At 44.3% G+C, this 103195-nt stretch overlaps 5 protein-coding genes across 20 annotated transcripts; 2 read left to right on the top strand and 3 right to left on the bottom strand.

The window, feature by feature from the left end:
* Nucleotides 1-8803: 8803 nt before the first annotated feature.
* On the bottom strand, nucleotides 8804-25962 carry nek1 (NIMA-related kinase 1). 10 transcript variants are annotated; one of them, XM_052459924.1, is made up of 36 exons: nucleotides 25835-25962; nucleotides 25119-25267; nucleotides 24887-24983; nucleotides 24383-24480; nucleotides 24197-24280; nucleotides 24038-24105; nucleotides 23843-23929; nucleotides 23228-23282; nucleotides 22257-22457; nucleotides 22045-22117; nucleotides 21782-21933; nucleotides 21470-21541; nucleotides 21080-21139; nucleotides 20948-20995; nucleotides 20248-20328; nucleotides 19902-20116; nucleotides 19705-19827; nucleotides 19449-19551; nucleotides 19141-19215; nucleotides 18165-18260; nucleotides 17860-18033; nucleotides 17586-17765; nucleotides 17433-17492; nucleotides 17055-17289; nucleotides 16761-16889; nucleotides 15680-15808; nucleotides 15412-15582; nucleotides 15090-15308; nucleotides 14857-14962; nucleotides 13432-13508; nucleotides 13131-13354; nucleotides 11781-11953; nucleotides 11311-11627; nucleotides 11078-11211; nucleotides 10836-10968; nucleotides 8804-9629 (listed from the first exon to the last, which is right to left on the bottom strand). In XM_052459924.1, exons 2-36 carry the CDS (start codon nucleotides 25233-25235, stop codon nucleotides 9616-9618), a joined length of 4380 nt encoding a protein of 1459 aa, XP_052315884.1. In that variant the 5' UTR covers nucleotides 25236-25267; nucleotides 25835-25962; the 3' UTR covers nucleotides 8804-9615. The 10 variants fall into 10 exon arrangements, with proteins under 10 accessions (XP_052315884.1, XP_052315889.1, XP_052315893.1 ...); XM_052459929.1 differs by having other exon boundaries at nucleotides 17433-17489; XM_052459933.1 differs by having other exon boundaries at nucleotides 18165-18248.
* A 331-nt stretch (nucleotides 25963-26293) lies between these two features.
* LOC118392251 (tripartite motif-containing protein 16-like) lies at nucleotides 26294-29419 on the top strand. Of its 2 annotated transcripts, none has more exons than XM_035784050.2 (7): nucleotides 26294-27080; nucleotides 27315-27410; nucleotides 27560-27793; nucleotides 27962-28121; nucleotides 28319-28355; nucleotides 28469-28537; nucleotides 28642-28791. In XM_035784050.2, the coding sequence occupies exons 1-6, from the start codon at nucleotides 26487-26489 to the stop codon at nucleotides 28503-28505; spliced, it is 1158 nt and encodes a 385-aa protein (XP_035639943.1). In that variant the 5' UTR covers nucleotides 26294-26486; the 3' UTR covers nucleotides 28506-28537; nucleotides 28642-28791. The 2 variants fall into 2 exon arrangements, with proteins under 2 accessions (XP_035639943.1, XP_035639937.1); XM_035784044.2 differs by having other exon boundaries at nucleotides 26297-27080; nucleotides 28314-28355; nucleotides 28642-29419.
* A 4572-nt stretch (nucleotides 29420-33991) lies between these two features.
* On the top strand, nucleotides 33992-51669 carry LOC118392244 (F-box/LRR-repeat protein 5). Its single transcript, XM_035784031.2, has 11 exons — nucleotides 33992-34226; nucleotides 35511-35726; nucleotides 39326-39421; nucleotides 47178-47373; nucleotides 47799-47981; nucleotides 48136-48261; nucleotides 48431-48579; nucleotides 48744-48826; nucleotides 48933-49649; nucleotides 49772-49920; nucleotides 50606-51669. Exons 1-11 carry the CDS (start codon nucleotides 34143-34145, stop codon nucleotides 50680-50682), a joined length of 2076 nt encoding a protein of 691 aa, XP_035639924.1. The 5' UTR covers nucleotides 33992-34142; the 3' UTR covers nucleotides 50683-51669.
* A 43-nt stretch (nucleotides 51670-51712) lies between these two features.
* On the bottom strand, nucleotides 51713-89360 carry cc2d2a (coiled-coil and C2 domain containing 2A). Of its 4 annotated transcripts, none has more exons than XM_035783999.2 (38): nucleotides 89147-89360; nucleotides 88717-88839; nucleotides 88474-88558; nucleotides 81701-81757; nucleotides 81247-81327; nucleotides 77670-77829; nucleotides 77406-77506; nucleotides 77126-77230; nucleotides 76844-76945; nucleotides 76563-76760; nucleotides 68108-68267; nucleotides 67496-67632; nucleotides 67245-67376; nucleotides 66370-66579; nucleotides 65915-66162; nucleotides 65552-65708; nucleotides 65199-65458; nucleotides 64782-64959; nucleotides 64474-64624; nucleotides 64210-64354; nucleotides 63927-64065; nucleotides 63588-63791; nucleotides 63408-63500; nucleotides 63215-63306; nucleotides 61965-62132; nucleotides 61664-61769; nucleotides 61429-61538; nucleotides 61187-61283; nucleotides 60933-61031; nucleotides 60650-60826; nucleotides 59971-60174; nucleotides 59734-59823; nucleotides 59524-59637; nucleotides 57201-57335; nucleotides 56977-57099; nucleotides 56797-56855; nucleotides 53513-53690; nucleotides 51713-52405 (listed from the first exon to the last, which is right to left on the bottom strand). In XM_035783999.2, exons 2-38 carry the CDS (start codon nucleotides 88728-88730, stop codon nucleotides 52217-52219), a joined length of 5058 nt encoding a protein of 1685 aa, XP_035639892.1. In that variant the 5' UTR covers nucleotides 88731-88839; nucleotides 89147-89360; the 3' UTR covers nucleotides 51713-52216. The 4 variants fall into 4 exon arrangements, with proteins under 4 accessions (XP_035639892.1, XP_035639883.1, XP_035639912.1 ...); XM_035783990.2 differs by having other exon boundaries at nucleotides 64471-64624; nucleotides 89147-89359; XM_035784019.2 differs by lacking the exon at nucleotides 76563-76760 and having other exon boundaries at nucleotides 64471-64624.
* Nucleotides 89361-89872: 512 nt separating this feature from the next.
* LOC118392221 (complement C1q tumor necrosis factor-related protein 7-like) lies at nucleotides 89873-102814 on the bottom strand. 3 transcript variants are annotated; one of them, XM_035783977.2, is made up of 3 exons: nucleotides 102522-102814; nucleotides 96835-97074; nucleotides 89873-91894 (listed from the first exon to the last, which is right to left on the bottom strand). In XM_035783977.2, exons 2-3 carry the CDS (start codon nucleotides 97064-97066, stop codon nucleotides 91266-91268), a joined length of 861 nt encoding a protein of 286 aa, XP_035639870.1. In that variant the 5' UTR covers nucleotides 97067-97074; nucleotides 102522-102814; the 3' UTR covers nucleotides 89873-91265. The 3 variants fall into 3 exon arrangements, with proteins under 3 accessions (XP_035639870.1, XP_052316059.1, XP_035639860.1); XM_052460099.1 differs by lacking the exon at nucleotides 102522-102814 and adding an exon at nucleotides 97482-97631; XM_035783967.2 differs by lacking the exon at nucleotides 102522-102814 and adding an exon at nucleotides 97487-97629.
* Nucleotides 102815-103195: the final 381 nt, after the last annotated feature.

The raw sequence follows: 103195 nt of genomic DNA, 5'->3' as shown, positions 1-103195 counted from the left end.
CTCCTGAATCCTCCCCCCCCTCCTCCCTCTCTGCAGATGACTTCGTCAACCATTTTGAAAAGAAGGTCGACGACATCCGATCCTCGTTTGCTAAGTCAAAACGACACCGCTGGTTCTGCTCACACTGCCCTACCCTATGCTCTGACCTCTTTCTCCCCTCTCTCTCCAGATGAAATCTTGCGTCTTGTGACGGCCGGCCGTAACAACCTGCCCGCTTGACCCTATCCTCCTCTCTTCTCCAGACCATTTCCGGAGACCTTCTCCCTTACCTCACCTCGCTCATCAACTCATCCCTGACCGCTGGCTACGTCCCTCCCGTCTTCAAGAGAGCGAGAGTTGCACCCCCTTCTGAAAAAACCTACACTCGATCCCTCCGATGTCAACAACTACAGACCAGTATCCCTTCTCTCTTTTCTCTCCAAAACTCTTGAGCGTGCCGTCCTTGGCCAGCTCTACCGCTATCTCTCTCAGAATGACCTTCTTGATCCAAATCAGTCAGGTTTCAAGACTAGTCATTCAACTGAGACTGCTCTTCTCTGTATCACGGAGGCGCTCCGCACTGCTAAAGCTAACTCTCTCTCCTCTGCTCTCATCCTTCTAGACCTATCGGCTGCCTTCGATACTGTGAACCATCAGATCCTCCTCTCCACCCTCTCCGAGTTGGGCATCTCCGGCGCGGCCCACGCTTGGATTGCGTCCTACCTGACAGGTCGCTCCTACCAGGTGGCGTGGCGAGAATCTGTCTCCTCACCACGCGCTCTCACCACTGGTGTCCCCAGGCTCTGTTCTAGGCCCTCTCTTATTCTCGCTATACACCAAGTCACTTGGCTCTGTCATAACCTCACATGGTCTCTCCTATCATTGCTATGCAGACGACACACAATTAATCTTCTCCTTTCCCCCTTCTGATGACCAGGTGGCGAATCGCATCTCTGCATGTCTGGCAGACATATCAGTGTGGATGACGGATCACCACCTCAAGCTGAACCTCAGCAAGACGGAGCTCCTCTTCCTCCCGGGAAGGACTGCCCGTTCCATGATCTCGCCATCACGGTTGACAACTCCATTGTGTCCTCCTCCCAGAGCGCTAAGAACCTTGGCGTGATCCTGGACAACACCCTGACGTTCTCAACTAACATCAAGGCGGTGTCCCGTTCCTGTAGGTTCATGCTCTACAACATCCGCAGAGTACGACCCTGCCTCACACAGGAAGCGGCGCAGGTCCTAATCCAGGCACTTGTCATCTCCCGTCTTGATTACTGCAACTCGCTGCTGGCTGGGCCCTGCCTGTGCCATTAAACCCCTACAACTCATCCAGAACGCCGCAGCCCGTCTGGTGTTCAACCTTCCCAAGTTCTCTCACGTCACCCCCGCTCCTCCGCTCTCTCCACTGACTTCCAGTTGAAGCTCGCATCCGCTACAAGACCATGGTGCTTGCCTACGGAGCTGTGAGGGGAACGGCACCTCAGTACCTCCAGGCTCTGATCAGGCCCTACACCCAAACAAGGGCACTGCGTTCATCCACCTCTGGCCTGCTCGCCTCCCTACCACTGAGGAAGTACAGTTCCCGCTCAGCCCAGTCAAAACTGTTTGCTGCTCTGGCCCCCAATGGTGGAACAAACTCCCTCACGACGCCAGGACAGCGGAGTCAATCACCACCTTCCGGAGACACCTGAAACCCCACCTCTTCAAGGAACACCTAGGATAGGGTAAGTAAGGGTAAGTAATCCTTCTCACCCCCCTTCTCCCCCAAAAAAAAAAAAGATTTAGATGCAAGTGGCTGTTCCACTGGATGTCATAAGGTGTATGCACCAATTTGTAAGTCGCTAAATGACTTAAATGTAAATGTAAATAACAAACCTCATTTATTCTCCTCAGGACTTTAAATGGCCCTATACACTGCGGACCCAGCTTCCGGCAGGGCAAGCGGAGAGGCAGATTTCGGGTCGAGAGCCAGACCCTGTCCCCAGGTGCAAACACGGGGGCCTCACTGCGGTGACGGTCAGCGCTCTTCTTCTGCCTTATACTCGCTTGGCGTAATGACTCCTGGACTGCCCTCCAGGTCTCCTTAGAGCGCTGTACCCACTCCTCCACCGCAGGAGCCTCAGTCTGGCTCTGATGCCACGGTGCCAGGACCGGCTGGTACCCCAACACGCACTCAAATGGTGACATGTTGGTAGAAGAGTGGCTTAGTGAATTCTGGGCTATTTCTGCCCAGGGAATATATCTTGCCCACTCGCCTGGCCGGTCCTGGCAATACGACCGCAGAAACCTACCCACCTCCTGGTTAACTCTCTCCACCTGACCATTACTCTCCGGGTGATACCCTGAGGTAAGGCTGACCGAGACCCCCAGACGTTCCATAAATGCTCTCCAAACACGGGAGATAAATTGGGGGCCCCGATCAGAAACTATATCCTCGGGCACCCCGTAGTGCCGGAAGACATGGGTGAAAAGAGCTTCCGCAGTCTGTAGGGCCGTAGGGAGACCGGGCAATGGGATAAGACGGCAGGACTTAGAGAACCGATCCACAACGACCAGGATAGTAGTGTTACCCTGAGAGGGGGGGAGGTCAGTAAGAAAATCCACCGAAAGATGGGTCCACGGCCGTTGTGGAACGGGAAGAGGTTGTAATTTACCTCTTGGCAGGTGTCTAGGAGCCTTACTCTGGGCGCACACCGAACAGGAGGAAACATAGAATTGCACATCCCTCCTCAAAGTGGGCCACCAGTACTTCCTCTCAAGACCTCTCACTGTCCTATAAACACCTGGGTGACCCGACGAGGGTAGACAATGAGCCCATCGAATCAATTGATCACGAACAGCCAGCGGCACGTACCTACGACCCTCCGGACACTGTGGAGGCGTAGGTTCCCCCCTTAGTGCCCGCTCGATGTCCGCGTCCACATCCCATACTACCGGTGCCACCAGCTTAGCTGCCGGAATGATGGGAGTTGGATCGATGGACCTGTCCTCAGTGTCATAGAGTCTTGACAGCGTCAGCCTTAGTGTTGAGGGAACCTGGTCTATATGAGACAGTGAAACGAAATCTGGTGAAAAACATGGCCCACCTTGCCTGACGAGGATTCAGTCTCCTAGCTGATCGGATATACTCCAGGTTACGATGGTCAGTCCAGATAAGGAAAGGGTGCTTAGCCCCCTCAAGCCAGTGTCTCCACACCTTCAGGGCCTTAACCATAGCCAACAACTCCCTATCCCCCACATCATAATTCCGCTCCGCTGGCCCGAGTTTCTTAGAAAAAAAAAGGCACAGGGGCGGAGCTTCGGTGGCACACCCGAACGCTGTGAGAGCACCGCTCCAACCCCAGCCTCGGATGCGTCCACCTCTACTATAAACGCCAAAGAAGGGTCCGGATGTGCCAACACCGGCGCCTTAGTAAACATCGCCTTCAACTTATGAAAAGCTCCGTTCGCCTCTGCTGACCACTGTAAACGCACCGGTCCCCCCTTCAGCAGTGAGGTAATAGGGGCAGCTACCTGACCAAAACCCCGGATAAACCTCCGGTAGTAATTGGCAAATCCCAAGAACCGCTGCACCTCCTTTACCGTGGTCGGAGTCGGCCAATTACGCATGGCCTTAACGTGGTCACCCTCCATTACCAACCCGGAGCTGGAAATACGATAACCCAAGAAGGAAACTGATTGTTTAAAAAACTCACATTTCTCCGCCTTCACATACAGGTCATGCTCCAGCAGTCGTCTAAGAACTTTACGCACAAGAGATACATGCGCAGAGTGTGTAGCGGAGTAGATCAAAATATCGTCAATATAAACCACTACACCCTGTCCGTGCAGGTCTCTGAGTATTTCATCCACGAAGGATTGAAATATAGCTGGAGCATTCTTTAAACCGTATGGCATGACTCGATACTCATAATGGCCCAACGTAGTGCTAAATGCAGTTTTCCACTCATCTCCCTTCCGAATACGCACCAAATTATAAGCACTCCTGAGATCCAGTTTAGTGAAGAACTGCGCTCTGTGAAATGATTCCACTACCGTAGCAATGAGAGGTAGTGGGTAACTAAAACCCACTGTGATGGAATTTAGACCTCTATAATCAATACACGACGCAAACCACCATATTTTTTCTTCACAAAAAAGAAACTCGAAGAGACAGGTGACATGGAGGGCCGAATGTACCTCTGTCCCAGAGCCTCGGTGATATAATTTTCCATAGCCACCTTCTCCTCCTGAGACAAAGGATACACATGACTCCTGGGAAGTGCAGCGTTAACCTGGAGATTTATCACGCAATCCCCCTGCCTATGGGGTGGTAATTGGGTCGCTTTCTTTTTACTGAAAACGATAGCCAAATCATCATACTCAGCTGGAATGCGCACGGTGGAAACCTGGTCTGGACTCTCCACCGTTGTAGCACCGATGGAAACCCCTACACACCTGCCTGAACACTCATCAGACCACCCCTGTAGAGTTCCCTGTTTCCATGAAATCGTAGGATTATGAATAGCCAGCCAGGGAATCCCCAGAACAACTGGAAACGCAGGTGAATCGATAAGGAACAAACTAATTCGCTCCTTGTGACTCCAGGGCTCTACCAGACAGGCAGGTGATGAGGACCCCTACTCTCTCCTCCTCTGAGGGGGCCGGTCGAACGGTGGACAGGTAGAGGTCTAATTGCAGCAGGAATCCCTGGCACCCTGTCGCTGTTCCATCGTAATTCCTCGGAGGCGTCATGTGCAGAGCGCTGGAACCGGATCCAGATGGGGCAGATGGTAGAGTTGCTGGTGGGAGGGTCGGTGGGGTAGTAGGGAGACCATTCCTCTCCCAACGATCCATCCTCTCCATCATCTGATCCATCGCTGATCCTAGGTGATGGAGGATGGACGTGTGATGTTGGACTCTCTCCTCCATAGTGGGAAGAGGAGTGGTCGCTGCTCCTGCTGACTCCATATCGGGGTTGGTGCGGGCTTCTGTCACCGTAATGAGTGAAGAGGTGTGGAGTCAGGCGCAGAGAGCAAAGATGTGGGCAAAACAACACGCTTTAATGTCCCGGAAACACAACATGTACAAAGTGAAAACACAAATGAACAGAAATATAAACGGACAGCGTGAAACCCAAAAAGCAACAAAATGCACTCAACCAACATAACAGACGAACAAGCCCGCACGAAACAGAAGCGGGCTAAACAGACTATATATACCCTATCCTAACAACCAAACTAGAAACATGTGCTACCAATTAGACAAAACTAAACGAACACAGAACGGATCGGCGATAGCTAGTAGACCGGCGACGACGACCGCCGAGCGCCACCCGAACAAGAAGGGGAGTCACCTTCGGTAATATTCGTGACACTGCCCCTAAGGTAATCTACCCAAGGTCCTACAGAGGGTTCAATCAGGACTCGCTCAATAGGAACTAAAATACCAAAGGCTGCCCCTAAGGTAATCTACCCAAGGTCCTACAGAGGGTTCAATCAGGACTCACTCACTAGGAACTAAAATACCAAAGGCTGCCCCTAAGGTAATCTACCCAAGGTCATACAGAGGGTTCAATCAGGACTCACTCACTAGGACAACTAAAATACCAAAGGCTGGCCCTAAGGTAATCTACCCAAGGTCCTACAGAGGGTTCAATCAGGACTCACTCACTAGAAACTAAAATACCAAAGGCTGCCCCTAAGGTAATCTACCCAAGGTCCTACAGAGGGTTCAATCAGGACTCACTCACTAGGAACTAAAATACCAAAGGCTGGCCCTAAGGTAATCTACCCAAGGTCCTACAGAGTGTTCAGTCAGGACTCACTCACTAGGAACTAAAATACCAAAGGCTGCCCCTAAGGTAATCTACCCAAGGTCCTACAGAGGGTTCAATCAGGACTCACTCACTAGGAACTAAAATACCAAAGGCTGCCCCTAAGGTAATCTACCCAAGGTCCTACAGAAGGTTCAATCAGGACTCACTCACTAGGAACTAAAATACCAAAGGCTGCCCCTAAGGTAATCTACCCAAGGCCCTACAGAGGGTTCAATCAGGACTCACAGAAAGGACTATCCTGAAATGGCACTAAGTTTCTTTATGAAATAATTTATGAGTATAGCTGATAAGCATACCCCTTTAAGGAAATGCACTCTGAGGTCAAATGGTGCCCCATGGATTGATGATAAACTGAGAAATGTAATGATTCAACGTTATAATGCCTTAAAAGTAGCAGATAAATCTGGCACTGTTTGATAAGCAAAGTTTTTGTAAATTAAGAAATCTTGTGACCAAGCTAAACAAAGGAAAGAAGAAGGGATTATATCAGCACAAAATTGATGAAGTAAAGGATGATGAAAAAAACTGTGGAAAACGTTGAACACTATTATGGGTAGGAATTTGAACGTCTGCCTCTTTTGCTGAATCAGAGGGTATATTTATTACAAAACCACATGACATCGCAAACTAGTTGAATTAATATTTTCCAGTCAAAGTTGACAAATTGAGGAATGCTATGATTCCAACTGATGGCTCCATGTCAATCCCTGGTCCTATCACACTTAGAGTACTGTCCAGTTACATGGTCAATCCCTGGCCCGGGGTGGCAGGGTAGCCTAGTGGTTAGAGCGTTGGACTAGTAAATCAAATCCCCAAGCTGACAAGGTACAAATCTGTCGTTCTGCCCCTGAACAGGCAGTTAACCCGCTGTTCCTAGGCCGTCGTTGAAAATAAGAATTTGTTCTTAACTGACTTGCCTAGTTAAATAAAGGTAAAATTAAAAATAAATAAATATACCCTTATAAAAGATTGTATCATGAAGGAGAGGCAATCAATGCAGGTTTGAATTTCATCAAGGAGAAAGGGAAGAGGTAGAAAGGACGCTGTTGTCTCTTTCGGATGACAAGTCACCTGGTACAGATAATCTTGACGCCAAATTGCTTAGTTATAGCTGACTAAATATCTACCCCAATCGCTCATATTTGTAATAAGTGCTTGATGTATGGGGTGTGCCCAGAAGTCTGGAAAGAGTCAAAGGTTATTCCACTACCCAAGGATAAAACATCTGCATTCACTGGTCCTAATAGTCTACTTGCTTGCTGCCTGTGTTAAGTAAATTATTGGAAAAAATTGTATCTGTACAAATCAAGGATTATTTCTCATGTAATGCTCTGATAACGGGTTCCCAGCATGCATACAAAGGGCATTCTACGAGTACGGCCTTAGCACAAATGACAGATGATTGGTTAAAGAGTATGGATGACAGGAAGTTAGTTGGTGCAGTGTTGCTAGATTTCAGTGCTGCTTTTGATGTAATTGATCATGAATTGTTACTAGGTAAACTCAAATGTTATGGTTTTAAGTCTGCAGCTCTATCCCTAATGGAAAGCTATCTATCCAGGAGAAGGCAAAAATGGTTCTTTAATGTTAGATTTTCAAACAGTAAAGATATACACTGTGGTGTTCCTCAAGGAAGTTGTCTAGGCCCACTTCTCTACTCTAACTTCACTAATGATTTATCTTCAGTAATGAACAAAGCGAGAGTGGTCATGTATGCTGACGACTACAACTTTCATGCCCTCTTCATGCCCTCTTCACGACTTTCTTGGTGTTTGGACCATGATAGTTTACTGGTGATGTGGACACTTTAAACTCTCGTCGCACCCCACTACAGCCCAGTCGATGTGAATTTGGGTCATTACTGTAGTCCTCGATCATCTCCTTTGTCTTGCTCATGTTGAGGGAGAGGTTGTTGTCCTGGCACCACAATGCCAGGTCTCTGACCTCCTCTATATAAGCTGTCTCATCGTTGTCGGTGATCAGGCCTACCACCGTTGTCGTTAGCAAATTTAATGGTGTTGGAGTCGTGCTTGGCCACGCAGTCGTAAGTGAACAGGGAGTACTGGAGGGGACTAAGCACGCACCTGAGGGGCCCCCGTGTTGAGGATCTGCGTGGCAGATGTGTTGTTGCCTACCCTTACCACCTGGGGGGGCGGCCCGACGGGAAGTCCAGGATCCAGTTGCAGAGGGAGGTGTTAAGTCCCAGGCTCCTTAGCTTTGTGATGAGCTTTGTGGGCACTATGGTGTTGAACGCTAAGCTGTAGTCAATTAACCACATTCTCACATAGCTGTTCCTTTTGTCCAGGTTGTGAAAGGGCAGTGTGGAGTGCAATTGAATCATCTGTGGATCTGTTGAGGCGTTATGCAAATTTATCGCTGGTCTAGGGTTTCTGGGATGATGGTATTGATTTGAGCCATGACCAGCTTTTCAAAGCACTTCAATGCTACCAATGTGAGTGCTGCAGGCAGTAGTCATTTAGGCAGGTTACCTTCGCTTTCTTGGGCACAGGGACTATAGTGGTCCCTGTAGTCTGAGAATATTTGTTATTAGAATTTTGTCATTTAGTATGCCTTGGGTCAGGGGAAATCCACAGTAGGGTTGTCCCCACTGTAGTCTGATCGCAGCTGAATAGTGGTCCCTGATGGACAGGACAACACAGGCCCCTCCTGTGAGAGTCAACCCTCAGAGAGTTGCCTGTAGAGATGTAGGGCTCACCACATGCAGTGTCACAAAGTATATTACAACATAGTGATCCTTCATATAGTGGCTGGCAAAGCTTGATTGTGCAAGAGCTACAATTATCACCAGCCACCAGCCACCACACACACACACACACTTCTGAGAAAAGCGCAATAAAAGGAATGTTTTTGAAAACTTGAAAACGCAGCAGTCTGAAATGTAACCTTTTAGTCCTTCTTGAGCGTAATGGATCTATGCAGTCATCATACACAAACATGCATACAGTAAAACACCAAACAAGACTTAAATCAAAACAAAGATTAGAAAAAAGCATTTATTTACAATATTTCCTTTATTATCAAATAAGAATAACGCTTTAAAATCGACATTATTACCAGTAATTTATATCTTTACAATTCTCTTAACAGAGTAACAATCTGACTTGACATAAAGCAAACAAGTGGCAGTCCCTTGCAGCTGCTACCATGCCAACATACAACATCCTTAAACAAAAAGTGATCTTCCTTTTGAGCTGAACACATATTTTTGGGTTAACGGAACAGGTAAGAAATGTGAAAATGCATATTAGATAACATTTAGCTGTATGAAAAAAGGAGGTCCAACGGGTTTTTATGGAAAATATGTTTTGCACGTTTATAGAAGTTGACCTGGGTTGTATTGTGAGGATGGTGACTGGGTGGTCCTAACCCCAGCATTAGGAATATCACATGTACAATCACCTGTTTGACCTTTAAAATTGACCATTTAATATGGTGCTGGTCCATGAATATATTCCAACAGATACAGACAGATTTATGTTTGACGAAACCTTCCATTTAACTTTGGTTACCAGAAAGTATTTCTTGATAATGCACTTTCATATGAACATGAAGTTAAAAAAGAGTGAGTCCGGTGTTGTGTGGAAGTGGAAGTAGGAAATACAGACATCAGTGTACTAGATAGCCTATTCAATCATGCAACTGTGCCAGAGCCTGGCTCCAACCCCTCCCAGATCCATCTATGGCCCCAACCCTCCACGCAGAGAGTCATCTACCACATGCAGTGCACCTTGGGAAGACATCAGATGACTAGCAGATTGTCAGAAGCTGCCAGCGGCTTGGACGCATATCCCCTATTCATCATTATCTAAAAGAGGAAGAGGGGATGGAGAGAGAGAGAGAGAGATGTGAAGTTGCATGTTAAAACCAAATGAGTCATTAGATAGGCTGTAGCATGAGAGAGTGGCTGAGTACACTCAGAGCCCCAGGTCAAATCAGCTTTCTTAATCTGAGGTGCTGGGCAAAAAGCTGAGCACATCACTTTTGCACTTTTACTAAATTCATATTTCCATTAATCCCAAATCAGTGACCTTAAACCCTGAACACTATAACAAGGTGTGAATCTGGCACCCTACAGGACAAAACAAACATTACACAACATTCAGCAGGATCACCCCCTTAGGCCCAACAGTCAAACACACTCCATTCAGACATGTAACCCTTTAAGAATCAATGGAGGCTCTAATCTTCAGCGACAGGTTAGACTAATTCCCATTACAGGCAGACTTCAAGCAACAGAGTAAAAAGAGTTTGAAATCAGAAGCCTTGAGCTTCAGAGAGAAAGCCTCCTGCCTGGTTCCATTAACATTACCATCTCTGCCTAAATGGAAGGGCTTGAGTCACACATCAGATCAAATAAAAATGGATCGAAAGGGAGGGAGCAAGGCTGTTAGAGACAAACAGACCAGCACATCTACACAGAATAGAGTGGTAAGGGGGGAGAGAAAGAAAAGTTTTCATTTTATCCAAAGTGTTAGAGAGAACAAAACAAAGAGAGCTTGAGAGCCATCTGAAGCCTCTGCTCTCATGTCCTGGTGGAGTTCTGTTCTGTTCCATCAGACACAAATTAAACACTCCCTCTCCCCTCCATTCCCCCAGCATATGACAGCTGACTTGGCACAGGGGTGAGGCGGGGGAGTGAGGGGGAGACAAACAGAGTCTTTAGGGTGTGTTTCACGTCGACATAGTCCCTAAGTGTCTGAGCCCGTGGGGCGTTAGGGGAGAATAGGATTGGGCAGATTAGATTAAAGGGTTTATTGGCTCGCTCACGCAGTCTAGCGCTCTGGGAAAACCTGTTTAAGAGGGAATCAGCATACTGGCTGAACACAACAATTAATAGAAAAACACATATGGGACCGTGATTTAAACATGAGGGAAAAGAGATCCATCAAAACAAAGGGGGAATAAGAGAAGGTGGGACACACACACACACACACACACACACACACACACACACACACACACAGAAAAACAAGGACTCTAACCCTCTTGGTATAACCCTCTTGATACTAACCCTCTTGGTAGGCTCCATCAGCCATGACCAGGTGAAGGATGTTGGGGTACAGGTGCTGGTGCTCAGTCCCCAGGATGTTCAGTACCATGTCGGGGCCCATGTCGATGTTCTCATCCTCATCTTCATGAATTGCCTTTAATGGTACAAGGACATCATGAACATTCAATGACCATGTGTAATTGCTGTATGATAGATAATGAATGACTTCAGGAGGGTAGAGGGTAAACAGGTCCCATTCATACCTTGATCTTGTTGTAGGCCTCTATAAAGTTCTCAAAGCCCATCTCCTGCTCCAGGTTAAACCGCAGCTCCTCCAGACGGCTGAATATGCTGTCCTGCTGTTCAGCTGCACCGTCCTCCTCCTCACCACTGTCATCTGTTGTTCACACACAATCCTATTGACAATCTGCTTCTGGCTGCATGTATTGTAGCTACAGTATTGTGCATGTGGATGAAGGAAGGATTACTAATGTACCCGATTGCCATTCTTCATTGAGCTGGCTCTCACTGCTGTGGTGCTCCTCTTCTTCCAGTCCGTTGGTGAGTGTGTGTCCTGCCTCTTCATCACCTGGACTCCCATTAGAACCCTCCTCCTCATCCACAGCCATCCCGTTCAGCTCCTCATCATCTTCATCCTCAGCAGGGTTGCCGTTAAAGCCATCACCTCCCTCTTCCTCTGGAGGACTACCAGAATTAGAGCCAGATCCCCCCTCATCTTCCTCGCTGCGCTCCTCCTGCAGGAGTCTCTCCATGGAGGCCCTTAGCTCCCTCAAGTCATCATCCTCATACACACTGAGAGAACACAGTTCATAGTACTCATAGCACATCATGTTTTCAAACTGCACAAAGGATGTTCCACATAACAGAGAAGTGAAATTGAGTTTCTTTGTATTCTACATATAGTCAGTGTGTGTGCGCGCATGTGTAGTGTAATGAGTATCTTACTCTTCAGTCTCTGATTGTTCATCCTCTTTGGCCTCTTCTTCCTCCTCTTCCTCCATGTCCTCTATATCCAGATTGTTGTCGTTGTCAGGGGCAACCGCTCCGTTGGCCCCTCCTGCCTCCTGTAGAGAGCTGAACAGTCTGCTGAGGTCTGGTAGAGAGCAGGTACGCAGCATCTGAGGACAAACAGTAAAGCACCGGTCACACACCCACCATGACTAAATAAATATCACAGATGCATTTTTTAGCACCAACTTTACTTTTTTTGAAAGTTTGCAACAGGATTTGTTTTTTTGCCATAAGTTATAGTGCAGGTCAGGTGTCCAGAAGATCAAGGAAATTAATCAAATTGTAATCAAATTCCTTTTGGGGCGGCAGGGTAGCCTAGTGGTTAGAGCAGTGGACTAGTAACCGAAAGGTTGCAAGTTCAAATCCCCCAGCTGAACAGACAGTTAACCCCTAGGCCGTCATTGAAAATAAGAATTTGTTCTTAACTGACTTACCTAGTTAAACAAAGATTTTTTTAAAATGTGAAAAATGCCTTTAACCTGGGACCATTTGAGGTGTCAGTTGGAGCATGTTCAAGGACATGTGTACAGGTGTGTGTGCATGCATGAGGCTGGCCAGTGGAGTGGCCTCTGGTATGATGACACATCAGGGATGTGGAAGAATTGCATTAATAACGCTTTGTCCAGGGAGAGCCATCGCTGAAAACACATACATGTAGGGCTCAAAGCTGGACCAGAGTACACACACGGATCAAAGGTAGAGCTCTGACACACCCATCCCTACAAACAAATAACAGGGAGCTTCGCCTGTCTCTCTCTGCACCTCTCTCCTCCGTCCCAGATGGATGTTATGAAAAATGCAGGAAGATAAATAGCCTCTCTCATCATGCCTTCTTCAGACCATGTGATTAATATGACTGGCTCTATTCCAAAGTCCTTCATTAATAAAGACTGAATCAAAACCTAAAAATACCACAGAACCTCCACATTTCTCAGGCACAGGCAGAGTACATTTCCTAAACATCCTCTACAGCTGAACATCACCTTAGAGGATAGAATAAAATATCATATTAAATGAAAGGTACAGATCATGTCATGTGATTGATATAGAATACTGGCTGATAGAAATTAACCAGCCAATTTCATTCACCTCTGAAACATGTTGTTTGTTCATTTTATAAAAGGAGAATATGCTCGTTACTTGTGTTGTATTATAAGAGGATGTTCAGGGTCACCATAACAGTGCGATTATGTTAATAGTTATTCATAATTATTTAGCAATTCCACATCCATTCATTCTCCTTAGTTCTTATCTCCAGTCTCCTTGAGGAGAAGTGTTGTTCACCTTTGGGTTATTGGCATCAAACTGGCCGGTGGAGAGGCCGATGAGGAGGGCGTTGTGGTGTTTGGAGCGGAGAGGAGAGACGGAGCGAGAGCGTGAGGCTAGAGAAGAGGACGAGTCCTCCATGGACGACTGGGCTGACATAAGAACCAGAGCTGCAGTACGGCGGTGGGCCGGCGAGGAGCACAGCTTCACAAACAGAGGTTCCTCATACACAGGTGCTATACCTAGAGGGAGGGAGGGAGGGAGGTGAATATGGGACACCAAAGGCAGTTTAGTTCTAGAAGTGTCTCTCTCAGCTTACCGGAGGATTCAGGTTGCTTCTCTGCTTTCTCCCCAAACTCTTTGGTTTCTGCTGGTGTTACTCTGCCCTCTGATGGCCTAATAGGAGAATCATATACAAAATCAAGACATAATTCTTGATAATTGAGTTTCATGAACATTTCTTAAAACCACTTAGATGTCAACACGCCTGTTCAGGGGACCTGCGTGGTTCTGGTACCAGTTCCGACTGACATTTTCAATTATAAATCAATCTGGTTCCCAGACACAGTATATTTTTGTGAAATCTAGGATGTGAAATCTGAAACAACTTGAAGCTGGGATGTCGCTCCTACCATTTAATTTGCTCTTCCAACTGTCCATCAACTCCTGGCTGAACCATATGTATTCAGCCACTGACAAAGCAAATGCCTGCAATCCTTACAACGTAGTGCAGCAGGAGAGCGTTATTTCATCACTATAGCACATTCAGAGGTCGATTTATAGCCAGTAATCTAGGGGGTGTTTTGATCAAGAGAGACCTTGAGAAAATATGCACATTTTCTAAACACTAAACATACAAATCTTATAGTTAGTGGTTTTCTAATTTGATTGTACTATATTAAGAAAGCAGATGAGCAATTTCAAGCCTTATTCATACAGTTTTGTTGAATAGGAAATACATCATAAAATATTTCATATTTGAACTGTGTACTTGAGCTTGTGTCCTCCAAAGTGACTACACCTCAGCAATTTTATCGGAAAGGTGAGATTTGAGTATGCAGCAGTACTTGTTATTGTTTATGGTCCTCTCATAATAATTGCTTTTGGGAAATACGTAGATGACATTTTAGGATACTAGTGGTCTAGGGGCTGTGCCACCAGAGACTCTGGGTTCGTGCCCAGGCTCTGTCGCAGCCAGCCGCGACCGGGAGGTCCGTGGGAGGACACACAATTGGCCCAGCGTCATCCGGGTTAGGGAGGGTTTGGCTGGTAGGGATATCCTTGTCTCATCGCGCACCAGTAACTCCTGTTGCGGGCTAGGCGCAGTGCACGCTAACCAGGTTGCCAGGTGCACGGTGTTTCCTCCGACACATTGGTGCGGCTGGCTTCCGGGTTGGATGCGCGCTGTGTTAAAGAAGCAGTGCGGCTTGGTTGGGTTGTGTAACGGAGGACGCATTGCTTTCGACCTTCGTCTATCCCGAGCCCGTACGGGAGTTGTAGCGATGAGACAAGATAGTAACTACTAACAATTGGATACCACGAAATTGGGGAGAAAAGGGGGTCAAATTTAGAAAAATAAAATACTAATATTATGTCTAAGCTTCATTACAGTTCAAGTCACATATTAGTCTAAAGGTACAGGTTTTTAATCCAATGTAAATCACATTAGGTCTTGATTAACTAAACCTATTCTTGGATTAGATCTCTGTAATCCAGCTCTAGTGGGGAGCCAGCAAACCCTCACCCCAGCGGCAGGGCTCGTTTCTCCCAGGCCTGCACTACTCCAGCTGGTGAATTTGAGGCCTGCTTTGGGCACTCCTCCAGGACCACTGACTCCAAGTCTGCTGGATCTGGAGAGAATAAGAGAACAACTGACTGAGTGATTTAGGTGGTGTTATATAATACACTGACTGCATGTCTCTGGATGAAGATTGCCAGTATCTGACAACCTGTATAGTATGTAACCCACTCCCTCACCCTCCATCTCTATCGGTTTGGGTGGAGTCTTTAGCATCTCTTCTAATATAGCCTGCCTCTTCTCCTGGCCCGTCACGTCTACTGAGATCGTCCCCTCTTCCTGACCTTGGACCTCTGTGTTCTTAACGACAGATATCACAGCAGGTGGGCTTGCCTCTGAATCCATCACTTCCTTAGTTCCACTCACACCAACCATCTTCGCCGTCTGATTCAAGTTGTCTGAATGGGAACCAATCAGATTCATTAGCACCTAGACATTGAGTCTGTACGGAATGTGGTTGGTAATGGTAAGTGTGTGTTGGTGGGTATATTAAGGACTCGCCAGTGATTTTCTCTTCACAGATGTTGACATTCCCCAGCAGCTGGGTAAGAGGCTGAAGCTCCGCCTCCTGTAGAACTCTCAGCACCTGAGAATCTGGGCTCCGCCCCCATGCTTTTCTAGGGGCGTCTTCCTGTAGCACATCCATCCGAATGACCTCACCCACTGTCTGTTCTACAACATACACAAACAGATATCTATTAGTATACATGTAGATATAGTCTAGATGTAGGAGATATTGTGCTGGAATGCATGCATCTAGGTTATTCACCAGCAGTCCTGATACAGGTATCCTCTAGGGTTTGCTGAGCTACAGAGAGAATAGACGGAGATCCAGCCTCCCATTTCTTCCTGTCCCCACCAGAGGACGGTCTCTCCTCTGGAGACAGAGCCTGAGAGCCTGGGGAGAAGGAGAGGAAGAGAGATGGAGCTCAGAATCAAAAGGGTGAGAGTAAAGATCCACGGTTCTTGTCAATCCAGCAATTCATACAGGTCGTAGTCCTTTCTATAGCGGTGACTCTTCAACCTCAGGAGGCTGAAGAAATTCGGCTTGTCACCAAAAGCACTCACAAACTTCTACAGATGCACAATCGAGAGCATCCTGTCGGGCTGTATCACCGCCTGGTACGGCAACTGCTCCGCCCACAACCGTAAGGCTCTCCAGAGGGTAGTGAGGTCTGCACAACGCATCACCGGGGGCAAACTACCTGCCCTCCAGGACACCTACACCACCCGATGTCACAGGAAAGCCATAAAGATCATCAAGGACAACAACCACCCGAGCCACTGCCTGTTCACCCCGCTATCATCCAGAAGGCGAGGTCAGTACAGGTGCATCAAAGCGGGACCGAGAGACTGAAAAACAGCTTCTATCTCAAGGCCATCAGACTGTTAAACAGCCACCACTAACATGAGTGGCTGCTGCCAACACACTGACTCAACTACAGCCACTTTAATAATGGGAATTGATGTAAATTGATGTAAAATATATCACTAGCCACTTTAAACAATGCTACTTAATATAATGTTCACATACCCTACATTACTCATCTCATATGTATATATACTGTACTCGATACCATCTACTGCATCTTGCCTATGCCGTTCTGTACCATCACTCATTCATGTCTTTATGTACATATTCTTTATCCCTTTACACTTGTGTGTATAAGGTAGTAGTTTTGGAATTGTTAGTTAGATTACTTGTTGGTTATTACTGCATTGTCGGAACTAGAAGCACAAGCATTTCGCAACACTCGCATTAACATCTGCTAACCATGTGTATATGACAAATACATTTGATTTGATTCTGTTTAAGAGTCCGGTTCTAGGAGACAGATGGTATAACTCACCAGTCGTTCTGATACAGGTCTCTTCTAGAGTCTGCTGAGCTACAGAGAGAATAGACGGAGCTACAGCCTCCCACTTCTTCCTGTCCCCACCAGAGGACGGTCTCTCCTCTGGAGACAGAGCCTGAGAGCCTGGGGAGAAGGAGAGGAAGAGATATGGAGCTCAGAATTAAAATGGTGAGAGTAAGGATCCACGGTTCTTGTCAATCCAGCAATTCACACAGGTCCTAGTCCTTTCTATATCGAACAAGATTCTGTTTAAGAGTCCGGCTCTAGGAGACAGATGGTATAACTCACCAGTAGTTCTGATACAGGTCTCTTCTAGAGTCTGCTGGGCTACAGAGAGAATAGACGGAGCTACAGCCTCCCACTTCTTCCTGTCCCCACCAGAGGATGGTCTCTCTTCTGCGATAGGCTGGCTCTGCTGGGGGGTGAGGCATAGTTCTTCTGAGGGTGTGGCTGACACCTCCTCCTCAGGGCTCTGGGCCTTCAAGTTCTGATTCAGTCTCCGGAGAATATCCTTCTTCTCACTCTGAAGAAATCACCAATAAAACCAAACATATAGTCACTGTCTTACTATAAACCAAAAGGCACTGCAACCAACTAGCCTCAGTGTAAAATATTAATTTTGTGAAGCAGCACTGTGCTATATTGGAAGTTATTGACCCAACTCACCTTAATGACGTCCGTTTTAGGAAAGTCATCTTTAAAAGAGCTCTGCACAGACGCAAGCTGCTGGGAGACAGACAAATGGGAGAAAGAAAGCATGTGTAATAAAAATGGAATAATGGAGGAAAATAACTGTGAAAGCTTTAAGTGTTTACTGACTGCTCCCACGTCCTTCAGAGCAGAAGTCATGGAGATGACAGGGGTGGGGGGTTTGGATGCGGGCTGGGCTCTAGCTACAAAGTCCTGTACAGGGAGGGAGGGGCCAGGCCGAGGAGGAGGAGCTAGCTCTACTGCTACACCTCCTGCTACCATTCCAGCCTTCACGCCTCGAGCTGCAAGCTGACAAAAACACACCACAATCAATGTTAGTGATTTTAATCCTACACATGCTGTACAATTGTAGCAGATGAGCTTCAGGAGTATGGGGACTTACGTGATCCTCCCAGGCTCTCTTTTCTCTCTCATAGGCCTCTCTCCTTTTTTTCTCTAGCTGCTCCTTCAACACAGCAGCACGGGCCTGCGCTTGGGCCTTCAGGGCTTCAATCTTCTTTCTCCTCAGCTCTGTCTCCTCACAGGACTCCTTGCCGTCTGAGCCATCACTGTCGTACTGGATTGATCACCCGAACAACCAGAGGATGCCGCCATTACCCGCAAACAAAAATGCCAAAACATAACAGAAGTTCAGAGGCTGATTAAAAGGATGTTATGCTGATGTGTTCTAAAAGGGTGGAAGGATACCTTCACTCCTCTGAGGCGTGCTTTAATCTGCTGTCTCTCATTGAAGTTCTGTAGCCTGATCTGCCTCAGCCGGGACAGGTACTCCTGAGAACATAACTGCAGAAGTTATACTAACACACAAACAAAGAGTTCACATATTGCTAAGAGGCTACAGCACGTATCAGACTCACACAGCTTACACACATCATATGACACAAAGCTATACAACATACACAAACAGATGACAAAATAATCCACTAAAATGGTTTCCTATAACAAATGGCATTTAAGAACCGATGTAAAATCAGTCATCCACATACTTGATACTGCAAGAAAGACACTGGTGCAATATACAAAAACAAAGCTTGAGTTACTCAAACACCTAAAAAGGAAACACTGGATGGAGTTGCTTGAGATTAATTTATTCCATAAAAAAAATGCTCAAAAAAAAAGGGACAACATAATGTGCACAAAAATATGTTATGGAAAGGGGAAAAAAGCTATTACTGGTGCACCAAATGTATGAGGTCTGAATCACACTTGTGCGTTGACACACACACCTGGTGACACAGTACATGCAATACAGGGAGTCAGACACTGGGAGGTGCTGCTGGGTGACTTTGACTGCAGAGTTACAGGAATAATCCAATCAACAAATATACAGTCCCAAAATATTAAGAAAGTCAGCAATCAGGTTTTCAAGAGTGTTTTGCATCATGATGATGTGGCAAGTGACAACTTGCTTTTTGAAAGCCCATCTTGAAAACTTGATTGCTGACATGCAAAACATTTTGGGACTGTATCAACAGTCGATTAATGAACAAAATACAAAAAGATAGTTTTTAAGTGGATTATTCCTTTAAGGGGATGTGTCTGAGTGTAGTGTCATGCAGACACAACTGAAGAGGGCAAGCCAAACCCAGGCATGTTGTTATGAGTGAGGGATCAGATGGGGTGAGGCCGGCTGGACATCCAGAGCTGAGAGCTGGGCTCCTACCTCCTCCTCTTTGTTGGGTTTGGGTCTGCTGTAGCTGGACCGACCATAGATGGCTGCCAGGTTTTGCCGGGCACCCTGTTCACCGTTCAATTCAACCACATTTCACATGTATAAAAATGTGCTGCATTTTCTCCAAACTCCGGTAAGCATGCAATTCAACCTTGATTCCAGATCGACACTTTGGTTATTAACCATGACCATACAACAACCCCGTTATCTTTTGTGAGAACTTAACAGACTTTAAAGAGCCATCCTATTGTTCAGTGAGCAGAAGTATAGAAATGGGGGGCAGGAAGGAGAAAACGTACCAGCTGTCCCTCAGCGCGGACCTTGTTCAGCATGGCATCTCTCTTACGCTGAAGAAACTCCTGAACCTGATTGGCCCGTTCAGCTGCTGCGTGACCCCGTTGCCTGGAGACAGTTGGAGAGGAAGTTATTTAATTGACTTAGTATTGATACAACGTAAGGAATAACTAATAAATATGATCCAATATCAAGCAAAGCTTTACTGCCAGTCAGAGACAGAGTAATGTTTTCTAGAATGGTTTGTGACCAACCACGGACCTGCTAACATGGGTTTGTTTGGTGACATACTCTAGCCTCCGTAGCTCTCTCTTCACCACATCAGGGTCCGGGAGACGAGCAGGGCCATTGGGCAGCACTGAGCTGGCAGCAGCTGGCACACCCCTTACACATACAAAACAACACAATCAGTCACCTGAGTTAATAAATTACCCAAAGGAAATGATGGCTGAACCCACCTAACAGGAGTGTCTCCTCCTGCTGTGAATCCCTCTCTGGCACCCTCTTTGGGCTGAGGTTTGGCCAGCTGGTCCAGAGCAGCATGGTAGTGTTCATACGGGCCCCTGCTAGGGGAGAGCGGGGCAGGGCCTGGGGTGGGGCCCTGGGCAGGAAGCAGGGGCTCTGGGACAGGAGCTGCAAACCCAGCCATCATACCACCACCTCCTACAAAACACTGGGGACAGATAAGACAGTGAGTTAGAGAGAAGACGCTTTGATTGATGATAAAACATCTCCAGTGTAGTGAGACTAATGAAGTGAAACCACAGTAGATGATGATGATGATGATGGGGGGTCATTCTGTACCTTCCTCTCTGGACTGCTGCCTCCACTAGAGCTCAGGACGTGCCTCCAGCCCTGCTCTCGAGCTCGGTTGATCCGGTTTATCTGGGGGTCAAAGTTTACTAGTCACTATAAGCATTACATGAAATGCTTAAGTCTGATCGTCACTACTGCAATGTCATAATGTTACAGTGTAAATAACTACTGTTTACGGTTATACTACCCCCACTGTCAAGGAAGGCCCTAAAAATGGTCAAAAGACTCCAGCCACCCAAGTCAGAGACTGTTCTCTCTGCTACCGCATGGTAAGCAGTACCGATGCACCAAGTCTGGAAGCAACAGGACCCTGAACAGCTTCCACCATCAAGTCATAAGACTGCTAAATAGTTAACCAAATAGCTACCTAGACTTTCTGCAATGGCCCCCTTTTGACTCATCACATACGCTGCTGCTATTGCTTATTAGTTATCCTGTTGACTAGCCACTTTATCCATATGTACCAGTCTACTTCAATTACCTCATACACCTGCACATCAACTCAGTACTGGTGTTCCCTGTATATAGCCAAGTTATCATTACTCATTGTGTAGTTATTCCTTGTGTTGTTATTTTTTCTATTATTTTTCTCTCTGCATTGTTGTGGGGCCCATAAGTAAGCACTTCACTGTTAGTGTATAACTGTTGTTTACGAAGCACGTGGCAAATAACATTCGATTTGACTCACCTTTTCCCGCTCATATCTCTTCATCTGTCCAGCCTTCAACAGAAACATCTGAAGAACAAATGAAGATGAACAATCTGAAGTTTCATATTTCAGATGTAATACAGTATATCAAATGCTAGACACCCAGCTGACCTGCTCCCTCTGTTTCCTCTCTTTCTCAATCAGCTCCATCCTTTTCTTCCTGGCACCTTCCTGTAGTGTAAACACAATAGTCAACATGAAACCACAAACTTACTAAGACGCAAGAGGTTCACTGCTATAGAACAGGTATACAAGGAGGGGGGAAAAAAGAGCACTCTTTAGGCAGGTTAGGAGAAAGAGGGGTGTAGAAGAGGGAGGGCTATTCAAACTGTCTGGAAGAGGAGAAGTGGGGGGCTGCACTCTGTTTGGATGAGTGATGATGAGGAAGAAAAAAGGATGTACGTCAGGAGGGAACTTTATGTGGGTGGGGTAATGGAAGGAAGAAAAGGAGATGCAGGGGTTAATACAGGTTACAGGAGGTGCTCTCTCTGTTGTAACTACCTCATATTTCCTCCTCTCTTCCTCCACTCGACTCACTCTCCTCTGGGGTACTGCTGGGAGGGGGACGGGGGCCTGAGCAACATATAACACTGGGGTTCAGACTCAGAGGACACACACACACACACACATGCACACATGCACATCCATGTCCCACTGAGGTGTAACATGACAGACATCTTCATAACACACATTCATAACCAATATGAATAGATCTGTCTCAGTGGAGGGGCAGTAGACAACGATGCACAGCCAGTATAGGATCATCCTGTTGAGAAGGCTGAAAGATGCCACTGGCTCTCTTCCAGTACTAACCAGCTTGTGTTTGACGGCTGGTTTCCACTCTGCAGGTTTCATGGCTGCATCTGAGGCTTTCCTGACATTTAAAGGCACTCCATATTTGGCGGCTGGTTTGGTGATCTTCTGGGCTGGAGTTACAGGCATGGGAGCAGGGGCGCGACGCTTGGCTAGAGAGGGTAAGAAAGATACTACATTACAAAGTTGAGATTCTTGGTGTAACAGTGAGGCATTTGTATTCATTCAAATGTGTTAGCATTTTATGTGGTGTGTGTGTTTACCAGATGCCGCCTGCGCCACACCTGCTTTAGGCTGCTTGTGGAGGAAGCTATGGCTGAATTCCTGAGCGATAATCTGAATGGGAGAAAACCAAACGTCATATTGTTGTGCTGAAAAGACTAGATTCACAGTGTGTGTATCATACTGTCAAAGGGCTAACAGTCCCTGGGACCTTGTGTGTGTGTGTGTGTGTGTGTGTGTGTATGTATCCTACCTCTGGGGTGAGGAACCTGAAGATTCTGTGGGAAAGGAAGGGTTTGTCGAGGATAGAGCTGACAGAGGGTCTCTCCCGGGGGTTGCGTCTGAACAGTTGGCCCATGAGAGAGCGAAGGTCCTGGGAGTAGTGGATCGACACAGGGGGGTACGAGCCCCGGATGATCTTCAGAACCAGGTTCTTCATATTACCTGCCTCAAACTAAGAGGGAACACACACGGTATACTTCCTTAATAACTAAAATAGCAAGCCAGACACAACCAAAGGGAATGACTGATTACACGAATGGCCTCTTCTGACATTATGAATAGTGGTCCTGTGTGGCCCAGCTGGTAGAGTATGGTGCTTGCAATGCTAGGGTTATAGGTTTGATTCCCACAAGGGACCAGTACAAAATTCTGAAAATGTGTGCACTCACTAATGTAAGTTGAAATCAAATCAAATTGTATTTGTCACATACACATATTTTGCAGATGTTATTGCGGGTGTAGCGAAATGCTTGTGTTTCTAGCTCCAACAGTGCAGTAATATCTAACAAGCAATTAACAATTTCACAACATATACACACAAATCTAAAGTAAAGGAATGGAATTAAGAATATATAAATATTAGGCGAGCAATGTCAGAGCGGCATAGACTTAGATACAGTAGAATAGAATACATATGAGATGTAATGCAGAATATGTAAACATTCTTAAAGTGACTGTCGCTTTGGATAAGATTGTCTCCTTAATAACTCAAAATGTTTAAATGTAATTAATATTATTCAACCTTTTTAGAATTAAACAGACCACGTGCTCAGCAGATATGATCAGCCATTAAAAAAGACTATCTGAAACCCAACTGACTCCAGAGAGAATCATCATGCATTATATATGGGAGAGAGTGAGCGTTCATATTGTGCCTGCCCCAGGTTCACTCTGTAACTGACTTTAAGACACACCTAAACACACACACACACAAATACTTACTGCATGCTTTAGCGTGCACATTTCATACAGGACACACCCCAGGGCCCAAACATCACTGGAGGAGTGAAAGGGAAAGAAAGAGAGCATACAGATGGAGAGAGGAAGGATAAATTCTCTGGGATTGGTACATTACATTCTTGCTCACACAGTATTGCACATACATTATTGCAAAATATGCTCTTCTACACATTAGCTAACGTGGGAAAAAAGGCACTCCTGTTAACAAGAAGACAACCATAGGCTTCTGTAGTGGTGAGGCTGCATGCTACAGTTCATTAAGACAAATACAGACTCATGTAACTGAGGTTGATTAGATTACATGATGCATATTTAAATAGGTTAGAATCAATACAGGTGTCCTGCCCAGGACTCTGGATGTACACCAGCCAGGAAGTTGACTCCATAAAGGCTATACATGACACCATTACATAATCATAGTGGTGTAGCCAATGACTCTGCATTATTCTGAGTGTGTGTGACAAATTAAATGATTAAACTCTGCACCTTTTAAATGGTAGTTACAAACTCACTTTGACATGCACAAAGAGAGAATCCTAAAAGTTCACATCCCATCATGAGACAATGCCCCCTCAACCAGATATGGGTGCAGGTTACCTTTTGTTGTTGTACGGTTTGTTTTCACAAATCTCAGGTGACAGGTAGTATGGCGTCCCGATACATGTCCTGGCTAGCTCCACAGTACTGAGAAAGAGGATTGTGGAGTTACTGAAATGGAGATGAACATTGCAAAGAAGTTGCCTCCTTTTCACTAAACACGGGACAGATTCTTTAGTATGTTGTATGACTCACCTATTCAGCACCCTGGCAATCCCAAAGTCTCCTAGCTGTATGGTTCCATCTTTGGTCAGAAATATGTTCTAAAAGTTCCAAACCATATAAGTATGATGAGTAATGTGTACTACAGTATGCTCAAAATTCAGGGGACAGGGTCTCTAACTTCTTATTTACCTGTGATTTGATGTCTCTGTGGAGGATCTTACGGTCATGTACATGCTTCAAGGCGAGGCATATCTGCACCAACCAATCCAGGATCTATAAAGATACAGACAGAGTCAAACGCGTGTTCATAACATCCATCCATCCATGACAAAAATCTGTCTGTGGGGGCATTTTCACCTGCCTCTTATGTTTTACCTGCTCCTCAGGGAACTGCACTCCTTTCTGAGAGTTGATCGTCTTGAATAGGTCTCCTCCCTCACAGTAATCCATTACGATGTACAGACATCCACACTCTAGAAAACACACAGAGAGAAATCATTGGTTCAACCAACCTGTCTGTGTTACACTGTGCTAGAAGAAACATAAACCTAATTATTAGATCTCACTGGCCAGGCAGAAGTTAAACACATACTACAGGATTGAATCCGGAGGGAGAGGTCTGTCTAGCTCTAGTTTCATTAATGAGCCAGACAGATAATCTACTTATTTTCTGGAAGCTGCTGCCAAGTCTCACACATCAACTGAGATTGATCACATTGCTTCATCAGAAATCACACCACAGGTGAAGGGCTCTGTATATTACAACCCTAAAGTCTCAAGGAAATTGATATAGGCATAGAGGCATTCTGGCCATCACTGCTGACTATTGACCTCTGAACTCAGGTCACTGGACTGCATGGTGCACAGGTTGTTGTTTACCTTCAAAGGACTCTTTGTACTGGACGATGTTGGGATGGCTCATGTTGGCCAGAACAGCCACTTCTTTACGGGACTCCTGTCTCTCTTTACTAGACATCTGCCATAGAAAGTGAGACAAATGGAGAGGAAAAGGAAGACATTGATAATATCATATTATGGGTGAAATATAATTTCCATAACATCATGTAGGGCTAAATGGTAATTATGTCATATACGCTTCTCTGTGGCTTACCCGGGAGATGCCAATCTCTTTGATGACATACTGTTTTCCATCCTCCCTGGATTTGACGAGAATTGCCTTCCCGAAGGAGCCCTCCCCAATCTTCCTCACCTTTTCATATTTATCCATGTCTCTGAAACAGATGACTCCTCATTCTGGGGCTGGTAGGACACAAAAACACACCGTTTTTTTACTCACCACCAAAAGTATGTGGTCACATGGAACGTTTTCAGAAGAACTACCTTTGGGCTACTGTACTATTCTATAAACCACTGTAAGGATATATGGGCTGCCTGCTTTGTATTCGTTGTCCAATATTGATGTTGATGATGTTGATTCAAGGAGTAGAGTGTAGTGGTGCAGGTGTAGTAAGTTTCCATCATTCAAAGCTTACCTCATTAATACAAATTTACACGAGACCCTCTGTGCTTACCCCGCCCCAAAATACATCTTTTGGTCTTTATTTTGATCGAATGCTGTCAATGTTGGGCTACATCATCATGAACTGTTCTCATTCCCATGCTATGATAAGGATGGGCCTGCTGGACAGTGCTAGTAGCTAGCTAGTTGACAGCCTGACACCTAGCTAGTATGAGGCTGAGGATGATAGCTCTCAAAAACACGAGCCATGCATTTGAATGAGAGTTTGACAGCCACTAAAAAGGCTCCGTTGTCAGTCTGTCAACACACGCTTTGAAATCGTAGAAATTTAGCTCAAATGTACTTACCACTAAGATATTTGATGCATCGTATCAGAGATCTCCGTACTGCTACAAAATGCCCCTTGCGCTCTCTATCTAACTACAGTGGTGCAATGCTTTCGTTTCATTGGTCGACTCCACAAAATTCCCGTTCCTAGCGGCTAATAAAACAGTCAATCAAAAAGTAAGCCGGAGAACTGGGTCGTCACTAGTTACCATATCCACAACGTCCTAAAACCCGCCTATTGCCAAAATGTATCTTTTTTAAATCTGATTTTAAAACTATCCCTAAACCTACAATTAACCACACTGCTAACCTTATGCCTAGCCCTAACCTTAAATTAAGACCAAAAAGCAAATGTTTGTTTTCATGAGTTTTTACGATTTAAACCATTTTATAATTTTGACTTTGTGGTTGTGCTATCTAGTGGGAAATGGTGTACATGGTTTGTATGTGAGTTTGTTGAAGTGGACGTTCTCCGTAGCAACCATAAGGTGCAAAGGAAAATAGTACTGTAGCTAGTTTCTCTGAGAGAAGAGAAACTATCTTTCACGCCCCAGTTGGAGATCTTGATAAAACCACACCCCTCAGCGGTATAATCTTTCAAAACCAATTGGAATTCAGATAGTTGCACTTCCCCTCGTACCAGCCCGGACACACATTATTCTCGGCCACAAAATGGCTGAGTCGTATGCATTATTTGGGGAAGACCAATTCTCTTGTTCAATCTGTCTGGATCTACTGAAGAACCCTGTGACCATTCCTTGTGGACACAGTTACTGCATGGGCTGTATAAAGGACTATTGGGATCTAAATGACCGCATGGGTGTCTACGTCTGCCCTCAGTGCCGACAGACCTTCACCCCAAGGCCTGCTCTGAGCAAAAATACCATGTTTGCAGAAGTAGTGGAAAGACTGAAGAAGATTGAAGAGTTCCAAGCTGACCCTTCCGTTCCTTGTTATGCTAAACCAGGGGATATTGAGTGTGATGTCTGTGGTGGGAGAAAACAGAAAGCCATTAAGTCTTGTCTTCTGTGTCTGGCCTCATACTGTGAAACACACCTCAAGCTTCATGACAAACTCAACCCTGGAAAACGACACACACTTGTGGAAGCCTCCATGCAGCTTCAGGAGAAGATTTGCTCTCAGCATGACAAACTACTGGAAGTTTACTGCCGTACTGATCAACGTTGTATCTGTTATGAGTGTTTGATGGGTGTACACAAAGGCCACGAAACAGTTTCAGCTGCAGCCGAAGGCACTGCAAAACAGGTATGTTGTGTATGAAAATGTATGTGGAATAAAATTGCTGAATTTAAACTGCAGTTTATGCATCAGTATCAACACTGATAACAAGGAAAGGACTTTGAGTCTGAAGTGCACACAGCTATCAAAACAGTAAAGAATAAACAGCCCACACTGTTTAAAGTGCCATTACAGTTAAAGTTTATGCCCTCTGATTCCAATCACATGCACCTTTTACTCATGAGTGTTTTGATTCTACAGAAAGAACTGAAGGAGACACACAGGAAATACAAGCAAATAATTGCCAGGAAAGAGAAGGAACTATTGTGGTTGAAGCAGGCCATGAGGTCTCTCACAGTGAGTATTAATGAGAGAACTACAACAGCTGACAACTCAAACTCTGCTCCAATTATCTGATAAATTCAGTGTTCAGAGCTGCGTGTCGGGCCTGATTCAAATTGAGACTGCTCCTTTCTCTCTGTGTGTGTGTGTGTGTGTCCCAACAGTACTCCGCACAGATAGCCGTGGAAGACAGTGACAAGGTCTTTACTGAAATAATCTGCTCTGTTGAGAAGTGGTACTCTGATGTGAAAAGACTGATCAGATCACAGGAGAAGGCTGCTGTTGGCCCGGCTGAGGAGCAGATTGACCAACTGCAAAGGGAGATTTTAGAGCTGAGGAGGAGAGATACTGAGCTTGAGCAGTTGTCAAAAACAGAAGATTTTATTATTTTCCTCCAGGTAATATTGGCATTAACAAGACTCCTGGGTGCGATGACTCTTGTAACAAATTATAATTTTGGGGCCAAATTCACACGGAATGCCCCTGGTACTTTCTTCCACTTTGAATCTGACAGGACTCAGGACCCAACTTGAATATGAAGATTGTGTGTGTGTGTGTGTCTTTAGAAATGTCAATCTGTCCCAGCCCTCCCTGGATATGAGGACACATCCAGCATCAATGTGAGTCAGCAAGTCTCTTTTGAAGGTGTGAAGAGAACTGTGGCTGAGCTGAAACAGCGATTGGAGGACTTCTGCGAAGGGGCCTTTGCAAACATCTCTAAAAAAGGTTTGCAACAAACCAGACTTGTCAAATCCCTTGTTACATTCAAACCATCTCCACTGACCAATCTATAGCTTTCATTTATTTAATTGAGTAAAAATAATAATACAAAAGTAATAAACACGACCTTCTGTATACATATCTGTATAGAATTACTCTACATTGCTATACTCACTGATCTATATCTGTTTCCCACAGTACAGGATATTCATATTCTGCAGGCATCAAAGCCTTGTCCACGTGAGTCCATTTTCACCATACATCTACACAAAAATCCCATCAGCACAATCACAGCTGAGCTTGAGACCATGTAACATTATTTATTGTAGTTAATTATTTCTGTATCCCTCTAGCTCTACCCCAGATAACAGACAAGTGTGTGGAGAGTAAAGAACCAACAACAAGAGAGGAGTTTTTGAAATGTAAGTACAGTATAGACAGACACAGATCAGGTCGTTTTGTACTGGGACAGACAGAGAACAGGTCATTTTGTTCTGGTTCATCATATCTGCTTTCTCTCCATCAGATGCCTGTCAGCTCACATTGGACCAAAACACTGCACATAAAAACCTCCTTATCTCTAGGGACAACAAAGTGGCTGGATGGAATGATTTTGCACTGCCTTATCCTGACCACCCAGATAGATTTGAAAACATGCCTGTGGTACTGTGCAGAGAGGCTTTGACAGGGCGCTGTTACTGGGAGGTTGAATGGGATGGAATACAGGCTATCATAGCTGTATCATATAAGGGGATAAACAGGAAAAAAAAACTCAGCCCCCCTGATGCATTCTCCAAATTTCTAGAATTTTATGAACAATCCTGGAGTTTGAACTGGAATATAGCCCAAGTCTGTGAGAATAAGAAACAGATTCAACTAACTGCTTGGTCCTCTAGGAGAATAGGACTGTTCTTGGATCACAAGGCAGGAACTCTAGCATTTTACAACATTGCTGATAAAATGACCCTCATCTATAGAGTAAAAACAACATTCACTCAACCACTCTATCCTGCTTTCTGGATCAAAATACAGTCCAAGATAAAATTGTGCCCCCTGAAATAAATGTAAATGGCTGATTACAACACAATCCATTTGCAGAGTAGGGCAAGGCAGAAGGAGTAGTTTACATGTATCTTCAAACTGTTTATTGTACATTGAGAAATATGGGAATTGTGTATAATGTGCTTTTTTTTTTTTTTTTTACTGCATTCCACCAAGTATACAAATGATTTTATGAAAAGTGGTAATTGTATATACTACCTACTTTTATGCAAGAATTAAATAAATAAATCAATATGCTAACAGCTGTGTCAATGTTTCCTTTAAAAGAAAATGTAATATTTGGAAGGATTTATTAGGCCTATATTGTCAGACTTATACAACATTGATTATAATTCTTAATCTATTTATAAAACATATCTTCCAATGTGGTACAGAGTTGTTGAGAACTGATGATATATTAGGCAACTCACAGTAACATGAAAATCCCAGCATCTCTCACACTAGACCGGTAGTAGTCCATGATATACAGTAACATGAAAATCCCAGCATCTCACACAAATAGTTGAGGATCTTCCACAACTGGCTCACATTAAACGACACGTCCATTACACTCTGTCAGCAAAAGTGAAAACTAACAAACCAATGTCCAATGCAGTGTAGTTCATTTATAAAATCCTAAAGATGCACCGACTCTGTCACAGGTGGGGTTAAGATGGCGGACAGGAAAAAAAGGAGAAAAGTGGAACAAACTCAGCAAAAAAAGAAACATCCCATTTTCAGGACCCTGTCTTTCAAAGAATTTGTAAAAATCCATATAACTTCACAGATCTTCATTGTAAAGGGTTTAAACACTGTTTCCCATGATTGTTCAATGAACCATAAACAATTAATGAACATGCACCTGTGGAACGGTCGTTAAGACACTAACAGCTTACAGACGGTAGGCAATTAAGGTCAGTTATGAAAACTTAGGACAATAAAGAGGCCCTTCTACTGACTGAAAAACACCAAAAGAAAGATGCCCAGGGTCCCTGCTCATCTGTGTGAACATGCCTTAGGCATGCTGCAAGGAGGCATGAGGACTGCAGATGTGGCCAGGGACATTAATTGCAATGTCCGTATTGTGAGACGCCTAAGACAGCGCTACAGGGAGACAGGACGGACAGCTGATCGTCCTCGCAGTGGCAGACCACATGTAACAACACCTGCACAGGATCGGCACATCCGAAAATCACACCTGCGGGACAGGTACAGGACGGCAACGACAACTGCCCGAGTTATACCAGGAATGCACAAGCCCTCCATCAGTGCTCAGACTGTCTGCAACAGGCTGAGAGAGGCTGGATTGAGGGCTTGTAGGCCTGTTGTAAGGCAGGTCCTCACCAGACATCACCAGCAATCACCAGACATCACCGCCAACAACGTCTCCTATGGGCACAAACCCACCGTCGCTGGACCAGACAGGACTGGCAAAAAGTGCTCTTCACTAACGAGTTGCGGTTTTGTCTCACCAGGGGTGATGGTCAGATTCGCATTTATGGTCGAAGGAATGAGCGTTACACCGAGGCCTGTACTCTGGAGCGGGATTGAGGTGGAGGGTACGTCATGGTCTGGGGCGGTGTGTCACAGCATCTTCGGACTGAGCTTGTTGTCATTGCAGATAATCTCAATGCTGTGCGTTACAGGGAAGACATCCTCCTCCCTCATGTGGTACCCTTCCTGCAGGCTCATCCAGACATGACCCTCCAGCATGACAATGCCACCAGCCATACTGCTCGTTCTGTGCATGATTTCCTGCAAGACAGGAATGTCAGTGCTCTGCCATGGCCAGCGAAGAGCCCGGATTTCAATCCCATTGAGCACGTCTGGGACCTGTTGGATCGGAGGGTGAGGGCCATTCCCCACAGAAATGTCCAGGAACTTGCAGGTTCCTTGGTGGAAGAGTAGGGTAACATCTCAAGAACTGGCAAATCTGTTGCAGTCCATCAGGAGGAGATGCACTGCAGTACTTAATGCAGCTGGTGGCCACACCAGATACTGACTGTTACTTTTGATTTTGACCCCCTCTTTGTTCAGGGACACATTATTCCATTTATGTTAGTCACATGTCTGTGGAACTTGTTCATTTAATTTCTTAATTGTTGAATCTTATGTTCATACAAATATTTACACATGTTAAGTTTGCTGAAAATAAGCGTCGTTGACAGTGTGAGGACGTTTGTTTTTTTGCTGAGTTTATAAGTAAATATGGAATGGGGAACGCACAAGCCTTCTGGAACATCTGATCAAGGGGAAGATGGTTGGACAGGACCAAAAGGAGAAAAGTGGAACATGGTTTGAGTGAATATGGAGTGGTGGATCACACAGAGCTTTTGGAAGAGTTACAGAAGGAAACTGAACATGACGAGAGTGAGGATGAATTAACTGCGGTGGCAGGTGTTTGAGCCTCGTCCTGATGATGACAAAGACGATTCTGGCCCAGTGGGAGTGAGATTTTTGGAGAGAACGGATCCTTGCCTTCGGTCAGATCCATATGTGGTGTCAGTTTGGATGGTGAAGAGGTTGGGGAATGTTGGGTTGGTGACAGTGACCTGAAGTGGAATTGTGTCGATTTTTTGCGTTTCTAATGTCCAGAGAGAGTGTACCACACGACTGGGGACAAGAAATGTGACTTGCTTTCCTCTCCGGAGTAGGGCGCAGTTGGAGTGTTACGGTGGATTTGGAAAGTATTCAGACCCCTTGACTTTTTCCACATTTTGTTACGTTACAGCCTTATTCTAGAATGGATTAAATAGTTTATTTCCCTCATCAATCTACACACAATACCCCACAATGACAAGGCAAAACCAGATTTTTTTAAATGTTATATATATTTTTTTAAATAAATGTAAATATTACATTTACATAAATTTTCAAATCAAATCAAATGTTATTTGTCACATGCAGAATCCAACATGTGTAGACCTTGTGGTGAAATGCTTACTTATAAGCCCTGAACCAACAATGCAGTTCAAGAAATAGAGTTAAGAAAATATTTACTAAATAAACTAAAGTAAAAAGTAACACAATAAAATTCCATAACAATAACGAGGCTATATACTGGGGGTACTGGTACCGACTCAATGTGCGGGGGTACACGTTAGTCAAGGTAGTTTGTACATTTAAGTTGTGGTAAAGCATAGATAATAAACAGTGAGTAGCAGCAGTGTGTAAAAACAAAGGGGAAGGGGGATCAATAAAATAGGCTTGGTGGCCATTAGATTCATTGTTCAGCCGTTTTATAGCTTGGGGATAGAAACTGTTAAGGAGCCTTTTGGACCTCGACTTGGCGCTCCGTTACCGCTTGGCAAGCAGTAGCAGAAAGAACAGTCTATGACATGGGTGACTGGAGTCTTAGATACTGTTTTGGGCCTTCCTCTGACACCACTTAGTATATAGGCCCTGGATGGCAGGAAGTTTGGTCCCAGTGATGTATTGGGCCGTACGCACTACCCTCTGTAGCTCCTTACGGTCGGGTGCCGAGCAGTTGCCATACCAGGCAGTGATGCAACCTGTCACGATGCTCTCGATGAGGCAGCTGTAGAACTTTTTGAGGATCTGGGGACCCAGATTTTCAGACCCTTTACTCAGGGAGGTGACCAAGAACCCGATGGTCACTCTGACAGAGCTCTAGAGTTCGTTTGTGGAAATGGGAGATCGTTCGGGAATTTATGGTAGAGTGGCTCGACGGAAGCCACTCCTCAGTAAAAGGCACATGACAGCCTGCTTGGAGTTTGCCAAAAGGCACATAAAGCACTCTCGAACCACCCACGAGAAACAAGATTCTTTGGTCTGATGAAACCAAGATTGAACTATTTGGCCTGAATGCCAAGCACCACATTTGGAGGAAACCAGGCACCACTCATCACCTGGCCAACATGCTATGGGGATGTTTTTCAGCAGCAGGGACTGGGAGTCAAGATTGAGGGAAAGATTAACAGAGCAAAGTACACAGAGATCCATTATGAAAACCTGCTCAGGACCTCAGACTGGGGTGAAGGTTCACAGGACAACGACCATAAGCACACAGCCAAGACAACGCAGAAGTGGCTTCGGGACAAGTCTCTGAATATCCTTGTTTGGCCCAACCAGAGCCTGGACTTGAACCCAACCTAACATCTCTGGAGAGACCTGAAAATAGCTGTGCAGCGACACTCCCCATCCAACCTGACAGAACTTGAGAAGAATGGGAGAAATTCCCAAAATACAGGTGTGTCAAGCTTGTAGCATCATACCCAAGTAGACTTGAGGCTGTAATCGCTGCCAAAGGTGCTTCAAAAAAGTACTGACAAAGGCCCTTCTCCCTCGATTGCTCAGTTTGGCCAGGCGGCCGGCTCTAGGCGTCTTGGTGGTTCCAAACTTCTTCCATTTAGGAGGCCACTGTGTTCTTTGGTATCTTCAATGGTGAAGACATTTTTTGGTTTCCTTTCCCCAGATCTGTGCCTCGACACAATCCTGTCTCAGAGCTCAACTGACAATGCCTTCTACCTCATGGCTTGGTTTTTGCTATGACATACACTGTCAACTTCCCAAATCATGTCCAATCAATTGAATTTACAACAAGTGGATTCCAAAGTAGTAGAATCATCTACATGATCAATGGAAACAGGATGCACCTGAGCTCAATTTCGAGTCTCATAGCAAAGGGTCTGTATACTTATGTAAATAAGGTATTTCCGTTTTTTTATTTTTAATACATTTGCACCGTTTAAAAAACATATATTTTAGAATAAGGCTGTAATGTAACAATATGTGGAAAAGGTGAAGAGGTATAAATATTTTCCGAAAACACTGTAACTGGAGTGGCGTTAAGTGTTGAGGAGGATCAACTTTCCCGGTGTCTGTGACGCCCGCTGTCTGGTACGTGGAGAAACAGGAGTGCGCATGCCCATTATCACTTCCCCAATGCTAAGCTAACCAGTTAGCATCTAATACGCGACGCAAGAAGCAACTCAGTCAGTGCTGATTAGTTTCTATGGAGTGAAGATGGCTCCTTTTCCCGACGAGGTGGATGTTTTCACTGGGCCACACTGGCGAATGAAACAGTTGGTGGGACTTTACTGTGAGAAGGTCTGTATAAAGCAATATGAATTTGCCCAAATAACGTAAGCTATGTAGCTAGCATTCTGCCTGTTATTTGTTACGCAGTGGTTAGCTAGCTAGTCGGAGAAATGGGTGTTGTGTTTTTGGCATAGGTGTTATGTCCGTCGTTGGCTAACGTTACTTGGGAAATGTCTCAACTTGCATGTTAGCTGGCTAGCAACTTCAATGACATTGTACTTTTGCCAACTTGTATAGCAAACAGTTCTAGCTAGTTAGTTACGTGGATTAACCAGTCTGAAGTTTGCGAGTCACGTTGTTATGCAACACGTTGTGCTAGCAGGGTTGGAGATTACCTTCTAGTGTAATCTGTTAGTTGGCTACCAACGTTATTTACCTGTCAAATTGTAACCAGTAACGTCATTTTTGGAATACCCAAACTCAGTAATTTAATATGATTTACTTTTCCCGTAAAAGGCATTAGAAGAAGACTAAAATGATAAATCAAACGCATTTAGTCTGGACTGTGGTGAGCCTCGCTCAAGTGGAACAAAACATACATTTGCGCTTTTTTTCAATGGTGAATTGAATGTCAACATAAAGGTGTCATAATGTATTTTTTTTCTCACATCCTTTCTGGATTTTTAAAAGTAATCTATTAACTACTTATTTCGTTTTTCAAAGTATCTAATTTGATTACAGTATTTTTGCTGCTAATGTAACTGATTATAGTTCGTTTGTTTGTTTGATTACATGTTACTTACTCCCAGTGATGTATAAAAACCCTGGATTGCTAATGCTTGCTATGGCACGTAATAAGCTTTGACGCCACCATCGGCCATATTGGCACTCCCCAGAAGGAAGTTTTTCAATTAAATTTAAGGGCAAAATTACATGTATTTTGTTTAGAATGGGTAACATAACATAACTTTCCAAAAAAATATACTTTAGGGAAAATGTTTATTTTCTCATATTTAGCTCACATAATGATTTATTTAGTATTTATTAAAAACTATGCATCTGTAATAGATTACACGTGACAACAACAACTGTATATGTTAATAAATGCACTTCTATAGCTTTATAAAAAATTACACTGGGGGGAGTTGGGATATGCAAAAAAAAACATGTCCAATTCACCCATGAGCATTTATACACACTTGTATATGTATTAAATAGGACAAATATAAGTCCCCAGTAAATTATTATATTACAGTACACACATACACACACTTTGTTAATTAGCAACACACAGCTTTATACTTTTGTTATCTGAGTAACTTTGACATGTTATTTTTCTCCATTCTACTACAGCTGTCACAGACCAACTTCTCCAACAACAATGACTTCCGCTCATTTCTTCAGTCGCTGTGTGCTACCTTCAAGGAGTTCAAGATGCATGAACAGATTGAGAATGAGTACATCATCGGCCTGTTGCAGCAGCGCAGCTGCAATGTGTACAATGTACACTCCGACAACAAGCTCTCAGAGATGTTGTCCCTGTTTGAGAAAGGGCTGAGAAGCGTTAAGGTGATATCAGCAGAAGCACTGACACTAACATAATGACATTTATGAAAAAGGCTCTCAAATAATCCCTGTTGCCCTTGAGGCTTTGTGTTGTGTCCAATTGAGTCATGCTTTTTATGAAATGGTAGACTATCACTGTAGTGATTCATCCTACAGACAGGCATGTAATAATACTAATCAAATCAAATTTATTTATAAAGCCCTTTTTACATCAGCTGATATCTCAAAGTGCTGTACAGAAACCCAGCCTAAAACCCCAAACAGCAAGCAATGCAGGTGTAGAAGCACAGTGGCTAGGAAAACCTTCCTAGAAAGTCCAGAACCTAGGAAGAAACCAGTCCTCTTCTGTCTGTGCCGGGTGGAGATTATATCAGAACATGGTCAAGATGTTCAAATGTTCATAGATGACCAGCAGGGTCAAATAATAATAATAATAATAATAATAATCACAGTGGTTGTCGAGGGTACAACAGGTTAGCACCTCAGGAGTAAATGTCAGTTGGCTTTTTCATAGTCGATCATCTACAGCTCCTGCTGTCTCTAGAGAGTTGAAAACAACAGGTCTGGGACAGGTAGTACGTCCGGTAAACAGGTCAGGGTTCCATAGCCGCAGGCAGAACATTTGAAACTGGAGCAGGAGCAAGGCCAGGTGGACTGGGGACAGCAAGGAGTCATCAGGCCAGGTAGTCCTGAGGCATGGTCCTAGGGCTCGGGTCCTCAAGAGAGAGAAAGAAAGAATTAGAGAGCATACTTAAATTCACACAAGACAAGACAGGAGAAATACTCTAGATATAACAGACTGACCCTAGCCCCTGACACAAACTACTGCAGCATAAATACTGGAGGCTGAGACAGGAAGGGTCAGGAGACACTGTGGACCTGTCCGACTATACAGGACAGGGCCAACCAGGCAGGATATAACCCCACCCACTTTGCCAAAGCACAGCCCCCACGCTAGAGGTCGACCGATTAATCGGAATGGCCGATTTCAAGTTTTCATAACAATCGGAAATCAATTTTTTTTGTACGCCGATTCTTCCCGATTGTTTAAAAAAAAATTTTTACTACTTTATTTAACGATGCAAGTCAGTTAAGAACACATTCAAGGATAGCCTAGGAACGGTGTGTTAACTGCCTTGTTCAGGCCTTGTTGCCTTGTTGAAGGTTGTGCAGCAATATTTAGACTTAGGGATGCCGTCCGTTAGATAAAATACGTAACGGTTCTGTATTTCACTGAAAGAATAAACGTTTTGTTTTCGAAATTATAGTTTCTGGATTCGACCATATTAATGACCAAAGGCTCGTATTTCTGTGTATTATTATGTTATAATTAAGTCTATGATTTGATAGAGCAGTCTGACTGAGCGATGGTAGGCACCAGCAGGCTCGTAAGAATTCATTCAAACACTTTCGTGAGTTTTGCCAGCAGCTCTTCCCTGTGCTTCAAGCATTGCACTGTTTATGACTTCAAGCCTATCAACTCCTGAGATTAGGCTGGTGTAACCGATGTGAAATGGCTAGCTCGTTAGCGGGGTGTGCGCTAATAGCATTTCAAACGTCACTCGCTCTGAGACTTTGAGTAGTTGTTCTCCTTGCTCTGCATGGGTAACGCTGCTTCGAGGGTGGCTGTTGTCGATGTGTTCCTGGTTCGAGCCCAGGTAGCGGCAAGGAGAGGGATGGAAGCTATACTGTTACACTGGCAATACTATAGTGCCTATAAGAACATCCAATAGTCAAAGGTATATGAAATACAAATCGTATAGAGAGAAATAGTCCTATAATTCCTATAATAACTACAACCTAAAATTTCTTACCTGGGAATATTGAAGACTCATGTTAAAAGGAACCACCAGCCTTCATATGTTCCCATGTTCTGAGCAAGGAACTTAAACGTTAGCTTTCTTACATGGCACATATTGCACTTTTACTTTCTTCTCTAACACTTTGTTTTTGCATTATTTAAACCAAATTGAACATGTTTCATTATTTATTTCAGGCTAAATTTATTTTATTGATGTATCATATTAAGTTAAAATAAGTGTTCATTCGGTATTGTTGTAATTGTCATTATTACAAATCATTTTTTAATTTTTTAAATCAGCTGATTAATCGGTATCGCCTTTTTTGGGGTCCTCCAATAATCGGTATCTGCGTTGAAAAATCGTAATCGGTCGACCTCTACCCCACACCACTAGAGGGATATCTTCAACCACCAACTTACCATCCTGAGACAAGGCTGAGTATAGCCCACAAAGATTTCCGCCACGGCACAACCCAAGGGGGGGCGCCAACGCAGACAGGAAGATCACTTCAGTGACGCACCCCTCCTAGGGACGGCATGGAAGAGCACCAGTAAGCCAGTGACTCAGCCCCTCTAATAGGGTTAGAGGCAGAGAATCCCAGTGGAGAGGGGAACCGGCCAGGCAGAGACAGCAAGGGCGGTTCGTTGCTCCAGTGCCTTTGCGTTCAACTTCACACTCCTGGGCCAGATTACACTCAACATAGGACCTACTGAAGAGATGAATCCTCAATAAAGACTTAAAAGTTGAGACCGAGTCTGCGTCTCTCACATGGGTAGGCAGACCATTCCATAAAAATTGAGTTTTATAGGAGAAAGCCCTGCCTCCAGCTGTTTGCTTAGAAATTCCAGGGACAGTTAGAAGGCCTGAGTCTTGTGACCGTAGCATACGTGTAGGTATGTACGGCAGGACCAAATCAGAGACATTTAGGCAGGAGCAAGCCCATGTACTACAATGACAACAGTCTGGTTAAAGGTCTTGGTTTCCTGATAACCGTTTAAACACTTTTTTACTTTAGTGAAACTGGCGTTTCTAAACGCAACACACAATTGAACAATATGCCTCAATTCAGAAAAGAGAAATGGTTAGCAATTCTATGGTAGATGCATGTATTTATGTTGCTTGTATACAATTGTGATATATATGTTTGGTGTTAGGAGGTACTTTATTTTGTAGCTTGTAGAGAGCGCCAAGCAGAACATGCATTAAATGGGCCTGTGGACATCGTTTATAGACAGAAAAATATTTTTTTTAGAGAGGTAGCCTGATTCAAATGCTTTTTGTTGCATTTTTTTGGTTGCTCTAGATTGCAGGAAATTGCAGTTGCAGGTGTTCCTCAGCAGCAGCACCTTGTTAAAAATATCCTGAGGAGAATCCGGAGTCTGTCCCAGGCCCAGTTAGCTAAAAAACAAATGAAAATTCCACTGCTTGGGCAGTGGGATTTAGTCTTCAACTAGGAGAGGAAAGAATGTTTTAATTAAACCTCATAAACAAGACTTTGTTACATTTTTTGTAAATGCCATTAGAATGCTTTTTGGTTTAGAGAGTACAGATTTGTTGATGAAATGCATGAATTGGAGGAAAGCATTGCTCAGTTAAATCGAGGGTATTTCAAGTTTAGCCTCAAACATGTTTATTTTCTTATCCTGCAAGGGAAAGTATTTGAGTGTTTTGCTGGTCTGTTGACTCTTGTATGTTTGACAGTATTGATTTGGCAGAAGTGAAGGATTGCTGGCATTCTTAGGGGGAGTGAATGACAGTCAGTAGTTTGTGTCTGATGTGTAATGTTTGATATATTTGCAGAGTGAAAATGAGCAGCTCAACTATGCCCAGCAGCTGAAGGAAAGACTTGAGGCATTCACACAGGACTTCTTACCCCATATGAAGGAGGAGGAAGAGGTATGATATAATAATCTACAAGTCATTTATATGTAGGGTATTCTGATGTAGGACTTTCTGTGTACAGTATTAATATACTGCTCAAAAAAATAAAGGGAACACTAAAATAACACATCCTAGATCTGAATGAAATATTCTTATTAAATACTTTTTTCTTTACATAGTTGAATGTGCTGACAACAAAATCACACAAATTATCAATGGAAATCAAATGTATCAACCCATGGAGGTCTGGATTTGGAGTCGCATTCAAAATTAAAGTGGAAAACCACACTACAGGCTGATCCAACTTTGATGTAATGTCCTTAAAACAAGTCAAAATGAGGCTCAGTAGTGTGTGTGGCCTCCATGTGCCTGTATGACCTCCCTACAACGCCTGGGCATGCTCCTGATGAGGTGGCGGATGGTCTCCCAGACTTGGGCCAGTCCATAGCATCAATGCCCTCCTCTTGCAGGAACTGCTGACACACTCCAGCCACATGAGGTCTAGCATTGTCTTGCATTAGGAGGAACCCAGGGCCAACCGCACCAGCATATGGTCTCACAAGGGTTATGAGGATCTCATCTCGGTACCTAATTTACATTTACATTTAAGTCATTTAGCAGACGCTCTTATCCAGAGCGACTTACAAATTGGTGCATTCACCTTATGACATCCAGTGGAACAGCCACTTTACAATAGTGCATATAAATCTTTTAAGGGGGGGGGGTGAGAAGGATTACTTTATCCTATCCTAGGTATTCCTTAAAGAGGTGGGGTTTCAGGTGTCTCCGGAAGGTGGTGATTGACTCCGCTGTCCTGGCGTCGTGAGGGAGTGTGTTCCACCATTGGGGAGCCAGAGCAGCGAACAGTTTTGACTGGGCTGAGCGGGAACTGTACTTCCTCAGTGGTAGGGAGGCGAGCAGGCCAGAGGTGGATGAACGCAGTGCCCTTGTTTGGGTGTAGGGCCTGATCAGAGCCTGGAGGTACTGAGGTGCCGTTCCCATCACAGCTCCGTAGGCAAGCACCATGGTCTTGTAGCGGATGCGAGCTTCAACTGGAAGCCAGTGGAGAGAGCGGAGGAGCGGGGTGACGTGAGAGAACTTGGGAAGGTTGAACACCAGACGGGCTGCGGCGTTCTGGATGAGTTGTAGGGGTTTAATGGCACAGGCAGGGAGCCCAGCCAACAGCGAGTTGCAGTAATCCAGACGGGAGATGACAAGTGCCTGGATTAGGACCTGCGCCGCTTCCTGTGTGAGGCAGGGTCGTACTCTGCGGATGTTGTAGAGCATGAACCTACAGGAACGGGCCACCGCCTTGATGTTAGTTGAGAACGACAGGGTGTTGTCCAGGATCACGCCAAGGTTCTTAGCGCTCTGGGAGGAGGACACAATGGAGTTGTCAACCGTGATGGCGAGATCATGGAACGGGCAGTCCTTCCCCGGGAGGAAGAGCAGCTCCGTCTTGCCGAGGTTCAGCTTGAGGTGGTGATCCGTCATCCACACTGATATAATGTGTATAATATAATATACACATTATATACACACAATATATAATATATAATATACACACAATATATAATATAACCTAATGGCAGTCAGGCTACCTCTGGCGAGCACATGGAGGGCTGTGCGGACCCCCCCCCCCAAAGAAATGCCACCCCACACCATGACTGACCCACCATCAAACCGGTCATGTTGGAGGATGTTGCAGGCAGCAGAACGTTCTCCATGGCGTCTCCAGACTCTGTCACGTCTGTCACATGTGCTCAGTGTGAACCTGCTTTCATCTGTGAAGAGCACAGGGCACCAGTGACGAATTTGCCAATCTTGGTGTTCTCTGGCAAATGCCAAACGTCCTGCATGGTGTTGGGTTGTAAAGCCCAACCCCCACCTGTGGACGCCGGGCCCTCATACAACCCTCATGGAGTCTGTTTCTGACCGTTTGAGCAGACACATGCACATTTGTGGCCTGCTGGAGGTCATTTTGCAGGGCTCTGGCAGTGCTCCTCCTGCTCCTCCTTGCACAAAGGCGGAGGTAGCGGTCCTGTTGCTGGGCTGTTGCCCTCCTACGGCCTCCTCCACGTCTCCTGATGTACTGGCCTGTCTCCTGGTAGCGCCTCCATGCTCTGGACACTGACAGACATGGCAAACCTTATTGCCACAGCTCGCATTGATGTGCCGTCCTGGATAAACTGCACTACCTGAGCCACTTGTGTGGGTTGTAGACTCCGTCTCATGCTACCACTAGAGTGAAAGCACCACCAGTATTCAAAAGTGACCAAAACATCAGCCAGGAAGCATAGGAATTGAGAAGTGGTCTGTGGTCACCACCTGCAGAACCACTCCTTTATTGGGGGTGTCTTGCTAATTGCCTATAATTTCCACCTGTTGTCTATTCCATTGCACAACAGCATGTGCAATTTATTGTCAATCAGTGTTGCTTCCTAAGTGGACAGTTGATTTCACAGACGTGTGATTGACTTGGAGTTACATTGTGTTTAAGTGTTCCCTTTATTTTTTTGAGCGGTGTACATATTTGTTACACTACCGTTCAAAAGTTTGGGTTCACTTAGAAATGTCTTTGCTTTTGAAAGAAAATATAATTTTTTGTCCATTTAAAATAACATCAACTTGATCAGAAATACAGTGTAGACATTGTTAATGTTGTAAATGACTATTGTAGCTGGAAACGGCTGATTTAAAAAAATATATATTAAAAAAAATTGAATATCTACATAGGCGTACAGAGGCCCATTATCAGCAACCATCACTCCTGTGTTTCAATGGCACGTGTTAGCCTTTTAAAATGATAAACTTGGATTAGCTAACTGATCATTAGAAAACCCTTTTGCAATTATGTTAGCACAGATGCAAACTGTTGTCCCGATTTTTAAAGAAGCAATAAAACTGGCCTTTAGACTATTTGAGTATCTGGAGCAACATAATTTTGTGGGTTCGATTACAGGCTCAAAATGGCTGGAAACAAATAACTTTCAGTCTATTCTTGTTCTGAGAAATTAAGGCTATTCCATGTGAGAAATTGCCAAGAAACTGAAGATTTCGTACTACTCCCTTCACAGAACAGCGCAAACTGGCCCTGACCAGAATAGAAAGAGGAGTGGGAGGACCCGGTGCACAACTGAGCTAAAGGACAAGTACTGTACTTTAGAGTGTCTAGTTTGAGAAACGGATGCCTCACAAGTCCTCAACTGGCAGCTTCATTAAATAGTACCTGCAAAACACCAGTCTCAACAGCAACAGTGAAGAGGCGACTCCGGGATGCTGGCCTTCTAGGCAGAGTTTCTCTGTCCAGTGTCTGTTCTTTTGCGCATCTTAATATTTTATTTTTATTCGCCAGTCTGAGATTTGTTGACGTTGAGACTGGTGCTTTGCGGTTATTTTTAATGAAGCTGACATTAACAATGTCTACACAGTATTTCTGATCAATTTGATGCTATTTTAATGGACAATTTTTATTTTTTTATTATTCAAAAAACAAGGACATTTCTAAGTGACCCCAACCTTTTGAACAGTAGTGTATATCCAGTGTAATGTCCATGAATGGATACCTTCAAGTAGGGCTGTTGCAGTGACCGTATTACCACCACACTGACAGTCATTAGTCATGACCGCAGTAAAATTCCATGTGACCATTGAGTCACGGCAATTTCTTCTTATGCACTCTGGACATGCTTTGGTAGTACCCAACTTGCTAATGACCATCAGGTCCTAATGGCCTGGTACTCAGGGCTCTATTGTCCCTCCATCAGGTTCTAATGGTTTGGTACTCAGGGCTCTAATTGTCCCTCTAGCCACTCTGACATCAATGCAAATGCATTCAAAAATCACATCAGACACTTATCATCAAAATAGTATTGTGCTTTAAAACTCACGTCACTGTGGCGATCAATTTGAAGGAAAGTTCAACAGCAGGTTGAAACTGAGTGTAAAACATTGTCATTGTGGATGTTGTTTCAAAGCCTAACACAAAATGGGCATCGCTTTCTAAGGTGATGATTCATTCAAGACAAACATAAGCATATTACAGTTCATGTGTAGGCTTTTAAGCCCAAGCCTGAAAAACAATGAATTAAAGTTATGATTGTGCCGTTATACAATACATAACCTACCGCCTATTACACATTGCATAGAAACATAAATCAGAAAAGATCTTTGGCACATAATTGGTCTAGCCTATACTACAAAATTAAACAATTCTGTGGACTGTATTATTATGTATACTGGATGGACTGGTTACCTAATGCTACGCTCCCAAGTCTCTGTCCATGATTCAGGTAGAGAACGTATAGCCCTAGGCAATGCTGTTGGTTCATTGATTGTGCAGGGTGACTTAAAGTTAGCCTACAATTATAGTGAATTTGATTTTTGAATAGCCTAGTAATAGGACTTTTTATAATTAATCGGGTGACACATTACCGTTAGCTATACAGAATCTCACCACTGTGCATTTCCATCTCCGCTCTCTCCTTTATTCCTTTCTTGAGCTCGCAGAGGGGCTGTCAAGAGTTTAGTGAAATATGTTTTGTTGCGAAAACATTTTACTATTGATGTTCCCGAACAGATTTCACTTGGTACCTAAATTAAGCACTGGTTAGCTGCAGGAACAGGGTTGGAGAGCCCATGACATACAGAGTTTGGGTGGAATATTAGAATATTACCTGTCAGGGCCTCCCGAGTGGCGCAGCAGTCTAAGGCACTGCATCTCAGTGCTAGAGGCGTCACTACAGACCCGGCTTTGATCCTGGGCTGTGTCACAACCGGCCGTGATCGGGAGTCCCATAGGGCGGTGCACAAACAGTGGTTGATGTGTGGAGTGAAATGTGTTCTTAACAGGGCTGTCCCCGACAAAACAAAATCTTGGTCGACCGAGAGTCGTCCTGTGCTTTAGACCAATCAATTGGTCGAAATGTTGAAACTTATTTTTTCATATATAGACACACCCTATGTGTTTGAATAAAATCACATACATATGCACTGAGCTTGTCTGATGCTTTAAGCACACTGTTTGGTTAAATAATTAAGACACACAAAATTAATCGGGAGCTCAATCACACTGTGTTAAACAAACAGTGATTGCCTGTGTGACTGTCCCCCCTACTGCAGTGAAAAGGCACCACATCACAGAAAGTATTTATTGTGCTGTCTGTGCTGAAGCTGCAACATCACTTCAACCATTTAGTTTTTTACTTGTTTCGAAATCCCTAATTTCCCTATTCCTTCAACCCTTGCTTTCTTTACGTGAAACATGTATTCATCGCATGGGGCGGCAGGGGAGCCCAGTGGTTAGGGTGTTGGACTAGTAACCGAAAGGTTGCAAGTTCGAATCGCTGAGCTGACAAGGTACAAATCTGTCGTTCTGCCCCTGAACAGGCCCACTGTTCCTAGGCCGTCATTGAAAATAAGAATTTGTTCTTAACTGACTTGCCTAGTAAAATAAAAATATATAAAAAAATGCATGTGACCAATAGGGCCTGACCTATAGCCTATCATAATCGCATCAATAAATTGGTTATAACAAATTCTGAACACTGTAATGATGTCGACAGCAAAGTGGATGTGGAGGATGTGAAAAAAAACTCCAAACTGATGTTTACTGGTTGCTCAGGAGGGAAAGGCGATGTCAGATCTGTGGAAGACTTAGTGAGTTATGTGACCAACAGGTGTTGTTCGATTACAATATTATTTCTCTGCCTGTTTGGAGCAGTGTAAACAACACTAAATACATTCTAAGTAATACGAGTGCAAGCTTTCTCAAATCATCAATAGCTTATAGTCGCGTCATGCAGGCCATATATGTTTTGATTTCTAAGACATTCTAAGGTTTGTATTATTCCCAACTAAAGTTTCCAAATAACTCTAAATTATCACTTTTACGCTCCACATGGCCACTTCACTTGCTCCGGAATGGGAGAAATATAATTTCTATTTTATTCAACTAAGTTCAAGTTCATTATATTCTTATTATAAAATCATAACATACAGTAGGCCAACTCATTCTGTTCTTCTGAAATACATTTTCTTCACATCATAATTTTTCTTTAGGCCTGACTAAAATATGGTGTATATTATACTGAACAAAAACGTAAACGCAACATAAGCTGGTCCCATATTTCATGAGCCTCATTTTTTTCCTTGTACGCACATGAAGCTTATTTCTCTCAAATTTTGGCCACATACTTGTTACATCCCTGTTAGTGAGCAGTTCACCTTTGCCAAGATAATTCATCCACCTGACAGGTGTGGCATATCAAGAAGCTTATTAAACAGCATGATCATTACAGAGGTGCACCTTGGGCTGGGGACAATAAAAGGCCACTCTAAAATGTGTGGTTTTGTCACACAACATGCCACGGGTGTCTCAAGTTTTGAGGGAGTATGCAATTGGCATGCCGACTGCAGGAATGTCTACCAGAGCTGTTGCCAGAGAATTAAATGTTAAATTCTCTACCATAAGCCGCCTCAAATTGTTTTAGAGAATTTGGCAATATGTCTAACTGACCTCCAAACCTCAGACGACGTGTAAACACGCCAGTCCAAGACCTTCACATCTGGCTTATGATGAAACTGGGTTCGCACAACTGAAAAATGTCTGCAGAAACTGTCTCCGGTGAGCTCATTTGCGTGCTTGTCGTCCTCACCAAGGTTTCAACCTGACTGCAGTTCGGCGTCATAACTGACTTGATGTGGGCAAATGCTCACCTTGGATGGCCACTGGCATGCTGGAGAAGTGTGATGGCAGATGGCAGTGGCATTGTGTGGGCGAGCGGTTTCTGGTGTCAATGTTGTGAACAGAGTGCCTCATGGTGGCAGTGGGGTTATGGTATGGGCAGACATAAGCTACAGACAATGAACACAATTTCATTTTATCAATGGCAATTTGAATGCACAGAGATACCGTGATGAGATCCTGAGGTCCATTGTCATGCCATTCATCCTCTGCCATCACCTCATGTTTCAGCATGATAATGCACAGCCCCTTGTCGCAAGGCTCTGTACACAATTCCTGGAATCTGAAAATGTCCCAGTTCTTTCATGGCCTGCATACTCACCAGGCATGTCACCCATTGAGCATGTGTGGGATGCTCTGGATCAGTGTGTACGACAGCGTGTTTCAGGTCCCGCCAATATCCAGCAATTTTGCACAGCCATTGAAGTGGAGTGGGACAACATTCCACAGGCCACTATCAACAGCCTGATCAACTCTATGCGAAGGACATGTCACCTGCATGAGGCAGATTGTAGTCACACCAGATACTGACCGGTTTTCTGATCCATGCCTGTACCTTTTCCTTTAAGGTATCTGTGACCAACCGATGCATTTCTGTATTCCCAGTCGTGAAATCATAGATTAAGTCCCAAGATGTTTATTTCAATTGACTGGTTTCCTTTATATGAACTGTAACTCAGTAAAATCGTTATTTATTTATTATTATTATTTTTTAAACATTTTTTTGTCCAGTGTAAATTGATTTAGACTTTTATAGATTTTCCAAAGGCACGCATCAGTGGCTTGTATGCAGCTTGTATTCGTGGAGGCCTGGAGATGCGAAACGTGTTTATGTTAATAAACAGTAAATTAACGTAAACTGGTAGTTTTTTGCATGGCAATAATTGTCTGGAAAAAATGTAGTGACCGCCACAGCCTTACCAGCAAGTATAACATGTTCAGAACTGTGGGTCTTTCTGTATTTTCTATAGTAATGCATTGTTTTGCATGTGCTTGTGTGTAATGCAAATGAATGTGTATATCCAGGTGTTCCAGCCCATGCTGATGCAGTACTTCACTTATGAGGAGCTGAAAGACATCAAGAAGCAGGTGATAGCGCAGCACAGTAGCCAGCAGCGATGGAACTGTGCAGCAGAGGTGCTGAAGGGGCTCAGTCTGTGGAGCCAGGCAGAGGAGCTGCATAAGGCCTTCAAGTATGCTGACCATGAGAAGACTGATGATGGTGAGTCAGACAGACCCCTTCACTATCTTTCTTAGTTAGTACACATCTTTGTGATATCTATCTTTCCCTACACAATCCTTTTACCTAATATCTTTCAAGAACATACATCCCAACTTCCTCATAACTATGCTGAATTGGAGGATGTGGTCAGTACTTGTTTAGGAAATTAATACTGACCACAAATTTCCCATAACCAAATGTTCCTTTGAGGCGTGGCTCTAACCCTTACCAAAAACATTTTTACGGACCGCCGGATCACAATGCTGCTGCCTCATTTCCCACTGTTTGCTGCGGTCTAACAATGATTCTTGGATGTCTATATTTACCGTAAACTGTAGAGAAGCATGTCACTTCTAGACTCTTATAAGAACTGTACTTAAATTCAGTGTGAACACTATAAAACTCTGCTTATTATCATTCCTCAGAATTGGAGAAAGAGCTGTGCTCCGCCCACATCTCCCAGCTGCCCACAGAGGTCCTGCTGTGTCTGTTCCGCTACCTGGGCCCTGAGGACCTGTGTCACTGTGGCCAGGTGTGCTCTGCCTGGTCTGAGCTGGCCAAGACCGGCTCTCTGTGGAGACACCTCTACCCTGTACGCTGGGCCAGAGGTACAAAGATCAACCTTTACCTTTTTATACTTTTATCACCTCCAATGGGAAAGCAGTCAACACTAGAAAAACTGCCATACCAATACAATCCTTTGACACCTTTCTCATTAAGAAAACAGTTTCTGAGTGTGTGCCTTCTGTGTCTGTTTCCCAGGGGATTACTATCGCGGTCCCCCAGATGATCTGAACCAGGAGCCGGATGAGGAGTGGGTGAAAAGTCTGCAGGATGAGGGCAAGGCCTACCAGGAGTGGGATGAGGATGCAGATGTGGATGAGTCTGGTGAGTTACCAGTCAGTCTAATGTATTTGTCAGGAGTACATCTGATACGATCAAGTGAATGCATAGTTTGATTGAAGTGACACAGATGTGTTTACTGATTTGGGTGAACTGTTTGGATATGACTTCTAGAAAATGGTCCTCTTTTCTATCCACATTCTCCCTTGTCTAGATGCATCTTGTGAAGACTCCTTGGCTATAAGTGCTGCTCAGAGGGAGAAGAAGCTACTGAATGGAATGATCCAGAACCTTCTGCCAGCTGTGGGTTCCTCTGTCAGGTCCATCGTTCTGGCCTACAGCTCTACGGTCTCCAGTAAGATGGTATGGACCAGGAATATTCATGATCATATGCCTAGAACATCAATAAAGCAGAGCCTTTAGAAACACTGGGTGCATATGAATGAAGGATGTTTGAGACTGAATAGATTATACATGGCAGAGTGTAGGTTAATGATCTGTATGTATATGGGTGTCTGCTGCTGCAGGTGCGTCAGATCCTCAGTCTCTGTCCTAATCTCACCCACCTGGACCTCACTCAGACTGATGTCACAGACTCCGCCTTTGACAGGTATGTCATCCGTGCCACACCAATTATGCTGAACACTACATGGTGTGATGTACTATTAAAATAATTTTGTCTTTTCTAATTATATATATTTTTCTCTGTCTGTCAGTTGGTCATCTCTGTGGGCATGTCTCTCTCTGGAGCACCTAGACCTTTCAGGCTGTGAGAAGATCACTGACCGCACACTGAAGAAGCTGTCCCTGGGTCTTGGGGACCTCGCATCTCCCACCTGCTCTGACCGACGAGCCAAGCTTCTGAAGAGCCATCCTTCTCCCATCAGTCTCGACAAGCGCAGCCTCCGTCCGACTGGGCACAGCCGGCAGGTCCTGATCTTCAAGCAGTGGCCAGGGAGACTGGGCAGAGCCCCCTGCAGCCCCACCAGGGTCTGGGTCCTGGACCCCTTGGAGCTGGCTGACATCGAGGATACTGCGGAGTGGAACCGACGCAGGGGAGTGTCTACCCCTGAGGTGCGGGGCTTTGTGGAGACTCAGCCAGGGGGGTTGTCGTGTTGCTGTAGGAGAAGGAGGGGGGGCTTCAGGACTGGCTTTAGCACCTCCTACAGGCAGCAGCAGTATGGGCTTGGGGAGGCCGGCTGTGGCCATTCCACCTGCTGCACTGGTGAGACGGCCCTGAGGACTTTAGGAGGGCTGCAGTATGAGTCTCACACCACCAGGGGCAGTGCAGGGGCAGAGTTTCGGACTAAATGCTCCTCTGGGGGCCAGTTGTGCCTGGAGTGTGACAACAGAACTGATCAGTCAGACGGTCGGTGCTCACTAAGGTTCCTCAGCCTGTCTGGATGCTATCAGGTCACAGACCTGGGCTTGAGGTAAACTGCTTATGACCCCTCTGTATTATGTATTCTACCTATGTAAACATTGCTTTAACATAGATTTTGAGTAGGGAATGAGTGTGTGTATTATTGACATAAAATCTGTGTGTGTGTTTCAGGACACTGTCTCAGCGTGGAGGGCTTCCTCACCTGGAGCATCTGAACCTGTCTGGATGTCTCCTCATCACTGAGGTGGGACTACAGGAGCTGGTGTCAGCCTGTCCTGCCCTCAATGATGAACACTTCTACTACTGCGACAACATCAACGGTAATGTACACATTAGTTTACAACATTAGGGGAAAATAACCTCTCAAAAAATAGAACTAAGTGATGCAATGTTATACACTTGAATGTTGCACAAATGTGTAGGAAGAGCATTATGTATCATATCGAGTTGTATAGCTGAATTGGTGGTGGATTGTATACCAGTATCAATGTTCCGATTCTCACCTGTACAGCTCGTTTCCCAGTGTAAGTTCCTTATGTAACAGCCCTGCTGATCTTATGAGGTGGAAGGTAAGTGGGCTTTAAGGTAGTCAGAGAAACGCATTCAGTGTACACTACAACTTAATGCTTAACGCCATAGTATTAGTGTAAACCATTTAACATTGTTTCTGAACCAAAAGCGTGGACAGAAGTCCAACTTGGCAATAGGTACATGTCCACATTACTGGGGACTCACACTAGGCGAGAAATCACCAACCTAGCTACCAGACATTTTCTATGAAATAAGGAGACTCCACGTTGGTCAACAGTCAATCGGAAGAGGGCAGCTCTTATTAGCAAGCTTTGACATTGGTGAACAACAAACTGATGTTATGCTTGCTGTTTGAAGGATACACGTCAACCGCTTGATCGCTGATTATCTTGGCAAGTGTGAGACCCCTCTTAAGGACAGCAGTAACTGGCCCACTGTATGAGTGACTGGTCTAACGGTTCTGTTACTCTGCAGGTCCTCACGCTGACACGGCCAGCGGCTGCCAGAACCTGCAGTGTGGCTTCAGGGTGTGCTGTCGCTCTGGAGAGTGACCTTTGACCCAGCTCCACAACCCCCCCTCCCAATGGTTCCTCATCTGCACTTTAATCACCTGGGAATAAACCAATCTCTGTACTTTGTCATTTAAAATAGTTTGTAGATATACAAAAATAAACTCATGACATTTCCATCTGTTTTTAGGAAGTAATCCTTTAGAAAAATATGGATGTATGAAGTATCTGGAAATGTAAATTCTAGTTCCTTATTGAGAAAGTGTTCCTTTAACATTTTAATTTGAGTTGCAAAAAAGCAGATGTTATACGTGACCAAGTACTTGTTGTTTTTGACTAGGTCCACCACCTCTGCTCCTACTTCCTTGTTTTAGATCTCTGATTGCTGTAAGTCTTAAATTGGTTGATTTATTGAAGTTAGAAACATCAGATAATTCAATGTTGAGATGTGAGTTCTCTTCACATGATACATGTTGGGAGTGGTGATTCACATGGTGGCAGATGGTGTGTAACGTCAGTGACTTAAGAATCTGAGGAAAACTGCACAGTCCTGGAAAACACTGATCATGTCATTTCTAGAGGTGACAGGTGGCCAGATCACTGTTAGAATTGCCTCAGATGTGGGCAGGCATTTCAGGTATAGAGTTATGGTGGTATTTGTCTGCAGGTAATACCTTTATTCCAAATGTTGGATTTCAACCTCTAAAATTACATTCATAATGCTTCTTATCTTTCTCCTTTGTGGCTAGAAACATTGGATTGTGATAATATTTTCCCTTTGTCATTGTGTAATGAATCAATGGTAAGGGCACTGAAATTCACATAAGCTCTCCCAGTTACTTCACAAAATGATCTAGACATACAGTTGAATGACAATGGAGCAGATTTGAGAAATAGCAACTACTCTGATCCACTGAGTGCTGGTCTTTATACATAGCACAACTTCTGGAGACCCATTATTTGCTTGTTCAAACAATCTGCATGAGAAGTTCTATTGGTTATGAACAATAAAAGTATATTGGATTTAAAGTGTGAAATACAGTATGTATGCGGTAAAGGATTCAAACAAATGTGTTATTTTGTTTAAAGTTTATGATAAAATCTGTTATTACACTGCACATAACAAGACTGTCAGATTTGGTAGCTACAGTTAAGTTAATTGTGATTCCATAGGAATGGTAAACAAATCCAACTCTGTGTCATCCAGAGCTATCACACTCAAATACAAGACTAAATGACAATACCAAATCAATAGATTACGGTTACATGCACACAATGTGATTATTGTGGATAGTCAGATTAATATAATAATATAATGACATGTTTTAATCGGTGTATGCTTGCTTTGATTTTGACATTATGCCGATTTTAAGATAAGGAGTTAGGTGTTTAGATGACTATTGCATAATCAGCCTACTGCCATAAGCAGTTTAATATTGAATTATTCCTGTGCATGTATATGTACTGTAGTCTAAAAGGTAGCTGTGCTCTAAATGTTTCTTCATAAAGATACAGGTAAACAATATTGTAAAGTGCATTGATGAAAAACAAGCATGTCTATACCTCTGCAATGGAGTTATCGTGTGCGGATGAGTGAGGCCAGGTAAACCCAGACAGACAGGACATTGTTAGGGTAGGCATGGACATGAACTGCCAGGGCAAACTCCACATTGGACGCCTCCACGTTGTGGACGCCTGTACTGTAGACTGCCTCGATAATGGGCCGGACCTCTGAGAATGGAAGATGCAGGGGGAATCCTGAAATCTGTTAAAGGAGGAAATAGAGACCGTCAGTGAGGCTGTTCCACAGCCAAGGAAATCCAGTCATGTATCAACCGTTTCTTTCCGTAGCATGAGCTAACATTATGGGAAGCTGAAGAACTCCCCTAATTATAACAAATGTCAGTGCCATGACCATCAAAAGGCAATGCTCATAATTTCATCTGAAGAACTGGATGTTTTATGGACCGCTCCATGTCGGGACTACTACGTCATTCCCCTGTCCCTTCCAGCCATAGACTGTCCTCTCCCCTGTCCCTCCCAGCCATAGACTGTCCTCTCCCCTGTCCTTCCCAGCCATAGACTGTTCTCTCCCCTGTCCCTTCCAGCCATAGACTGTCCTCTCCCCTGTCCCTCCCAGCCATAGACTGTCCTGTCCCTCCCAGCCATAGACTGTCCTCTCCCCTGTCCCTCCCAGCCATAGACTGTCCTCTCCCCTGTCCCTCCCAGCCATAGACTGTCCTCTCCCCTGTCCCTTCCAGCCATGGACTGTCCTCTCCCCTGTCACTTCCAGCCATAGACTGTCCTCTCCCCTGTCCCTTCCAGCCATAGACTGTCCTCTCCCCTGTCCCTTCCAGCCATGGACTGTCCTCTCCCCTGTCCCTCCCAGCCAAGACTGTCCTCTCCCCTGTCCCTTCCAGCCATAGACTGTCCTCTCCCCTGTCCCTTCCAGCCATAGACTGTCCTCTCCTCTGTCCCTCCCAGCCATAGACTGTTCTCTCCCCTGTCCCTTCCAGCCATAGACTGTCCTCTCCCCTGTCCCTCCCAGCCATGGACTGTCCTCTCCCCTGTCCCTTCCAGCCATAGACTGTCCTCTCCCCTGTCCCTTCCAGCCATAGACTGTCCTCTCCCCTGTCCCTTCCAGCCATAGACTGTCCTCTCCCCTGTCCCTTCCAGCCATAGACTGTCCTCTCCCCTGTCCCTTCCAGCCATAGACTGTCCTCTCCCCTGTCCCTCCCAGCCATAGACTGTCCTGTCCCTCCCAGATATAGACTGTCCTCTCCCCTGTCCCTCCCAGCCATAGACTGTCCTCTCCCCTGTCCCTCCCAGCCATAGACTGTTCTCTCCCCTGTCCCTCCCAGCCCAGACTCACCCTGTAGTCCCCTAGTAAACTCTGTAACTCTAGACGGTGCTCGTCGGCCACATCCCTCCCTCCACTCAGCTCCAGCTTTGGCAGGAAGTGGCGCAAGGTGGAGGTGCAGTAGCGGTTCCAGCGGGTCGGGTGGCGGGGCCGCCATTCCATGATCTTCTCTTTTAGAATCTTCTCAACCCTACAGGTAAAGGAAGTGGAGGTGTTAACCTCCATATAGCGTACCTTCGGGAAGTATTCGGACCCCTACATTTTGTTAGGTTATTCTAAAATGTATTATTGTTTATTTCCCTCATCAATTCACACAATACCCAATAATGACAATGCAAAAACAGGTTTTAAAAATGTTTGCTAATTTATTAAAAATAAAAACTGATATCACATTTACATAAGTATTCGAACCCTTTACTCAGTACTTTGTTGAAGCACTTTTTGCAGCAATTATAGCCTACAGTCTTCTTGGGTATGACCCTACAAGCTGGGGTTAGGGTTAGGGTTAACCCTAACCCACCTGTATTTGGAGAGTTTCTCCCATTCTCTGCAGATCCTCTCAAGCTCTTGTCAGGTTCGATGGGGAGCGGTGCTGCACAGCTATTTTCAGGTTTCTCCAGAAATGTTAGATCGGGGTTCAAGTCCGAGCTCTGGCTGGGCCACTCAAGGACATTCAGAGACTTGACCGAAGCCACTCCAGCGTTGTCTTGGAGATGTTCTTAGAGTCATTATTCTGTTGGAAGGTGAACCTTCGCCCCAGTCTGAGGTCCTGAGCAGGTTTTCATCTCTCTGTACTTTTCTCCGTTCAGCTTTCCCTCAATCCTGACTACCGTAATTGCTGGACTATTAAGTGCACCTGAATATAAGCCGCCCCCACTGAATTTAAAAAAAAAAAGTATTTTGTACATAAATAAGCCGCACATGTCTATAAGCCGCAGGTGCCTACCGGTACATTGAAACAAATTAACTTTACACAGCCTTTAAACGAAACACGGCTTGGAAACAAAAATAAATAGGCTTTTAAACGAAACACGGCTTGTAACAAAAATAGTAGTAAACAGTAGCCTACCAAGAAAGTCATTGGTCACCATCTTCCTCCTCCGGTGCACTGAAACCACTGAAGTCATCTCCGTCGGAGTTGAATAGCCTCAGAATTGCTTCATCCGATGTTGGATCGTTTTCATTGTCGCTCTCGTCACTTTCATCCGGAGGCAAATTCCCCGCTGAGCTCATGCTGCCCTCTTCAACACGCAGCAGTCCAGCCTTTCGAAACCCGTTGCTGATAGTGGATTTTTTGACAATGCTCCACGCTGTCAGGACCCACTGGCAGACTTCACCATAAGTTGCTCTTCGCATGCGGCCCGTTTTAGTGAACGATTTCTCCCCACTTGTCATCCAAGCCTCCCACTGAACACGGAGCGCCACCTTGATGGGAAGTTTGAGCGCGCTCGATTTACGTCACATTATGTGACGGTGCTCAGTTTTTTGGCGGCATGAATCTTGTGAAAGATCACATGATGCTGCCACCACCATGCTTCACCGTTGGGATGGTGCCAGGTTTCCTCCAGACGTGACACTTGGTGTTCAGGCCAAAGAGTTGAATCTTCGTTCTCATGGTCTGAGAGTCTTTAGGTGCCTTTTGGCAAACTCCAAGCGGGCTGTCATGTGCCTTTTACTGAGGAGTGGCTTCAGTCCTGGCCTGATTGGTGGAGTGCTGCAGAGATTGTTGTCCTTCTGGAAAGTTCTCCCATCTCCACAGAGGAACTCTAGAGCTCCCCGATTGCTCAGTTTGGACGGTGCGGCCAGCTCTAGAAAGAGTGTTGGTGGTCCCAAACATCTTCCATTTAAGAATGACCTTCAATGCTGCAGACATTTTTTGATACCCCTCCCCAGATCTGTGCCTCAACGCAATCCTGTTTTGGAGCTCTATGGACAATTCCTTCGACCTCATGGCTTGGTTTTTGCTCTGACATGCACTTTCAACTGTGGGACGTTATATACAGTCGTGGCCAAAAGTTTTGAGAATGACTGCCTCAGTTTGTATGATGGCAATTTGCATATACTCCAGAATGTTATGAAGAGTGATCAGATGAATTCCAATTAATTGTAAAGTCCCTCTTTGCCATGCAAATTAACTGAATCCCCCAAAAACATTTCCACTGCATTTCAGCCCTGCCACAAAAGGACCAGCTGACATCATGTCAGGGATTCTCTCGTTAACACAGGTGTGAGCGTTGACGAGGACAAGGCTGGAGATCACTCTGTCATGCTGATTGAGTTCGAATAACAGACTGGAAGCTTCAAATGGAGGATGATGCTTGGAATCATTGCTCTTCCTCTGTCAACCATGGTTACCTGCAAGGAAACAAGTGCCGTCATCATTGCTTTGCACAAAAAGGGCTTCATAGGCAAGGATATTGCTGCCCGTAAGATTGCACCTAAATCAACCATTTATCGGATCATCAAGAACAGCGGTTCAATTGTTGTGAAGGCCTCAGGGCGCCCAAGAAAGTCCAGCAAGCGCCAGAACCGTCTCCTAAAGTTGATTCAGCTGCGGGATCAGGGTACCACCAGTACAGAGCTTGCTCAGGAATGGCAGCAGGCAGGTGTGAGTGCATCTGCACGCACAGTGAGGCGAAGACTTTTGGAGGATGGCCTGTTGTCAAGAAGGGCAGCAAAGAAGCCACTTCTCTCCAGGACAAATATCAGGGACAGACTGATATTCTGCAAAAGGTACAGGGATTGGACTGCTGAGTACTGGGGTAAAGTCATTTTATCTGATGAATCCCCTTTCCGATTGTTTGGGGCATCCGGAAAAAAACTTGTCTGGAGAAGACAAGGTGAGCGCTACCATCAGTCCTGTCATGCCAACAGTAAAGCATCCTGAGACCATTCATGTGTGGGGTTGCTTCTCAGCCAAGGGAGTGGGCTCACTCACAATTTTGCCTAAGAACACAGCCATGAATAAAGAATGGTACCAACACATCCTCAGAGTGAAGCTTCTCCCAACCATCCAGGAACAGTTTGGTGACGAACAATGCCTTTTCCAGCATGACGGAACACCTTGCCAAAAGGCAAAAGTGATAATGAAGTGGCTCAGGGAAGAAAACATCGAAAACACCTTAATCCCATTGAAAACTTGTGGTCAATCCTCAAGAGGCGGGTGGACAAACAAAAACCCACAAATTCTGACAAACTCCAAGCATTGATTATGCAAGGGGTCTGAATACTTTCCGAAGGCACTGTACTGTGATGCAGTATGATGTGTTGAATTCTTTCTAGGTTAGATGACTTGCCTGTCCTGCAGCTCTGCAGCCACTGCCTTGTCTGTGCGTTGATACACCAGCTCCTCAGGCTAAACAGAGAAGAGAAGACAGAAGGGTAAGCACTGTACAGGTCAAAGTCCAGAGAGATACTGAGGCCAGGTCTTAAGAGATAAATCATGTGTGGTGGCCACTGGTCACACTTAGCCTCACCTGAACACTGGACAGCCCAGGGTTTGGAAAAGCCCTGGAGAAGAACGGTTTCCAGAGTTTGGCTTTGGTGACATCAAAACTCATCCTCAGTGGAGAGGTGTACACCTGAATGTTGAACCATACCTAGAGGACAGAAGGAGTGAATATGGTATATAGAGAAACCTGTCAGACAAAACATCTTACTTCAGTCATATCATGTAAATTGGATTAGAACACCGACTCACATTGTCAGCACTGACCAGGCATCCCACGGTCTGTAGAGGGCAGAAGGAGTCATACTGGCCGTAGTACTGACCACTGCTGGGGTTCCAGATGAGGTAGCGACTCTGCTCATAGGTCAGCACATACGCTGTGGGTCCCTAGGATGGAGAGGTGACAAGAGTTTTCACGAAACAGATACCACAGAACAGAGCTGTTATAGTATGGTAGAGGGAGGTAAGTTGACCATTTTTTACATTCAGCATCACTTTCTTACAAAGATATCTACATATATTTCAGGATGTTGTGTATCCCTGGAAATCAGAATTCATGTAAACATTACATTAGTTTTTAAAACGTAGCTTGTCCCAAAAAAGCGGACTCTTGGCACAACTTACCCTGGGTTTGGGGTAGGTTGAGCCGCCTACAAATGTCTGTGCTGAATGGAATATTACCACTACCTTTTTAAAACCATGTCTATCTTTATTTTCCAAACACAATTCAACACAATCATGATGACATTTTTGTCTTTTAATTTTAAGCATATTTCAAAAACAGACTTAACACCTAACAAACAGTTTTAACATAGGCCAGATCCTGTTGTTACCTCATATCACAGGAATAATGCCTTGCATTACACCTGGGATGAAAACAGTTCAATTTGCTCAACTTACCCCAAGGCAAACATTTTGACTATATTAGCTTACACAGGTACAGTGATGCACTTTCATGCTAGGTTTAGGACCTCATTTTGAAGCTTATAGAGACCCCAACAGATATATAGAACACTCTTTAAATTGTTACTTGGGTTTAGATACAAGCATCGTGAAACCTCTTAACACAAATTCATTTGTGTTGGTGAAAATCAGTTTTTTGGACCACTTTTTCCATGTTGTTTCTTCCTTCACAGACTATATGAAATGGTGACCTCTTCCTAAATATTTGGCCGAATTTTGTGTATGGTTTCCTAGAAACAGGTGGGTCAACTTACCCCTTTGGCTCAACTTACCCACTCTCCCCTAACTGTAAAACAAGTCAAGGTTGGTCATCAGTCTTAACTAGTATGCAGTTCTTTAAATTTGTTTTGGCCTAATGTAGTTAAGAAAATTCAATCAGTAAGGCTGGTCTAAATGGATCGTCACTTTTCATCTAGTAAACTCCTAATTCACATTGCTTCCCATCTCACTCATCAGTATATCAGGTATTTATAGGGTAGTGTCAATGTCAACTCATCAGCATAGCAGGTATTTATAGGGTCGTGTCGTAATGTTACCTCATCAGCATGGCAGGTATTTATAGGGTAGTGTCATTATGTTACCTCATCAGCATGGCAGGTATTTATTTATAGGGTAGTCTCATTATGTTACCTCATCAGCATGGCAGGTATTTATAGGGTAGTGTCATTATGTTACCTCATCAGCATGGCAGGTATTTATAGGGTAGTCTCATTATGTTACCTCATCAGCATGGCAGGTATTTATTTATAGGGTAGTCTCATTATGTTACCTCATCAGCATGGCAGGTATTTATAGGGTAGTGTCATTATGTTACCTCATCAGCATGGCAGGTATTTATAGGGTAGTCTCATTATGTTACCTCATCAGCATGGCAGGTATTTATAGGGTAGTGTCATTATGTTACCTCATCAGCATGGCAGGTATTTATAGGGTAGTCTCATTATGTTACCTCATCAACATGGCAGGTATTTATAGGGTAGTCTCATTATGTTACCTCATCAGCATGGCAGGTATTTTTATAGGTTAGTGTCATAATGTTACCTCATCAGCATGGCAGGTATTTATAGGGTAGTGTCATTGTTACTTCATCAGCATGGCAGGTATTTATAGGGTATTGTCATTATGTTACCTCATCAGCATGGCAGGTATTTATCGGGTAGTGTCATTATGTTACCTCATCAACATGGCAGGTATTTATAGGGTAGTCTCATTATGTTACCTCATCAGGATGGCAGGTATTTTTATAGGTTAGTGACATTATGTTACCTCATCAGCATGGCAGGTATTTATAGGGTAGTGTCATAATGTTACCTCATCAGTTTTTCTCCTTTCCTTTTAGCAACAGTGCAAAATGTCATTGACCTATTAACCTCAGCCTATGAGCATGGCACTAATGCAATTCCACCACGGTTGCTGATTAAGCTATTGGCTTACTAGAGCAATAATCACTTTCCTTTCAACCAATGTTGAATGCCAGCAATCTGGCTCTATTCCTCGGAGACCAGGCCTACCCCTAACTATTCAATAAAATTCCTTATTAGATTTAGTCTCTGTTCATTCAGTTAAGCCTGTACTTGATTGAAGTCTAGTTGTCCAGCTTTGTGTTGCTCACCTCAGGAATGGCGCTGCCGATGATGAGCCAAGCCTTCTTGCCCATAGACAGGAAGTAATTACAGAGCAGTACAGCATGTTCCTCCTCATCGCCCGCCAGCAGGGTCAGGAATTGCTTCAAACAGGAAAAGGAAACCCAGAGTTACTAAGAGCCTGCCCTCTACTAAGACTATTGGAATCTACAATCAGAGTCTCTGAATATGTGTCTCACGTCACAGGTGCTCCACAGGTCACAGACACCAGCAAATGAGACGCTATCAGGCATAGAGGGGATGAGCGAAACATACCGAGCTATCAGCTCCTTGAGAGAGGGAAGGAGAGGGAGACACGGGTATGAAATCAAGCAACAGTCAAAGCTTGAGAGTGCTATAACTCAGCAATCAGACTGAGGCTCCATTATCAGTAGTGACTGTTTGTGTTGTCTCAGTGGAGACCTGACCTGACTGACCGTGGCCTCCTGGGGGCTGTTGGGGAAGGCGTCGAGCAGCTCCTGTGGGGGGTTGAGGGGGCGGAGGTAACGGCTGATGAACACAGTCTTCCCGTTGATGTCGATGACGGTGGTGAGGCAGGGACGGTTGGGGTAACTCACTGCTGCGTCCCTCTCAAAGACTTCTGATGCCAGCAGTAGACGCTCGCCCTCCTGGCTGTCAAACTGGGAGGGGGGCACCATAAAGCTACAGCAGTACACTTAGATCAGCGAGAGTCAGATGGTCTGCATATATTTGTGTCTAGTCTACTAATAACTGTGAGGGAGGAGGGATGTTGATGTGGGACCGCTGAACAATGGACAGTTAGACTGCTTGGGTACATTAGTCACAGTGTGATGTAGTCAACATCTATCTAATCAAAACACAATGTTAATGCCATCATTCAGTTTACTGCAGATAGCATATCTCAGTAAACAGGTACCTTTACTTCCTTCATCTAACAAATGCAGCAAAGGATAGAAAAACAAAAAGAAAATCGACGTAAACCCCACTCTTCAGAGAATAAAGAAATAATGAAGGAATGTTAATAACTCATGCATTGAGTACATATTTTTTTTTTAAAGGCTATGACAGATCAAACACAGAGAGAGCCTGGAGACAGCTAGGACATACAGAGACAGCCTGCCAGGCTGAACTAACCTTCTCCCTAACAGTCTCTCCAGGTACCAGCTGTGGTTCTATGGTGATGAAGAGTGTGATGAAGGCTCCTTCACTAAGACTGAGTACAGCGTCGTAGCCACCATCACTGGCCAGGCTGCGCTCCTTACTGTATCCCAACAACACCGGTGGGGTGTCCACCTTAAACGTGCCGTCAATCTGCCAGATCAGGTCAGACAACAGAACCACAGCAGTAAGTTACTTATGTCAATGTGAGTCACTGTCTGTCAATCAGGGGTCTGGTGTCATAGACAGTTAGTCTTACCCTGGACTGGAAGTAGATAGTACTGAAGGGAATCTTCACAGAGCCCAGCCAGTGTTTCTCTAGCCGTGTGTGGACTTCTCTCCCCCTATCCTCTCCATCCTGGAAATAGAAAAAAGATTTAAACTGACAAAATATAATGACACAGAAAGTGTATGGATAATGTAGTTAACTGTGCTGTAATGTGTAATATGTTTTCCTGAGACAGAGGGCATGGGAAGTCCCTTTGATTCACATTCTTGTGATGTCCTACTCACCCCTCCCAATTCATAATGCACTTCATCAAATATGTTGATGAAGACCTCGTCTTTCACTGACTGCAGGCTAGCAGTGCTGTAGTCTCCACTTGGGGCACTGTGGCAAGAACAAAAAAACATGCTTGATAAATCTTCTAAACAAACAATCATAGATAATACCATACATGTGATCATGAAATTGACCATGTGTGGTCAAAGAGATGTCCCAATTTAGACCAGTCATGGACCAGTCACACACTCACCTGAATGGCAGTTGCAGGTCCTCGTTCCAGCAGGGGTTTGGTCCGTCTGCTGTTGTGGTCTGAAGAACCGTGCGCTGGAACGATACCTCCACAAAGGGCCTGACCTGCACCTGGAAACCACAGATTCACAACACATACACAGGTAAGACAAACTAATACAGACAAATATACACATACATTAAGGGAATATTCTGCAGTTACAGCCACTGATCCAGGTGAAGATCAGACGTGTTACCTGGTTGAGGAGCCAGTCGCTGCCCTGGATGGCACTCTGGGATGACTGGCCTGCTGTAAACGTCTCAGTGAAAGAGCGGACCGACTTAGACGCCACTGCAGGTTTGCTGGTAGAAGAGATAAACATTAGGAGTTTAAAATAGTCCAGGAATGTTGTAGACATAATACTCTCTAGTATGACCTTGTTGCTGCAGTAAATAAAAGCTTTCTTATTATTTTATGTCTGGAGATGTTGTGGAAGGTTTACGGATGTCTGTAGATGTAATATACCCAGCATGTGACTAGAAGTTCTGAGGTTGTACCTGGCTTGGGGCTTACGGATGGGGATGTCGTAGGCCCGGATAATGTTGAGAAGTAATCTAATGTCCCCGTCAGACAGATTCTGAGCTGTCACTTTCTTCCTCTCTTTCCTCTGAGGCTTCAGGGGCCGCTTAGGTTCAGCCAGCTTGAACAGATTCAGGCCAAGTATCCTGACGGTCAAAACAACAGCTGTCATTCCAGAGAAAGAGTATATTCTCCTTCACTTTACAGGGTAAACACAGACCATACTACCACATACTCTATCTTCCAACTGTTTACTTACTGTGAGGGGATGATTGACACAAATACCAATAGAACACCAATGCTACACTCAGAAAAAAAGGTGGTCGGCTGTCCTCATAGTAGAACCCTTCTTGATTCTTTCTAGAATCCTTTTGGGTTCCATGTAGGCCTCTTTCTACAGAGGGTTCTACAGGGAACCAAAAAGGTTTGTCCTTGGAGCCAGAAAGGGTTCTCCTATGAACCAAAAAGGTGTTCTCCTATGGAGACAGCCAAATAACCCTTTTGAAACCCTTTTTTCTAACAGTGTACAGTATAATGATAAATAAACTAACAGCCACAGACAGGTTAGGGAAAAGAGGAGAAAAGGCCTATGAACATACCCAGGGCCTGCACCACTAAATATGTCAATGAAAAGCATAACAGAGAAATGGGACACAGAAAAAAAGATGTTCAAATAATGAAAAGTAATATGACATAGAAAATAACAATAATGATGATAATACAATGTATGTGTTGATACTATTTGCTAAGTGTCACATCCAGATGTGGTGTAAAAAGAGAAGAATGTGCTTTCAGATCCTCTGAAAGAGAACATCTCTTCAGCCATGGAAATGAAGTGTTTGAGATCAAATATTCCAGAGACCCACCGGCCAAAGAGAAACTCATTCCTCTGGCCTGTGATCTATTCTGTGATCTACTTAGACCCTGTCAGCTTTTATGACAGATTTACAACAGATTATAAACCATTTTGCAATCCCCGTTAACCTAAACACAAACATTTGAGCAAAACAATTTGAACAATCCAATACAAAAGACAGCCAGTCAAGTACTGGAGCAAATGCCAGTTCGTCACACACACAAAGCAAAAGCATGTGGTGCTACCTACCTAAATCCACTGATGAGTCAAACAAGCACAATGACTATATTCTATCGAGTATATAAGAATATTAGCACAACAATTCTGCTTTGATATGATTTCACAAGTATGAAAATGCACAAATGTATTCACCCAATACTAGGAACTTCCTCTTCTTGGACCAGGTCAGACAGGAGGAAATGATGCTTGGCGATGAGGAAGCGGTTGATGACTGATTCTCTAATCTGATAGACAGAGAGTCAAATAAATCAATATGATTCATATGAGCAGATCCACACAGACTAGACTCCAGATTCAAAGCTAACTGCCCGACACATCTACTCACCTTCTGCAGGTATTTGGCCACCAGGGCTCTATGTGCATCTAGGTGATCCTTAGTGTCAACGATTTCTCCTTCTCTCAATCTCCTCTCATATTCCTGAAAAGGACAAAAATCATAAAGTTGAACATGTTTTCGGGCTTATTAAACCTAATTAGTAATCTTAGAAAGTATACAGTGCCTTACCTGGAACACCTTATCAGTGACCTCCCGTTCCAGGGCAGGGACACACTTATAGTTACGGAACTCAGCCACCTCCTGGTTTCTGAGCCGGAGCAGACGGAACCTGCGAGACCGCTCAATTTCCTCCTCAGACAGGAAGTTGAACTCCTCCTGCAGCTGCTCCAGTCTGAAGTAATCTGGAGCTGTCACCTCCCCACTACTGGCCACCTTATGGAGAGAGAGAGCAAATTATTATTATATATGGGACTGTATAGACAGTTAAATGCAGTCTCCTGCTCTCTGGGGCAGCTGGGTAATATGGACCTGTGATCTCTTAGTAATGTGTAGTGTCTAGTCACCCACCTTTAGGAGTTGCATGATGGTTGCGTTGTTTGGGTCATTGGGATCCAGTCTAGATTCAGTGGCCCACTCCCCAAGCTTCTTCATATCATTAAGGCTAGATGCCCCAATGCAGGCGATGGCATCCAACTGTTTCAGTCCACTGCACAGACAAAGGGAGTGGGGGAGAAATACATGTACTTATTTATGAATGCAGCCAGTAACATAAAATAGGTCTGCAGTATTTCACCTTACTAGGTATAGTGTTTCTACTGTACGTAACTTGGATGGGATTGGTTTACTGTACCTGTGCATGGCCTTGGACTGAGTGGTGGGCGGGGCCAGGGGTACATCATCCTCCCCTATAGCCCAGGACACACAGCAGGACAGCTTCCCAGAGGTCAACAGGGTCTGACGGTTACTACCGTCTGCCTCAAAGGAGAAGGGCACATCTGACAGGGCAAATTGACAGCAGAGAGAGACCAAAGAGAGAGAGAGAGAGAGAGAGAGAAGGGTGTAAGAGACATGTCCAAGTATAAATATGCACAGTGCGTCTATGGGTGTGTACCACTGCCGACGGCCTCGTGGTCAAACATGACCCTCAGGTTGCTGCTGAACTCCAGCTCCTCAGAGGGGGCACTACCCGTCAGGACTGATGATTCTGGGACTGGCACAAACACCTCTGCCAACAGGGAGGTGGATGAGCCCAACACCTCAAACACCTACAGAACAACAAGAATAACAGGAGGTTTAAATGTGTCTGAAAGAAAGAAATTCATAACATGGAGATAAATTACAATAATATAATCTCAAAAATCATTGATTTAGTTCAATCATTTAGTTTAAAAAATCATTAGCTGAAATCCAACAAAATTTCACCTGCAACTTGATACTTTCTGGCCAGTTGACTATCTTCAGGTTGAATATCTGACCAAAATGGATTCTGAAATCAGAATTTAGGGAGCGATTGTCTGTTCTGGAGACTTCTTTGTTGTTATATAAAACCTTAGTGAAGAGAGAGCGCTTTGCAACATCTTCTCTTCTAGCAAACTCGCCCCTGTGGGGAAGAACAGACACAGTCATGCAAGTGAAATATGGATATCCTGTTCTGTGGACTTTTGGAACACCTCTAGTTGGACCCATCTAGTTCTTAAAGGGACATTTCACTGTCACAAGTTTTTCAGTGGTTTTCAGACCTCAAAATTAGACAAACGTCAAGAAGAACTCATGTCCCTTAGAGGTCTGAAAATGTCTGACAGAAAGTGTATATCCTTTTAATTGTGTTCCTGTTCATACCTGGGACACTGTTCATTAGGAGTGATGGGTCCAGATGCAGTGAGTTCAGGCATCAGGATGGGTTCCCCTGGTTTCCTCCTGATTCTGGAGGCCTTCTCTCTGACCTGCTCCTCAACACCCTCCATGTCTGGTTCCTCAGGAGGGTCTGGCTTCGAGGGTCCCAGCTCCATGTCACCCTCTGACTCGTCATCATCATCGTCTTTGTCATCATCATCATCCTGAGACTGGGTTTTCTTCTTTTTCTTCTTCTCTTTGGCTTTCTGAGCATGAGAAAATGTATGTGATAAAAAATATATATTAATAAACCAGGATTCTCAAGGTCCCCCATGCTTAATCTTAGGGGTGAAACATACCCGTTTCCTCCTCCAGGCCTTCCACTCCTCCTGCTGTCTCTTGTACTCAGTGACCTTTTTCTGGTAGTCTTCCTCCATCTCCCCCTGCAGCTCATCCACTTCAGCCTGGACCTCAGCCTCATGGTCCCGCTCATCTGAAGCCCGCAACCCCTCCTCCCTGGAGCAGAGGGGGACACACACCAGTTATCAACACCAAGCACATGATTATCCACAACAATCAACATATAAACAAGGTCACCAGCAGCACACTACTCCACATAGTGCCGGGGCCATCTACATTGTGACAGTACCCCCTGAACTTTGGACAATGTTTTTCCATCTTAATAGAGTAACACAGTCCTAAATGATGGGGTGTTACATTACCTCCTGAGGTAAAGCTTGTATGGTGTGTTGGTGAACCTCTGGAAGTCCCTCAGGGCTTTGATCTCCTTCCAGACCTTGATGATGCTCTTCAGCAGGGTTCTGTCCTTCTCCTGCTCAGTGTCCCGCAGCCTGCGAGTGTTCTTCACCTCCTGCTTATACTCAGATATCCTCTGCTGCATGACAGGAGTTAGGCCCTGCCTACCGTGGATCTCCAGCATGTTCCGAACAGCGTTCCTCAACCCATTCAGCTACAGTAGACATAAACCAGTATTAGACCACCAATTCTTTGACTTTTACTCGAAGACACTTACTGAATAAACAAATCACACTAGAAATCTCTAGATCTAGAGAAGGAGAGGAGTCAGTTGAGGGTAAGTCAGAGTTAGTGCCACTGCTGAATAGCCTTTGTGCCAAATAGAATTAGAATATAAGTCATTATATGTTCTGTGCTTTACCTTGGTAGTGAGGTGTTCCGTGATGTTCTTGTGCTGCCTGCTGAGGTGTTGGTCATAGAGCTGGGCCAGGCGTGCTCCTAGGACATGCTCCCGGCTGAAGAGGGGGTGATGGGAGAAGATGAGCCCTGAGACGTCCACATCCAGCTGGTAATCCCCGTTTGTGCCCCCTCCTCCTGCGATGTACTGACTGGCATGCTTTGACTTCAGAGCCTGTACCACAAAGGAACAGAGGTAATTAAACACTGGAACTCTCGAGTGTATCATACTACAGATGTAATCATATCCGCATATGTGTGTGGAGAGAGAACGAGAGACAGAGAGAAACAGACAGAGAGAGAACGAAGATAAACAACATCATGTAATAATAAGGAATTGTAGTAATAACTACATGACGACCCTAAACTCTGTTGTATTGTAACTCTTAACCTCCTGCTATAATACAGTCTTTGATGTCCTGGTGAACTCATCTGACAGCTGGAGCTACTTCCAAACGTCACACTCATCAAGAACAATATTATCGCCAATTCATGTTGCCAAGCAGCAGGATATAAAAAGAAATAAAGAGATTTGCATACTCTATATACGAGCTCCCGATAATTTATTGGCTAAGCAGCAGTTTCCCAGTTCAGTGACACTGGGATTGAACATTCTGCAAGGTTGTTTGTGTGGAGAGCAATGTGCTTTGATGTGTATTAATAGACAGTAAGATAAGAGGATATGGCAGACAAGTGATTATTTTCCAGTGCAGAAACATGTCAGGTGGTATAGGACTAGTTTGAGTACTATAGATAGATAAGGATTACATGAGGTGAGCACAGTGGAGGTGTGTCTTTGTTATACAAATATAATTTATTATATTGTCCATTTTAATTTACCTTCCTATAAACAGTCTGCAGAGCCGGGTCCAAGTCTTCCTCCATGTGGAACAGAGGGGGTCTGGTGGACGACTCTTTAATGGGGTCAGGCAGAGCTATGATCCTGCCGTCATCCCCAAACCACTTCCTCCCCTGAGCAGATGAACAGTCTCTAAATCAGAATTGATGCTGACACCGCCCACTTGGAGGTACGTTTGTTATCAGAACACTAAAGCTCACATCATGTTCTAGTGGTACAATGACACCTTTACCTGCTGTTGTTTCAAGACACGGTTCTCTAAGATGTTCTGATTGGTCAGGGATATGGGAGGCCTCTCCCCCACGTATAGCCCCTCCTCCTCCAGATAACGTGGCTGCATGTTCTCTGGTACTTTACTGGAGGCTGGCACTGAAGCATAAATAGACAGAGCGTCAACATATATAGAGTACATAGACATTCACAGAGACCATCTTATAACACAATGATATATGCAGTGCGCACATAATGAGGAATGTGAGTTGAGATGGGCTGTATTAGTTAGGGTTTGGTGCCGGTTCTTCAGTGTGGGTATGTTCTCCTGGGAATGGCTGTTGGTGCAACTATCTCATACCGAGGACACTCCAGAGTTCCTGTTCAGACTTCAGGGGGCTCTGCCCTTAAATAGCGAGCCTGGCTGACTGTCCTCCACAACCTGCTGTCCTAGCTGTAGGAAATATTCTGTCTGGCCTCAGATTGATGTGGTTGCCTGTCTTCAGACTACCGGTCTGGCTGCATTACAGGTGTTGTTGGGGTAGGGTGGATACCTGCTCTGAGACTACAGGTCTAGTGGTGTTATAGTTCTGACTGTACAAAATAACAGGTGTGCTTTTATTGGGGTGGGTACCTGTCAAAAAGCTTGGGGTGAAGAGGAAGTCATTCTCGCTCTGAAGACGCCTCTGGTAGCCCATGTACTCTGCTCTCTTCACCACCAGGAAGTCATGTGCTGATTGGTCGATAATGAACAGATCCTCTTCTTCATCTTTCACTAGAGGAGCATCCTCATCCTGGGGTGGGAGGGGTCACAGAGGACAAGATGCATCAACACTACAGCCATACTGAGGTCCTCACCAACAAAACATACCTCCATACTGACGTCCTCACCAACAAAACATACCTCCATACTGACGTCCTCACCAACAAAACATACCTCCATATTAACGTCCTCACCAACAAAACATACCTCCATATTAACGTCCTCACCAACAAAACATACCTCCATATTAACGTCCTCACCAACAAAACATACCTCCATATTAACGTCCTCACCAACAAAACATACCTCCATACTGACGTCCTCACCAACAAAACATACCTCCATACTGAGGTCCTCACCAACAAAACATACCTCCATACTGACGTCCTCACCAACAAAACATACCTCCATACTGAGGTCCTCACCAACAAAACATACCTCCATACTGACGTCCTCACCAACAAAACATACCTCCATACTGACGTCCTCACCAGCAAAACATACCGCCGTCCTCACCAGCAAAACATACCGCCGTCCTCACCAGCAAAACATACCTACATACTGACGTCCTCACCAACAAAACATACCGCCATACTGAGGTCCTCACCAGCAAAACATACCTCCATACTGAGGTCCTCACCAACAAAACATACCTCCATACTGACGTCCTCACCAGCAAAACATACCTCCATACTGACGTCCTCACCAGCAAAACATACCTCCATACTGACGTCCTCACCAGCAAAACATACCTCCATACTGCCGTCCTCACCAGCAAAACATACCGCCGTCCTCACCAGCAAAACATACTGCCATCTTCACCAGCAAAATATAGCGCGTCCTCACCAGCAAAACATACCGCCATCTTCACCAGCAAAACATACCGCCGTCCTCACCAGCAAAACATACCGCCGTCCTCACCAGCAAAACATACCGCCGTCCTCACCAGCAAAACATCTCCTCACCAGCAAAACATACCAGCAAAACATACCGCCATCTCACCAGCAAAACATACCGCCGTCCTCACCAGCAAAACATACCGCCGTCCTCACCAGCAAAACATACCGCCGTCCTCACCAGCAAAACATACCGCCGTCCTCACCAGCAAAACATACCGCCGTCCTCACCAGCAAAACATACCGCCGTCCTCACCAGCAAAACATACCGCCGTCCTCACCAGCAAAACATACCGCCGTCCTCACCAGCAAAACATACCGCCGTCCTCACCAGCAAAACATACCGCCGTCCTCACCAGCAAAACATACCGCCGTCCTCACCAGCAAAACATACCGCCGTCCTCACCAGCAAAACATACCGCCGTCCTCACCAGCAAAACATACCGCATCGTCACCAGCAAAACATACCGCCGTCCTCACCAGCAAAACATACCGCCATCCTCACCAGCAAAACATACCGCCGTCCTCACCAGCAAAACATACCGCCGTCCTCACCAGCAAAACATACCGCATCGTCACCAGCAAAACATACCGCCGTCCTCACCAGCAAAACATACCGCATCCTCACCAGCAAAACATACCGCATCCTCACCAGCAAAACATACCGCATCCTCACCAGCAAAACATACCGCCGTCCTCACCAGCAAAACATACCGCATCCTCACCAGCAAAACATACTGCCATCTCACCAGCAAAAACAGCGCGTCCTCACCAGCAAAACATCCTCATCCTCACCAGCAAAACATACCGCCGTCCTCACCAGCAAAACATACCGCCGTCCTCACCAGCAAAACATACCGCATCCTCACCAGCAAAACATACCGCCGTCCTCACCAGCAAAACATACCGCCGTCCTCACCAGCAAAACATACCGCCGTCACCAGCAAAACTCACCAGCAAAACATACCGCATCCTTCATCCTCACCAGCAAAACATACCGCCGTCCTCACCAGCAAAACATACCGCCGTCCTCACCAGCAAAACATACCGTCCTCACCAGCAAAACATACCGCCGTCCTCACCAGCAAAACATACCGCCGTCCTCACCAGCAAAACATACCGCCGTCCTCACCAGCAAAACATACCGCCGTCCTCACCAGCAAAACATACCGCCGTCCTCACCAGCAAAACATACTGCCGTATTGAGGGTCTTTGGGGTCTGTGTTATTAAAGAATAACATCAACTGTTAAAGCTATTAACACGATTCATGACTAATTGATTAATGATGATGTTTTTGGAAATACTGTATGTTGTTCAAGGACACAAACTGATGTAATTCACAGAGAGGGGTGATGTGCCTATGCTGTGTGTTAAATCAGTGGTTCCCAAACTTTTTAATAGTCCTGTACCCCTTCAAACATTCAACCTCCAGCGGCGTATCCCCTCTAGCACCAGGGTCAGGGCACTCAATCAAATGTTGTTTTTTGCCATCATTGCAAGCCTACCACATGATACATTTATTAAACATAAGAATGAGTGCGAGTTGTCGTCACAACCCGGCTCGTGGGAAGTGACAAAGAGCTCTTATAATGTAGGATCAGGACACAATAAATATATAATAATAATCAATAATTTTGCTCTTTATTTGGCCATCTTACATATAATTTGGGGAATTTTGCTTAAACTCATCAAAAAAAGTTAGCTTATAACAGTGAACCTTTTTTGTGGGATACACATAAGGCAATTCTAGGTCTTGTGGCATATTTTGGTTAAACTGTCCCCAATTCAATGGAATTGCACATGTACAGCTGATTCTCAAGATCTTTCACACTAATGAGATGCTATTGAGCCCACACTATTATACTGGCTGAGCCAAGGACTACATGCTTTCTGGTAAGTTTTGATTACAATACTGGGTGGGGCGAATATATTTTATATGACATACATGATTTTTTGTTAACTAGTAAATAGTAGCCTACAGCAAAGTGTGTTTAAATAATTTCTAACAATTCCTGCTAGTTAGTTTTTGCTACCATGTGGGTTTTAGATTGCTTGAGCCTGCTAACTGAGGAGTTTAAATTGACCTGTTTCCATACATATTTCATTTTAAAACATTTATCCTACAAAAGAAGTTGTTTAATCTAACTGCCTAACTACTTATCTGTACATGGAATTGTATTTGTTTTTTAAATTTATTTTAATTTTCTTCTAATCTTTACAGGAAAATGCCACAGGCACTATCTGTTGTGTGGAGAAATTTCACTGCAGCTAATGTAGAAGGAAAATCTGTGTACATGTGCAAATACTGTACCAAATCATATGTGAAGAATGCAACAAAGATGCAGAATCATCTGGAAAAGTGCATAAAGTTCCCTCAGCGCTCACAACAAGAAACCTCTGACAAAAGTCCCTCATTTTCACTTCTATTCAAGGTGAAAATGATGAATCAGACACCTTATCGATAGCAACAGCTCCCGGTCCTCCTGGAATCAGAAGTTATTTTGACTCAATAGAGGAACGTAGTCAGAGAAATGCTGATGAATGTCTTGCTCGAGCAGTGTATGCAACTGGTTCACCTCTGATGCTCACAGGCAATGTGTATTGGAATAGATTTCTGAACGTTCTTCGCCCAGCATACACCCCTCCAACCAGACATGCTTTATCTACTCATTTGTTGGATGCAGAGTTCAACAGAGTTCAAGTGAAGGTCAAACAAATCATAGAGAAGGCAGACTGTATTGCAATGATCTCTGATGGGTGGTCGAATGTTCGTGGGCAAGTAATAATTAACTACATCGCCACCCCTCAAACAGTATTCTACAAGAGCACAGACACAAGGGACAGCAGACACACCGGTCTCTACATTGCAGATGAGCTGAAGGCAGTCATCAATGACCTTGGACCACAGAAGGTATTTGCACTGGTGACAGACAATGCTGCGAACATAAAGGCTGCTTGGTCTAAAGTGGAGGAGTCCTATCCTTACGTCCCACCTTTTGGCTGTGCTACTCATGCATTGAATCTGCTCCTCAAGGACATAATGGCACTGAAAACAATGGATACACTCTACAAGAGAGCCAAGGAAATGGTTAGGCATGTGAAGGGTCATCAAGTTATAGCAGCAATCTACCTCACCAAGCAAAATGAGAAGAATAAGAGCACCACATTGAAGTTGCCCAGCAACACCTGTTAGGGTGGTGCCGTCATCATGTTTGACCGTCTCCTGGAGGGGAAGGAGTCACCAAGAAATGGCCATTTCACAGATTTCCGATATGGACAGCGCCATCAAGAGGATCCTCCTGGATTATGTATTTTGGGAGAGAGTGGTAAGCAGCCTGAAACTCCAGAAACCCATAGCAGTACCCATTGAACAGATTGAGGGAGACAATTACCATCCTGTCCGATGTTCAGACTGCTTGCAGATGAAAGACAATAAATCCTTACTGCCCTACCCACTTCACTGTGGTTCCAAGCAGATCTGAAATACATCAAAAAGCGTGAAGACTTCTGTCTGAAGCCCATACATACATGTTGGACCCCAAGTATGCTGGCAAGAGCATCCTGTCTGGTTCAGAGATCAACAAGGCCTATGGTTTCATAACTATCGTGTCTCGCCACCTCGGCAGTCTGGCGAAGTACACTTCCAAGTAAGGGCTTTGGGATGGAAATGCAATATGGCAGTCGTGCCAACATATCTCATCAGCCACCTGATGGAAGGGACTTTGTGGATCTGAGAGTCTTTCCTCTGTTGCTTCCATCATCCTCAAAATCCCACCAACATCAGCTGCCTCAGAGCGCAACTGGTCCTTGTTTGGGAACACACACACCAAATTACGCAACAGTCTGACCAATACAAGGGTTGAAACATTGGTGGCCATCCAGGCAAATTTGAGGCTTTTTGAGCCTGACAACGAACAATCCTCAACAGGGTTGGAAACTGACAGTGAAGATGAGGCCTCAGAGTCTGATGTTCAAGATGTGGACATTGAGGAGGTCCAGGGAGAAGACATGGAAGCCTGAGAGGAAGACAACCAAAGCTATAGTTTCTACACTATCATTTTACAGAAGTATGTTGAAAATGTTTTTGGGAGATGCATTGAATATTCCCTTTCTTTTGTTGTTCAGTGAAATCATCCCATGTGAAGAGTCAACTAATTTAATTAAAGTTCAATTCGTTTTATTTCTATTGGAAGGATTTAATAATTTGCAATTATGTCTACTTATGATAAGATAAAATGTTTGTTTCTGTCTCCATATGATATGGTAAATATATCCAATGTGAAAAACATATACATTTAAATGGTATTCATTTGCATAGATTTCCGTTAATACCCATTTATTCCCGTTAATTCCCATATATTCCTGTTAATTTCCACCTCTGAATATTTTCCAAAATGTGCAACCCTAGTGCCTGTATTTAGTTTTCATGCTAGTGAGGGCTGAGAATCCACTCTCACATAGGTACGTGGTTGCAAAGGACATCAGTGTCTTAACAGCGCGATTTGCCAAGGCAGGATACTCTGAGCGCAACCCAATCCAGAAATCTGGCAGTGGCTTCTGATTACATTCAATTTTCACAGAACCTCTTGTTGCAATTTCGATGAGGCTCTCTTGTTCAGATATCGGTAAGTGGACTGGAGGCAGGGCATGAATATGGGGGTGCCACAGGGTTCAATTCTCGGGCCGACTCTCTTCTCTGTATACATCAATGATGTCGCTTTTGCTGCTGGTGGTTTTCTGATCCACCTCTACGCAGACAACACTATTCTGTATACTTCTGGCCCCTCTTTGGACACTGTGTTAACAAACCTTCAGACGAGCTTCAATGCCCATACAACTCTCCTTCAGTGGCCTCCAACTGCTCTTAAATGCAAGTAAAACTAAATGCATGCTCTTCAACCGATCACTGCCCACACCTGCCCGCCTGTCCAGCATCACTACTCTGGACGGTTCTGACAGAATATGTGGACAACTACAAATACCTAGGTGTCAGGTTAGACTTTAAACTCTCCACCCAGACTATCATTAAACATCTCCAATCCAAAATTACATCTAGAATCGGCTTCCTATTTCGCAAACAAAGCATCCTTCACTCATGCTGCCAAACATGCCCTCGTAAAACTGACCATCCTACCGATCCTCGACTTTGGCAATGTAATTTACAAAATTGCCTCCAACACTCTACTCAACAAATTGGACGCAGTCTATCACAGTGCCATCCGTTTTGTCACCAAAGCCCCATATACTACCCACCACTGCGACCCGTGTGCTCTCGTTGGCTGGCCCTCGCTTCATACTCGTCGCCAAACCCACTGGCTTCAGGTCATCCTTCAAGTCTCTGCTAGGTAAAGCCCCGCCTTATCTCAGCTCACTGGTCACCATAGCAGCACCCACCCATAGCACGTGCTCCAGCAGGTATATCTCACTGGTCACCCCCAAAGTAAATTATTCCTTTGGCCGCCTCTCCTTCCAGTTCTCTGCTGCCAATGACTGGAACTAACTGCAAAAGCTTTAAGCACCAGCTGTCAGAGCAGCTCACAGATCACTGCACCTGTACATAGCCCATCCAATCTACCTCATCCCCATACGTAGAATGTATGCACACATGACTGTAAGTCGCTTTGGATAAAAGCGTCTGCTAAATGGCATATATTATTATTATTATTATATATTATACTGTATTTATTTATCTTGCTCCTTTGCACCCCAGTATCTCTACTTGCACATTCATCTTCTGCACATCCTACCATTCCAGTGTTTAATTTCTATATTGTAATAACTTCACCACCATGGCCTATTTATTGCCTTACCTCTCTTGTCCTACCTCATTTGCACATGCTGTATATAGATTTTTCTACTGTATTATTGATTGTATGTTTGTTTATTCCATGTGTAACTCTGTTTTGTTGTATGTGTCGAACTGCTTTGCTTTATCTTGGCCAGGTCGCAGTTGCAAATGAGAACTTGTTCTCACCTACCTGGTTAAATAAAGGTGAAATTATATATATTTTTTTAAATAAATGAAAGGGATAACGAATCCAGTTCTGGAAAGTACCTGCGTAATTGCGCACCTAACTCATTCAGGTGCTTCGCTACATCACATTTGACGTTGTCTGTAAGCTTGAGTTCATTTGCAGACACAAAAAAAAAAATCATACGATGGAAAGACCTGAGTGTTGACCTTGTTAATGCAGACAGAGAAGAGCTCCAACTACTTAATCATAGCCTCAATTTTGTCCCGTACATTGAATATAGTTGCAGACAGTCCCTGTAATCCTAGATTCAGATCATTCAGGCAAGAAAAAACATCACCCAGATAGGCCAGTCGTGTGAGAAACTCGTCATCATGCAAGTGGTCAGACAAGTGAGAATTATGGTCAGTAAAGAAAACGTTAAGCTCTCTCAATTAAAAGAAAACGTGTCAATACATTGCCCCTTGATAACCAGCACACTTCTGTATGTTGTAAAAGCATTACACGTTTGCTGCCCATATCATTGCATAGTGCAGAAAATACCCAAGAGTTCAGGGGCCTTGCTTTAACAAAGTTAGCCATATTCACTGTAGTGTCCAAAAAGTATTTCAAGCTGTCAGACATTCCCTTGGCATCAAGAGCCTCTCGGTGGATTCTGCAGTGTACCCAAGTGGCATTGGGAGCAACTGCTTGCACACGCGTTACCACTCCACTATGTCTCCCTGTCATGGCTTTTGCGCCATCTGTACAAATACCAACATGAGCAGCAGCTATGTTTGGCTACATACAGACCGTTAGTGGAATTCCCGCAAGAGACGTTTAATGTGATTGGATGTTCATTATTTGACTAGGCTACCTGTGTTTAACATTGTGATGTTATTTCGCTGAACATGAGATGGTTGAATTTTATTTTTGGCAGTGAAACGAGGCTACTCAGGCGAGAAAGAAAACTCACCCAAATGTATAGCCCCGTTGGAAAATATCAAATGGACTGTTTGAAAAAGTGAAGGAAAAAAGTATTATATTTTTAAAATTGTGAATCACATTTTTAATTAGCGTACTCCAGACGGCATTGAGCGTACCCCAGTTTGGGAATACCGGTCTTAAAACAATGTGGCTCAGACCTCTCTCCATAGCCAAGATCAAATGAGAGACAGAAGAGAGAAATCTTTTCATCTGACATATGGTGCCTTCAGCATCAATGCTGATCTAAGAACACTGTCCTGTCATGTTCCTAGCTGACTGCTTTAGGAGAGTCTCAGGGTCCCATATATTTTACAGCTAATTACACACAGATGCTGCAATCATTAGCAATCCATGGCAACAATATATGCTACTTGTACTCTGGGAGAACGTCTACCCCTGTTTTCAGTCAATTACATTTTCTTTCAATTAATTCAGGAGATGCATTAAAATTAAATGAGTTGAAAATGGTTCATTATCTATGCTAGTTTTACCCGCTCCTCGTTCTCGCCTTTCTGTTCCCTGTCCACTTCAGTGAGCGCTTCCTCCTCCTCTTCCTCATCGTCATTCTCCCCTTCTGTCCTTGGCCTTCTCTTCTTACGACCTTTGCCCGCCTCTTCATGGGGTTCCGGGTCAAAGTTGAAAGTGAAAAAATTGTAGGCCTCCTCCGCTGTGGGTAAACCTGTCTCCGACTACATTTGCAATAAAATCCTTAACCTTAATCATACAATCTATTAGATTACAAGAACCAAAGGAGAGCAGTTTGGCCACTCACTATACTCTCTATCCTGACACGCCTGACTGTCTCTCGGAACTTGACTTTGGTGTTGAGGGGAGAAGAGTGGTCATCTCTCCCCGTCCTGAGGTCTGGCTCTGTCTGTAAAACATCAGCGGATCATGACCTTCACTTTCAGGCTAGTTAGCATAGTGAATTACATGCTTCAAAATATGGTTAATGAATTCTCCAATAAAAGATTATCTCTGTACAGTGATGCTGGTACTGGACTACTATATGCACATAGACAGTGAAGAAAGTGAGTAGAAGTCAGGTCCTCACCTCTCTGTCAAACCTGGTGAGAGTGTCTCTGTCTCTGAGACTCTGCAAGCGACTAGCTGGCGCCTCCAAGGAAGCCTCCTGCTGTAGAAGACTTTCTGCTTTGGACTGATGAAGTGTACAAGAGACAATACATTTTCAATCAATTTCAATCAAACAATAAGATTTCTGGAGAATAAACCGGAAGTTTGGTCCTGAAACCTTTGATAAGGAAATTGTACAAAATTAGGAATCTCTGTAGTTAATCAATAATACATGTTGAGTAGAGCGAGGCTGTGTTTACCCTGGCTGCCCTCAGCTTGTCTCTCATTCGCTGTCTCATGGTGGAGCTCTCTGAGTGGCTCGAGCTTGGCGCGGGTTTGGCCTGAGGCCGGGGTGGCAGGTCTGAGGGGAGAGATGGGTATGAAACAACACCTATGGGAGACAGAGTAGGGAGAAACTACCCTGGTGGTCCAGTCTGTTTGGGCTGTTAACCAACTCCTCTCTGTTTGACAGCAATAGTCTAGGGAGGACCAGGTTAGAGGACATGCAGGATAGACAGTCTCACCTCCTCTCTGGGAGTGAGTGGGACTGGACACGATGACATGCTTCTCTGGTTTGTCATCATCGTGGCTGATCTGTTGAACAGCAGTGACCTCCACCACTGTCTCATCATGGGGCTCCACCACTGAGTCATCAGGTGTATCATCTGTAGACGCCTTCTCAAGCTAGGAGAGGGAGCAAGTGTCAACATTTTGTAAGATAACACTGGGGATGTAAGCTGTTCATCGACTACAGCTCAGCATTTAACACCATAGTACCCTCCAAACTTGTCATCAAACTTGAGACCCTGGGTCTCGACCCCGCCCTGTGGAACTGGGTACTGGACTTCCTGACGGGCCGCCCCCAGGTGGTGAGGGTAAGTAACAACATCTCCACCCCGCTGATCCTCAACACTGGGTGCGTTCTGAGCCCTCTCCTGTACTCCCTGTTCACCCACGAATGTGTGGCCACGCACGCCTCCAACTCAATCATCAAGTTTGCGGACGACACAACAGTGGTAGGCTTGATTACTAACAACGACGAGACGGCCTACAGGGAGGAGGTGAGGGCCCTCGGAGTGTGGTGTCAGGAAAATAACCTCACACTCAACGTCAACAAAACTAAGGAGATGATTGTGGATTTCAGGAAACAGCAGAGGGAACACCCCCCTATCCACATCGATGGAACAGTAGTGGAGAGGGTAGTAAGTTTTAAGTTCCTCGGCGTACACATCACAGACAAACTGAATTGGTCCACCCACACAGACAGCATCGTGAAGAAGGCGCAGCAGCGCCTCTTCAACCTCAGGAGGCTGAAGAAATTCGGCTTGTCACCAAAAGCACTCACAAACTTCTACAGATGCACAATCGAGAGCATCCTGTCGGGCTGTATCACCGCCTGGTACGGCAACTGCTCCGCCCACAACCGTAAGGCTCTCCAGAGGGTAGTGAGGTCTGCACAACGCATCACCGGGGGCAAACTACCTGCCCTCCAGGACACCTACACCACCCGATGTTACAGGAAGGCCATAAAGATCATCAAGGACAACAACCACCCGAGCCACTGCCTGTTCACCCCGCTATCGTCCAGAAGGCGAGGTCAGTACAGGTGCATCAAAGCTGGGACCGAGAGACTGAAAAACAGCTTCAATCTAAAGGCCATCAGACTGTTAAAACAGCCACCACTAACATTGAGTGGCTGCTGCCAACACACTGACTCAACTCCAGCCACTTTAATAATGGGAATTTATGGGAATTGATGTAAAATATATCACTAGCCACTTTAAACAATGCTACTTAATATAATGTTTACATACCCTACATTATTTATCTCATATGTATACGTATATACTGTACTCTATATCATCTACTGCATCTTTATGTAATACATGTATCACTAGCCACTTTAAACTATGCCACTTTGTTTACATACTCATCTCATATGTACAGTGCCTTGCGAAAGTATTCGGCCCCCTTGAACTTTGCGACCTTTTGCCACATTTCAGGCTTCAAACATAAAGATATAAAACTGTATTTTTTTGTGAAGAATCAACAACAAGTGGGACACAATCATGAAGTGGAACGACATTTATTGGATATTTCAAACTTTTTTAACAAATCAAAAACTGAAAAATTGGGCGTGCAAAATTATTCAGGCCCCTTAAGTTAATACTTTGTAGCGCCACCTTTTGCTGCGATTACAGCTGTTAAGTCGCTTGGGGTATGTCTCTATCAGTTTTGCACATCGAGAGACTGACATTTTTTCCCATTCCTCCTTGGAAAACAGCTCGAGCTCAGTGAGGTTGGATGGAGAGCATTTGTGAACAGCAGTTTTCAGTTCTTTCCACAGATTCTCGATTGGATTCAGGTCTGGACTTTGACTTGGCCATTCTAACACCTGGATATGTTTATTTTTTGAACCATTCCATTGTAGATTTTGCTTTATGTTTTGGATCATTGTCTTGTTGGAAGACAAATCTCCGTCCCAGTCTCAGGTCTTTTGCAGACTCCATCAGGTTTTCTTCCAGAATGGTCCTGTATTTGGCTCCAACCATCTTCCCATCAATTTTAACCATCTTCCCTGTCCCTGCTGAAGAAAAGCAGGCCCAAACCATGATGCTGCCACCACCATGTTTGACAGTGGGGATGGTGTGTTCAGGGAGTTGCTTTTACGCCAAACATAACGTTTTGCATTGTTGCCAAAAAGTTCAATTTTGGTTTCATCTGACCAGAGCACCTTCTTCCACATGTTTGGTGTGTCTCCCAGGTGGCTTGTGGCAAACTTTAAACAACACTTTTTATAAATAAATAAATAATATGCCATTTAGCAGACGCTTTTATCCAAAGCGACTTAGTCATGTGTGCATACATTCTACGTATGGGTGGTCCCGGGAATCGAACCCACTACCCTGGCGTTACAAGCGCCATGCTCTACCAACTGAGCTACAGAAGGACCCCGATATCTTTAAGAAATCGCTTTCTTCCTGCCACTCTTCCATAAAGGCCAGATTTGTGCAATATACCTATGGACAGAGTCTCCCATCTCAGCTGTAGATCTCTGCAGTTCATCCAGAGTGATCATGGGCCTCTTGGCTGCATCTCTGATCAGTCTTCTCCTTGTATGAGCTGAAAGTTTAGAGGGACGGCCAGGTCTTGGTAGATTTGCAGTGGTCTGATACTCCTTCCATTTCAATATTATCGCTTGCACAGTGCTCCTTGGGATGTTTAAAGCTTGGGAAATCTTTTTGTATCCAAATCTGGCTTTAAAATTCTTCACAACAGTATCTCGGACCTGCCTGGTGTGTTCCTTGTTCTTCATGATGCTCTCTGCGCTTTTAACGGACCTCTGAGACTATCACAGTGCAGGTGCATTTATACGGGGACTTGATTACACACAGGTGGATTGTATTTATCATCATTAGTCATCTCGGTCAACATTGGATCATTCAGAGATCCTCACTGAACTTCTGGAGAGAGTTTGCTGCACTGAAAGTAAAGGGGCTGAATAATTTTGCACACCCAATTTTTCAGTTTTTGATTTGTTAAAAAAGTTTGAAATATCCAATAAATGTCGTTCCACTTCATGATTGTGTCCCACTTGTTGTTGATTCTTCACAAAAATATACAGTTTTATATCTTTATGTTTGAAGCCTGAACTGTGGCAAAAGGTCACAAAGTTCAAGGGGGCCGAATACTTTCGCAAGGCACTGTATATACTGTACTCGATACCATCTACTGCATCTTGCCTATGCCGCTCTGTACCATCACTCATTCATATATCTTTATGTACATATTCTTTATCCCTTTACACTTATGTGTATAAGGTAGTTGTTTTGGAATTGTTAGCTAGATTACCCGTTGGTTATTACTGCATTGTCGGAACTAGAAGCACAAGCATTTCGCTACACTCGCATGAACATCTGCTAACCATGTGTATGTGACAAATAAAATTTGATTTGATTTAATGAAACAGACAGAAAATACTTTACTAGTAGTACTACTACTCTGTAATAACACTGGGGTTTAAGTTTAAGACTATTAATCAACAAGAAAAGTGGTGATGATTATAGCTAGGACGGAGCCAGTGAATTCTAACTTCAATACCTTTTTCTTCCTCTTCTGTCTCTGAGCCTTCAGGTTGCGTCTCAGTGTATCTCCAGGCTCCTCCTCACCAGCTGTTAGCTCCTAATAATCCAACACAAACACACAGTTGGTGCAAAGTCTTAGACATCCTACAATATTACAGGTAGGCCTGTGACTTCATATGAAGGCAGCTGCTGCTTTTCAGAGTGATAAAATATCCCCTTCGAGGAGGGAGAAAGAAAACAGAAGAAGAAGTAGAATGTTAGGAGAGAGGAGAGAACTACAGCACACAACCTATAGAACTCAGAGAACTCTACAGAGGAAAGAGAGAGAAGCAGTCTGGACACGTCTCTTGGCGAGGTGGTGAACAAGGCAGGTCAGAAGACTGCAGTCAGGAAGAAAGCACACAAGGTGACTTCAGGCTAGCTAGGCCACAGCACAGCTACAAGGAGGCTATGGGAGAAAACACACCAACCTCCATAGTCGTCTGTCCTCTCTCCTTACTCTGCTTCTTGTCTGTTGGGACCAGAGCCTACCAGGCAGATCAGAGCACTTAGACACAGAGCCCTGCCAGTTTGTGTGTGTGTGGATGTGTATTCACATTTGACTTCTTCAGTGGGTGCAGGCGAAACTCGCTTTCAGGACTTGTTGAGTCTTGTCAAAGCCTGTATTTCCTCTGTCTGGCAATAAAGTACCTTGTATCTTGTTTCTAGAGGCTCACAGCTGTATCAAAGTCAGTAAGATGGCGCCGGAGAAGAAGGCAGACGTTTTACGTGCTGCCAACCGATTGTGTTTCTTGTTTATTATTTTTTTAACATATTTTGTACATAATGTTACCGTCTCTTATGACCGAAAATAAATTCTGGACATCAGGACTGCTATTACTTACCAAGGACTCCTTTTTTCCCTTTAACGAGTCTGACGAGGCCGACGCAAACAAAATGCTTTCGCAGGAACAGGCCCAAATGCCTGTGATTTGCGTGAAGAGGAGGCGGGGAAAAAGGGGCCGGAGGGCGGGCTGCCTTCTTAGAATTCGTAGGCGATCTAATAAACCCCCACTTCCTTCCATTCTGATAGCAAATGTGCAATCTTTGGACAATAAAATATATGACCTACGCGGAAGATTAAACTACCAACAGGACATTCAAAACTGTAATATCTCATGCTTCACGGAGACGTGGCTGAGCGACGAAACTATCAACATACAGCTGGCTGGTTATACACTGCACCGGCAGGATAGAACAGCGGCGTCTGGTAAAACAAGGGCCGGCGGACTACATATTTTTGTAAATAACAGCTAGTGCACGATATCTAAGGAAGTCTCGAGCTATTGCTCACCTGAGATAGAGTATCTCATGATAAACTGTAGACCACATTACCTACCGAGAGTTTTCATCTGTATTTTTCGTAGCTGTTTACAAAACACCACAGTCAGAGGCGGGCACTAAGACAGCACTCAATGAGCTGTATACCTCCATAAGCAAACAGGAAAACACTCACCCAGAGGCGGCGCTCCAAGTTGCCGGGGACTTTAATGCAGGGAAACTTAAATCTGTTTTACCAAATTTCTATCAGCATGTTAAATGTGTAACTAGAGGGAAAAAAACATCGCCCTCCATTTAGCAAATCTGACTATAATTCTATCCTCCTGATTCCTGCTTACAAGCAAAAACTAAAGCAGAAAGCACCAGTGACTAGATCAATAAAGAAGTGGTCAGATGAAGCAGATGCTAAGCTACAAGATTGTTTTGCTAGCACAGACTGGAATATGTTCTGGGATTCCTCCGATGGCATTGAGGAGTACACCACATCAGTCATTGGCTTCATCAATAAGTGCACCAATGACGTTGTCCCAACAGTGACCGTACGTACATACCCCAACCAGAAGCCATGGATTACATGCAACATCCGCACTGAGCTAAAGGCTAGAGCTGCCGCTATCAAGGAGAGGGACTCTAACCCGGAAACTTATAAGACAGCCTGCTATGCCCTCCAACGATCCATCAAACAGGCAAAGCGTAAATACAGGACTGAGATCGAATCGTACTACACCGGCTCTGACGCTCGTCGGATGTGGCAGGGCTTGCATTACAGACTACAAAGGGAAGCACAGTCGAGAGCTGCCCAGTGACAAAAGTTGCCCAGTGGCTCACTTGAGGCAAATAACACTGAAACATGCATGAGAGCACTAGCTGTTCTGGAAGACTGTGTGATCACACTCTATGCAGCAGATGTGAGTAAGGCCTTTAAACAGTTCAACATTCCCAAGGCCGCAGGGCCAGACGGATTATCAGGACGTATACTGCGAGCATGCACTGACAAACTGGCAAGTGTCTTCACTGACATTTTCATCCTCTCCCTGTCCGAGTCTGTAATACCAACATGTTTTAAGCAGACCACCATAGTGCCTGTGCCCAAGAACACTAAGCTAACCTGCCTAAACGACTACAGACCCGTAGCACTCACATCTGTAGCCATGAAGTGCTTTGAAGGCTGGTCATGGCTCACATCAACACCATTATCCCAGAAACCCTAGACCCACTCCAATTTGCATACCGCCCCAACAGATCCACAGATGATGCAATGTCTATTGCACTCCACACTGCCCTTTCCCACCTGGACAAAAGGAACACCTATTTGAGAATGGTATTCATTGAACACTGAGCTGTAGTCAACACCATAGTGCCCTCAAAGCTCATCAATAAGCTAAGGACACTGGGACTAAACAACTCCCTCTGAAACTGGATCCTGGACTTCCTGACAGCTCTGCCACGCTGATCCTCAACACAGGGGCCCCTCAGGGGTGCATGCTCAGTCCCCTCCTGTACTCCCTGTTCACTCATGACTGCACGGCCAGGCACGACTCCAACACCATCATTAAGTTTTCCCATGACACAACAGTGGTAGGCCTGATCAATGACGAGACAGCCTATAGGGTGGTCGGAGACCTGGCTGTATGATTCCAGGAAAACAACCTCTCCCTCAATGTAATCAAGACAAAGGAGATGATTGTGGACAGGGCTGTAATGGAGCAGGTTGAGAGCTTCAAGTTCCTTGGTGTCCACATCACTAACAAACTAACATAGTCCTAGCACACCAAGACAGTCATGAAGAGGGCATGATAAAACCTATTCCACCTCGGGAGACTGAAAAGGTTTGGCGTGGGTCCTCAAATCCTTAAAAAGTTTCTACAGCTGCACCGAGAGCATCCTGCATCGAGAGCATCCTGGCTGGTTGCATCACTGCCTGGTATGGCAACCGCTTGGCCTACGACCGCAAGGCACTACAGAGTAGAGGTCGACCGATTATGATTTTTCAACGCCGATACCGATTATTGGAGGACCAAAAAAGGCCACTACCAATTAATCGGCCGATTTAACTTGCTTTGGTTGTAATAATGACAATTACAACAATACTGAATGAACACTTATTTTAACTTAATATAATACATCAATAAAATAAATTTAGCCTCAAATAAATAATGAAACATGTTCAATTTGGTTTAAATAATGAAAAAACAAAGTGTTAGAGAAGAAAGTAAAAGTGCAATATGTGCCATGTAAGAAAGCTAACGTTTAAGTTCCTTGCTCAGAACATGAGAACATATGAAAGCTGGTGGTTCCTTTTAACACGAGTCTTCGATATTCCCAGGCAAGAAGTTTTAGGTTGTAGTTATTATAGGAATTGTAGGACTATTTCTCTCTATATCATTTGTATTTCATTAACCTTTGACTATTGGATGTTCTTATAGGCACTTTAGTATTGCCAGTGTAACAGTATAGATTCCATCCCTCTCCTCGCTCCTACCTGGGCTCGAACCAGGAACACATCGACAACAGCCACACTCGAAGCAGCGTTACCCATGCAGAGCAAGGGGAACAACCACTCCCAAGTGACAGAGCGAGTGACGTTTGAAACGCTATTAGCGCACACCCCGCTAGCTAGCTAGTCATTTCACATCGGTTACTCCAGCCTAATCTTGGGAGTTGATAGGCTTGAAGTCATAAACAGCGCAATGCTTGAAGCATTGCGAAGAGCTGCTGGCAAAACGCACGAAAGTGCTGTTTGAATGAATGCCTACTAGCCAGCTGGTGCCTACCATCGCTCAGTCAGACTGCGCTATCAAATCATAGACTTAGTTATAACATGATAACACAGAAATACGAGCCTTAGGTCATTAATATGATAGAATCCGGAAACTATAATCTCGAAAACAAGACGTTTATTCTTTCAGTGAAATACTGAACCGTTCCCTATTTTATCTAACGGGTGGCATCCATAAGTCTAAATATTCCTGTTACATTGCACAACCTTCAATGCTATGTCATAATCATAAAACCTACACTCGATCCCTCCGATGTCAACAACTACAGACCAGTATCCCTTCTCTCTTTTCTCTCCAAAACTCTTGAGCGTGCCGTCCTTGGCCAGCTCTACCGCTATCTCTCTCAGAATGACCTTCTTGATCCAAATCAGTCAGGTTTCAAGACTAGTCATTCAACTGAGACTTCTCTTCTCTGTATCACGGAGGCGCTCCGCACTGCTAAAGCTAACTCTCTCTCCTCTGCTCTCATCCTTCTAGACCTATCGGCTGCCTTCGATACTGTGAACCATCAGATCCTCCTCTCCACCCTCTCCGAGTTGGGCATCTCCGGCGCGGCCCACGCTTGGATTGCGTCCTACCTGACAGGTCGCTCCTACCAGGTGGCGTGAATCTGTCTCCTCTCCACGCGCTCTCACCACTGGTGTCCCCAGGGCTCTGTTCTAGGCCCTCTCTTATTCTCGCTATACACCAAGTCACTTGGCTCTGTCATAACCTCACATGGTCTCTCCTATCATTGCTATGCAGACGACACACAATTAATCTTCTCCTTTCCCCCTTCTGATGACCAGGTGGCGATCGCATCTCTGCATGTCTGGCAGACATATCAGTGTGGATGACGGATCACCACCTCAAGCTGAACCTCAGCAAGACGGAGCTCCTCTTCCTCCCGGGGAAGGACTGCCCGTTCCATGATCTCGCCATCACGGTTGACAACTCCATTGTGTCCTCCTCCCAGAGCGCTAAGAACCTTGGCGTGATCCTGGACAACACCCTGACGTTCTCAACTAACATCAAGGCGGTGTCCCGTTCCTGTAGGTTCATGCTCTACAACATCCGCAGAGTACGACCCTGCCTCACACAGGAAGCGGCGCAGGTCCTAATCCAGGCACTTGTCATCTCCCGTCTTGATTACTGCAACTCGCTGTTGGCTGGGCTCCCTGCCTGTGCCATTAAACCCCTACAACTCATCCAGAACGCCGCAGCCCGTCTGGTGTTCAACCTTCCCAAGTTCTCTCACGTCACCCCGCTCCTCCGCTCTCTCCACTGGCTTCCAGTTGAAGCTCGCCAACGGAGCTGTGAGGGGAACGGCACCTCAGTACCTCCAGGCTCTGATCAGGCCCTACACCCAAACAAGGGCACTGCGTTCATCCACCTCTGGCCTGCTCGCCTCCCTACCACTGAGGAAGTACAGTTCCCGCTCAGCCCAGTCAAAACTGTTCGCTGCTCTGGCCCCCAATGGTGGAACAAACTCCCTCACGACGCCAGGACAGCGGAGTCAATCACCACCTTCCGGAGACACCTGAAACCCCACCTCTTCAAGGAATACCTAGGATAGGGTAAGTAAGGGTAAGTAATCCTTCTCACCCCCTTCTCACCCCCCCAACAAGATTTAGATGCAAGTGGCTGTTCCACTGATTGTCATAAGGTGTATGCACCAATTTGTAAGTCGCTCTGGATAAGAGCGTCTGCTAAATGACTTAAATGTAAATGTAAATGTAATCACATCAAATTCTGGCAAATTAGGCGGCCCAAACTGTTCCATGTACACTGACCCTGCGTGGGTCAGTGTACCACCTGGTTAATATTGCCTGCTAACCTGGATTTCTTTTAGCTAAATATGCAGGTTTAAAAATGTAAACTTCTGTGTATTGATTTTAAGAAAGACATTGATGTTTATGGTTAGGTACACGTTGGAGCAACGACAGTCCTTTTTCACGAATACTCACCGCATCGATTATATGCAACACAGGACACGCTAGATAAACTAGTAATATCATCAACCATGTGTAGTTAAGTAGTGATTATGATTGATTGATTTTTTTTATAAGATAAGTTTAATGCTAGCTAGAAACTTACCTTGGCTTACTGCATTTGCGTAACAGGCTCCTTGTGGAGTGCAATGTAATCAGGTGGTTAGAGCGTTGGACTAGTTAACTGTAAGGTTGCAAGATTGAATCTCCAAGCTGACAAGGTAAAAATCTGTTGTTCTGCCCCTGAACAAAGCAGTTAACCCACCGTTCCTAGGCCGTCATTGAAAATAAGAATGTCTTCTTAACTGACTTGCCTAGTTAAATAAAGATTAAATAAAGAATAAATCGGCCAAATCGGTGTCCAAAAATACCAATTTCCGATTGTTATGAAAACTTGAAATCGTCCCCGAAATGAATCGGCCATTCTGATTAATCGGTCGACCTCTACTAGAGAGGGTAGTGCGAGTGGCCCAGTACATCACTGGGGCCAAGCTTCCTGCCATCCAGGACCTCTATACCAGGCGGTGTCAGAGGAAGGCCCTAAAAATGGTCAAAGTCTCCAGCCACCCGAGTCATAGACTTTTCTCTCTGCTACTGCACGGCAAGCGGTAGCAGAGCACCAAGTCTAGGTCCAAGAGGCTTCTAAACAGCTTCTACCCCCAAGCCATAAGACTCCCGAACACCTAATAAATTGGCTACACTGACTATTTGAATTGCCTCCCCTCCCCCCTCTTTTACACCACTGCTACTTTCTGTTGTTATCATCTATGCATAGTCACTTTAATAACTCTACCTACATGTACTGTACATATTACCTCAAGCCCCCACACATTGACTCTGTACCGGTCCCCCATGTATATAGTCTCGCTATTGTTATTTTACTGCTGCTATTTAATTACTTGTTACTTTTATTTCTTATTCCTATCCATATTTTTTAAACTGCGTTGTTAGTTAGGGGCTCGTAAGTAAGCATTTCACTGTAATGTTGTATTCGGCGCATGTGATTTCAATTTAATGTAGAGTACTGGTAGGCACAGTGAGTCAGTTGTGTTATTAGGGTGAAGCGCTATGACAACAATACATTTGGAGATACTCTCAAAACCTCAGCAGCAAGCTCGTCCCTTAATCAAGGACTGAGCGATTGTATATGACTGACTGTATGTTATGCATTACCTGGGTATCTGTATCCACGTCGTCTTTGACCTGCAGAGTCTGTTGTAGCGCCCGTCGTTTCTTTCGTAATTTCTCCCGAAGATCACTGAAATGGAGGACAGTTTCACAAGCAAATTAGGCCTGCTATGCATAGACTATTTCTATTCATTCAACAATCAATAATACTATGGTCAGGGAAACCCAATGCAAATGCTAAGTAAATATGTTTCTAAAAATAAAAAGTTAAAACAATTTGACAATTACCTTGAGGAGGCCATGTTGATGATGGGAAGAAGTTCAACTTTAAATGGCTTGGTTTTCAACTTTAAATCTATTGGTATCCCTAATGAGAACCGCTACATTATATCCTGTCGAACGAGATTGACTCTGCAATGAAACATTGCAACAGTTTAATTTGAGCGTGCAACAAATGAAACATTGTAACCGTTACTAGAGCGTGTAACAAATAATCAACAATGTAACAAAATGTACCGCTCTGTGGAACAAAGGCGAACATTCTATAAAGTAATTTAGCTAGGTAAAAGCCCTCGAGCTCAGACAATGGTGTGAAAACGATGTAATATTTAGCCTACAGTCCATTGGGCTGATAAACAACTACAAAGGTGGCCTCGGGTAATATTATAAAACAACTAGGTTATTCGATATACAAAAACTGAAGACTATGTGTACAGACCTGGAGGTAAAAAGACTATCCATTGGACAACAAAAAATGTGACTAATTTCTCCCTCTTGATAACTATAACATACAGGTTTACTGCTATTGCTGCTGCTTAGTAACGATATCAACTACTCCTCGAACAACCTTGCAAACAGCATTGGTTCACTCTAGTGTTGTATCCTATTCTCGCCCAAAAATCTAGGATTTTCATTGATGCACGGATTTGTCAATCATCGAACAGTGATTGCGTCACATTCTACGGTGTCCGTAAAGTATCACAGGTTTGCTTCCGTTTGTCGAATGATATCTCGATGCGTACAGCAGTTGCTCAGCGGATCATTCTTCATTTTCAAATGAACACTTATGATGTACAGTAATTAAATTTGTCATAGAAAATATTCATTTAAATCCAATAAACAAATACCAGATCAGTAATAAAATCGAACAAATTGTTTGTCTTGTAGCGTTATTAACTAGATTCTGGCAAGACTATTTGGCAACATTGTATCTTCCCATCAGTTTAGATCCAAAAAGGGATGAACACTACTGTATAGTTTAGTAACACTCTCCAGAAGCACACATGCAACACTCTTCTCTCTCATATATGTGTTCTAGAACTGTATTTCCCCAAAGGCTCTACATGCTACAGCTGAATTAGAAACAACACACACACACGCCCCTCATGTCGGTACAGATTTGTTTCCGTGTATATGGGCTCCCAACCTCTCCATACTCCCATACTCACCTGCAGAATTTTTATTAAATGAGAAAATACATATTTTCCGATGGTAAACATAACAAGAACACAAATAGCTTCTCAAATTCCAGTGATCATGCCAAAAACACACAGGGAAGAGTCCAAGATACACCACTTTCATTCAGCTGGACCAGACCACAATGGTAATCTCTGGATAGTAGAGATACAGTAGATGAATTGATTACTTCTCTGCAGAGTCAGATTATCTGCCATACTTATAGTGTTATGTGGGATATTATGAATATAGTGAAGTGTAATGATTGTGCTGATAGGGATGAAATGGTTTATTACAGCCAGTGTTCAGTAATGTGTTTAACATCTGTGTTGCATTACACTTTTGGGATTGAGCATCTATATCATATCACCACACTCAAAAACAGTACAGTACTTGTGCCTTAAACTCTAATAGTATTCAACTAATACTATTCAATACTTTTAAAAAATAAGGTACAGGGAAGACTCATTAATGACTGAAGTAAATATCATAACATGTATTCATGAAATATATAAATCATAGCTTATTATCACTTAGATACTTAGATATTTTTCTCCCAAAAAACATTGTTTACTTTCACCAAACAAAAATGATTTCCTACATGACTCTACCCCCCAAACACACAAGGTCATACACACACATCCGGAATGAATTGTGAATAATGATGAGAGAGATAGTTACAGACTCACAAATATCATACCCCCAAGACAACCTTTACAATAATGGGGAGGTTAGCATTTTTTTTTAAATGTATGCCTTTGTAACTTTCTCACTCATCATTACACACGATTCATTCAGGATTATCCGTAATCATGGTAACATCCACTTTAATGTAGAAGTGTTTAGAAACATACTATATTTCTTATTTACAATAAAAGTGACTCCAAAATGACACAATACATTATTTTCCATTATTTTCTATTGGCCACATAATAATCTGGAACACAACCCAAACAAACAGCAAAAGCATCCAACAAATGTCAGAAGTCAGAAGCTTGATGTAATCGTTGTGTGCTATGAATAGGGACCAAATACATCACATTTTACTACTTTAATACACATATAAGTGAATTTGTCCCAATACTTTTGGTCCGCCAGAATGTGTACAAAAAGTGCTGTAATTTGTAAACGGTTAATCCGGTATGGATGAAAATGAAAGCTGACAGTCTGCACTAACCTCATGTATCATTCAAATCCAATGTGCTGGAATACAGAGCCAAAACAACAACAACAACAACAGCAAAAATGTTGCTGTCCCAATACTTTTGGAGCTCACTGTATTTATATAGAATATAAATAAAACATTATGAAATAGATACTCTAAATGCATCAAGGGGAGGCTATAAACTCAGTCCTCTCAGTTCTTTATTGAATGTAATAAACTATGCGTAGTCCTCTGCTAGTGAGTCCAGGTAGTTGGTGTCTGCATAGATCAGGAATCCAGAGAACAGGCTGTCAGACCACCCTGCATCTGCAAACAGGCCATTCTGGTCCTTGAAGAAGATCTCCAGCCACACCTCGTCTTCTGGGTTCAGGAACATTACTAAGGACCCAGAGGCCACGTCATGGTTTCCTGTGTTTGCGTCAAATGTCTTGATGCGGTACTGTCCGTTCTGCACCAGCCCGATGGCCAGATGCTTGTTGGCCAGTGTGATGTCATAGGAGAAGTAGTAGATGCCTGGGTAGGCGCAGATGAACTTACCCGTCTCTGGGTTGTAGTGGCCCCCCTCATTGAAGAGGACCTTGTTGAACTTGATAGGTTCCTTCTCAGCAGGGTAACTGCTGGTGATTCCCACAGAGAAGGCTGCTTTAGGCACCAGGCTGCCACACCGGCAGACTCCTGCCATCCCCCTTGGCCCTCGCTGGCCCTTGTCCCCTTTCTTCCCAAGGGGCCCTGGAGGACCAGGTAGGCCCCCATCCCCGCTCTCTCCACCAGGACCCCTCTTCCCACCAGGACCCCGGTCACCCCGCTGGCCAAGTTTACCCGTTGGGCCGACTTTCCCCTTTACCCCTGAAATGGAGACAGTTGGTGTTCTGACTGACTGTAACTCCAGCTGTGTATTGCCATTGACACATACTTGAACAGTTATTATCACATTTGAATGGATTATTTGTAATATGAGTAAGCTTATTCCCTGTGCATGTAAAACCCTACTATTTAAGGATTAGTGAATAGGCTCAGTGCCAGTGGTGTAAAGTACTTAAGTAAACTTTCTTTAAAGAACTACTTACGTTTTTTGTGGGGTTACATTACTTTACTACTTATATTTTGACAACTTTTATTTCACTACATTCCTAAAGAAAATAATGTAATTTTTACTCCATACATTTTCCCTGACAAAAGTACTTGTTACATGTTGAGTGCTTAGCAGAACAGAAACATTGTCAAATTCACACACTTATCAAGAGAACACATGGTCATCCCTCCTGCCTCTGATCTGGCAGACTCACTAAACACACTTATCAAGAGAACACATGGTCATCCCTACTGCCTCTGATCTGGCAGACTCACTAAACACACTTATCAAGAGAACACATGGTCATCCCTCCTGCCTCTGATCTGGCAGACTCACTAAACACACTTATCAAGAGAACACATGGTCATCCCTCCTGCCTCTGATCTGGCAGACTCACTAAACACACTTATCAAGAGAACACATGGTCATCCCTACTGCCTCTGATCTGGCAGACTCACTAAACACACTTATCAAGAGAACACATGGTCATCCCTACTGCCTCTGATCTGGCAGACTCACTAAACACACTTATCAAGAGAACACATGGTCATCCCTCCTGCCTCTGATCTGGCAGACTCACTAAACACACTTATCAAGAGAACACATGGTCATCCCTACTGCCTCTGATCTGGCAGACTCAGTAAACACACTTATCAAGAGAACACATGGTCATCCCTACTGCCTCTGATCTGGCAGACTCACTAAACACACTTATCAAGAGAACACATGGTCATCCCTCCTGCCTCTGATCTGGCAGACTCACTAAACACACTTATCAAGAGAACACATGGTCATCCCTACTGCCTCTGATCTGGCAGACTCACTAAACACACTTATCAAGAGAACACATGGTCATCGCTACTGCCTCTGATCTGGCAGACTCACTAAACACACTTATCAAGAGAACACATGGTCATCCCTACTGCCTCTGATCTGGCAGACTCACTAAACACACTTATCAAGAGAACACATGGTCATCCCTACTGCCTCTGATCTGGCAGACTCACTAAACACACTTATCAAGAGAACACGTGGTCATCCCTACTGCCTCTGATCTGGAGGACTCACTAAACACACTTATCAAGAGAACACGTGGTCATCCCTACTGCCTCTGATCTGGCAGACTCACTAAACACACTTATCAAGAGAACACATGGTCATCCCTACTGCCTCTGATCTGGCAGACTCACTAAACACACTTATCAAGAGAACACATGGTCATCCCTACTGCCTCTGATCTGGCAGACTCACTAAACACACTTATCAAGAGAACACGTGGTCATCCCTCCTGCCTCTGATCTGGAGGACTCACTAAACACACTTATCAAGAGAACACATGGTCATCCCTACTGCCTCTGATCTGGCAGACTCACTAAACACACTTATCAAGAGAACACATGGTCATCCCTCCTGCCTCTGATCTGGCAGACTCACTAAACACACTTATCAAGAGAACACATGGTCATCCCTACTGCCTCTGATCTGGCAGACTCACTAAACACACTTATCAAGAGAACACATGGTCATCCCTACTGCCTCTGATCTGGCAGACTCACTAAACACACTTATCAAGAGAACACATGGTCATCCCTACTGCCTCTGATCTGGCAGACTCACTAAACACACTTATCAAGAGAACACATGGTCATCCCTACTGCCTCTGATCTGGCAGACTCACTAAACACACTTATCAAGAGAACACGTGGTCATCCCTACTGCCTCTGATCTGGAGGACTCACTAAACACACTTATCAAGAGAACACGTGGTCATCCCTACTGCCTCTGATCTGGCAGACTCACTAAACACACTTATCAAGAGAACACGTGGTCATCCCTACTGCCTCTGATCTGGAGGACTCACTAAACACACTTATCAAGAGAACACATGGTCATCCCTACTGCCTCTGATCTGGCAGACTCACTAAACACACTTATCAAGAGAACACGTGGTCATCCCTACTGCCTCTGATCTGGCAGACTCACTAAACACACTTATCAAGAGAACACGTGGTCATCCCTACTGCCTCTGATCTGGCAGACTCACTAAACACACTTATCAAGAGAACACATGGTCATCCCTACTGCCTCTGATCTGGCAGACTCACTAAACACACTTATCAAGAGAACACGTGGTCATCCCTCCTGCCTCTGATCTGGCAGACTCACTAAACACACTTATCAAGAGAACACATGGTCATCCCTACTGCCTCTGATCTGGCAGACTCACTAAACACACTTATCAAGAGAACACATGGTCATCCCTACTGCCTCTGATCTGGCAGACTCACTAAACACACTTATCAAGAGAACACGTGGTCATCCCTACTGCCTCTGATCTGGCAGACTCACTAAACACACTTATCAAGAGAACACGTGGTCATCCCTACTGCCTCTGATCTGGCAGACTCACTAAACACACTTATCAAGAGAACACATGGTCATCCCTACTGCCTCTGATCTGGCAGACTCACTAAACACACTTATCAAGAGAACACATGGTCATCCCTACTGCCTCTGATCTGGCAGACTCACTAAACACACTTATCAAGAGAACACATGGTCATCCCTACTGCCTCTGATCTGGCAGACTCACTAAACACACTTATCAAGAGAACACGTGGTCATCCCTACTGCCTCTGATCTGGAGGACTCACTAAACACACTTATCAAGAGAACACGTGGTCATCCCTACTGCCTCTGATCTGGCAGACTCACTAAACACACTTATCAAGAGAACACATGGTCATCCCTACTGCCTCTGATCTGGAGGACTCACTAAACACACTTATCAAGAGAACACATGGTCATCCCTACTGCCTCTGATCTGGAGGACTCACTAAACACACTTATCAAGAGAACACATGGTCATCCCTACTGCCTCTGATCTGGCAGACTCACTAAACACACTTATCAAGAGAACACGTGGTCATCCCTACTGCCTCTGATCTGGAGGACTCACTAAACACACAAAAAAATGGTGGCGTCTATTTAGCTTTATATTAGGAATTTGAAATGATTTAGACTTTTACTTTTGATGCTTAAGTATATTTAGAACCAAATACTTTTAGACTTTTAACACAATTAGTATTTTACCGGGTGACTTTCACTTTTACTTAAGTAACTTTCTATTAAGGTATCTATACTTTTACTCAAGTATGAAAATTGGGTAGTTTTCAACCACTGCTCAGTCCCTCACAGCCATCCTCGGTTATTATGTCGCCCTTGGAGTCCAGCCACAATCTATGTTTGACTACTGCACTGACTGTTGTACAGTGTCGTCAAATCTGGGATTGTATCAAACCAAACCATCACACAATAATTGTATTGGAGCTAGGAAAGAATGGACAGGATGCATGTGTATGCATGTACTGAGTGAAAAAAATGTGTGCTATTCTGATGTGTGTGAGAGAAAGAGTCCGTGTGGTATTTGCATGCCTAGGTTCCTCTTAAATGTGTAAGTCTGTAAAAGAACATCATGCAGAATGCAGGTACTGTGAGCCTGACATTTACAGCTCATTGACATAGTACATATTGGATCTAAAACAAGGTGTATCTTAAAGCCGTGTTGCACTTGGATGACACTAACAGACATTGCCAAAAAAAACCAAAAAAAAAACAGAGGCAGTGATTTAACTTTGTTCTTCCAAATATTTCAGCTTCCTTGACCCATATAAAATATTATCTTTTGGATCACTCCAAAGGCAGGAGAACCAGGCATCCAACCGTTGGGAAAAACATGAACACACCCCAAATAAAGGGAACTGCGTGGGAAGCTCAGACACAAGGAAACCTTGGTCTTAGAAAAACACCTGGTAGAAGTAGTTTTGATTTAAACCAAACATCACATACATTTTTTTTGTCTGGCTCATGGTCTCCTTGGTGAAATATGGCTGTGTAGCTGATGTAGTTTGACCATGATTAATATACACAATTTCAGAGATCACTGGAGGGTCCCATTTGTCTTCTACATCAATCACTGAAGCCTCTTTAATGTCCTGAGAGCAAACCCATCTGCAGGGCAGATTCAGATTGTGAAATGCTTGGGTTAGGATAATTAAAAATGACTGAAATGTATTTTTGGTGGTGTAAACTTGTCTTTCGATGCAATCGTTATAATGTTTATATATTTACTTACTGCCAAAAGGTCATGGCGTGTTCATGGAGGTAAAGTAGACAATAAGTAAATATACAGTCGGAGTCAATATTTGAACTGTGTGCAGGGGCGTCATCTACCCCAAAAATCTGAGTAGCCACAAAGTACGTGAGGATGGCTGGGGAGGTGATCTGGAGGGGGCTACGTCTCCTGTCTGTAAGTTGGAGAATTTAGCATTTTTCACCTGAAACAGCTTTTTCCTGCAATCTAGAGCCATAATCATTATGCTTAATTCTATATTAAAAAATATGTTTATTTTTCTTCATATCTAATCAGATCTCTTGAGCTGTCTGTATCTTCCTGACGGTTGGCACTTAAAAAAACTAAAAACAAAATATGCTTCTCTGCCATATCCAGTACATTTAGTAATTGCTTGCTTTTCTAACGTCTATTAACCTTGCCAGCAGGCAAGCCAGCTAAGATACAGTAGTTCTACAAGCTAGCTACTCTAACTTGATTATATATTTTTTACAATGATTATTGTGCCCCTGTGCTACTTATGGGCATGACGCCTCTGATTGTGAGTATGTTTTATGGAGTTAGATGAGGTCAGTACTGTACCTGCTCCACCATTCTCTCCTTTCTCTCCTCTCCTGCCATCTCTGCCATCTCTTCCTGGGATTCCTACACTCCCGTTGGCCCCTGGAGGCCCGTTGGGGCCAGGTTTACCTGGTGTTCCTGGCAACCCCGGAACACTGCAGATCAGACGAGGTGGAGTTCCTCTCACCTTGGCCTCCAGCAGCTGACCAATCACACACTGGCACAAAAAGGCCACGCCTACCAACCGCCACATCCTCAGCTCTGTAGAGAGAGAAAAGATAACGACCGCCACTTCATCAGACCTACTGTATAGTACTTGAAACACAACCTCAATGACCACATTCACAAACGGGTGACATTCTCTTATAATGGTAGAGTGTGCATGATCTGAGTGCATATTAATCTAACAAATCTGGAAACTTTCTTCTAAGTTGAGAAACAGCCCAGTTTAGATTCCAGTTATTAGAGATGACCAGAAATGAAAACACAGCAGTGTCCTGGCGGGAGAAGAGCATGTTCTAGTGCCAGCTAGCCAACAGACAGACTGAGATAAGGTCGGAGGGACTAAACACAGGAACCTGCTAAAATAATAAGCATTAGACACAGCACTATAAAACACAGCAGATTCCCCTGTAAAATAACATATGAAGGAATCAAGAATCACGCACCGCACCTCTCTCCTGCCAAACTACAGCCACAGCGCCAGATGTGGGTCCTAATGGATAACGCTGCGTTTTGGACTCTCTTTTTCTCTTCCTCTCTGTTGTCAGCCCCCCCAGTCGCATTAATGTGTTAGCGGCTGCAGCAGTGAGAGAAGCCTTTGCCTCGCTTCCAAGCCAATTCCATTTTGTCAATGCATTCCTTAGTTATGACACAACAGCCAGAACAACTATGTCAGAGCAACCCAAAGCTGAAATAACCCTCTGGACACAGACACGCACAGAAACACAGCCATGTTATCTGCTCTTGGACCTAAGAAACATTGACAGAACACAATAACAATCATGTTATTGAAAGAGTTGATGATTGCACTTAGCAATGAGATAAATGATGGTTTAGAAAGAGAGCGAAAGAAAGGTAACTTTGGTTCTGTAAGGACTGGGCAGCAAACCAGGGGTCATCAAGTGACTGTATGGATGGGATATAAGAGACAACATCATGGAAACCTTTCTTCCCTGGAACCAATACTGTAGCTAGATACCATAGTGTAGCTGGATACCATACTGTAGCTAGATACCAAACTGTAGCTGGATACCATACTGTAGCTAGATACCATACTGTAGCTAGATACCATACTGTAGTAGGATACCATACTGTAGCTAAATACCATAGTGTAGTAGGATACCATACTGTAGCTAGATTCCATAGTGTAGCTAGATACCAAACCGTAGCTGGATACCATACTGTAGCTAGATACCATACTGTATCTGGATACCATAGTGTAGCTGGATATCAAACTGTAGCTGGATACCATACTGTAGCTAGATACCATAGTGTAGCTGGATACCGTACTGTAGCTAGATACCAAACTGTAGTTGAATACCATAATGTAGCTAGATAACATACTGTAGCTGGATACCATACTGTAGCTACAGTGGGGCAAAAAAGTATTTAGTCAGTCACCAATTGTGCAAGTTCTCCCACTTAAAAAGATGAGAGAGGCCTGTCATTTGCATCATAGGTACACTTCAACTATGACAGACAAAATGAGAAAAAGAAATCCAGAAAATCACATTGTAGGATTTTTAATGAATTTATTTGCAAATTATGGTGGAAAATAAGTATTTGGTCACCTACAAACAAGCAAGATTTCAGGCTCTCACAGACCTGTAACTTCTTCTTTAAGTGGCTCCTCTGTCCTCCACTCGTTACCTGTATTAATGGCACCTGTTTGAACTTGTTATCAGTATAAAATACACCTGTCCACAACTTCAAACAGTCACACTCCAAACTCCACTATGGCCAAGACCAAAGAGCTGTCAAAGGACACCAGAAACAAAATTGTAGACCTGCACCAGGCTGGGAAGACTGGATCTGCAATAGGTAAGCAGCTTGGTTTGAAGAAATCAACTGTGGGAGCAATTATTAGGAAATGGAAGACATACATACTGATAATCTCCCCCGATCTGGGGCTCCATGCAAGATCTCACCCCGTGGGGTCAAAATTATTACAAGAACGGTGAGCAAAAATCCCAGAACCACACGGGGGACCTAGTGAATGACCTGCAGAGAGCTGGGACCAAAGTAACAAAGCCTACCATCAGTAACACACTACGCCACCAGGGACTCAAATCCTGCAGTGCCAGACGTGTCCCCCTGCTTAAGCCAGTGTATGTCCAGGCCCGTCTGAAGTTTGCTAGAGAGCATTTGGATGATCCAGAAGAAGATTGGGAGAATGTCATATGGTCAGATGAAACCAAAATATAACCTTTTGGTAAAACCTCAACTTGTCGTGTTTGGAGGACAAAGAATGCTGAGTTGCATCCAAAGAACACCATACCTACTGTGAAGCATGGGGGTGGAAACATCATGCTTTGGGGCTGTTTTTCTGCAAAGGGACCGTGTAAAGGAAAGAATGAATGGGGCCATGTATCGTGAGATTTTGAGTGAAAACCTCCTTCCATCAGCAAGGGCATTGAAGATGAAACGTGGCTGGGTCTTTCAGCATGACAATGATCTCAAACACACCGCCCGGGCAACGAAGGAGTGGCTTCGTAAGAAGCATTTCAAGGTCCTGGAGTGGCCTAGCCAGTCTCCAGATCTCAACCCCATAGAAAATCTTTGGAGGGAGTTGAAAGTCCATGTTGCCCAGCAACAGCCCCAAAACATCACTGCTCTAGAGGAGATCTGCATGGAGGAATGGGCCAAAATACCAGCAACAGTGTGTGAAAACCTTGTGAAGACTTACAGAAAACGTTTGACCTCTGTCATTGCCAACAAAGAGTATATAACAAAGTATTGAGATAAACTTTTGTTATTGACCAAATACTTATTTTCCACCATAATTTGCAAATAAATTCATTAAAAAATCCTACAATGTGATTTTCTGGATTTTTTTTCTTCTCATTTTGTCTGTCATAGTTGAAGTGTACAGGCCTCTCTCATATTTTTAAGTGGGAGAACTTGCACAATTGGTGGCTGACTAAATACTTTTTTGCCCCACTGTAGATACCATACTGTCGTAGGATACCATACTGTAGCTAGATACCATAGTGTAGCTGGATACCATACTGTTGCTAGATACCAAACTGTAGCTGGATACCATTTGGCAAAACATGATAGGTCATAAGGCTTAAATCATACAGATGAAGTTAGACACTTTGTTACACACCACATGGAAACATAATTGACTTCACAAGTGTTGTTAGATATGCTTCACAACAGTAATTATATTTCATTCTCTATCTCAATTATACTGTAAACAATATGCCTGTATGGCGGTAATGGTTGGCAGCTGTGGAAAAATGCTGTGGGAAAATGCTTGGGAGTTCAACTTAATATACACTTAGTGTACCAAACATTAGGAATACCTTCCTGGTATTGAATGGCAACCCCCCCTTTGCCCTCAGAACAGCCTTAACTCATCGGGACATGGACTCTACCAGGTGTCGAAAGCGTTCCACAGAGTTGCTGGCCCATGTTGACTCTAATGCTTTCCACAGTTGTGTCAAGTTGGCTGGATGGTCAATGTCACTGGAATGATGGACGAACTAACAAATGCCAGCCCTTGGCCAGTCCAGTGTTGTGTCGTGTGATTGGTTGAGCATTCTTGTGTACGTGACTTCAAACAGATGTGTTGCAGAGACGTCTGTTTAGCTGGCTAGCCGGCTTGATAATTTATAGCTCAGTGGCTTGAACAGCATGCACTGAATGACTTGGTAAACCCAGCTTCAACTTGATACAGGAAAATGCCTGGGAGTTTATCTTCAGCTTCAGCATGTATAATGTACTTAATAACTGAGTGTACCAAACATTATGAACACTTTCCTAATATTGATTTTCCCATTCGTCCTCTGAATGGCACACATACACAATCCATGTGTCAATTCCTTAAGCTGTCTTCTTCATCCACACTCATTGAAGTGGATTTAGCAAGTGACATCAATGAGGGATCCTAGTTTTCACCTGGATTCACCTGGTCAGTCTATGTCATGGAAAGAGCAGGGGTTCTTAATGTTTTGTACATTCAGAGTATACAGTAATGTAACAAAAACCTGAACCATGGATTCAAACAGGTACAGTTATGGATATTTGTGAGATCTGAGTATATTAATGCCTGTAATTTTGCTCTTTGTTGTTGTGTGTATATGGTATGTCTGGGCAATTGGGCTTGAGCATGTTAGCTCTGTGTGTCTGTATGTTTGTACATCTGTTCCACGTCTTTGTATCTGACAATAGCGTGTGTTTAGGAATAGTGGAACTAACATTGGGTTTCCATGGCTATGAGTTTTTTAAAAATTCTGCAACGTTTGTTGTGAGATGTTAGAGATACAGAATGAACACTGTCCTGAAGATGGAAGACTTGAAGATCATGATCAGGGGAATCACAACCCACGGAACATAATATAAATCATTTGTGTAAATGCTTTATTCTCACACATGCAAATGATTTATAGTCCAACACACACACACACACACACACACACACACACACACACACACACACACACACACACACACACACACACACACACACACACACACACACACACACACACACACACACACACACACACACACACAAAGGCTACCCAATGGCCACTCAATGAACATACACTCACAAATTCACATACTGGTGTGAACAAGCTCAGCCAGCACTGTGAAATAGATATCCCCTGGCCCCCCATTATTAATTAGGGCAATTTACGCTAAAGGCAGCTGCTCTCAGTGGAACATGTTTTTCGATTTGAGGGTAGTACTGTAATGAACTCAGCATAGAGCCAGTGTGAGAAAGGCCCTCTGAGGGAGAATCCCCACCCACCATTTCTGCCCAGCAGAGATGATGTCATGACTGGGACCTACCCATCATTAAAGCACTGACCCTGCTCTACTCTCAGATGCATGCATTCTCACACACAAAATGTTCACCTAGGCATGCACACGCTCACACACACAGAAAGAAAGGACAGAACTCACACATTCTTAAAAGCATAGTGCCATTATTTTAATTGGTACACATGCTAAAATGAACATTATTACCTGGGTGGTTTGAGACCTGAATGTTGACTGGTTGACAGACGGGGAATATCAAACCGTATACCAAGGGCATGACAAAACATTTATTTTAACTGCTCTAATTACATTGGTAAAACGTTTATAATAGCAATAAAGCACCTCAGGGGTTTGATATATGGCCAATATACCACGGCTAATGGCTATGTCCAGGCTCTCCACGTTGCATTGTGCATAAAAACAGCCCTTAGCCGTGATATATTGGACATATACCACACCACCTCAGGCCTTATTGCTTCAATTAAGACAAAGGTGATGACCAGCTGAGGTTGTTATTTTGAGATGATGAGAGTGAAACAGCATGCCAGCGTCTCTGATCTATTCTGAAAATGTATGGCCCATCCAATAACTTATACCCCAAAGTAAAGAACATTAGTATTATTTGATTATAATGTGAGTGATCATAGCACTAGCATACTGTATGTATGGTATTAAGAAACATGCAGATGTTACGTTTGCCAGCTGAATGCTCTTACCACAGGTTGAGAGCTGCTGCTCTTGTTGACTGCTTGAACAACTTCAAATCAGTATAATTGTGTCAATCCTCAGATCTCCTTCCTGGTCACAGTCCTGTGTCCTTGGTGATGAGAGATGAGTAGAATGTCCTTGGATAACATAGTATCCTTCTCAACCTCTCTGTCTCGCTCTCCTATCCTTCGTCTTTGTAGGGCTCCTTCAAACATTTGTGTAGGGCTCCCTCTGTCTCTCTGCTCCCTCTCAGAGTCTTGATTTGTAATAGTAGCCTCCCTAGAGTCATTCAAACCTCCCCCTCTCTGTTTCACTCACACCCCTCCCTCTTTCTCCCTCATCCACTTCCTCTGTCTCGTTATAAACTTTCCACAGAGCAAAACAACTATCACCAACTCAAGGACTGACTTCATATGTTCAGAGTGCAGGCTTGAATACACACCCTTTCCACCAGTCCACATTAAAGAGTCACCTACTGACATTATACTTCATTCTGGAGTGTGATTCTTGTAACAGCATGATCATTCAGAAATGTTTTTTTGCAACTGAGAAGTTGCAGCAATAGCAATATTTAGCCTCAAGATGGTGGTATACTGCATACGCACTAAAACTACAGGTAAGTGAAAGAATAATAGGAACACTTGAGTAAATGAGGAATGCAAAGTATATTGGAAGCACGTCC

The sequence above is a fragment of the Oncorhynchus keta genome, chromosome 1 (assembly GCF_023373465.1).
Source record: "Oncorhynchus keta strain PuntledgeMale-10-30-2019 chromosome 1, Oket_V2, whole genome shotgun sequence".
NCBI classification, from domain to species: Eukaryota; Metazoa; Chordata; class Actinopteri; order Salmoniformes; family Salmonidae; genus Oncorhynchus; species Oncorhynchus keta.
This window is presented reverse-complemented; position numbering and strand designations above follow the sequence as displayed.

Bases quoted from the DNA above. Each gene is read 5' to 3' on its own strand.
- LOC118392244 (XM_035784031.2), top strand. From the start codon at position 34,143: ATGGCTCCTTTTCCCGACGAGGTGGATGTTTTCACTGGGCCACACTGG. The intron at 39,422-47,177 runs GTATGATATAAT...GTGTATATCCAG, and splicing joins ATATGAAGGAGGAGGAAGAG to GTGTTCCAGCCCATGCTGAT. The intron at 49,921-50,605 runs GTAATGTACACA...GTTACTCTGCAG, and splicing joins CTACTGCGACAACATCAACG to GTCCTCACGCTGACACGGCC.
- LOC118392221 (XM_035783967.2), bottom strand. From the start codon at position 97,598: ATGCGACTGGGGGGGCTGACAACAGAGAGGAAGAGAAAAAGAGAGTCC. The intron at 97,075-97,486 runs GTGCGGTGCGTG...CTCTCTCTACAG, and splicing joins TGTAGTTTGGCAGGAGAGAG to AGCTGAGGATGTGGCGGTTG. The intron at 91,895-96,834 runs GTACAGTACTGA...TCTCCATTTCAG, and splicing joins AGGAGAGAATGGTGGAGCAG to GGGTAAAGGGGAAAGTCGGC.
- LOC118392251 (XM_035784044.2), top strand. From the start codon at position 26,487: ATGGCTGAGTCGTATGCATTATTTGGGGAAGACCAATTCTCTTGTTCA. The intron at 27,411-27,559 runs GTGAGTATTAAT...GTGTCCCAACAG, and splicing joins AGGCCATGAGGTCTCTCACA to TACTCCGCACAGATAGCCGT. The intron at 28,356-28,468 runs GTGAGTCCATTT...GTATCCCTCTAG, and splicing joins GGCATCAAAGCCTTGTCCAC to CTCTACCCCAGATAACAGAC.
- nek1 (XM_052459924.1), bottom strand. From the start codon at position 25,235: ATGGATAAATATGAAAAGGTGAGGAAGATTGGGGAGGGCTCCTTCGGG. The intron at 16,890-17,054 runs GTGAGTTATACC...CCTTCTCCCCAG, and splicing joins GACCTGTATCAGAACTACTG to GCTCTCAGGCTCTGTCTCCA. The intron at 15,309-15,411 runs GCGAGTCCTTAA...GTTCCCATTCAG, and splicing joins CTGTGAAGAGAAAATCACTG to ACAACTTGAATCAGACGGCG.
- cc2d2a (XM_035783990.2), bottom strand. The intron at 66,580-67,244 runs GTAAATTAAAAT...TTTGTGGTACAG, and splicing joins TGCAGACTGTTTATAGGAAG to GCTCTGAAGTCAAAGCATGC. The intron at 66,163-66,369 runs GTAAAGCACAGA...TGTCTACTGTAG, and splicing joins CGGAACACCTCACTACCAAG to CTGAATGGGTTGAGGAACGC.